We start from the raw sequence: 144,179 nt of genomic DNA, 5'->3' as shown, positions 1-144,179 counted from the left end.
GTTCGCATTCCATCGTCCAGACGAACGGAACACCTTTACGGCGTAAGCGATGAAGCGGAGCTGAAATGGAAGAAGCATTGCGCAGAAATTTATGATAACAATTGATTTTACCCGGCACACTCTGTAGTTGCTTCAAGTTCTGCGGTGAAGGCAAATCCTGTATGGCACGGAGGTGCTCCGAACTCGGATGGATGCCCTGGGCATTTATTACATGGCCCAGGTAGGGTAAATCCTGAGCAAAAAACACACATTTGTCCTTCCTCAAGCGAAGACCATTTTGTCGCAAGACTTGAAATAATGTTCGGAGATTTTGCAAATGTTCGGCTTCTGTCTTTCCAGAGACCACAATATCGTCCAGATAGTTCGCAGCAGTAGGGACCGACGCACAAACAGTTTGTAAATATTGCTGAAACAATGCAGGGGCGGATGCACACCCGAAAGGCAGTCTTTTGAAGCGATACAAGCCAAGATGCGTGTTTACCACCAAGACGCGCTGGGATTCTTCGTCCACCGGTATTTGCAAGTACGCATCTGCTAGGTCCAACTTTGAAAAATATGTTCCCGGGCACAGTTTGTCAAAAAGATCTTCCGGGCGGGGCAAAGGAAAAGTTGCAGTCACAAGTTGTCGATTCACAGTTGCCTTGAAGTCCACACAAAGTCTCAATTTTCCGGAAGGTTTTGGCAAAATTACTAAGGGTGAGGCCCAGAGAGAAGCCTGCACACGTTCAATTACACCTTGAGATTCTAAATCGTTGAATGTTCTTGCGACCTCATCACGCAATGCGTGGGGAACATTGCGCGCTCTGAAAAACTTCGGTTGCACGTTTGCTTTCAGTTCCAAATGTGCTTCATAGTGCTTAGCGCAACCAAGGCCCGGTGCAAAAATGTCTGCAAATTCCTCACATAGACTAGAAACACTGGCGGAAGGCACAGTCTGATTCACTGAGAGGACCTGATTGACTATAGACAAATTAAACAACTGAAATAAATCCAAACCAAACAAGTTCTCTGCAGTAGAAGAACGAAGAACGTAAAATGACACAAGTTTTGTTTGTCCCTTGTATGTTGCAAGAAGGCTGCACTGTCCTAACACTGGTATTTTCTGGCCTGAGTAACTATTGAGCTGAACATTTGCGGCACGCAACGGAGGTTTGCCCAGTTGGTTGTACGTGTCGTGATTGAGCAATGAAACTGCAGCTCCAGTATCGAGCTGGAATGGTATCACTTTGCCTGCAAAGTCTAAGTCTACAAAAAGTTTATTTTCCTGCTGACGACAAAAGCGACTGTTTTGTGCAACTGGAACAGACACTGGGACAGAATCACGTGCGACGTGACGGGACTGCCGTCGACGCCGACGCACACTTTTTGTGGAATGAACACTGTCACTGGACGGGGTGGAATGAACTACATGAATATCCATGGGCGAAGGTTCACGAGCCTGAGTTTCCTTGGTTCGATTCCGGCGCGAAGCAAAGGGCCTGGAATTGGTGTGAGTGTCTGATCTGAGCTTTTTCTGGCAAACACTTTGGACATGTCCTTTCTTATGACAGTAAAAGCAAATAGCTTGGCGTGATGGGCAATTTTCACGCGAATGTCTAGTTGCACACCGCGGGCATGATTTCACTGCATTAACTTGCTTACGCGGCGCACGTGTTTGCGAGCTTTGGCTGCCGCCGCGCTGACGGGCGCGAGGGCCGCCTTGCGTCCCGTGCAGCGGGCCCGGCGGGCCGGTGAATGTGACACACTGCTGGCGAAGTTTCAAACGAGTCCTGAGCAAAGTCAAGTGTGTCTTGCCTGTCCAATATGTCTATCACTTGTTGAAGGGAGGGATTAACTAGTTTCAAAATCTGTTCCCGTATGCGAACATCAGAAACGTTCTGTGCTATTGCATCACGCACCATAGTATCTGAATAAGGAAGTCCACATTCGCATTCAAACTTACACTCCCTAGTAAGTCCTTGCAATGTCGCAACCCACTCCCTATTAGTCTGACCGGCCGTACGTTTTGTACGAAAGAACGTATACCTTTTTGCAACAGAATTCACTGTTTCCTGGAAATAGGCATCTAAAGCAGACAAAATTTCTTCGTAGGACAGAGTTGCTACGTCGCGCCGGGGAAACAACTTCACTATCACTCGGTAGGTGGACACACCGACACAAGAAAGCAAAAACGGCTGCCGCTCATTACCTTGAATTCTGTAGGCTGCTAGGTGGAAGTCGAACTGACGGGACCACTCGTGCCATGACTCGTGGGTGGCATCAAAGGGTCTGAATTGAGGTGCAACAGCATGTTGTGGCGGCGGTAGCGATGAAGCGGCGGCGGCCGCATCGGTGTGCAGCGCACGTTGACCCTGGACGAGCTGTCCAAGAGCATCCAATAACGCCTGCGTCTGCTGATTCTGCAAGCGATAAAATTCGGACAGTACATCTGGAGATTGTGGCGAAGCCATGACACAAAGAAATTAGGGCAAAGTAAAACACAAGAGCCTTTGTAGACTCGTCGCCATGTGATGTGTCGGCAGCTGGGCCAACACCTTGTAGATAGAGGTGGCTTAGAAAGCATGCTAGACTAACGCAGACGGGCGTGAAGTACTGGAACAGGATACGTAATTAATGCTATGAAGAAAAGAACGGAGCTTCTCATATACTTATCTTTAATGTCTTCTTGTACATCTCTATGGTGAACACAAGTGAGACTCTAATTACAATCACTGTAAGGCTAATGGCGCCTTGCTAGTTCGTAGCCATTAACTTAGCTGAAGGCTATTCTGTCTCTCGGCTAATGAGAGAGAAAGGCTTCGTACGTCTAGTCGCTAGCTCTGTCGTCCGTACAACTGGGCTGAGTTCGAGTCAGTCTCTCGAGACCTGCCTTGTGGTGGCGCTAGGTTTGCAATCACACAGTGGCGACACGCGGGTCCGACATGTACTACAGGACCGCGGCCGATTTAAGCTACCACCTAGCACGTGTGGTGTCTGGCTGTGACACCACATGTGGCATCGAAATTAAGGTTATTAACACAAATGTCAAGTCGAAAAAAATTTAGGAGGATAATACAAAAGGCAATACTCGAAGTATCTGAGGAAGATGAAACTATAACTACTTCTTGGATGACAGATGAAAGCAGTTTCATCTGCACACCATCAGAGAAAGTAATTATTATTTCTGATACTGCACAAGTTCATCATCCACAAAGTAACAGTTTCGTAAATTTTCTGCTTAAGCGAATTATTTGTGTGAGTTATGAAATATCAAAATAATAACCTTCAAATAGCAGTCCGTAACAATTCGAGAGATTGTGCAAACGGGTACCTGGAAAAGGTAAATCAAAGAGTGAAAACTATCGCCTAAAAATTAATAAAAAGTATTTCAATTAAATAAATATAAATGTACGACTATTGACAAATATTTGACATTTACGCTTTTTTTTCTCTTACCCGTGGCTAAAATTCGAAGAGTAATTAAAAGACGATCTCTTGGTGATATAGCTTGCCGCATATTTGTATCCTGTTTCGGAATATTTGATTCTACAATTGACAAGAGGTTTTCAAAACTTGCAAAAGACTTTCTCAGAAAGTTTGTAATCTGAGTAAAGTCCTCTGATTTCAGTTTGTTCAGTAGCGTTTCTTGCAAACTTAAGCGTAAATGCCACTATATCCATTTCTTTACCCAAACACTTCTCTTTTTCTTAAATTTTCGTTTTTCGTCACGCTTTTTCCTTAACAATAACAATACAACAGCACTGGCGGCTGCTCTGGTTTGTGCACACGACATTATAATCTACAACTTACCTGTCTCACAACGCGAACTGTAGTGGATACACTTCTGCAAGTACTTGCAGCAAGTTCGTGAAATTAACTTGCCGAAGAGACTTGCGGAAGTCAACTTGCACAAGTTTTCGTACTGATGTAAACACATCAGCAAGTACTTGCAGAAGTTACTTGCGGAAGTTACTTGCTAGTGGACACGCGCCTTAATAAGAATATTCTAGCGCTACGCAACCGACTGGCGACCAAGCGCACGACACATTATATATGCCACAGAGTCAAAGATCTTATCCACTAGTCGTGAAGCGCGCTGATGCATCTTTGTCGTAAAGGTGAAATATTTGCAATGGTAGAATACATATGAAAAAATTACAGACTCCTCTACATGCATAGCGATACGTTGTGGGTTCGTACACAGTTATTTTTGTACCCTCATGTCTCTCGAATTACTTTTGATTTTGAAGTGCCATGTATCTTCTAGAACCTGAATATTTAAAGGGACACGATGAGTCTAGATTAAACCACATCATAGTAATTAATACTGGGAGCGAGTCATGTAGGTTTTGAGTAAAGTTCAGTTATTGAATTTGTCTGGTGTTTACAACATTTTTTATCTTTCCCGCAACAAATGCTTTTGAATATTTCATTTTGGCAGGTATTTACACATCTCTGAACTATTGCATGTTACGTCGATGTGTTTCTACGTAATAGAATACGGACTGAGGGTAAACCAAAGACAGTCGAAAGACATGACGATTAGCGGAATGAATATTAGCAGTAAACAAACCGTCAAAATTGAGGATCACGGAGTAGACAGAGTGAAGCAATTTTGCTAAGTTAACTAGTATCAAAAATCGGCCTTAGAGAAACGGAATGGAAGGAAGGTTAGGGTTTTAAAGGCCTGTTGGCGTCGAGGTCATTAGAGACGGAACCTAAGCTCGGAAAATTTCAGGGGTTGGGAGGGAAATCGGTTGCACTAGTTCAAAGGAACCATCTCGGCATTTGCCTGGAGTGATTTAGGAAGATCACGAAAGCGGATTTCAAACTTCGTCTTCTTTCTGACTGTGAGTTCATTGTGCTAAGCACTGGGGCACCTGGCGCCTTACAGGAAAGGAGGAGAATCGTTTGAGATGTGGTACTACAGAGGAATCCTGATAAGTAAGTGGACTGATAGGATAGGGAATGAGGAAATTCTCCGCGGGACCGGCGAAGTTAGGAACATGGGGAGAGCACTGGCAAGAAGAAGAGACAGGATAATAGGACATGAGTTAACATATCAGGAAATAACTTGTATGGTACTAGAGCGCGCATAGAGCGTAAGAAAAGTATTAGAAGACGGAGACTGGAATAAATGCAACAAATAATTGAGGACTTCGGTTGCACGTGTTACTCTTACAAGGGGACTATCAAACGTGCTAATCACAGATTTCGGTAGTCTTAGGTACGTTGTAGAGGGGCCTGGTCTGAGTAACTGCGTACCAGCTTCCCATGAGACGGCCCCCAGTTTCCGAAAAAATCGATGCTGAAATTTTATGCGTTCACGCCATACCTCTCACGCTAATGATTTTCCAACGTAGCTAGTGTATCGCAGAGACTAAGGTTTACGGCTTCCAAGCAGGCGGTACGGGTTGAATCCATACAGGGTGACCCATTTATCTTGACCACCCTAAATAACTGTTTGTCCAGATGCAAATTACAAAATGTTTCAAGAAAATGTTCTTTAGGCGTCAGGGGGACATCAATCAGCATGATTGCCTTCCTTGTAGCTTTGTCTTTTACAATGATATGAATAGCGGTATGACTTTTTAAATGGCACCTGTACATTTTATTTGGTAATTCATTTCCTCTCCTAAAGACCTATTCAACAATGTATCACACTGTACCATTCACTGAAACACAACGTTATTAATTACATAACACAACATTGACGTTGACGCTCATAGCGCTTAGTGCAGGTACTCAGATCCACGTGCTGACGTTGACAGAGGACAAATGTAGACATAAGTAGAATGCACACCCGTCATTCCGTCAACCATCGTCAGTTAAAGAGTTGTGTGAGGGTGGAATTTACACCAATAAAGAGAAGGTAGAAATGCTACTCATCTATGGGGAATGTAAATTAGCTGAACAGTAACTGCAAAACTGTTTCCTTATGTACGGGTGCAATTAGTACATTACTTTAGTAATTTTAAATACTGTTGTGTAAAGTAGGCATACAGTAAAGGCTGTCCATTCTACAAACTGCATCAACATAACGTTTCTTTTATTGTTGTTGTTGTTGTTGAAGGTAGGAGAAATGCTACGCAGGCAGCGGAGCTGTACAGAGAGCGATATCCTGACAAGAACCCACCTTCCCGAAGGACGTTTTCTCGTCTTATTGCGACGATTCAGGAAATGCAAAGTTTCAACCCACGACAACGCCATCGTCATAGCACTTACTTGTAATTGTCGCAAAGATGAAGCTGCCGAAGTTAGTGTTCTCGCTTCCGTTGCTATGAATCCACATGTGAGCACACGACAGCTTGAACAAAAGACTGGTATTCCTAAAACCAGCGTACATCGTATTCTTACACGTCACTGGTTCCATCCTTACCATGCACACGTACATCAAGAACTGCATGGGAATGATTTCCAGAATCGTGTAGAGTTCTGCCAGTGGACACAGCAGCAAATCCTCGCCAAACCGAACTTCTGCTCCAATTTTCTATTTACCAATGAATTTTCCTTCTCAAACAAAGGACAGGTAAATAAAAGGGACATGAATTATTTGTCCAGCGACAACCCACGATGGCTTGGACAGGTGGAACATTAGCGTCAATGGAGAGTTAACGTCTGGTGTGGGATAATTGATACTACAATTATTGGTCCTTATTTCATCAATGGTAGTCTAAACGACGCAGTGTATGCCAACTTCCTCAGACGAATTCTGGACGAAGTGCCGCTAAGAACCAGAATGTTTATGTGGTATCAACACGATGGATGTACAGCACATAATGCCTTGCGCGTACGTCATGTTCTGAACAGAAGGTATCCTGCCAGATGGATTGGTCGAGGAGGAACAGTTACTTGGCCTGCTAGGTCTCCTGATTTAAATCCTCTACACTTTTCTCTTTGGGGATGCATTAAGGACATTGTCTATTCCGATGTTCCAACAGCTTCAAAGGACATGCAGAAAAGTATCGTGCTTGCTTGTAATTCTGTTCAGCAGGAAACACTGGAAGCAGTGAATAATTCTTTCATTCAACGAGTGCGCAAATGGATCGGTGTCCAGGGTCACCAGTCTGAGCATCCTTGAATGTTCTACTCCTGGGCCATGGTACAGGAGAGTCAAAGTCAATTTTGTGTCATGTTTTTGCTTGGTTTTCATTTGTTTTCTGACACGTACAGAGAATGGCTTACTTTATGTTACCAAAAGAGTAAATATGTTGTTGTTGTTGTGGTCTTCAGCCCTGAGACTGGTTTGATGCAGTTCTCCATGCTACTCTATCCTGTGCAAGCTTCTTCATCTCCCAGTACGTACTGCAGCCTACATCCTTCTGAATCTGCTTAGTATATTCATCTCTTGGTCTCCCTCTACGATTTTTACCCTCCACGCTGCCCTCCAATACTAAATTGCTGATCCCTTGATGCCTCAACACGTCCTACCAACCGATTCCTTCTTCTAGTCAAGTTGTGCCACAAACTCCTCTTCTCTCCAATCCTATTCAGTACCTCCTCATTAGTTATGTGATCTACCCATCTAATCTTCAGCATTATTCTGTAGCACCACATTTCGAAAGCTTCTATTCTCCTCTTGCCCAAACTAGTTATCGTCCATGTTTCACTTCCATACATGGCTACACTCCATACAAATACTTTCAGAAACGACTTCCTGACACTTAAATCTATACTCGATGTTAACAAATTTCTCTTCTTCAGAAACGCTTCGTAGAAAATGACGTAGCTGAAGGCTATGCTAACTATCGTCTCGGCAAATGAGAGCGTATTTTGTCAGTGAACCATCGCTAGCAAAGATGGTTGTACAACTGGGGCGAGTGCTAGGAAGGCTCTCTAGATCTGCCATGTGGCGGCGCTCGGTCTGCAATCACTGATAATGGCGACACGCGGGTCCGACGTATACTGACAGACTGCGGCCGATTTAAAGGCTACCACCTAGCAAGTGTGGTGTCTGACGGTGACACCACATTCCTCCCCGCAAATCGGCGGACGTTTGTGGCATAAGGCTTCTGTCCGCCGTGCGGAGGACACCATGGTGACGTATGCGACGAGGTAGGGAGCCTAACAACAGGCGAGGCTGTGCCACCCGCACCCTGCCATTCGGACCGCGGGGAGCTAGGGAACGCCTGAAAACCTGCTCCAGGGTGCACGCCAACATGCAGTGTATGCGCCCGCAGAGAGACAGGAAGGGCCGAAGGGTCGACCTCCATCGGGCCGGGGCACCCGAAGGGCGAAGACGACTTATGGTCCGGAGTGGGCAAGAGTTCCACGTCGGAGGACAACTGGTCACGGGAAGCAATCGGCGGCGTGTGACCCAGGGAGACGCCCGGCGGTTGCAGCGACGCGTCCACTGCGGGCGTCGCCGGCGGGAGAACAGGCGGCGGCGGTGGCGGCGGCGCGTCGCTATGGGGCAAAATGGAAGGCAGCGTCGGTAACACCTGGAGCTGAGGCGAGCCAGTAGATGGGTCCCCATGGCGCTGACCGGACGGCACCGTCGCTGAAAGCAGCCGGCGAGCGGCAGATCCCACGCGACGACAAAGGCGCAGCTGGTTGAGATGCCGGCGCACCTCACCAGAGGCCCCCAAAACCAGTTACATAGCGCGTCCGAGGCAGCGAAGAATGCGCCCTTCGAGCCAACGCCGTGAACCTCGGTAGTGACGATAGTAGACAACGTCGCCTGGAACAAAAGCAGGTGTCTGCCGCTGCACAGGAACCTGATGCGGCGGATGTAGCAAAGCATCAAGGTTCTATGATGACGACCGTGGAGCAACTCAGCCAGCGCGCGACCATAGCGGGGCTGAGAGCGATACGAGGACAAAAAGAGCAATAACGCGTCCTCTCGAGAATGCGACTCTTTTAACGACTGTGGCGAAAACGGCGCAGACGTCAGATGTTGAATACCATTGGCCTTGCAGAATGACTGAAATTCTGCGGACATGAATTGTGGGCCATTGTCGGAAACAATAGTCTGTGGAAGACCTTCAATGCAAAAGATAGCAGATAACGCTTGAATGGTGTCAGATGACATCGTGGAAGACATCCGGACAACAAAAGGAAAATTACTGAATGAATCTACCACAACCAACTATCGAGCATTCTAGAATGGACCAGCAAAATCGATGTGTAAGCGTTGCCAAGGGGAGGTGGCTTTGGGCCATGCAAAGAATTTCCGCGGCGGGGCTGATTGGTGTTCGGCACACACCATGCAAGAAGAGCACATATCCGTAATCGCGCATCGATTCCGAACCAAGTACGGTGCTGACGAGCAAGTTGTTTCATTCTCACTATAACCCAATGTCCTTGGTGGAGAAGCTGTAAGACAGAGGATTGTAACGATTGTGGAACCACGAACCTGGACTGATCATTATCAGAACGCAACAGCAAAACACCACGTCGAACAAACAGTCTCTCCTTGTGAGCAAAAAATTGGCGAACCAACGGATCCCCGATCCGTGACTTTGACAAGGACCATTGCTACGCAGAACGGTAGCAAGGACAGGGTCAGCAGCTGTGGCTGTAGCTACACAACGAAAATCAATCGGAAACGATTCGACCATGTCATCCGTTTCCACATCAATGAACATGCAAGTAAGTTAGGAGGAATCGAATGCCCTATCCTCAGCAACAGGCAAACGGGACAACGCATCGGCGTTTCCGTGCTTAGCAGTGGACCGATACAAGATATCGTAGCAGTACTGCGAGAGGAAAATAGACCAGCGAATGAATTTCTGCGCCGTACCTGGAGGTACAGGCTTGTTCAGATGAAAAAGCGATGTCAAAGGTTAGTGGTCTGTGATGATGGTAAAATGACGACCATACAAGAAATCATGAAACTTTGTAACACCAAATACGAGAGCCAATGCTTCTTTCTCGATCTGTGAATAATTTCTTTGCGCTGACGAGAGCAATTTGGACGCAAAGGCAATAGGGCGATCGTGCGATCCATCTTTGTGTGCAAGCACAGCACCGATCCCGAAATCCGATGCATCCACCATCAACAAAAGGGGTTTCTGGGGATCGAATGGCGTAAGGCAAGTATTGGAAAGCAACGCCGATTTCAACTGGCGAAAGGCGCGTTCGCATTCCGTCGTCCAGACGAACGGAACACCTTTACGACGTAAGCGAAGAAGCGGAGCTGAAATGGAAGAGGAGTGTGGGATATATTTATGATAATAGTTGATTTTGCCCAGCACACTCAGTAGCTGCTTCAAATTCTACCGCGAAGGCAAGTCTTGTATGGCACGGAGGTGCTCGTGACTGGGATGTATGCCTTGGGGATTGAGTACATGTCCCTGGTAGGTTAAGACACGAGCAAAAAACACGCATTTGTCCTTCCGCAAGCGAAGACCATTTTGTCGCAAGACCTGAAATAATGTTCGGAGCTTGGCTAAATGTTCTTCTTCCATCTTTCCGGAGATCACAATATCGTCCAGATAGTTTGCTGCAGTAGGGACCAACGTACAAACAGTTTGTAGATATTGCTGAAACAATGCAGGGGCGGATGCACACCCGAATGGCAGTCTTTTGAATCGATACAAACCAAGATGTGTGTTAACCACCAAAACGCTCTGTGATTCTTCGTCCACTGGTATTTGCAAGTACGCATCTGCTAGGTCCTACTTCGAAAAATATTTACCCGGGCACAGTTTGTCAAAAAGATCTTCCGGGCGGGGTGAAGGAAAAGTTTCAATCACTAGTTGCGGATTCACTGTTGCTTTGAAGTCCACACAAAGTCTCAATTTTCTGGAAGGTTTTGGCAAAATTACTAAGGGTGATGCCCAGAGAGAAGCCTGCACACTTTCAATTACACCTTGTGATTCCAAATCGTATAATGTTTTTGCGACCTCATCACGTAATGCGTGGGGACCATTGCGCGCTCCGAGAAATTTCGGTTGCGTGTTGACTTTCAGTTCCAAATGTGCTTTATAGTTCGTAGCGCAACCAAGGCCCGGTGCAAAAATATCTGCAAATTCGTCACATAGACGAGAAATACTGTCTGAAGGCACAGTCTGGTTCACTGATGGGACCTGATTTACTATAGACAAGTTAAACAACTGAAATAAATCGAAACAAAACAAGTTCACTGCAGAAGAAGAACGAAGGACATAAAATGACACAAGTTTTGTTTGTCCTTTGTATGTTGCAAGAAGGCTGCACTGTCCGAACACAGGGACATCTTGCCCGGAATAGCTAGTTAACATTTGCGGCATGCAATGGAGGTGTGCCCAGCTGTTTGTACGTGTCTTGATTGATCAGTGAAACTGCAGCTCAGGTATCAAGCTGGAATGGTATCACTTTGCCGTTAGTGTCCAAATCTACAAAGAGTTTATTGTCCTGCTGACGACAAGAGCGACTGTCTCGTGCAACGTGAACTGACACTGGTACAGAATCACTTGCGACTTGACGGGATTTCCGGCGATGTCGATGCACACTATTTGTGGGACGAACACAGTCACTGTTAGAGAGAGTGGCACTGAGCGGAGTGGAATGAACTACATGAATTTCCATGGGCGAAGTTTCACGAGCCTGAGTATCCTTGGTTCGAAAATGGCGCGAAGCAAAGGGCCTGGAATGGTTGTGAGTGTCCGATTTGAGCTTTTTCTGGCAAACACTCCGAACATGTCCTTTTTTATTACAGAAAATGCAAATAGCCTGGTGGGACGGACAATTCTCACTCGAATGTCTAGTAGCACACCGCAGCATGATTTTAGCACTTCATTTGCTTGCCTGCGTGACACACGTGGCTGAGAGCCTGGCGGCATCAGCGCGGCCGGGTGCGAGGGCTGTTTACTGCTCCGTGCAGCTCGCCCTGCGGGCCGGTTAACCCGACACATGGTTGGCGAAGTTTCAAATGATTCCAGAGCAAAGTCAAGTGTGTCCTGCCGATCCAATATGTCCATCCCTTGTTGAAGGGAGGGATTGACTAGTTTCAAAATCTGTTTCCTTATACGAACATCAGAAACGTTCTGTGCAATTGCATCACGTACAATAGTATCTGAATAAGGGAGTCCATATTGACACTCAAAAGCACAATCCCTAGTAAGGCCTTGCAAAGCAACCCACTCCCGATTTGTTTGACCTGCCGTACGTTTTGTACGAAAGAAGGTATACCTTTTCGCAACCACATTGACTGATTCTTTGAAATATGCATCTAATGCAGACAAAATTTCGTCGTAGGACAGAGTTGCTACGTCGTATCGGGGAAATAATTTGACTATCACACGGTACGTTTGTACCCCGATGGACGAAAGGAGAAAAGGTTGCCGCTCATTACCTTGAATTCTGTAGGCGGCGAGATGGAATCCAAATTGGCGTGACCACTCCATCCAGCTTTCCAGTGCAGCATCAAAAGGTCGAAAAGTTGGTGCAACAGCGTGTTGTGGCTGCGTTAGCGGTGGAGCGGCAGCTGCCGCATCGTTTTGCATTGCACGTTGACCCTGGACGAGCTGTCCAAGGGCAGCCAGTAAGGCCTGCGTCTGCTGATTCTGTAAGCGATAAAATTCGGACAGTACTTCTGGAGATTGTGGCGAAGCCATTACACAAGTAAATCAGGGCAATATCGATACGAACGCGGATTGGCCTCGTCGTCAATGTTGTGGGTTGGCAGGAGAGCCAACTCCTTAATAATAGAGGAAGCCGAAAGGCACGCGTTGTAGCTCACGCAGGCTGGCGTGAGGTCTGGAACAGGACAAGGAAATTAGAATTTAGAAAAACGGACGTAGCTGGTGGAATACTTAACTTTAATCCATTAATGGTGAACGTCGGTCTGACGGTACATGAATCACAAGATCAATAGCAGCTGATAATGGCTCCTTCCTAGGTCGTTGCAAATGACGTAGCTGAAGGTTATGCTAACTATCGTCTCGGCAAATGAGAGCGTATTTTGTCAGTGAACCATCGCTAGCAAAGTCGGTTGTACAACTGGGGCGAGTGCTAGGAAGTCTCTCTAGACCTGCCGTGTGGCGGCGCTCGGTCTGCAATCACTGATAGTGGCGACACGTGGGTCCGACCTATACTAACGGACCGCGGCCGATTTAAAGGCTACCACCTAGCAAGTGTGGTGACGGTGACACCACAATCGGCGAGCCTCAAAGTTTTTATTTCTTCTCCATTGATTTTAATACCTACTCTGAAGTTTTCTTTTGTTTCCTTTACTGCTTGCTCAACATACAGATTGAACAACATCGGGGAGAGGCTACAACCCTGTCTCACTCCCTTCCCAACCACTGCTACCCTTTCATGTCCCTTTCGCAGGAGACCTTCTGTAAAGTTTGGAAGGTAGGAGACGAGATACTGGCAGAAGTAAAGCTGTGAGGACCGGGCGTCAGTCGTGCTTCGGTAGTTCAGATGGTAGAGCACTTGCCCGCGAAAGGGAAAGGTCCCGAGTTGTCTCGGTCGGGCACATAGTTTTAATCTGCCAGGAAGTTTCATATCAGCGCAGACTGCGCTGCAGAGTGAAAATATCATTCTGGAAACATCCCCCACGCTGTGGCTAAGCCATGTCTCCGCAGTATCCTTTCTTTCAGGAGTGCTGGTTCTGCAAGGTTCGCAGGAGAGCTTCCGTAAAGTTTGGAAGATAGGAGACGAGATACTGGCAGAAGTAAAGCTGTGAGGACCAGGCGTGAATCGTGCTTCGGTAGCTCAAATGGTAGAGCACTTGCCCGCGAAAGGCAAAGGTCCCGAGTTCGAGTCTCGGCCAGGCACACAGTTTTAATCTGCCAGGAAGTTTCATAATGAAGTGAACTACAATGATATGTCCTGGTCTTCACGAAACTAGATACGTTGCTCACCGCAAACCATATAAAGTGATAGGAGATGGAAGCACCTCGTAAAGTAGACGCTGCATTAAGTGAGACAGTGGAGTGCGCTGATAGAAAAAGAAAGTTGTTTCAATTAGATAAGGGAAACCTTAATATTTCTACAGAGTACATAGCATCTTTTTCTTACAGAGCATCCACGGATGGCTTTCTAAAATAACATTCAAGTGTCACTCTACACCTCTCAAACCTCTTCCACGGGGTTCTTGCGTCTTACTAACTGCTTATTAGATGTCTTACTTTCACATGTTTTGAGTTGTCCTACACATCCGTCGCCCTCCTTCCCCCGTCTACGTTTCAGATTACATTCTCACGGTATATTGTTATTAATACCAAACTTGTGACAGTAGTATGCTGTTCCCTCCCCCCCCCCCCCCCCACCCGCTCCATACTATAGTTCCTCTCTTCCTTTATTTTCAATTTATTCTTTCTAGAGTACCTTATTCTTTGTAGTCAATTTCAGTAACATCGTTTATAATAGTTCAACGGAAAATAATTTAAGCAGATAAATTCTTAGAGGTTATTATATATTATCGTGGGATTCCCAGAAGCAACTTTGAGTTTCATCTTTTTTTTCAAGCTGATATAGGGAAAAACTAAGAACCATGTTAGTGGACACTGTTGGATAATTTTATCTTAGTATCGGTCAGATTCATTGAACTGAGTTTCCAAACCTAACTATGCAATTTAGAAAAATACTGCACCTACTCGAGACTGAACTATGGTTTATCAGAAATTATGTGTATCCATTAGTAACGTAGCCCCGTGTGACAGTTTTTCACTTGTATACCGTATGTTTCAAAAACATGTTTCCTTATAATTTGGATAATTCACAGCACTTTTTATTAATGCACCATTTTCAACTATGTGACCTTTTTTCGGATTTTATACTTTTACACTGTTTACGAAGTTGTTCAGTACCTGAAGATTGCAAATTAATCCGCTGTCGTTAATAAATCATGTAACAAGTAATTTTAATGTTTCAAATTCTCAGTTTTCCAGCATATGTAATATGCAGAGCGCTGTATCTACAAAGTGGTGTTACACAGACGTATGGTGACGACTGCTCCAACCGTTCCGTAAGAAACTCCCTGAATAGTAGAGAAGTCTAAGATCAAAGGAGGTGCTTGCTTATTTTAGTGAAATATTTCCTTTATATATATAAAGAAGAGAAAACACGCGATTATTTGCGTGCATAGTTCAATGACTTAAGAAAAAATAAAAAATAAAGGATGCCTCAAATTGTTTCCTATAGTTAGAAATATCATTACTTAACGTGTCAAAGTGGTTACATAGCAAGGCATTGATATGTGTTGATAGCTGATGCGATATCTCTTAGAGTATGCAAGAAAAAATCGTTAGACAACACGCATTATGTGACTCTGTGAAAAATGAGAACTGTCCTCAGGAAAAAAGTGCATGTAAAAGTAGAAAAAGTGGACTATTATTTCCCAGAAATGAAAGCAAGTAGTACGAAATGCAGTGTGTTTTAAGTGTAATTTGGCAAGTAAGTTATCAGTTTCCGGCGAGAATAGTGCTAATAAAAGAGTGGGATTTCAAATGTGACGTGTACAATGTTTTGTAAATAAAATAAAAAGTTTCCGTTAGAAACACGAGTACTTCGGATTAGCCGATTTTCGGTTATCTGCGCGGTCTCGTGTGCGCGTTGAGCTGGTTGATAGGGATCTGTCCTGTCAGGCTACTGGGACACACGTTAATTTTATTGCATTGTCATCCGTGTTGGACACCATCTGTCGGGATAGCTTTGTGGGTAAGACTCAGTTGTTCTCTTCGTTTTGCTTCTGCATTCCCTGTAAAGAAATAGCAGATCTAGCTTCATTTGATTTGTAAAACAAATTCATCGTTTTCAAATTACCTAGAATTCGCCAGTCAACTAAACGACGCAGACAGAAGACGAGTATTAGCTACTATTACTCCGTATCGCCTTTACACCAATATCATGCCGGTATAACACTCCGTTTCATTTTATCCGACGTGACGCTTATCCTCATTTGCGTAAGACAGCTATCAGTGTCATGTTCACAACAGATAAATCAAAAGTTCTAAACGTTGTAATTACTCCGAAACTAGCTGTCAGCTTTTGAAAAGCACAACGCCATTGAATTTGTCCCCTTAGAACAACGACTCAGACAACATAAATTGGTGTAACTCAGTTTTAAAAAGCGAAAAAGATAAGCACATCTCCGTGATTAATACAGCTGCGAAACAATACCATACGTCTTTAAGTGAGGAATTTTCCTCAATTCATTTGAATGAAAACAGCATTACGACATCTTTAACAGTTTTGGAAATCAGAATGAGATTTTCACTCTGCAGCGGAGAGTGCGCTGATGTGAAACTTGCTGGCAGATTAAAACTGGGTGCCGGACCGAGACTCGAAAAGCAAAGGTCCCGATCTCGAGTCTCAGTCCGGCACATAGTTTCAGTTTTGGAAATATTTAGGGAACAGTTTAGCTGAATCACTGTATGTCGCCTTACTGAACTACAAGGTGTCTGGTTGCTGCATTGGGTTCTCAGTTATACAGGGTGAACGTTAATAAAGCCGACAAATTGCAGGGACGGATACCTGACTGGAAATGGTAGAAGAAAGAACCTATGAACATGTGTCCGAAAATGCATCGTTGCCACGGTAGATGGCGCTGACGAATGACTGTTCCTTTGACCACCACGTGTCATGTGTTTTTTGTCTGTTGCAGGCTGCGTGACTGATGCAGTGTACTACAAGCAACAGAATGGTCTGGTATTCATACCAGGAAGAAGCCGAGATGGTGTTTGTATACAGCTGCGGGCTTTCAAATAAAATGAAATGTGGTGGTGTGGTGGCCTCAAGTACGTACCCTCAGACTCAGAGTTGAAATATTAAAACTTTGGCTGGTTTTGCTGTCTAGGGCTGGGATACGTAGTTGCCGCAATACAAACCAAATACTGCTGAGTCTACAGTATAAGATATGAATATACACATGAATCGAATGGTCAAAGTTTCCTATCATTCGGCAATTGCGAATGTAACTTAGAAATTGATAAATAAAAGATTTCAATAAATAGAATCTGCAGGTACTAGCTTAACGACTTTAAATGATGAGTATGATAGTAGTAGTAGTACTTTTGAGAATGTGATATATTTCTGCAAAACACTTATTAGTGCCGATGGTCCAGCAATTAAATAAAATATAAGTTGAATAACAGGGAAACAATAGATTCCTACTTCACGTAATTAGTTATGAAGAACAACATAGCTTGCGAGATATTCACTTCTGAACGCGTACTACATCTTCACTGCAGAAGCCACGGAAATCACACAAGAGCACAGGTCGGCACTCCGAAATATTTCTATCCTCCACGACCACGCGCAAATTGCTCCACTGTCAAAGTCTTTCCGGCGACTGTGTGCATTCGACGCCGTACTGTCAAGCACGTATCCTGCGCCGTACTGTTCTCCAACTTCCATCGAGTCTCCCCATTCACGACCGTTGTGATTGGCTAGAACGCTCCCGCTATGTCTTCAAGGTAATGCACACTCACAAACATAAAACACTTTCGAAATACTGGATTTACATTTAAATAACTTGGAATTAAATAAATATTCCTACGGCTGGACCATAAACACGCTCTAACATACATTATTAAATACATAAACAAATTAAATAAACATATATCACAGGAACAGCAAGCGAAAATAGGCCAGTAGCCTAATGTCTCTGCGCTTTCTAAAACACAGTAAATATTTGACGAATTTCTTCATGAATAGTATACATCGGATAAAAACAAAGATATAGACCAATAAATATATTTATAAGCATGCTGCTACCGTTTTTTCGTGTAACTGTGGAGTACTTATGGCCTGTCGCGATCGATAGTAATCGGCCACTTTGACCTCCAATAACTCATGTACTATTCAAATTAAATGCCTGTAATTTATACCAATTTAGGTTTACACTAATAGCTTTCTAAAGACACGTCGATCGAGAAAAGCGTTTAGATTTTGGAATTTCGTTGCTGGGTGTTACTTGTACAATTTACAGTCAGATAGTAAACTTTAAACTAATAAAGATATTGAAAATCTGATTACGCCATCAGTATCGTCGTGTAAATAAACTAATGTGCACGTTTCTTTTTGTGGTATCATCATTCATCTGGCTACTATTAATTTCTGTACGAACTGTGAAATGTCTGCTATTATGGTTTCACAAAGTCCGCCATCTTTGGCACTCCCGGCATAGACGTCTCCTTCATTTACACAAAGCACCGTCTTCGTCTCAGCGTCAACATGGAATTCCCAGCCACGCGATACGGCTGGACCCCTCTTTCTTCGGCTAACGTCCGGCACCACCCCCAATGAGCGGCCCTTGCGGCCACGCCAACTCTGAACTTAGAATATTTTCAGGACGCCACAATTCGCCCGTTACGTCACACGGCCAAGCATGTGGAAACGGTCGACAGGCAGCACTGCTACACCAAAACCTCAGAAACTACGTCACACTACATTTAAGGCACTTTTTGCATGCTTGTATGATAATGGGTCCTTCAGGCAGACGAACATGTGAGGAGGCGATTGAATGTGCTTACATCACATTTGGAAGACCGGGCTCTACAGCACACTGAGACTAAGTGTCCCGCCAACATGTTGCAAGCCAAAGTACTATTATGTGTATCCTGCATGACAACTCACCTTCAATCGCTTGGAGACCACTTTGAATATCTGTTGTGACGTGGATGCGACGCAGCTCTGTAATGTCTTCCGGGACGATTTGTTGTCGTTGCACGCACATCGTCCATTCCCGGACACATGTTCATCCATTTCCAGTCAGGAATTCGTCCCTACAGCTCACTAGTTTTCGTCCTGTGTATGAAAAATGAAATGATCGTTTGGAGTCATTGGCTGGGAGATCCCTTACGGGGCTGGTCTTACATTCGACGCCACATTGGGCGACCTGCCCGCCGGATGGGGATGAAATGATGATGAAGACAACACAACAACCAGTCCATGAACGGAGAAAATCCCAGACCCAGCCGGGAATCGAACCACGCTGACCCTTTTTTTTAATCTCATTTTGTTCTATATTGTTCGTTGACTTTGTTCGTGGCGGACGTCCGATGACACTCGTTCAGGTTGTTAGTTGATCCGTTCACTCAGTTTTTTATTACAGAGGATAGCTAAACCCTCTGACCGAACACGCTGAGCTACCGTTCCGGCAACCATTCAGCTCTCGATGAGGACATCCTGTATATGAATGCTCACAGCCGCAAATGACACATAAATTTATTCATACTTATCAACGTAAATTAAACTGCATTGTTTTTCAGGTCGCACCAGTGTTTAAGAAGGGTAGTAGGAGTAATCCATCGAACTACAGACCTATATCATTGACGTCGGTTTGCAGTAGGGTTTTGGAGCATATACTGTATTCAAACATTATGAATCACCTCGAAGGGAACAATCTATTGATACGTAATCAGCATGGTTTCAGAAAACATCGTTCTTGTGCAACGCAGCTAGCTCTTTATTCGTAAGAAGTAATGGCCGCTATCGACAGGGGATCTCAAGTTGATTCCGTATTTGTAGATTTCCGGAAAGCTTTTGACACCGTTCCTCACAAGCGACTTCTAATCAAGCTGCGGGCCTATGGGGTATTGTCTTAGTTGTGCGACTGGATTCATGATTTCCTGTCAGGAAGGTCGCAGTTCGTAATAATAGACGGCAAATCATTGAGTAAAACTGAAGTGATATCAGCTGTTCCCCAGGGAAGTGTCCTGGGACCTCTGCTGTTCCTGATCTATATAAATAACCTGGGTGACAATCTGAGCAGTTCTCTTAGGTCGTTCGCAGATGATGCTGTAATTTACTGTCTAGTAAGGTCATCCGAAGACCAGTATCAGTTGCAAAGCTATTTAGAAAATATTGCTGTATGGTGTGGCAGGTGGCAGTTGACGCTAAATAACGAAAAGTGTGAGGTGATCCACATGAGATCCAAAAGAAATCTGTTGGAATTCGATTACTCCATAAATAGTACAATTCTCAAGGCTGACAATTCAACTAAGTACCTGGGTGTTAAAATTACGAAAAACTTCAGTTGGAAAGACCACATAGATAATATTGTGGGGAAGGCGAGCCAAAGGTTGCATTTCATTGGCAGGACACTTAGAAGATGCAACAAGTCCACTAAAGAGACAGCTTACACTACACTCATTCGTCCTCTGTTAGAATATTGCTGCGCGGTGTGGGATCCTTATCAGGTGGGATTGACGGAGGACATCGAAAGGGTGCAAAAAAGGGCAGCTCGTTTTGTATTATCACGTAATAGGGGAGAGTGTGGCAGATATGATACGTGAGTTGGGATGGAAGTCATTAAAGCAAAGACGTTTTTCGTCGCGGCGAGATCTATTTACGAAATTTCAGTCACCAACTTTATCTTCCGAATGCGAAAATATTTTGTTGAGCCCAACCTACATAGGTAGGAATGATCATCAAAATAAAATAAGAGAAATCAGAGCTCGAACAGTAAGATTTAGGTGTTCGTTTTTCCCGTGCGCTGTTCGGGAGTGGAATGGTAGGGAGAAAGTGTGATTGTGGTTTGATGAACCCTCTGCCAAGCACTTAAATGTGAATTGCAGAGTAATCATATAGATGTAGATGTACGTTATGGAGGGGCATGTGCTCAGCATACCGCTCTCCCGGCCACATTACAGGCTTTCCGGACCTTGGAGCCGCTACTGTTCGGCCATGTAGCTCCTCAACTGACCTCACAAGGCTGACTGCACTCCGAACCAGTCCTCCCGCGAAGTAAAAAAAAAAATACTTAGCAGTACCGGGAATCCAAACTCAGTATTCCGTCTGGCAGCCATCTACGCTGACCACTTTTTTCAACATGCTCTGACCACTTTTTCTTTTTTTTTACAAGTGCTCTACAGATTTTTTTAAAGGAGTGGACTGGTGTGGGCCACTCAGCTACCAAGGCGAACTGATAAGTACTAGTGTGCTTTAGTTAATAATACATGTCACAAGCATTCCAACAACGTATTGGAAATCAACATTTATTATACAGGAGCGTGCTGAGAATTAATGGTTCCGAATTTTGTATGTGAAAACTCTTAAAGTTTTTCAAATAAAACAAACGTTATTAACATTATATATCTCTATTCTTCATGTCTACCTGTTTATTTCTCTACTTGGTCAACCTGGCCAACGAGAGATCTGTTTCATTATACTATCACTGTAGAATATTTGACTTTGTTGATTGAGTCAGAACACCACCTCTGCCCGCACCGCTTCGTCACTCTCGCCAAAGGTATTCCTCAAGTTTTGGAAACAGATGAAAATAGGATGTGGCCAAGTCGGGAGCGCATGGAGGATGATCGATGACAGTGAATCCAAGGCGTCAGATTGTTACAGATGTTTCAGTGCTCATGTGTGGCCTGGCATTGGCATGCCTAAGGAGAGAGTGCTTCTTAACGAAACTCGATTACAGCACGCAGTTCTCACGCACCACCGTAGTTGAATTACACACCGCCATGAAGACATGAAGAATAAAGACGTAGAATGCTAATATCATTGGTTTTATTTAAAAGGCTTTAAAAGCTTTCACATAAAAAATTCTAACATATTCCTTCTCAGCTCGCCCTCCTAATGTAATCATTTAGGTGGCGTCACACCATCACAGCCAGAAGAAGTCGAGCGACATGTTTCTGTTTTCCACAGTTCCGTGTGAGTTTAAAAAACAACAACAATAGATATTGAAAAACTACTTTCGCGGGTATGAATGTAAGACATGGCTCATGAAGTGAGTACTATGATACACTCTAAAATGGAAGCAAGTATTATTTCCAATACAAATTAGGTTTTTTTAATGGACATCCCGTATTATTTCTTTCACAATTAATAACCTGAAAAGTCACAAAAGAATTGCGTTAATTGCATAGCAATACATAAATTACATCCAGAGAAATTGCACAGCGAAGTTGCTTGAAATAAATGGAACGCGCCGCTATTGTACATCATGGAATGCCATGAACGGCACGATGATCGAAATTACGATGTGACTGACGTACATAATCTTAGTGTTTGCCGGCCGGAGTGGCCGAGCGGTTCTAGGCGCTAGTCTGGAACCACGCGACCGCTACGGTCGCAGGTTCGAATCCTGCCTCGGGCATAGATGTATGTGATGTCCTTAGGTTAGTTAGGTTTAAGTAGTTCTAAGTTCTATGGGACTGATGACCTCAGAAGTTAAGTCCAATAGTGCTCAGAGCCAATTTGAACATAATCTTACTTTCCACTGTTATCACGATGGCCCACAGTAGTAACAAGGTTTCCTGCCACAAACATTGATATGTAGAAAACGGTTTCCCTCCTGCGTGTGCTATTTATCTACGTGCACACTACGGAACAGTATCGGTCAGTGTACTAAACCAACAATTCCTTAATCGATGTATAGGACGGGGCAGTCCTGTTCAGAGATTTCCAGCGAGGTCGCCGGGCTTTGTCTTCACGAATTTTTCGGCTGGGAACATGTGGAAAATTTGGTGTATCAGAAGTTTCCAACAACAATGGACAAACACGAACGACCGTATTACCGCTACACGTGCCGCAGTAACACCACAAACTCTGACGGCAGTGAGTCGATCAGTGTTGAACGGTGCACAGCGGTGTTTCCCTGTAAATGGCGATCTCTTTTCGAGCATACGTTGTAGCGTTTCTGCTGTGAGAAATGTGACTGCATACAAGCGTACATTTTGAGTGTTTCTGAGAAGACTTATGTTTCTTTCGCAGGAACTATTTTACATTTGTATAATCTTTTCTCCATGTGCAAAAGTTCAATTCTAACGTAATTATCAAAAATGTTCAGTGGCACGTCCTGTACGTATCATGTGCTATTAAGTAATTAATGTACAGCTGCGCGGGATTAGCGGAGCTGTCTAGGGCGCTGCAGTCATGGACTGTGCGGCTGATCCCGGCGGAGGTTCGAGTCCTCCCTCGCGCATGGGTGTGTGTGTTTGTCCTTAGGATAATTTATGGTAAGTAGTGTGTAAGTTTAGGGACTAATGACCTTAGCAGTTAAGTCCCATAAGATTTCACACACATTTGAACATTTTTTGAACAATTAGTGTACAGCTACGCAAAACTATCAATTAGCCTTCTGTAGGATCCTTGGTCAGTCATTATGTTTACTCTTACCGGTGATATTCGATATTTCGTTACCGTTATGTCCATTCTAGTACTGTAGCCAGGATAAATAAAGTACATACGAGTAAACCCCCTGTTTTTTCGATGTGATTGGACATTAATATTGTTTCCTTCAAATAGCAATAAGTACAGCGTTTGTCGTATTGTAGTACGCCAATCACATCGCGATTACTGCCAACATGGGGTTCACGCTTGCAACTCGGGATGTGCAATAGCGGCGCGTTTTGTTTACGTTAAGTGTCAACTTCGCTTTGCAAGTTCTCGGGATGTCATACACGTATATCGATGCAAGCAATACCATTCGTTTCGCGATTTTTCACATTATTGATTGCTTATGAAAGAAGACGTGGTGTCAATTCAAAAAATCATGTTTGTGTTGAAAATAATATTTGCTTGCCTTTTAGGATGTGTATAGTATCTACGAGGGGCGTTCAGAAAGTAAGCTCCGATCGGTCGCGAAATGGAAACGACTATGAAAATCTGATAAAGCTTTGCACATATTTGTTGGGTAGTGTCTCTAGTATAACCCCAATTAGCATCACGTCGCTGTTCTCATTTCTGAGCTCGCAGTGAGAGCGTAAAGATGTCTAGAAAATAGTGTCTGCCTCCAAGTACGAGGGCCTGGTGAGAAATTTCGCCTGAAGCTATGCAGCTAACATTACATAACTGTCGTGCTGTTTCTTCTTCAAGACAATTCTCAGCCGCATTCTGCAGCGGCAATGAAGATGCTCCTGCCTCGTTTTCAAATGGAAATGTGAGATTACCCACAATACAGTCCGCAATTGTCTCCCCCTGAGTTTCATCTCTGGTCACATGAACCGCTGTCTTTGAAGACAACATTTTGACACAGACAACGAGGTGTAGGCCAGCATGGAGAATTGGCGGAAAGCACTGGCGGCTGCCTTCTATGATGAGGCTATTGAAAAGTTGGTACAACGCTATGACAAAAGTCTAAGTCAGAACGGCGACTACGTAGAGAAGTAGCTGAAAGGTGTAGCTAATTGTTACAAGTAAAACATTTCTGATGTTCACTGTGGTTTCAATTTGGCAATCAATCGGAGCTTACTTTCTGAACAGGCCTCGTACTTTCACGAGTCCGTGCCTTACACTGATAGCCGCTAAAGTCTTTTCTCAGTATCTATAGTTGTTCCAGAAATAATTGCGTTGAAACGTTTAAGTGGGCCGCCCTTTCTATGCAGATTAAACAGTACCCAGTAAATTCTTCTATGTTGGAGACTACTTAATATTGTAACACTAAGAGTGAAGTTTTCGGCCTCTGTGGCACGTGACTTTCATTAAAATTTGTAGTACAAATGTACAGACACATTTTAACGTGCTCAGCAAAGGTGCGCGGCTGACACTAAGTGGTGGTTTATGGAGGCTACTTTTGCCGTTTCATTCACGCAAGCGTCAGTGTCGCACGCCACAGACGGGTGCGAAGTAAGACGCCTGAAAACATAAAATCCTTCCGCTGCTTTGGATCACGTTCAAATTTCTTCGAATGACTTTAATATGAGCTTATTCTTCTACATCTTGAATCACTAAAAGGTAGCATAAATGCATAAACGCCATAGGACTGAATGTCAGAGGTTGGGGGGGGCGAGTATATTCCTTATTGACTATAATTTTAGTGGCCTACATTGGCGATCCTGGGGAGAGCTGCTGCAGTGATTACGTGGTGCTTCCGCTGCCGCACTGCCTGGCGGTCGTTGGGACAGGTCACTGCCCGCTGCGTCCTCCACGTGTTTGGGGCCGAGCGTAACGGGAGTACCGTCAAGCCGATTCGTGTTGGCGAGCTGCTTGACTGTTCCGCTCACCTCTCGCACCTTTTCTTTGAAGGTAAACGGCTGCACAGCTAGCATTCAAGTCCTGTCGGTTCAAATGGCTCTGAGCACTATGGGACTTAACTTCTGAGGTCATCAGTCCCCTAAAACTTAGAACTACTTAAACCTAACTAACCTAAGGACATCAAACACATCCATGCCCGAGGCAGGATTCGAACCTGCGACCGTAGCGGTGGCGCGGTTCCAGACTGTAGCGTCTAGAACCGCTCGGCCATCCTGGCCGGCGCTAGTCCTGTCGAACAGTGTGATTACCGCTTTCATTTTGGAGTTATGACATCGTGATTTTTTAATGTTGTCAGCGTCGTAAGTAACACTCGTACCCTTACAACCATGAACAAAATGTCGGCCTCCTCCCACCGATATAAAGCAATTTTCTCTCGTAACTAACATAAACTTTCTCAGTACGCAGCGTAGCAACGACCATCTTTAGTGCACTCGAACAGGTATCTAATCAGATTAAAGCCGACTCGGTGAAAAACGTTCCATAATGATCGATGAGATCCTGAATGTACAGCAGACGAGACTTCGTTGTTTTTTCGTTGCAGCCATTAGTAGTAAAAGCAGCAAAACACTTCTGTAAGTTGGAGGTCGTGCGGGAAAGTAACGTTTCCGAATTTCTATGTGAAAACTCTTAGAGGTTTTTAAATCAAACAATTTTTTTTACATTCTACATCTCTATTCTTCATGTCACCATACTTGTAGCGGTCTGCCGCTAGAGGGCTCCGAACGGTAGCGTGTAACATGGCACTGTGTAACGTAACTACGTCGGAGCGTGAGAAACAGCGTGCTGTAACCGAGTTCCGAATTGTAAGAGTTCTTACCCACATGGAGCATCCTCTTCTTCGGCACGACAATGCCAGGACATACACGAGGAGGCTTAAGTCAGGCTGTTCCTCCGTCAACAAATCACTCACAGTCTCAACAAACTGGTCTCCCGTTGGGGGAAATGTGTCGTCGCCAGGACAGGATGACTATGTTGAGAACATAATCTTGGAATACGTCGTGAAACTATGCACACAGGTGTGCAAAACTTAAGGAGAAAAGTAACTTTTCGCATGATGTGTCAGTGGCTAGTAACATAGCTCGATGGAACTTTAAATATACAGAGAGGGAAATGCTACAGTATAGCACAAAAGATGACTGAAAGAAATACGCAGTGAGAAAAAAAAGTTATGATAATTTATTTCAGACAATTATTACACTGAAATCGCCACGCTTTTGACGGTCCCCTCGACATTACAAAAGGTGTCAAACAATTATTAATAGGCTATGGATGCTCCCCAGTGAGCTCTATTGCTCGTCACGTACACTCATATGGTGAGAAGCGGTAACACGTAATGCACCCAGGAACACTGTCGAACTATATCCTTTTGGTGGTGCAGATGTTGTTGTGTAGGGAATCATAATTTTGCATGGGTGTACTGACCTTCATATATTTGAACACGGTAGACTCGCAGGTTTAGGATATTGTGACACTGTGCTCCTTCCCCACGTGGGTCTTTCAGGGGTGCATCCGGGGGTGATTTTATTTTTACGGACGTGCGTGATTGCATCGAACTGAGCAGGTGGAGGAGGTCTTGGAAAGAGGGAGTATGTGGCGAATGGAAGGTCCTCACCATTCGCTCGAGCTGAATCCTGTCTAGCAAACATGAGGTGCGCTAGAGAGACGTATTGCAGCCCGTTCGCACGCAGTTACCATCCGTCAGTTGCCAACGGCGCTGGTACTGAGACAGTAGGCCCCACTTCAAGAATCCTTAAAAAAAACTGTGGACAGCATGGCAGCATGTTACAGAGCATATACCACCGTCCGTAGTGATCACACAGCTTAGAATACAGCCTATTTGGACTGTGTTTTCATTGTCAAAGCAGGTTGAGGCTGTGGACGCCGACAAAAGTAATTTTCAAATGGTTCAAATGGCTCTGAGGACTATGGGGCTTAACCGCTGAGGTCATCAGTCCCCTAGAACTTAGAACTACTTAAACCTAACTAACCTAAGGACATCACACTCATCCATGCCCGAGGCAGGATTCGAACCTGCGACCGCAGTGATTTCGCGGTTCCAGACTGTAGCGCCTAGAACCGCTTTGCCACTCCGGCCGGCAAAAAATATTTTTTTCATATGTTAAGAATTATCTCTCCTCTTACGTCATGTCGAAGTTACCACCATAAATCACGGTGACTTCATTGTCTGAATAGTTATTGTCTTTAAATAACAATTTGAATTCAGGTACTTGCAATGTGTATTGCTTTCAGTTATCTTCTGTGCTACACTGTAGCATTTTTTTTCTGTGTGTAACCAAGTTTCCTCCAGCTTTGTTTCTTGGCAATGTCACATCAACCGGAAGTTTCTTTAGTCCTTGAGTTTTGTATACAAGTGTATGTTAAGCAAATGACAGTGATCATTTCATTGGTACGTTACGGCACCTTTAGGATGAGGTCGGCTGCATAGAATGATACAATTGGAGTAATTCCGAGGTGTGTATGAACCGTGTTACGCTGGAGTAGCAAGAAAGACGGTACAAGAATCGCGTGATCGTATGAACAGCGAGACCATTCAGACACTATGCAAGGCACAAAACATCTCGTGAAAAACCTTGAATGTAAAAAAATTATCATGACTCACTCAGAAGTACATAAATAACAATTCAATCCTATTTTAAGTTCAGTAATGCAACTGTAGGAGTATCACATTCACGGTACAACGAAAGTGATATACGCTCTACATAGACTTTTCATTTTTTCATACAGTACATGCTCTAAACGATGAACAAGAAGAGCTCTAAAAATATTATCAGTAAAAATGACACAGTTCTGCAGTTTATACACTCACGCATGGGACCGTGGGATCTGTTATAATATAGCGAGTTTACGTGCCTTCTGGAAGTGAAGCCAGCAGATTAACCCTTTCAGTCCGAATTTTTTTCTGGGATAAGGAAATTTTTCTATGCGCTCTAATGCTTGCTCTTAGGTGATATTTCAATGATTTTCGATGCAGGATTTACACATACATATGTACAAGTTTTCATAACATGTACACTTGGATTCTCTTTATCGACTCAACTGATCATTAGATATTTACCGTGCAAAATAACAATAGTGGATTATACAGTGGAATATAACTAACCAACCACTTCTGCGTAGTCTGGCGGCGACAATGGCAGAACGTATGCTCGGTGAAAAGGTTAAATATTCACAAATGTGTACATGAGGTTTCCACTGACGAAAAATATTTCTGTTGCAGCTAATACCCAGCCAACCTTAATGTACACAATTAAAGGCAGAGGCTCTGAAACGCTTAATACCGATTAATCAGCACGGACAGCTCAAGAACACCATGTTACGCCTGTGGATCCCGCCGGAAGATACTTCCAGTAGCTCAAGGATTACGGGTGGAGATTAAATCGGCGACGCCCGGCAGTGAGTTCGCAGAGGTGGATCCTGCGCCGTAGGGCAGGGATTCGCGGTCTGCGCGTGTCAAGGGCAGCCGCTCTAGCGGGCAGCAGACAACTCGGCCGCAGCAGCGCCGCGTACCGCTCTCCGGTCTCCAGTCTCCTGGCTGCCGCCGCACATACAGCAGCAGCAGCAGCAGCAGCAGCAGCGGAACTGCGGGCTCGTAAGTCAACAACATAGCTGAGCAGCGCCGCTAGCTTCGCAAGTTGCATCTTTACTGTTGTCACTACGGGTCTAGTTCCGAAAAACAAAAATATTTGTACTTTAGTTCTAACGTTACACCGAAAACAGTTTCTTCAAGTTCAGTGGGTACCTTTTATGTGCGACCTGAAATTGTGTGCGATCGATGTTTATTAGACTAAGACATAGATACCTTAGTTTAAATCGGAAGTATTGGATCTACAACTTTGCTTGCCCCGTTTTTTTTTTTTTTCCCTCTCGAAGTTGGAGGCTTCGTTGCAAAAGAAAATGACAAAAATTTACAATTCAAAGTATTGTTCTTCGCTGTCCAATACTTTTTCCCATCGTTCGGCAGCGTACTAATCTCACGGTGAAAGAACTGTCCGTAATTTGAGGAGATCCGTGCACCGATCCAATTTTGCACTTGTTCATATGACTAGAAGTGCTGGTCAGCCAGACCGTGTGCCACTGATCGAAAAAGGTGGTAGTCGGAGGAAGCAATGTCTGGAGAATACGGCGGGTGGGGTAGGACTGTCCATTTCAGTGTTTCCAAGCATGTTTTGATGGATTTTACGACATGGGGTCGAGGATTATAGTGCTGGAAAACCACCTATAGCTATATTGTAACCGTTGGTCTCCAACCCTCCGCTGAAACGCATCACTTGCTTGCGATAACGATCTCCTGCGATTTTTTCCTCTTTACAGCAGCTTCGAAAAGCTTCCGTATTTCACCACTTTTCCGGTCTTCGACGTCAAAATCAGCTATCTCGAAGCGATGAAACGATTCTCTGCACGTTCCCGTTCTGTCAGTAATAAAAGCCTCGCCGTAGGTTCTACCCAGGATTTTATGAGCCTCAGCCGCAAATATCATCATGTTAAAGTGTAAAATATTCTGCCAAGAATAGCTTTCTGATGCAATCACAAATCGACTAATGTTTTGATGCCTTTATGTTTACAAACCCCTATGTTTGCTGTATGACATTTACGATCTACCACCCGCACCACCACTTGCTGCTACTGACATCTATTGCAAAACTGCGGAAGCAAAAGTATAGACCTGCCCAGCACGACATGGCTCAGGTGCAACCGGTGCTCGATGCTTGTCATTACAGACCCTGAGAGTGGCTTGAGTAGGCATCTCCAGCACCTTTTATGGCCCCACAAAATATTGTGACAGCTTTCCGGATACGTTTCTTGCATGGTCCTGACCACCACAGTCTCTCAAAAAAACCACATCTCCAATCCCAATGTTGCCCGGACGTCAAACGTTGTTTCCCGCGCCGCACCCTTACGTGTGCGCTCGGGAATTGTGCGCGAATTGTGCCCTCCGCCACACACCGCTTGGTGGCTAGTGGAGTATACATGTAGATGTAGATGTCATATTGATCTTAGCCCTGCGCCAGTAAACCTTGATAGTCTCTGGACTAATCTCGTTGGACAGCAGGTCTTGGATCGACCAAATGCTGGACAAGGGAGAATTGAGGGAACGCAGGAACATGAGGGACACTAGGGTCGCATTATGGGCCTCGTTTTCGCGGTATTAAGGCTAAGTTAAGTCAGGGCAAGGGACGATTCCATTTAGTTTGGGCTTCCAGTTGGAATATGATGTGGGCAGACTGGGTTTCAATTCACCCATTCGACAAGGGAGAAATAGGAGTAACAGAACTTTCAGCACTCTACTGATACGACTGCTGGGGCGTTATCACTAACGATCATTTCACCCAGCGATTTCTCTCACATTGGGTACCAATCCCCTACACTTAAAAAACTCGTCCACTTTCGCAAGACTATTCCGCTTCATATCCTGGGTACGCTGCACAGTCACTGAACAGACGCTCCACTAGCGTCTCAGCCCAAGTTCACTGAAGTAGCCCCCTTAGGACGTCAGAGTTCGGTTTGTGTACCTTACATACCTATCACTGGTTTACCATTTTCCGGGCAACGCGGTACAGCGAGGGGTTCCAGGATCTTGTGGATGGTCTTATATATACCTAGGCATTCGTCCTTTATCGAGATACTGTAGTGTTTAAAGACAACGGTTACTAGTACAGCAACATACTTATCTTAGCTTCCTCATACCATCGCCTATGGTGGCATAGAATCCCCTTCCAAATTTAATATGCCGGTTCCTCCTCGCCTGACAGCAACTGCTTCCTAATGAGGCCTAATTTGGATCTTACTACTGCTGCTCCTGAAGGATTCCAAACAAGGCTGGCACCTCAGCGAGCACGGCATTCACCACCTCCTAGGGTCCTCCGAAAGGCAGCTCTCCTTCTCCTCCTCCTCCTCTTCCTCCTCCTCCTGGAATATCTTACTCAGGGTGCCGGCCACAATGTTATCTTACCCCTTAATGTGCTGCATGGCGAACAGGATGCCGTAAATGCGCACCATCCAAGGTAAAATGCAATCAGTTTTGTGCGGGCGTGACGAGAACCAGCATAACGCCTGGTTATCTGTCTCAAGATTTAACATGTTCGAGATAATATTTAAATTTCTCAGTGTTGAGTAGTACGGTCAAAGCTTCAAGCTCGTACGTAGAATATTTTCTTTTCACAGGTGACAGAGGACTCGATGTGTAAACTAAGGGCCTGCGCTCGCCATCCTGCTCCTGGTTGCCACACCAGAGTTCTAGGCGTCCGTCTGTACTACGAACGGTCGACTGATATAGGAAATAGTTGACATGGAACTGTTATTTAATGTGGTATTTAGCACATCAAAAGCCGCCTGTTGGGTCTCAGCCCAAACAAATAGCTCTTCTTTTCTGCGCAACTGATTTAAAGGTGTGCTCATCTTAGCAAACTTGGGCACGAAGTTACGAAAAAAAATTCGTCATGCTAGTGAATCTGGCTACCTCCTTCTAGGTCTTGGGTGGGCGAAAGTTGCTAATAGCCCAAGTTCTAGATTGGTTAGCCCTGACTCCCACAGCAGACACCAAATGATCCAAGAAGGACATCTCCTGACACGGTAACCTTGGCTGGCTAGACGGTTAAACCTGTCTCCCTTAGACGCTCCAAAATCTGGTACTAATGTTCTAAATGTCCACCAAATGGCGAAATGGCGCACTGTATAACACATCGTCCATATAATTATACACGAACTTAAGTTTTACGTCACTGAGCACCAAATTAAGCAAATTGGAGAGGACGGGAGCGGCAGTAGACAGACTAAAGGGCGCCCTATTGACATCATGTAAGTTCCAGTAGGTAGCAAAGGCGGTGAACGCCATATCCTTTGTCCAGATGGATCTGGTAGTACGCATGATTGAGATCAAGCATAGAGATATAATGGGCCCCAGAAAACCATAAAAAACAGCCATGCAAATCAGGAAAGGAAACGGACCCCAAAACTAACTCGGGCATTTAGTAATCAATCACCGGCCTGGACCCTCGATTGTCCTTCACAACCAAAAATACTGGTGACGCATATGGAGGTGTCGATGGCCTAATGACTCCCTTATCTAACATCTTGCTCCCTAATTTATGCAGAGCATTCATATTTGTGGGGGGGGGGGGAGATACATGGTATGGATATTGTCTGGCAGGCACCTGGTCAGAAAATAGAAAGCGATATTCTTTTAGATTCGTCATTCCCAGCTTGTTGGTCAATACTTCAGGAAAGCCCCGCGAAACATCAATGAGAGTTTGGACTGCATCTGATGATAAATGCTCCACTCTGAATGCTCCACCGCTGACGTCCACAATACAAATCCCGGACCACCTACAATGTCGACAGAATCTAAAGTTAGGCACAGGTCGAAACCCAAAATAAAAATTTCCCAAAATCGTCTCTGTCTCATGTACAAAGTCACATGCGAACAGAAGATCTGTACTCATTCCCCAATCACCAACACCTCCAATGGTCAACTTCCTAATGCGTCAGAAAACACTCACCGATCCCATCAAGGGCAGAGACTGGCTGTTCAGAGTCTTGCAAGTTCTATTGACGGGTCTTGAATCAGGGAATTTGCAAATAACGTTGTATCTAAAATACTCACTGCAGCTCAATAGAAAAATGCTGCTGCCAGAATCCATAAAGCACCCAAAATCCATAAAGCACACCCGAAATGGAGAGAACTGTTGGTCACCCGGCTTACTCCGCCGATGTGCAAAGTGACAGATGCACTTCGGCACCTGCCCCTCTGGCTTTTCAAAGGGGCCTGCTATCCGATCGTGTGTTTCTGCCGGGCCGGTATGAACGAGCAAAATGGCCCTGCCGACCACAGCGATAGGGACCACTTTTACAACAATTATTATTACCGCTGACCTTGCACCCAGGGAGGGGTCCACGCCCGATTGGGACGGCACCTCTCCGCATTCTCTCCTCTGATCGGCTTGATGAACCCCTTCCAAGTCAGGGTAGGTAGTTGGCTTTTCAGGAAATAACTCTTGCGAACGGTCCTCTGGTTTCATCCCCTATAAAATGGGGCCCATAATCTCACCATCAGTCAGCTCCAGATCGAAAGCGGTGGCTGTGGTAAGCAGTTCGGGAATTTACTTCACCAAAGTCTGGCCAGCATGGTGGATCCGAAAGAAGTGTTGGTTTACCAGGTTGCTCATATCCCTGGCAGACAACTGTACCCTTAACATACGTACACTTAATTCCTGCAAGCACCCTTACTATGCTGAAACAAAACCCATCATCTCAGCCATAAAACTGCGACACAGCAGATATAATAAATGAAAAAACATTTCCCACGACACTTTGAAAATCCTACGTGCCACAATAAACCACAAGAAATTAACCAATTGCTATTACTTATCAGTACCAAGAAATTCTACTCCGAGCAATATAGAGGGTTGGAACTTTAATAGTGGCAACTATTTATTTACAGTTCGTACAAAATAGATACGTGTTTCAAAGTTTCACTGACCTTCAAAGTAGTCACCAGCATTGTGTATAATCCGTTGCCAGCGATGTGGAAATCGTAGAATACTCTTAGCAGTGCCAGTTGTGTTGACACTTCGAGCGACGCGGTCTATTGCCCGACGAATTTGTAGTAGTTCTGAAGCGAATGCCGTGAAATGTTTTCTCCAGTTCAGAAATAGAGTTGAAACCACGAGGGGTTACGTCAGGGGAGTGCAGTAGGTGGTATAACACTTAGCAGCCCCATCAGTCAAACAAATCAGTAATGTGTAAGTGCTTGAGCACTGTCCTGCAAAATGATGGACAGGTCCTGCAGAAAGTGTCATTTCTGTCTCTAAGCTGGTATTTTTAAACTGAAGGAAACACTACACGGCATTCGCTTCAGAACTGCTACGGCTTTCACGTCACTGGCAACGGGTTATACACAATGCTGGTGGCTACTCTGAAGGTCAGTAAAACTTTGAAACACGTATCTATTTTGTATAACCCGTAAATAAACAGTTGCCACTATTAAAGTTCCAAAACTCGTATTCAGAAATGTGTTGAGCTCTTGGGAAAACTGGACTGTACATTCACTGTACCGCAACTCCTCGCTCCAAGCGAAGCTCTGACATTTTCCTAGCTCCCTGACTGCTACTCCAAGCCAAGGAGCTCAGCCTGATCTGTAACTTCATAACTATATTTTGGAGTTGATTAACCCTCAATTTCAATTGGGGATTAGTCAGTACCGAATTTAAATCTTGACCTGGTGAAACAAGTACGTAGTTTGCGCTTGCATGCGGTGCGCCTAAGCGCCATATGGACCACTGTCTTCCAAAACACTGATGTTCTGCCCTAACTCAGAAAGGGAAGCAATGCAGTGCTCGGCGACAACTGGTATTGGAGCTGCTCTTTCCGTAGGTATCCCACCCCATCACGGATTGTTGTTCCATAATGCAATTCAACACCAATGATAACAAAAATTAACCGAAATCCACTAAGTTTTACGCAATAATAAATTCCGTTTCAAATATTACTTAGGGTTGCGTTGCGGATGACGTTCAGTCAAAATATTAGTCCCCCAATTTCCAGAGAAAGCCACGCTTTAGCTACCAATTGTGACGCTAGGCAGCACTCAGTTGCTTGCAAGATAAGACTTAGAAAATGTGGGATTGAACCTCAGCGACAATACTGACAATTTTGGCGAACAACATTTATTAATGTCGAAAGGCATGTAGCAAAACACGTTAATACTCTAGATGTGAATGTCAATTAAAACGGTTAAACGTTTACTCAAAACTGGAACATGAAAATAATTTAACCAAACTGTTAAAGCCAATTCATTCAAAAAAGTAGCATCTCTTTGCTAACTAAAATACGAAAGTGGTTTGGTAAGATTAGTATCGTTTAATTATATCCAAAACTTGAGATCCAATAATTTCACCGGGAGTTCAAAAAACAACATTTGCTAACGTTAAAACCTGGAATTAATAAACATAATTACCCAAATTATACATTAGAACAACAAGATGTCCACAGCGTAAATGTAACCAACCTCTGATCGATAGAATTTAAGTAAATTCTGTTGGAATGACAATACAAGACAATTGGCAGACAGTGCCCTCCGTCACTGGCCCAAAGGCAGGACAATTAGTAATCGACCCTCAGAATACCGCCTCTCGGCTTCTAAAACACACGATGTGGACTCGCGTGACTGTGCAAGAACGTAATACAGTTAACAGTTACACAAAATGAAATCAAGCTGAAGACAAGGGAGGAAGCGCCAGGCAGCATCAAAAGACCCAAGGCAATTATATCGGGAGACACACATGACAATTGCAAAATTTAGCGTACCAGTTACAGAAATTACTAGTGGGCTGTACAACTGATGAACATCTACAGTAATAATAATAATAATAATAATAATAATAATACAGTACAGCTTTGCAGATAGAGTAATTTCTACTAAGAACATCTCCAAGAAAGATAACAAGTTTAGCTGGTAGGACAGTACCTCGTCCGTTTGGTCCCTGCTGACTGGAATAATTTCAAACGGCAACAGTTCATTGAATTCAAATTCTACGCCCTTGGTATTGGATCGGACTAGTCCGTGCGTCAACACGCAGAACAGATTCGACTTGGGTGCTTGAATGCTATCGAAAGGTTGACTAGAGAACTACCACCCAGCTGTGCCACAGAGCCTTGAGGCAGGTAGTATTAATTCATAGCTCACCAAATTACTACAGAATGCCGTGAGACTTAAGTTTCAAGATATGTCAGTCCCATCTGATTATTATAAGAAAAATTCAGCAGTAAGGCATTAAACATAAATACACAGGAAAGGAATAAAGTGTTGACCCTCTTCTCCGCGTTAACTGATTTAGACTTCAAGGCAAATGCGACAGTTGGGGAGGGCCCCCACGTAATCCTAAACCAGGAGGCTGTGCTGAAACGCAAACCGAGGTACAACGCACCTCGGCAGGTAATGTCACATAATAGAGAGCAAAGCAGATTCTCCTACTCCAACAGGAACTCGAATAGCACCTATCAGTGGGGCGCAATCACTGCTAAGGAATGACTCTTGCTAAGTTAAAGTTAGCCCCGATAAATACACTATGTGATCAAAAGTATCCGGACACCTGGCTGAAAATGACCTACAAGTTCTTGGCGCCCTCCATCGGTAATGCTGGAACTTAATATGGTGTTCGCCTACCCTTAGCCTTGATGACAGCTTCCACTCTCGCAGGCATACTTTCAATCAGGTGCTGGAAGGTTTCTTGGGGAATGGTAGCCCAATCTTCACGGAGTACTGCAATGAGGAGAGGTATCGATGCCGGTCGGTGAGGCTCCGCACGAAGTCGACGTTCCAATACGTCCCAAAGATGTTCAGTAGGATTCAGGTCAGGAGTCTGTGGAAGCCAGTCCATTACAGGGATGTTATTGCCGTGTAACCACTCCGCCACAGGCCGTGCATTATAAACAGGTGCTCGATCCTGTTGAAAGATGCAATCGCCATCCCCCAATTGCTCTTCAATAGTGGGAAGCAATAAGGTGCTTAAAACATCAATGGATGCCTCTGCTGTGATAATGCCACGCAAAACAACAAGGGGTGCAAGCCCCCTTCATAAAAAACACGACCACACCATAACACCACACTCTTTGAATGTTACTGTCGGCACTACGCACGCTGTAAGATGACGTTCACCGGACATTTCCATACCCACACCCTGCCATCGGATCGCCACATTGTGTACCGTGATTCTTCACCACATACAACGTTTTTCCACTGTTCAGTCGTCCAATGCTTACGCTCCTCAGACCAAGCGAGGTGTCGTTTGGCATTTACCGGCGTGATGTGTGACTTACGAGCAGCATCTCGACCGTGAAATCCAAGTTTTCTCGCCTCCCGCCTAGCTGACGACATAGTACTTGCAGTGAATCCCGATGCAGTTTGGAATTCCTGTGTGATAGTCTGGATAGATGTCTGCCTATTACACATTACGACCCTCCTCAACTGTCGGGAGCCCCTGTCAGTCAAGAGAAGAAGTCAGCTTGTACGCTTTTGTGCTGTAAGTGTCCCTTCACCTCTCCACTTCACTATCACATCGGAGACAGTGGACCTACCGATGTTTAGGAGTGTGTAAATCTCGCGTACAGATGTATGACACATGTGACACCCAATCACCTGACCACTTTCGAAGTCCGTTAGTTCCGCGGAGCGCCCCATTCTGCTCTCACAATGTCTAATGACTACTGAGGTCACTGATAGGGGGTACCTGGCAGTAGGTGACAGCACAATGCACCTAATATGAATAACGTATGTTCTTGGGGGTGTCCGGATACTTTTGATCACATAGTGTATCAGTTCACAATCTTGCTCACCTGAAAGGTCTTGTGCGATGTCAGATTACGAATAACTCCCGGTGTCGTACAAAGCTTGGATGGTCCTCCTCAGAAACACGCCCATCGTTATCAGGAAACCAAAGGTCGGCAACCGTTGGCACCGCCGCCAGCACGCACGCCGAACTCAGAACCAAGTCTTCTGGCGCGACTCCCTAGCACGTGTGTCCTCGTTAGCGCTCGCGACGGCGACCCGACATCAAATTCACGCCTCGTGGCTTAGCAAGGCACATAGCCCTTGCTACGAAGACAAGCCAGTTCGTTGCATGGCGCGGCCTGTCTTTTTGTGCATTGTCTCAGCACCTTTGAGTCAACTTTCAAAGGTTTGCGTCGCAATGGGAAACAATTACGGAGTTTCATAAAAGTGATCCTTTATTGTATTTCACAATGCAACAACAAAACCAAACTCATTAAAATAAAGTGAAACTGTGGACGTTTAAATCTGATGTAAATATATCTCGTCCGTCATAACGACAGGGACAGTAAAAATCTTACGAATTCTCAAACATAGCTTGACATATATAGATTCACTATAATATCTCTTTCAGTCAGTAGGTTTAGCATGTTAACTGTAACTGTTTTTTCAGTCACGCTCTTCTGTAAATCTACAAAGTGTGGTGGGAACCAAGCGTAGAAGACAGCGCGACGGAGGAAACTGAAGCGACACTCGTTCTATGACACTGAACTTCGCCACTCGATGGCCAATGATGGCGCTCACTTTCGTGTACTCGTATCGGATATACGTGGGGTTTCGAACAATGAAAGACGATCCTAAGGTATACGAAGCCAGCATGCTGCAAACGGCTGAGGATGATCAGTACAGACACGTCTAGATGAATGCACTGACAAGCCAACTCAGTGGACGGAAGCGTATGCTTGGTTACGGTCATGTAGACAGGCTGTCAGTCATAATGCCTGCTTGTTGCATCTGATGCTCTTCCACACTTGGAACGTTGTCGAAAAAACATGTCATGAAAAGTCTTTCCATTACCATTCATCCTCATGTTGATAATTTGCTCTTTGAATTCGATGAAGCATACTAACTTTGACATTTCAAGGCGCTTTAATGCCTGGACTTAGCATAAGAGAGAGTGCTACATGGCCTGTGGAAACGTTGTACTTACTGCAGCCGTAGGCACTTATTTATCTTCCAATTTATTACACGTTCTCCGTGGTTGTAGTCTTCCTGCTCATTCTGTCTATGAAAGACAAGTTTCACTGACATTAATCTACAGTTTGTTGTGTGTAGGAATCCTTTATACTCGGTTCGGTAAACAAATAATCAAACAACTCCTATTAATGGGTTTTACTACAACAAGACAAGTACAAATACATAAGTTTGAACTGAGAATTCCTGTAGTCCTTTGTACGAGGGTTGAAACTTTAAATAAACAATTGCCACTATTGAAGTTTCATCCCTCAACTTTAATAGTGGCAACTATTTATTTACAGTTCGTACAAAATAGATACGTGTTTCAAAGTTTCACTGACCTTCAAAGTAGTCACCAGCATTGTGTATAACCCGATGCCAGCGATGTGAAAGTCGTAGGATACTCTTAGCAGTGCCAGTTGTGTTGACATTTCGAGCGGCGTGGTCTATTGCCCGACAAATTTGTAGCAGTTCTGAAGCGAATGCTGTGAAGTGTTTCCTTCAGTTTAGAAATCGAGTTGAACTCACGAGGGCTTAAGTCAGGGGAGTGCAGTAGGTGGTACAGCACTTAGCAGCCCCATCAGTCAGACAACAACAGTAACAGCTTGCACAGCACGTGCTTGAGCATTGTCCTGCAAAATGATGGTCAGGTCCTGCAGGAAGTTCATCACTTCTGTCTCTATGCTGTTCATTTTTGGAACACAACCTACCACTTCCACATCGCTGGCAACGGGTTATACACAATGCTGGTGACTACTTTGAAGGCAGTGAAACTTTGAAACACGTATCTATTTTGTACGATCTATAAACAAACAATTGCCACTATTGAAGTTTCATCCCTCATACATGATCATCCACAAGTGCAATGACGCAAACGTGTCGCAAACAAAGGGCGACATACAAAATAATCAGTGATTGCAGTGAGTGCTGATCTCTAACTGTGCTACGTAAAGATTGCTAATGAAGAGGCTACGATGTGTCGGCTATCGAAATTGCTGATGTTGAAGCTGCTATCGAAGTGGCTACAAACAATCGGGCGCGGCGCTTATGTCGCCTTCACCTATGGGCCACTGCTGTCGCGTTATCGTCCTTGAGGAGGTCGTTCAGCGTGCGATTTCCTGGCCTCTTCTCACAGTCTTCTCTGTCGTTCCCGACTGGCGTGACGGCGCTGACTTTACGCCGTAACACAGTCAGTGACAGAATTCGCAAGATCCCTGTCCGTATAGTTATGGACAACCACACAGCTTTACTGTCTCGTACACAGATCAACAGGCAAGGATACGAAAGTACTACCAACGAGTTGCTACAGGAGTGAATTCGAGATACTGTTCAAGCATTGCCAGACTATTTTAGATAATGTGGTAGAATATGTTGCTGTTGATTAATTTACCTCTTATGTTAACTGTTATGTTCAACAAACTAACGGAAAACGCTATTTAGTACGCACTGTACTAATACAACTAAATTACATCTTATCACGATAACGGTAGGAAACAAGTTTTTCTTAATATAAGAGGTGATCAAAAAGTTTCCGTTAGAAGGCTGCACAGTCTAGAATCGGTATGCCAACAATGCTATATCTCCTTGTGCACTGAGAGAATCATCCCTGCGATGCACCAGGTTGATGATACCCCTTTGGTAAAACATCGTGTCCTGCTGCGTGAAGATGTCCGTAACTGCTGCTTCACATCCTCGTCCGACAGCCATCATCGATCGTCGTTCAACGCCTTTTTTTAAGGGATGTAAGGCGCGATAATAGCATGGCAAGGGATCAGGCCTATAGGACAAGTGCCTGAGTGCCTCCCACTTGATTTGGATAAGGCTGGCGTCGCTGACCGACCGGTGTCTTGTGTCGAATAGCGACCAGCAGGACTTGGCACACCATTCCACGACGACGGTGTTCTACAGACATGTCGCCCCATTATGTTCATTCTTCTATGGATGGCTACCGGTGTTTGTCCTTCGGCAGCCATAGAAGAATAACAGCACGATGTCCTGTTTAGATACATTTGGTAATATGTCACTATAGTTCACGTTTGCACATTTACACGCACATCGGAAAGACACGAATGCTACGCGAATCTCTTGGCTACATGTCGGTGCTTCTACACCCACATCGGAGTCACTTTAAGGTCCATACGCGCTGCAGCAACGCCTTCAAATGGAAACTTTTTGAACGCCACGTATAAAACAAATCAACTGGAATGATCACGAATCAGGAGAATTATGCGCACATTCGGCTTCAAAACAGTCTGTGTCTAACTTCCGTCCAGGGTCATACTGAAGCAGCGTTACGGGAAAGACGACCACGAAAGCATGCAAGTGTAAAGATGCAGTAGATACGCAACAAGGAACTAAAGTAACCAGAAGAGGTCACTCTTCGTGAACATTGGACGCAGTTTCTATGCAATACCTCCTAGTTGGTGCATTTTGCTCGTAGTTTGTTTCCAGGTTGTTTCACACTACCGACGTCTCTACAGTAACACAGCATCTGTACTAGAATCCACGAAGTATAATTGTTAAAACAGAATGCTATGTTAAATACTACGGAACCTGCAGCCGAATCTGACTCAGTCGACAAAGCTAATTGTAATTTCATTTCATGTTGGAGTCTACTGGAAACGCTTATTAACACTTTTAAGATATGTCCTGCACAAATCAACTTGTCTTCTGATACAGTTGCACACCAGCACTTGCTTAACTAAACAGTTAAGAGTCTCACAAATAGGGCAATACCAGAAGGACAAATAGACATATAGACTAGACACCTCACTCTTTACGTCATCGTGTAATAACGTGAAAAAGTTGAACACCGATGAGGCATTGATTTTAGACGAAATGAAGTTTATGAAATAAATTAAACATTTTGCGGTCGATACTAAATCATTGCTTACGCAAGTATTCCCATTTGAAATCGCCCCTTCAGTGCTAACAAACTCCCTATTTGTGTCACTGAACTCTTCGATTCGTTTCACACACTTGTTTCTATAACTTAATGTTTTTGTGAGGAGTGTCCACCACCCGATATATCGTCACCGCAATCTCTCTATGTGACGCAATTTTACCACTATGAAAAAAAATTTGTTGTCGGGTCAAGATCACCCCCCTTCCTCTTGGTACTAACGAAATAGTTTAAATAAGGCTTACCGATGTAGCCTTGATCCAACTGATGAGGATAAACAAGTCATTCATTCTACACCACTATCATCTCTTTAGGAATCGGAGTACCTCCACGTAAGTTCCAAAATCGTACTGCTGAACCGGACACATGTATGGCTTCCAGTCCCCACATAATGCCCAAATGGCACCCAACAGTTTCATCTGAAAGAGCAGCTGAGAGGGTAACCCGCCATAGGTCGGTCTCTGACCCAAACGAAAACTCGCTTAGTGAAAGAGGTATGAAAATAAAGAGACACCTGTTATGTATTAGGTACTAACACTTAATTGCGAGAAAATGACAAAGTTCTGATACTACTTCATCAGTTCAGTAGAATAGTGGCTAAGGGCACAGGTCCACGTTTATGTCCTCTGCGTTGGAACCCAATCATAGTTTTTCTTTCTTTCTTATACTGTGGTGGACGTATGTGATGTCAACACCATCAATATTTTTATGAACATCTTTTTGTTAAAAGAAATAAGCATTTCAGTATTATCAAAAACAGATTTTATCATTACAAATCTTACATAACCTCTTATCTAACAGAATTTTAAAATGAAAAGTATAGATGGTACCATTCCAGTCTTTTCGTTTTGCCTTAAGAGAACCATGGCACTGCCCAGGGAGATATATATGTCAAAAACATTTAATGCACCGTGGACAATAGGTGAAGGCACATATACTGTAGTAACATTTTTTACAGTGAATATCATTAGGAAAAGCAACCTCGTTAACGTCCCTAAATACCTCGCAGACTAGGGACAATCTCTCAGCAAACCATTCATTTCAAAGCATTTTCTCGAAAACTAGAGCCTGCATTTGATAACGGATCCAGGAGAGTATTTTATTAATTAAATCGCTTCCACTTGTGATTTCCGTTTGCTGTTGATGAGACTAGGGCATTTCTGTCATGGGTGAACCTAATTATTCAACTGTAAGTAAAAGTATTCGTCGTAGGGTCGACAGAACGGTAAACACTTTGGCGGAATTACTTTTAATGGATACGTCGATATTCCTATTACATCGATAACCAGGCCACCATATTAGGACGGAAGAGTCAATAAGGTATAGAAACTGTTCCTTTGTTACGTAAGTTGACAGGAACTGATGATTGATTTCTTTGTTTCATTTCGTCGACATTTAATTCTGTAACTTTCGCGCAATACGATAACGTGCCCTCAATAGAGATGTAATAGTCATTTGTTGTTTGATCCTTTCGTATAACAAAATCAGCGTTGAATTCATGAATTATTCTGGAAGTCTAAATTTGAAACCATCTAGCTGTTCTTAATAATTCATGAAATGTACGCTTGTCTTTGATGCTGATGTATTTGGTGACTTAACGCTGCTGAATTCTGTGTTCCTCCTTGAAAGAATCGCACCAGGTGTTTAAGGCTTTTAAAACTTTCCGATGGCAATGAGGCTGATGGAGACGTTGCCCACTGTCGCAGTGCTCGTGCAGTAGCCGCCTGTCCATTGTTTCTGGCCTCTGAAACAAAATCGAACAGCCACCAACCAATCGTTTTTTAAATCGAATCGATCCCCTGCTTGTCAGCTGGACGGTTAAACGTTAGCGATAGCTGTTTTGTACTTGTGAGCTTGGGCACTCGCACACTGCCCAGTTTCCAGAAAACTATTACCAACAGTTTTTGTTTGTCCCCAAGAATTCGGTGGCAAATGGACCCTCGAGCCAAACAAGACGTAATCTCATAAATGGAACAGAATCATAGCATGTACGCAACAGACAGGAAACATAGAAAGTTCACAAAAGATATCCATCATCAGTGTCTGGACAAATTTTTATGACCTTACATAAAAATGGCACCGTTTCGGTACGTTATTGCCTAGTCGGGTAGGCAAATCTATTCCACCAATACGATAGCATGGTGGCCTATGAAACAGGAATGTCGATGTCTTCATTAGTAGTAATTTCGCCAAAGTGTATGGCGTTCTGTCAATCCTATGACTTATACTTTTACTTACAGGCGAAGAATTACATTCATCCCTTAAAGAAATGGCTTAATTTGAAAGTAAAGAAAACGGAAATTATACGTAGAAGCGAAGCTACTAATAAAACACACGTCTAGATCCGTAATCATTCGTACACTCCAATTTTGGAGAAAATGCTTTGCTATGCATGGTTCGCTGCGCGAAGCTTTTAGGAACGTTAATGAGGTTGGCTTTTCTAACGATATTCACACTGAAAAATATGATTTTGGCAAATGTACCTTCGCATGTTGCCGCTGGTACTCTGAAGTTATTTGCCTTGAATGTCTTTGACAGATATATCGTCCTGGATAGTGCCACGGTTCTTTAGAAGTATGAAAGAACAAATCAAAGAAAAAACTGAAATACAATAATGTTTTTCATTTTCAGTTATGGTTGATTACAAGAGGTTATATAAGATATGTGACGATAAAATACATTTTTAATGAGATCTGAAATGCGTATTTTTTTGCAGTAATCCGTTGTGTTGCTTCATCTCACAAAAAATAGTGATGGCAATGATGTCACATACTTCCGCGAGAGAAAAAAAAAAAAAAAAGACGGTATACGATTGGAGCTGAACACGGAGCACAAACACTCGAAACCGTGCTATAAGCCACTACGCTGATGACTCACTCAGTTTAGTGTTACCCGCGGGAACTGATGAAGCAGCATCTAAACTTCCTCATTTTCTCCGAAAGTGTTGAGTGTTGATACCTAAGACAAATTATTTTCAGACTTCTTTCAAAAAGTGAAGTTTCACCTTGCCAGTGAATGAACTATGAAGGTATCGTCCTCTCAGCTGCGCTTTGCGATGAAATTTCTGGGTGCTAGTTGGGCATTTTGTAGAGACTGGAAGCTGTGTATGTTTCTGGTGGTGTAATACGAATTTGGAACTTATTTGAAGCTAATCTAACTGCTACGGAGACGACGATGGTAACTGATGGCTTGTTCACCCTCGCCTCGCGGGTCATGACGAGACTAATGAGGCTTATCTGAACTACTTCCTTATCACCAAGCCGAAGGGAGCTGACCTAGGTCCGGATACAAATTTTTTCGATAGTGATTCAACTGCGTCACGTAGTGAAACCACATGATGTATCGAACAGGGCCAGCAATGACGATAGTGTTCGGTGGAGCACACTCCCCATCGCGACCTTATCAGGTGACACTTATTTGACATTTATTAGCAGTGCAGCGGCGATTTCCAATCGGAATCCTTACTGAATCAATGATGCAGGTTTGACCTCGAAATGTTTATTTTATGAACTTCATTTAAATTCGATGCCTTATAAATATTGACCGAGCGAGGTGGCGCAGTGGTTAGCACACTGGACTCGCATTCGGGAGGACGACGGTTCAATCCCGTCTCCGGCCATCCTGATTTAGGTTTTCCGTGATTTCCCTAAATCGTTTCAGGCAAATGCCGGGATGGTTCCTTTGAAAGGGCACGGCCGATTTCCTTCCCAATCCTTCCCTAACCCGAGCTTGCGCTCCGTCTCTAATGGCCTCGTTGTCGACGGGACGTTAAACACTAACCACCACCACCACCTTATAAATATTAATCTTTTTCAGTTTAATACATGGTGATGCAATGCTTAAGGTGTCTAGTCCCTTTGTCTATTTGTCCTAGTTTTGCAGTATTTAGGAGCCACTCAACTTTTTAGTCGATCAAGAGCTGGTGGGAATTTCCATCAGGGGACAGGTTGATGTGTGGAGGACCTATCTTAAAAGTGTTAATATCTGTTTCCATTAGCGTCAAACATGACATAAAATTACAATTAGCGTTGTCCACTGAGTCAGATTCGACTGCAGGTTCTGTAATATTTAACATAGCAGTCTGTTTTAACCATTTCACTTCGATAATTCTCATATCACTGTTGTGATAGCCAGAGCGGTCTTGTGTGTGCAACAACCATGAAATAAACTACAAGCAAGGTGGTCCAAGTGCGAGGTATAGCATAGAAATTCTGTCCTATGCTCATGTAGGGCAACCTGTTCTTCTTACTTTGGTTTCTTTGGTGTTACATCGTCTGAAAAATGAGAATCTCATTCATTAGGTGCTTTTCGTTTTTATTGGCAGAACTTCACAACAGCCACGTTTTAATCGTTAAGAGTAGACGCTATTTTTCGCCCTTTTGACTTTTATAGAACAAATGGCAGTTTTGCTTAAAATTGCCTCACTCGAGACATTACTGTTGGCACTTTTTGTTCTTTGTTCCACATCCTAATCACAACTGCTTCTTCCTACATGTTATCAGACGTTGGAATTTAATTTCCTCTGAATTCATTCGCTTGTTTTATTTTCTTCGTATTTTTTTAGTTTTATTTTTCGGTCATTGAGAAAGATTTCCTTGCTTGGTTTGCTGCTCTGATTTTGAATTGTCTGTAATTCACAGCTTATGAAACTCCTTTTTTGATGTTTGCATTTTGTAATTAGTGTTACGCTGCCTTTTCATTTGTGCATTTGTGTTATTATTTGCTAAAGGTAGCACCAATGAAAGAATTAATAAGGAAAACTGTTTTCAAGTAGGCCTATATAGTATTAAAATGATTGTTATTGACACGTAAGGTTAATAGAGTTTGCTGATGCTAAAAAGACGAATTACTCCCAGTGTATTAGTTTTTTACTTTACAGTTCGTTTATGGCAGGAAAACAAACGCAGTTACAACAGTTACAGAAGGAGATAGCCATCCAAATAATTTCGCATGCTCTTTATTTATGATGTTCGAGTTGCTATTGGATATTATTTGTAACTGCACTTTAGATCCAGAAGTGTCAATAAAAGTCATTGACCTATACTAGGTATTTCTGCTTCCAGTCAATGCAGTGGCAGTTCGGTCATTGTGTCTTTGAAGTGTCAGTCAGCTCAAGTAAGATATCGGCTTAGCAGATATATTTTTCCTGTCGCTAGTCCAATGAAGAATTGGCAAATACGTTTGACAAATATGTCACAATCGATTTACTTCCTGGAGTAGTACGGAATTATCACGGTAAATTCACTCTATATCTGCTTGTTATTGAAAGTTATGTCTGCTACAGTTGTATGCTAGTTTAGCGGTAAAGTGTTCGTCCTTCAAGGGGAGAACTGCGTTAGTTTTAGATTCTGATCTCACTGGAGACCTATCTTTTCTGTGAACGAGCCACTTGGAGGAACATCGACAATTTGTAAAGAAATCTCAAGAAAATTTCTCCACTGTAAGTTTTGTTGCTGACATGATTCTGTACCCTTTAACACTAAGATAAAAAACTTGCAAAACTGCACATGTTATTAATGCCTCCTTTTTCCGTATCTGTCAATTATGTGGACTTAATTATAGCACTGAATTATTAGTTAACTGGATTTCCTTATGTATATATCACTACTTCTACATTGCATACTGTTGTGGTAGTCTCCCTGTAAAACAACCTCAGTATGACTGTGGACTGAACATGGGCCGGCCGAAGTGGCCGTGCGGTTAAAGGCGCTGCAGTCTGGAACCGCAAGACCGCTACGGTCGCAGGTTCGAATCCTGCCTCGGGCATGGATGTTTGTGATGTCCTTAGGTTAGTTAGGTTTAACTAGTTCTAAGTTCTAGGGGACTAATGACCTCAGCAGTTGAGTCCCATAGTGCTCAGAGCCATTTGACCCATTTTTGACTGAACATGGGCACAGGCCGTTTCGAAGCCGAAAATGTGTGTTACCTTGTTAATTCATTAAAATTTAAGATACTTTGTTTTGTTAAAGGAAGACTTTTTTGTAACATTATCATGTTTTAGTGCAGTGCATACTACACATGGTTTCTTCGTTAATTTATTGTACAGAACAGATAGCACTATGTCAAAGGTACCTGAATGAATTGCACTATTTATCAGAATGTTTATGTTACTCACTGTACCTGTCATCGAACACGTGCACAAACAGCATCAAATATTATGTAACTTTCAATTGAATTATTGTCATGTCGAAAAATTACATAAGATTCGCCTAGACTGCATGAAATGACGCCACGTTCAGATATGCTTGCCATTGCTACAACGTTTCCAAAAAATACATAGAATCCACCTGAACTATGTCAAATGTTGCCATGGTATGTGTGTTTGTGTGTGAAACGTGCTGTGAATGATCAAGAGAGAAAGAGAGAGGGAGAGAGGGGGGGGGGGGGAAGAGACCTTGGGATAGTGCAGAAGAGACCTAGTCAGCAGTGAGATTTTTGGTAACATGCCTACTTGCAGAGGCGACGTATGTTATGATGTGTCTCTCCCGGTCTTCACTGCTGATGCTGCCTCCTCTGCGCAGTGCAGATACAGAGCGCCATTATTCTGTGCCCCTTTCACCCAACAATCTATCCTGCCAGGGGGCAACCAGACATACGACATGTTGCCATCCTGAAGGGCATCAGGCAACAAAAAGTCTGCACCATCATCACCACCCTGTCCTCCGACCACTTCCTTGTGATTTTCGGGATGGAAATGGTCGGAGCAGCTATGTCACCTGGGCGCCCCTCCTACTGGGGTCTACAAATCGACCGCATCAGCTCCGGGCGTTGTGGGGGTCGATGCAACTCTGGCCTACCTCACCAGAGGGATACTTTGTGCTCTCATGGGCGGCTGCAACGGTCAGCTGACCGCTCCCGCCGCCTCCCTCCGCATCTCCTTGATGCAATCAGGGGGAAGAATAGTCTGCTCCGCGAGCGGCAGCTCACTTGTCAGCTCGCCACAAAATCTGGCTAAATCGAATGTGCAGTGAAATTAGGTCGCCATCGAGAAGCACTGCAATAGGGAATGGGTGGGCCTCATCTCCACCCTTGACTCTGATGATGGCTGCGCCTGGCGCGTTACCTGCAGCTTCTTGCGTCGACAGCAGAGCATTCCTCCCCTCGAGAACGGCCACAACGTCACCTGTGACCCTGATGATAGGTCAGAATTATAGCTGGTGCCTTTAAAGACGGCTTCGTGTTGGTGGAAGATGTTGTCAATGATGCCCACTGCCAACTCGTCGCAGACAGGTTGCCCACCTTTCTCGATACCCGTGATTTTGCACATATCATTCCCCCTTGGGGAGGAAATTGCCCTCCAGCTTCAATCTCTTGACTCTCAGCGGCCGGGAGATGCTGATGGAATAACTAATGTCCTCCTCAAGAACCTGCTGCCAGGGCTCCATTGGCTCCTGGCCAATGTGTTCAACTGTATCCTCCTCTCGGGTGTTTACCCTTCTGTGTAGAATCATGCAGAAATAGTAGCCATCCCAATGCTCAACAACAGCCCCCAGCTGGCATCTAGTTACCGGCCCTTCAGGATCCTCCCATCCCCCTCGAAACTCTTCAAGAGGATTTACCTGCAGGGCCTCATGACGCAGATCACTGCTGAGTGCCCTCTCCAAAACAAGTAGTTTTGGTTTAGAGGGGCCCATTCCACATCTATCAATTGATACGTCTCGTGGAACCCATGAGGAGGGCGATGGAGATCCAGGAGTACCTTGCGGCGGTACTCCTGGACGTGTCTCAGACCTTTTTAATCTGTGCGGCATGACGGCCTCATGTACGAACAGCTTGTGCACGCGGTCCCAAAGCCAGTTGTGGTCTCTCTCAAACCACAGCTATCTGGTAGGACGTTCCATAAGTGGGCTGATCAACACAAATCTACTGTGAGTCAAACGCTGGCCAAGGTGCCGCGAGGGTCAGTCCTTGATCCCATCCTGAATTTACTTGGGCCACCATACGGCGGCTCAAGTTCAACCCTGCTAAGAGCCAGGCAATTTTTTTCACCAGAAAACAAATCCCGCCTGCTCTCCCCCCAGTCACCGTCATTGGAGGCCCTATCCTGTGGACCAAGACCGCCACTTCCCTCGAGGTCAAACTTGAACAGAGACTTACATGGCTACTACTGTGAGGCGCCTATGATTGCTTTACGCCTTCCTTAACCCTGACTCGATGCTTTATGCTCTACCTGACGCTCGTCCGACAATTGTTTGAGTACACGGCCATGATGTGGGGAAAGGCCATTGACCCCCACATTACCGCCCTCCGAAGGGTGCAAAACTGGGCGCTGAAACTGACGCTGTGCCTCCCTATCATGTACCCCTCCCATCAACTCCACAAGGATGCGGGTGTCCTGTTGCTGTGGAACAGGTTCCGCAGTGCCTTTTACGAGAAAGCGGGCCACTCCCGCAATCAGCTTGTCAGTGGTCTGGTTCACCAGGCCAGAATTGTTCCGCTAGTGACACACCTCAACACCTGAGGAAACCAAAGGCCAATCCACGAAGGTAGGTTCCACCCCACCATCCCATCAGGAAATGCAGGAATAGCACTTCGGTGCTTAGTCTGCCAAAGGAGGAGCTCCGTTTGCTCGCCCAATTAAGCGAAACGAAGCTGATGCTGCCTTTTCCTCTCTCCTTCTCCTTTCCCCTCCTTCACACTCTCTCTTTCTCTCTCTCTCTCTCTCTCTCTCTCTCTCTCTCTCTCTGTCTCTCTCTCTCTCACACACACACACACACACAACATAATCCTGTAAGTGTGTGTTTTATCAGAGAGCAGAAGTTTGTTTCATTTTCTTTTTCATCCACAAATGTGGGTAGACATCTTGTTCTCTGTAGTTCTGTGGTGCAGAAACCTTTTTCTGCATGTTGTAAAATGTGATTTGTCAGCGGGTACGTTCTTAGATTACTCGAACTGCTTAACTGCTCGAATTGTGAATATCTTGGTAAACTAGTGAGGGGTAGGGGGCAGTGGAGGTAGGTAAAGCCTTTCTGGAAAAATGTGTTATGTCTATTAATTCTAACAAAACTGCTGACTTTTAAGTAAGCTTTCAGTTGATCTATCATAACATTCAGTAGACCAAAGGCTATTACCTTTCACAGCAACAGGTCTCATATTAACTGTTGTATGTTTCGTTTGATTATATCGATTGACTAGCTCTTGCACCATATCAATCCATTTGAAAGAAACCTGAGCAGTCAGATCTTTAAACGTCTGCCCTTCAAGAGTTCTATAAAATCACTCTACAACTGAAGTGTTTAGTGTGAAAAGTGAGAAGTAGCAATTAATCTTATGTCTTACATTAGCTTCCTGAAATGAGTACTTAGAATTCATTACCTAACTCTGTAAATTATTTGGAACCTTCGAGGTGTGAGAGGTTTCATGTGTCTGAAACAACAGTATTGTCCCCTTCAAAATAGTTCCTTTTGGCAGTTATACATCGGAAAAGTTGTCTTTCTTAATCTTAGTACCAACGCTGAAAAGCTTCAGCTGATAAGACCTTTATCATGTCAGTGATATTCTCTATATTATAGTTCATAGTCCGAAAATTGCGTTCTTTAAGAGACATTTTTCAGTTCCGGAAAAGAAAAAAGTACGAGACCCAGATAAGGTGAATAGTGGGGTGTGGCATAACAGGAATGCCTTTTGGGCTCAAAATTTCCATGATGCATGTGACCGTGTAACATGGGATGTTGTCACGATGCAGCATCTACATGTCTGTAGTGTACACTTTCATTCGATTTACCTTTTTCCTGAGCCTTTTCAGGACATCTCTGTAAAACACGTGGTCGACAGTGTATCCTGGAGGAGCAAATTCCTTATGCACGATAACCCTACTGTCAGAAAAGCCAATCAACATTGTTTTGATCTTCGAATTGCTCGTTATAGCTTTTTACTGATGAAGAGATGTCCCAGTGTGCCGCTCCTCACTTTGCCACTTTGCCTCAGGATCGTACTCATAAGCGCAGTATCGATCATCTGTGATCACAATACTGAACCATTCGTCGTCGTTGGCAATCTCTTCAAGAAGCTCAACGCACAAGAGTTTTGGCACAGACTGTCATATGTCCAAATTTGACGTATGTTGAAAGTCTTTAACAGGTCACCCACCATCCTTGTCGTTAACGTCGGTCTGATCTCATTAGAGCATGCAGACGTTCGACGTTTTCGTTGGTTTTTGAAGTTGAAGGCCTCACTCAGCGAGTTTCTTCTTCAACGTGTTCTTGGCCTTCCAAAAATGATTTGCGCTATCGAAAAACTTGTGCGCTTGATAATAAATGTTCCCCACAGACCTGTTTCAGTTTCCGGAACATCACACTCACGGATTCTCCAAAGTTTAAGACAAAACTTGACCGCAAACGTTGCTCTAAATTCCGCTGTTCAGTTTTTCTAATACACTGCAAAAACACGACTTCAGTGACAGCTCTATGAAAAATCACATGATGGCTGTACGGAGACGAAACTCGGACTGAGCATGTGGAAGGAATGGACACACCTGTCAACACAAATAGACCAGCGCAGCGTTTCCATATCGCTCGGAGAGTTGTCGGTCTCATTACTGTTCTCACGCACCCCGTATTACTTATGTGTATTTTCCTAAACACATCTGCAACTTCAGTACCACTTGTACTCTTTAGAGGAGCAACCGATGCACATTTGGAGTACATGTCAATTACTGCTAATAAATGTTTATAGCCTGAATACGATTTGGAATATGCACTAACTTCAACGAAATCGGCTTAAAGGTCATCAGTTTCTTTTATGGTACCCACTCCCCTCAGTTAAGCTTTCAACGCTGGGCGATACAGCTCTTCAGCTGTTTCATCTTATATGGTAATTACAGTGAGGTACACAAAAGCAAGATCCCGTCACACTCATGAATCAACAATAAAATATAGTATGAGGAAAGGAAAAGAAAAACAAACAAAAATACTGCAGATGTAAATTTTATAACAAAATATTATGTTTCTTTCATTCTTCAACAACAGTGACTGTTCCACTCATTGGCATTAAGAATCATTATAATTTTAATTCCTTACTGTAGTTCTGTCACAGCTTCATTTTGTTATGACGTCTAGATTCGAACTACCAAGTTCATTTTCAAGCCAGGTCTATTAAAGCTGCACTAACAGTGTTTGGTTAAAGAATGTACTATCCAAGTTCCTGATTCTGTCCTGACTTCACGTTGGAAACACACAGATTTCTTTCGTTGTTCAACGACAATGTGCGTTCACACGCAAGTTACTATCATGCCACCAGTGTTCCAACAACTTCAACTCAGCAGTCATTGGTTTGTATTTACTAACACACATTTTCAGTCGCATTGTACTCTGGCAACAAGTCTTGAATCTACGTCATGTTCTCCAAACCCTTAATGAATCCTTGCGACTGTGGTAGAATAACATAGAGTATACCAATCAGCACCGTCTCCAGTAACACACTAGCTGACCCAGTAATGTGAAGGTGGTGGTTTTCCGTTAACCATTTTGCTGAAGTTGCATCCAACTCACAGTTGGACGTTGTCCATTATAGAATGAAATGACCAGAAGCAACCACACTACTTCGAACATCACACATCAAAAATACAACTTGATTTGGAACAAATCGGTGGTCTGTGGTGCGGAATCCTTGGCAGTCAAGGCAGACGTCATAAACAATTATGAAAAAAAAAAAAGTGAGTGGAGCAATGAGAAATGTCACACAAGCAGAAAATCCTAACTCCCTTCCTAAGCTTGAGAGAAGGTTTCACTTGAAGTAAGATGTCTGCCGAGAGTCTCTACTACCACAGGTTACTGATCAGTTGTGGCTATCAAGGCGTGTTGTATACTTAAAAGAAACAAGATGGCTGACACTTCCAATCAAATCATAATGGCGTCACTTCTGGTCGAGAAACTGCGAGACTCATTTGTTTCACTAACTTTCATATAGACAGCGCAAAATATATGATATGTAATCTATCTATGATATTACAGAATCGTGACAAAACAGATAGTATGCTATCGTATTAACAGTGTCTTTGTTTGCCTTTCAATTCTCTTATCAAAACAGATGGTTTCAGTGTTTCTTCATCTTGACGTGAACAATCGATATAAAGTAGGAGACACTTCTGGGACTCTGTAAGACTCATGTGCGGATTTATCATTAATCCTCTCTCTCCATAACACAGTGTCTGGAAAATTATAGTACATTTTATACGCTTATGGAGAATTTTTTGTCCTAAAAGCGAATGAACAGTTTTCTCATGATATTCCGATGAACGAAATATCTTCAACTCCGTTACGTCTAGTGCACTGAATATCCTACAGTCAGCGGTAGTCGAATTCCTATTTGTATGAAAAGCTAAATTTACGTATCTTGTTGTTTGAAGCGCTGTACTGAATTTAGCTTGCCACGTCCATCTACTGATTTCTGGTGTAACAGTTCAATTTCTTTGGCCGAATGCTAGAGTCAGGTTAGATCATTTTTAAGATCTTGCATAACGATATTCGTCTCTCTCGGACACATTTCTCAGTACATCTTCTCGAGTACGGTTTTAAATTCGATTTCTGCTTTATCTGAGTAATGCGTTTAGTGTTCTGTATGGCGAGGATTAGTATGAGTTCACCACAAGCGCTTAAAACAATCTTCCTATATTTCTCCGCAGATCCAAGTACCATTCTGAGCTGAGTACAGAAACCAGCATTCTGTAATCAGACTACTTCATTTGGCGTAAAAGAGTCATTTCCCGTCATTAGCGTTGCAGCTCCCTGACTGCACACATGATCAATAATATGGTTATTCAAACGATACTAAACTTCCGAAAACAAGCGAAGTGCACAGTGTTTAAGTCAGTGCCTGTAGCTTCATGATTCATCGAGAATTCTTCCTTCAGTATACTGACTGGTCTTGCATGGCAGTAGGCAAGTGTTTTCGTTTTGTATCACAATTGATATGTAATCATTGTGAGCGGAAACCGATTAACCAAATGGTTACGATATTCGAAGCGAGTAATGAGCATGTTTAGTTTGTGACTCGTGTTCTTCGTCTTTTCCTCTTCACTCAGCACTATATGGAATGAGAACTCACAGAGAATGATGTTAGTATATATAGCAATGCGTATCATATTGGTGACAGTATTTGTCGACTGCGAAGAATTAAATATTGATTTGCTTATACTTACTCGTTACTTCTTCATATCTACTGTCATTCTTTTCAGACACAATATTCTGCATGTCTACGATGCTAATTATTTTTTCATAAATGTTAACGAACAATTATTTCTTTGAAAATGAAATTTTCATTCTGGAGCAGAGTGTGCGCTGATATGAAACTACCTGACAGATTAAAACTGTGTGCAAAACCGAGGCTCGAACTCGTGACGTTTGCCTTTCGCAGGCAAGGGCTCTACTAACTGAGCTACCCAAGCAGGATTCACAACCCCTCCTCACAACCTTACTTCCGCCAGTACCTCGTCTCCTACCTTCCAAACTTCACAGAAGTTCTCCTGCCAAACTTACAGGACTAGCACTCCCAGAAGAAATTTTGCGGAAATATTGCGGAAACATAGCTTAGCCACAGCCTCGGGGATGTTTCTAGGATGAAAAGTTCACTCTGCCGCTGAGTGTGCGCTGATATGAAACTTTCCTGACAGATTAAAACTATGTGTCGGACCGAGACTCGAACTCGGGGCCTTTGCCTTTCGCGGTCAGGTGGTTTACCAACTGAGCTACCACGAAGTTTTATATCAGCGCTCACTCCGCTGGAGAGTGAAAATTTCATTCTGGTAACTTTCCCCAGACTGTGGCTAAGCCATGTGTCTGTAATATCCTTTCTTCTGGGAGTGCTAGTTCCGCAAGGTTCGCGGGAGAGCACCTGTGACGTTTGGAAGGTAGGAGACGAGGTATATGCGGAAGGAGAGCTGTGAGCACGGGTCGTACTTGGGAAGCCCAGTTGGTAGAGCACTTACACACGAAAGGCAAAGATCACGACTTCGATTCTCGGTCCAGCACAAAATTTTAATCTGCCAGGAAGTTTCAATTATTTCTTCTTTAACGAAATCAGCAACTTTTCTGTCCTGATATCTAATGGATACAACTACGAAACGTATTTTACCACAAATGGCATGTAAATGAGTGGACTTGTTTCCATAATATTACAGCCAAGTGGTACTGCAGGCCATAACTTATGCATAGAGAAGTACCGTGGAATGAAACACCAGAAATCGTACAGTTAACAGATGAAATGTTAACGTTCTGCATATTTACTGGATTTTCTGCTGTCTCTAAGGCTCCGTTGTCGATTATACCTCCCTGAAACCTAACACTGAGTTTAGCCTACCAGTTAAAATTTCGATTATAGTATCTAACTTTAATTCCACACTTAATTTTTCTCATCACACGTACGAAATAGCTTTACTGAACTTACGTACCTACAGCTTCATACCGTATATTACGAGTATATCGAGAAAAATAACTTCTGATTTTGTAGTCAGAGAGCAAACTCTGGGCAGAACTGCTTTAAAACAATGAACTTTCGATGACGTAGAGAAAAAGAAAAAAAGTCAGTGTGAAACTGATCATCAATTACAATAAAAATTTCAAACGATGAGAGATGAAGAGCACTGTATGTGTTGATTTTAAGCTGGATAACAATTTAGGGTCAGTTTTAGCTTTCGAGAGAGAAGTAATTGAGAAAGAAACCTTAAACACAGCAGAACATCCAGTATACATGCAGAACGTTAAAGTCCCATCCGTTGACAGTAACATTCCTGACGGTTCATTCCACAATGTTCCGCTAGGCACACGTCACATCGGTTGTGGCCTGCAGTTTCACTTGGATATAAGAGTATGGATTCACCAAAACTGCTCATATACATGCCATGTTTCGTGGTAAGATATGTTTGAGAATTAAGTGTCTAAATTAGAGATCAGGACGGAGGACTTGCGAATATTCTATGGGATTCCCTGTGATACTGTTAGCGTATGTTCAAAGATTTTATATCTTATCTGAAGTTCACGAACTGTAAACAAGATGGTCACACCTCTGACTGTCAGGTATTGAAATGTACGGTAGTTATACATTATTGTATAGTTTTCAAATACAGCATTTTTCTTGTAAAATACCCACTTTGAACTACGTTCAGCTTCAGTCTGGAGGTTAATAATTACAGTCTCATATCTTTTTGGCATTTTGGGTAAAGTGTCTCTCATAGAAATGCCCAAGACATGTGGTATTTCCAGTTTTGTAGCATAATATTCTAAACCAATATTAGTAAGTTTTCTTGTTGGGAAACTTTTTAGGGTGAAGTTTTTTTCATCAAATACAGACCATGTTCATTTTTCTTATGTGGTAGAGGTACAGGACGCTCTGTTCATGAAATGCTGTTGTTTTCATTGTATGATTATGTTTTTGCATCTTAGTCAGCTTTTCGGGTGAGACTTATGCATCATTGAATCCCTTATCAATCCCTGCTGCACCACCAGCTAATCCTCCAAGTGCTGATAATGCATCGCATATTGGACGCGAAGTAATGGTCAACATGGCTTTGGATCAGTAATATACGCTCTCTGCAGAGCGATTTTCCTTTTGGAGCAAGTCTCGAAGTAGTTTTGCGAGCTTTCTTCACAGCTGTTATGAGATTACTGTCCAGTTTCATACACTTTTAACTACATCAAACTGTATTAATTAATCAGTTCATTACATTCTCTGAATTTTTATTTTTCATTCATCTTCTTCTTTATGTTTCTCATGCTTGTTTTTATCTTTTTCATTGCACCATTCTCTGTAAGAGGAACAAATTTTGCATTGAGCTTAGCATCCTTTGTCTTCATACTTTGTCAACTACAGTCCAACCTGCTCGATGGCAGTCTGACAGACTGTCTAGGAGCATTGCATAAGCAATGTAATGTTCCTAGCACACTGCGTCTATTTCCGTTCCATTAACTTTGTTCCTGGCTCTCAGTATTAATGGATGGGTATTTGAAGTTCTACGAGCATGTTGGTAATAATATGATTAAGAACAGATACGCCTTTCTTCTTCTACTTGTTCATTGCCAGAATTTCAACTCACGTGTGATATACCACAATCTACACAATGTTTCTGGCAGTCAGAAGAATGTGATTCAAGATGTGATTCAAGAGTCAGATACTTCGTCTTTCCATTAGTCCTATTACTGACGAATGTGGGTTACAACCACAAAATCCCAAACATGGCGATCTAAATCCAGATAGAATTAGCCGAATTGTATCTGGTGAATCCACCTATGGAAGAACAAGTACAATTATTAACCTTTTCTTTCATGGAAATAGTCTCAAATTTATATGAGACTATTTTCGAAGTTGAATGAGACTTTTTTCATGACAGTAGTCAAATTTTCTGTGGGTCTCCGTTATGGTGCAAAGAGCTTTTTTCTTATGAAAATATTCTTTTCGCACAAGACGAGCATAATTTTATGCATGTATTCAGCGATCATATTAAGATAGAGTGACTTTTAATGCATTCCTCTAAATGTGCAAACGATTAGGACTGAGAATACATACAATATTCCAATTCTAAGCAAACATGATGATTCTAATAATGGACATTATTATATTAATTTTGACAAGTAAATTTATATCTGATATCATTTGCTATACATGAGCAAGTCCTTATTGTGATATAAATTGAGATGTTTGCTCACAATCAAGTCAGATTTTGATTGAGCGTTGCAGATGTCAACATACCTCTCAATTCCTCCTCACAAGGGATTAGTCTAAATAATCAGTTGTTGAAATCTCGACGAAATATCCGCATGAAACTGGCATTCCTGCTAGAAAAGCAATTTGAAACTGAGTCTGTACTGGAAAGCTGGAAAGAACATTTAGACCAGTTTCTAATCCGCTACAGTGAATGATTCAAGATGGATAGTTACTCCGAAACATGACAGAGTATGACGAGGGAGATGGGGTTAAAGAAAGCAGCTTATTTACGAAAACACAAAGCGTACGCTTTGGATAATGGGGAACAAATACAAGCAGAAGATAGTGGTTCAAATGAAGAGTCACGATAGAAGATTGTGTGGCGATGGGATGTGATAGGGGGTGGGGAGGGGGTAGCGAGGGCTATTCTAGCAACTTAGTTTCTTAGCAAAGCAACACATACAATATGTGATGCTGTTCACTGAGGTGACAGAGGTTAAGGGACACATCTTAATATCGCGTCGGACATCCTTTTGCCCGCCGTAGTGCAGCAGCTCGACGTAGCATGGACTCAACAAATAGTTGGAAGTCCCCTGCAGAAGTATTGATGGTTGGTTGGTTGGGGAAGGAGACCAGACAGCGTGGTCATCGGTCTCATCAGATTAGGGAAGGATGGGGAAGGAAGTTGGCCGTGCCCTTTCACAGGAACCATCCCGGCATTTTCCTGGAGTGATTTAGGGATATCAAGCAGAAGTATTGAGCCATGCTGTCTCTATAGAAGTTCATAACTTCGAAAGTGTTGTCGGTGCAGGATTTTGTGCACGAATTGACCTTTCGATTCAGTTCCGTAAATTTTCAATGGGATTCATGTCGGGCGATCTAGATCGCCAAATCATTCACCACAAATGTCCAAAATGTTCTTCAAACATATTGCATTGTCATCCATAAATTCCATAGTTTTTTGAGAACATGAAGTCTATGAATGGCTGCAAATGGTCTCCAAGTAGCCGAACATAACAATTTCCTATCACTGATCGCTTCAGTAGGACCAGGGGAACTAGCCCATTCCATGCAAACACAGCCCACACAATTGAGGAACTACCACCTGCTTGCACAATATCTTGTTGACAACTTAGGCCTATGGCTTCGTGGGATTTGCACCACACTCAGATCATACTACCATCTCTTACCAAATGAAATCGAGACTCATCTGACAAGGCCTTGGTTATCCAGTCGTCCAGGGTCCAACCGATACGGTCACGAGCCCAGAAGAGGTGCTGCAGGCGATGTCGTGCTGTTGGCGAAGCCACTCACGTCGGTCGCCTGGACCCATTGCCCATTAACTTCAAAGTTCGCCGCACTTTGCTGACAGATACATTCGTCGTACGTCCCACGTTGATTTCTGCAATAATTCTGCGGTTATTTCAGGCAGTGTTGCATGCCTTGACAACTCTATCCAAAAGCCACTGCTCTCGGTCCTTAAGTGAAGGTCGTCGACCACTGCGTTGTCCGTGGTGAGAGGTAACGCCTGAGATTTGGTGTTCTCGGCACACTCTTGACACTGTTGATCTCGGAATATTAAATTCGCTAACGTTTTTTGAAATGGAGTGTTCCATGAGTCTTGTTCCAAGTATCGTTTCTGATTCAGTGTCTGTTAATTCTCGTCGTGCGGCCAAGATTATGTAGGATACATTTTGAGCTGAATCGCTTGAGTATAAATGACTGCTCCGGAAATGCACTGCCCTCTTGTACCTTGTGGACGCGATATTGCCGCCATGTGTATTTGTGCACATCGCTATCCCACTAATTCTGTCACTCAGTGGATATGGCATAGCAGATATCATACAATAACAATATTGTGGACGATTGGTGATCCACAGGTAGATGTTGATGGAAGTAATTTAGTAATTTGCAATGTTATATAACATATAATGAGGGCATTACATAATTTTGTATTTAAATTTAAACCTAACAAGAAATTGCACACCGCGAGATCTTCTAAATTACGGTAAAATTCTCTCAGGTCTTCCAGTACTCATCAACAAAACTACTTTCCTGCACATAACTGCGTAGAGGTTATAAATGACTCACTATCCTAAACCTGCTTTAGGTAAAGGAAGTGGCGAATAATTATTGAGAGATGGACATACATGACAGTATGAGAGAGAACAAAAACGCACATCATGTTCACAAATGGAATATACTTTCTAACGAATCGTTAGCGTATGTCTTTCTGGTTCACTGGAATAATCTCAATGAATTGATGGAGCCATTAGTTTTGTCGCTAGCGTCGAAAGTGGTGGGTAATAATTCACGTAACGAAATAATACCTATTGCAAAGGACCTTTGCGAAGTATCGATTATTGTTTTAGGTTTACAGTGGCTGTAGAAAATAATAAAGTGATATTGAATTGCATCAGTTGAAAGACACCCACAAATGTGTCTTTTTCAGGTTCTGAAACAGTTCGCATCTTTATTGTGGAGGATTTTAAACATAGAAAAGCACGGACGGGAGTTTGGGAGTAGATGTGAGGGATGGTATTCGATTGATTTCAAAGTTGAAAATATGGTCTGTATTATAGTGAAATATGACAAAAGTACACAATCAAATATCTTAAAATGATTATGAAAGGTCCCTAGTGGTTCCAACAGTATAAGAGAGCGAAAATTGCGGCCGCGCTGCACTTCAAAGCAATAATGGGATGGCGAGGCGCGGCGACTCGAGCGCACCGAGGGTTTCTCGAGCCTCTAGTTCTCAAGCAATTCTCGAGAAGCTCACGGGAAACGGATCGGCGGCGTGTGCCGCTGCGCGCCAGTTGGCTGCGACAACACACGCCGCGCCGCTGTTTTATGAATTGATTGCCGCCGCTAGACAAACACGCTCGCTGTGCTCGTAACTAGTATGTCTCAGGTTTCATTCGAGTAAAGTTGTTATTCGAATCAATATGGACACTCGAAAACGAACGTCATGGTGCTGGCAATACTTTACGGAGGATGGAGATAACGTTACTTGCAACATTTGTCGTAAAAATCTCCGTAATGTATCAAAAAATACAACGGGCATGATTAGACATCTTAAACTGCACAATTTATCGACCAATAAGACAGCGACGTCCGTGGATACAGAGGCTCATTCTTCCAATAGTGCGATGCAGACAAAATATCCAGGTACGTGTGGTACAAAAGGTGAATTCCGTGCAAAAGTTCGGATAATGTCCGAAGCGGTCCGCTACGCTTAAAAAAAATTGATTTTTTAATCGTACTCCGATAATCTACAACATACCCCAAAATCAAACCTATACTATCCCAGCTTTTGCACGATACGATATGTAATTTTATTGGACTAGTTGTCGAGCATAACGTATCCCCTCGCAGAAGCACTGATCTAAATCTTACGTTTCTCCTCATAGAGGGAAGTAAACGGCAACAACAGCTAGATGAAGCACTACTAGTGGCCATGATAACAGACGATTTTCAACCGCTTTCAGTCGTCGAGGATGCTGGTTTTCGAAGTTTTGTTTCACTGTTGGACCCACAACACTCGATACCAAATCGAAAAACGTTGCGCCTCATGATTGAGGACGATTACTATAAACAGAAAGAGGCTGTAAACTTGGCCGTGGAAGGCTCTACTTGTGTTTCTTTAACGAGCGATAGGACCTCACTCAATAGTGAGGCATATATTGCTGTAACTGATCATTTCATTAGCTCTAATTGGTGCCTGAAAGCTTTAGCTCTCGAGACATTCCGTTTCCCGGAAAAGCATACAGCGCTAAATATTAGTGAGGCGTTAGATAACGTGATTTCAAAATGGAACATTGAAAACAAAGTTGTAAGCATCACAACTGACAACGCCAGTAACATGACGGCGGCCGTACAACTTATTCACAGTGGCAACACAGATATGCATCATGTGCCATGTTTAGCACACACCATCGATTTAGTTATGAAAAGTTCTTTGAACAGCAACAGTGAGCTCTGCATAATGCGGGAAAAGGCCAGAAAAATTGTTAGCTATTTTAAAACAAGTTGCAATGCTAATGAAAAACTCCATGAGATCCAGGATCTAATGAAAAAGCCTGTTCATAAATTGATTCAGGAAACCGAAACACGACGGAACAGTACGTTTTATGTGCTACAACGTCTAGTGGGGCAAAAGGAATGCATTGCAGCCTGTTCATCAACATTGTATTCAGGTCTAAAGAACCTCACAGCTGACGAGTGCCGAATTTTGAGCGAATGTTTATGTGTACTAGTGCCATTTGAAGTGGTGCCGGCCGCGGTGGTCTCGCGGTTCTAGGCGCGCAGTCCGGAACCGTGCGACTGCTACTGTCGCAGGTTCGAATCCTGCCTCGGGCATGGATGTGTGTGATGTCCTTAGGTTAGTTAGGTTTAAGTAGTTCTGAGTTCTAGGGGACTAATGACCACAGCAGTTGAGTCCCATAGTGCTGAGAGCCATTTGAACCATTTTTTTTTATTAATAGAAACAAACAAAGTACATGCCTTTGCCACAGTTCTCGACCCAAGATTCAAAACGTTGCTATTAGCGAATCCCATTCATTCAAAACATGCGGTTGCAAGCCTAATTGCAGAGTGCACAAACGTGGTAGAGACCGTACGATCTACTCATTCGGCTGCTAACGACACTAGCCACGAGTACCATTTCGTACAAAACGCCAGTAGTTCCTTATGGGCTTCTTTCGATGAAGAGGTTTCCAACAAAAATCTGATGAAAAGCGGTTGTGATACATAGACCTGGAGGTACAACGATATTTGGAAGAACCGTACCTACAGCGCACGGATAATCCTTTACACTACTGGAAAAAAAAATGAAAACAGTTACCCAGGTCTAGCTGTCGTGGCAAAAAAATATCTTGCAATACCTGCAACTTCTAATCCCAGTGAAAGAATATTTTCGCAAACTGGACTACTTATAAACAAACAAAGAAGCAGACTAAAAGGCCAATTGGTTAATAGAATCATATTTCTAAACACGAATCGACGGCAGTATAGCAATGGAATGTAAAAATGCCTTCTTCTGAACAAGTTTTGTTTCCTTTCTCTCTTCAGTAAGTAAACGCATGTACGCAGCTTCTGTATATAAATATAGCACTTCTCTTTTACATTTAATCATGCATGCATACATGCAGAATGTACAAGGTAATTTATTTTGTAAGAATAAAGCTTCTGTTTTATGCGAATTCTGTGCTTTGTTTTAAACAACAATTCTATGACTTTTGTGTTATGGGACATATAATAATACTTCAGTACACATTAATAACGGTAGTACAGTTGATATCAATCATAGAATTTCGAAGTTTTCCGAGCACGTATGTACGACGAGTACGACCGCTGCGGCTCAGTGCTTCGTGTACTGAAAGTTTGCGCAATTTCTCAGACAGCGCAGCACTGTCAACTTCTCGAGCGTACCCGAGAAATTCTCGAGAAATTGCTTTCGCGTCGCGCGTTTCTCGAGCGCGATCATAGCCCATCCCTACTTCAAAGGGGTGCGATAAAGTTCGATGGAGATGCAGTCGAACAGTGTCCTCAGAGAAGGGTTGCAACAACGAAGGGTGTCAGATGTGTCAATGGTTGTCAAGAACGTGTTCTTGCTGGTCATCGCACTGTGAACAGTCGTTTCCGACCGCGAAAAGTGTTGAAATCAACTGTCCCGGACAATGGTCGTTTCATTGGCACCCTTTATGCCACCCCTTGAGGCCTTTCCGTGTCTATTCTGAGCAGCGGGGTGTGTGAAATATTTTCCTCAGCCACACAAAAGAAACCCGCCTGATTTCAACGCTGGACGCCGCATTTATGACTTCAAAGGGAGAGTCATCGGATAAAGGGGTGAAATGTGGGTAACAGCTGCGGTGACGACCTTCACATCCTGTGACCGTTCACGGTGGTGTTGGACAGAATTGTGGTGACAGCATTAACCAACGTTACACGTCAGATCAACTTCAGAGCTTTGCCCCTTTTTTCGCATGTGGCGACACCTTGTTGTCTGAAGCTACGCCGAGACCTAGGGTAACGTCGCAGGGCGCCACGATTTTGCATTTTTGTAACGGCACCTTTTGAGCCAAGGTTCATCTAATGCGCCGCAATGGGCAACAATTAGGGGTTTCGAAAAAGTACTCCTTCAAATTTGTTGCGTAGTATAATGATCAGAGCTATAGCCTGATTCAGATTATAGACACAACAAACGTCATTGCAACTGGAAGAAACGGAATCGTTGAAGCCACAAAGAGACTGCCAGATTTTACGGCTATGAATTGTTCTCACAGCAGAGTTTTTGTGGGAGAGGATTCTTCAACAACTACGCGTCACTTTATGAAACTCATTCTGTAGAGGGAACTGGCTCTGAGCACAATGGGGGTTACATCTGAGGTCATCAGTCCCCTAGACTTAAACCTAACTAACCTAAGGACACCACACACATCCATACCGGAGGCAGGATTCGAACCTGCGACCGTAGCAGCAGCGCGGTTCCGGACTGAAGCGCCTAGAACCTCTCGGCGACAATGGCAGGCCTGCAAAGTTCAGTGAAAACTTTATAATTATATAAAACCGAAAATTAATTTGTGAAAATCCTCCGCGGCAGTCTTCGACGTATCTCCCTGCGGTCCACAGAATTTCTGTAGCGTCAGGGAAACGGCAAAAGTCTGCACATAGTGACCTTGGCACACCTACGCAGTTTCGCAACGTTCTGGACACACTGACTTACTTTACAACAGGTTTATGACATGAGATAGCATTAGATTACGTAAACGAATTTGCAGAGGCCTACTCGTTAACGGGGAATGATGCAATCGACCTGAAACAAAAATTCCTGGATTGTGATGCCATCTCACTCGCCCTCCAATTTTCTCGTTTAAAGAGTCGCTGCAACATCACTTAAAATACTGAACTGATAATTTGTATCGTATTTGCTCTATAACAATTTTAGTTTTCACAAACCATTGTTACTGATAGAAGCTTACCACTTACACATTTTAAATTTATTTATTACAAGGTATCGCACCAAAATTATTAACTGACAAAGAAAATAACATATTGTAACTGCATGAATTTTTCTGAAAGCTTGCATAGTGACTTATTTTCCGTATCTAGCCGGGTACCGTGGGTACTGACATTGTAACGGGATCCCATGTTTACTTTTTTGATTTCTGGATAGATTTCCTAGGCATCAACGCGCCATAGTATGTGAAATAATACAAAGTGGCTGCAGCATGCCGTTTTCAGTCGGCCTTAGGCCACGTGCAACAGAACAGAAACGGTTTTAAATCATATAACTTAATTCAAAATTCCAGAAAGAGCGCACACTCCGCTGCAGAGTGAAAATCTCATTCTGGAAACATCCCCCAGGCTGTGGCTAAGCCATGTCTCCGCAGTATCCTTTCTTTCAGGAGTGCTAGTTCTGCAAGGTTCGCAGGAGAGCTTCTGTAAAGTTTGGAAGGTAGGAGACGAGATACTGGAAGAAGTAAAGCTGTGAGTACCGGGCGTGAGTCGTGCTTCGGTAGCTCAGATGGTAGAGCACTTGCCCGCGAAAGGCAAAGGTCCCGAGTTCGAGTCTCGGTCGGGCACACAGTTTTAATCTGCCAGGAAGTTTTAATTCAAAATTGTCACAAAGGGTGAGAATGGAGGATCATAGCTTGGCCTATAGAAGGGTTGGTAATTCAGATTTATCTGTGGACATTGTATGAGTTTTGTGGAAGTGGCTCTTATTGGAGTGTAGGCAAAAGACGTTTCCTAAGATGTAGGTCAAAAGACTTTGTTTAAACCTTGATACTACAAAAAACTATTAGTCTATATTCCCCAGAGGTAACAACAACAATATGTAATGCTCTGCTTTACATCAGACGACTCAAAAACAAAAAAGGTATTTACTAAAATGTAACGGGGCAGGCTTTCTCTGTCAATTGCTCTGCCTACAAAAGGGATTTACTCTGATGATCCAAGACACTGTAACCACTGCCCTCCGCAACGTTGGATGCCGCCCTTTAGCGTTGCGGGCACGTGACGCGGTAACGGAAGTATGTAAGTGGAGCACACACGGATGGAGGATCACCTGGCGTACATATGGACTGCAAACAGGGAAATCCATTGAGATAAGCGTCTTCGACAAAAGGCACATAACAGTCGTGCTGTGCGGAGATATTTAAATGAACTCCAACGGCCGGGTAATTGGCAGAGTGCATGTAGGACATGGCCCCGGGATCACCAGACCTCACGCCACCAGACTTTTTCCTGTGGGGATTCTTCAATGTTATAGTTCACCCACCCGGACGCCAACAACCTAGAAACGAAGAGGAATTAATGGATCACATTCGACATGCCGCCAATCACATCAGAGCAATCTTTGAAAGAGTTCGGCAAAACACCGTTCGAAGTTACCAAGCTTGTCAGAGGGTCACCAGTTCAAGCACTTGCTTTAACTAAACAATGTCCTAGCTACAAAAAAGGCCATTTTCAGGGCCGACACAATTTGTAAAGGACTTTCTGTACACGAACTAACAGCTGTTGATGGGTTTGTTCCCGGTACATCTTACCATGAAACTAAAATGGACGTGTCGGGATCCTGGCGGATTTTCCCCCAGGAGCCCAGAGTGGAAGGCAGGCGAGCTACCACCAAGCGTGCTGGCTTGGGGAGGCCTCAGGCACGGCCAACCGATTCGGCTCAGATTTGGCAGGTCGCTTGTGTACAACCTAAAACGAAGGACGCTAAGATATTTTGGCTCAATATCCTCCGTTTTTGTGAAAATCACACCTAAAGCTTATGATGAGCAGTCGGCTCAAAATTGGTGGGATCGATAGATAATTGTAAAAGAGCATTTTTCATCATCAGGTATGGAGTCGGCAAACGCATATTTCAAAAAAAAAAAAAAAAAAGAAATAGCACAACCGCCTAGGTAACTGGCCGCGAAGCGGGAAACCCGGGTTCTAATCTCGAGGAAACTATATGGTTTTTATTTTTTTTTAAACTGTAGTTTTTCGTATCAGAATTCATAGGGATAGGATGCTTAATAAGGTACGCAACTCAACACGGAATAATGATAGTAATAAGGTAGGCAAACTAATTTCCCAGACGACTTGAATTAGTAAAGAATTAAACTTCTAAGCTTTGTCACATGAAAAAAACTCCGAGTAAGAGTGCTAAGAATTCCTCACTAGGGACCACAGATAACCAACCGCTCGACGCTTGTTTACAGCGAGTCACGGGACAGAATGCAATCGGGGAGAGTTATGTTGTCCGGGTTGTCTGTTCGTCATATCATAGTTGTAAACCTCGAAGAGTGAGGGCGTCCAGCATGAACCTCAGAGAAGTCAATCGGATTGAGTTGTTTTCCGTCATTAGGCTGCCGCGAACCTCGAGGATACATGTAATGATTTTTCATCGTTAATTCACCGAATAAAATATGTTTTGTAAAATATCTTCCGAAAGTAACATATGACTTCCACTGTATGTCGTATGTAGTAATTGGATTTTCTGTTTATGCCGTAGTACCTAGTTATTGTTTGTTGTATCATATCTTACAGTCGCATAATTTGAATAATGGAGGATGTACACCCTTCGGCCAGCACTGATATACCGGGTGATCAAAAAGTCAGTATAAATTTGAAAACTTAACAAACCACGGAATTATGTAGATAGAGGTAAAAATTGACACACATGCTTGGAATGACATGAGGTTTTATTAGAACAAAAAAAAAAAAAGTTCACAAAATGTTCGACAGATGCGCGTCGTTTGGTGATGACCGTGTGCTCAGCCGCCACTTTCTTCATGCTTGGCCTCCCAGGTACCCAGACCACAGTCAATGCGATTATAGGCTTTGGGGTTAGTCGCAAGTTATCGTGATCGACCGACAACATCAGACGCCAATGCCTCAAAATAACTCCGGACACGTTTTACAGTGCTGTTCACAACATTATTCCTCGACTACAGCTATTGTTGAGGAATGATGGTGGACATTTTGAGCATTTCCTGTAAAGAACATCATCTTTGCTGTGTCTTACTTTGTTATGCTAATTATTGCTGTTCAGATCAGATGAAGCGCCATCTGTCGGACATTTTTTGAACTTATGTATTTTTTTGGTTTAATAAAACCCCATGTCATTCCAAGCATGTGTGTCAATTTGTACCTCTCTATCTACATTATTCCGTGAGTTATTCAGTTTTCAAATTTATACTGACTTTTTTATCACCCGGTATATAGTTGAGAGCCTGTCACAGCCGACAGCAAGCGGGAAGCTACCGACGCTGTGTTTTGGTTTGTAAAAATGCTGCAAGATAGATGAATTATCAATGCACCACAGAAAGCAGACAGTTCTGTTTCTCAGCGTTCCAGATTGATAAAAGCGGCTATCGTCGAGCGGTTTTTGGAACTGACGAACGAGATGACTTTTGCTGATATTGAAGAAGCATACCATGAAGGCGAAGCAGAAGGTGATTCAGTGAAGATATCACGACTAGTGAATGGCAAAATGCTCATAACACTTTGGAAATGTCCAAGTCGCAGGCAATCTGTGCTTTATCTGTTCCCGATGAGTACTACGAACCGGTTACTAACCGACTGAACTACGGTGCTACTTCCCTTGAATTAAAAGTAAAGACGCTAGCGCTAGCCGGCAATCATCCAAACTGGAACCTACAAACACTGCAAAAGTATGGAGCAATAACAGCTATGAAATGGAAGGAGGACCTAAAATTGTGGGAAAATGATATTGTTAAAGGAGAGATAAGATACGACAAATACTAGGCAATAAATAAGTGTAAATACGACCGATTTGTCGAATCTCGTCGTCGTAACGAGAATGTAACAACGAGACTGCTCCAGGAGTTGGCTGCAGGTGCAGTGCTTCATGTACGACTAACAAGGATTTTACGTTTGCTGCATCATTATCTTGGGCAAGGCATATGAAATCGGAATATAAATTCGTCAACGGCACATCACTAAATACGTCTCCCACAAGGAGGTAGAAAATATGGGAGATATACAGAAAATGGCGGCTCTTTTGAGCACGCAAACACCGTCACTTATGACCTGTTTTAAACGTGATTACGTGATCAACACCGATTAAACAGGATGCGAGTATCGGGTGAACATTCGATGCACGTTATCGCATAAGGAAGAAAAACGAACCCTTGTCGCAGTTGGTAGTAAAAAAGAAAACTAACACATTCGTACACGGCGCAATATTCCATCACAGCCTTATGTTTTTCTGTGTTTACAAGGAACGTATGTTACATTTGATCCTCGGGTTGTAGAAGAAGTCAGTTGCTTAACCGACTCGAAAAATGTTTACATTACTTGCTCCACATTCGGGAAATTTACAATTGCGATTTATATAACACTTCTTAATAATGTTTTAAAACCATAAGTTGCTGATAACAAGTTATGTCTAATATTGGATTTCTGGGGTGGTCAAACCGATACTCTAATGTATGGCACGATGTTTATAGACGACGAGGGTCAACCGACTTTCACGGTAAAAGTAATACCACCAAACTGCGCACCTGTGTGGCAGGCGTGCGATGTTTATCTCTATCGCCATGTTAAAAACTTTGTTCCGAGACTTCAGACATGCAGTGTGCTTCTGGAAAATCAGCGGTAATCGCACAACGGCACGGATACAATAACTATTCACAGCATAATTCATAAACAAATTTCAGCACCATTTTTTTCAGGAAATGATATCGTGTGCGTAGTACGCATCTAAATTAATTCCCGAAAAGACATATTTTTAAATGTAATCCAGGTTTGTTTTCCGCCGACTCTTCGGAAGGAACGGTGTAGCTGCATTCATTAGATGTTCTTGGTGCCGCGATCGTTTATATGACAAGTACCATCCATCAAGTTGTGCGAAGAAAAGTGAGGACACGTAACAGTGACTGGAAGAACCATTGTAAAGTGACCAGGAGTAACATTTTAATTGTTTACTAACCCAAGAGGTTTGAGAAATTTGTCTATCTTTTTATCATTACTTATTGACTGATTTACCTTATTAACCCTCCTATCACTGAGATATGGAAAAAATACGAACGAGAAACATAACATCCGCTCGGTTACCTCTAGATTCGAATCCAAGTTTTCCACTTACGTCCCCTTAATCGTTGTGCTATCGGCGCTCTCGGGGCACAGCGTTTACCATGTGGTTACATAAGCGGCAGCTGTAAAAGTTTCTTTCCTTGATTTCTGAGAAAGTATGCATTTGTGGGCCCCATATCTCTTGATGACAAATGCTCTATTTACAGTTATCTATTGATCCGGCTAATTTTGAGTCGATTGCTCGTAATAACCTTTAGGGGTGGTATTCTCAGAAAGGGGAGGATGTTGAGCCAAAATATCTTAGAATCTTTCGCTTCAGGTTGTACACAAGCGACCTGCCAAATTTGAGCCGAATCGGTTGGCCGTGTCTGAGGCCTTTCCCTTGTTAGATACATCCCGATCTCCGGCAGGCAAAGCATTCGAGGTCATGCGTTGTCCAGAGTATACGGCAACAGGGCAACCCTGCCGCCAGTCGGAGCGCGTGGCGCTAAGTTTCCATAGTTTAAAAATTGTGCGTTGTCGACCTACACAACATTAGTGATTTTGGTTTCTACTGGCATCAGCTATCGAGGGTTAAAATTTCGTGACACAATTTTTCTCCGCACTGCATGTGATACCGGGCAAGCACCCATGGGGTACATGAGCTCCGGCATGTAGGAATGGGTTTAGTGTGGTCTTTGAACGGAAACTTTTCGATCGCTCTTTATACTAGAGCTTAAATTTGATTTCATATTAATAGTTACAGACATGAACCACATTTGAAGATGACCGTCTCTACAACATGCATTCACGAATCCGTTACTTCCATTTGACATTTATACAACAGCAGATGATCGGTGCTAGCTGTACACACTCGTGAGCTGTCACCATTGAAAGATAAACAATAAAATATTCCGCCTCTCACTTCTATGAACCCTGCAGCGGCCAAGATACTTATCGCTCTGCCCCTGACGTAAGCTCTGAATGGCTCTGAGCACTATGGGACTCAACATCTGTGGCCATAAGTCCCCTAGAACTTAGAACTACTTAAACCTAACTAACCTAAGCACATCACACACATCCATGCCCGAGGCAGGATTCGAACCTGCGACCGTAGCAGTCGCGCGGCTGACGTAAGCGACAAAATTTACTTAACTACCGGCCGTTGTGGCCGAGCGGTTCTAGGCGCTTCAGTCCGGAACCGCGCGGCTGCTACAGTCGCTGGTTCGAATCCTTTCTCGGGCATGGATGTGTGTGATGTCCTTAGTTAGGTTTAAGTAGTTCTAAGTGCTAGGGACTGCTGACCTCAGTAGTTAAGTCCCATAGTGCTCAGAGCCATTTGAACCATTTGAACCAAAAATGAGGATACAGCGATTCTCCAGGTGGAAAAACAAAATACCACTACTATAATGTACACTACACAATAAACATAAAAATGACACGAAGGAATTACAGATGTTGGCTGCGAGTGGACATTGATTGAAATCAGAGGAAAGTTGAAAACGTATGCCCGACCCGGATTCGAATCTGGGTCTCCTGCTTACTAAGCAGATGGTCTGACCAATGAGCCATCCGCTCACAGGGCTCATTACAACTGCACGAACTGCCCTAGCAAAATGCCTCAAGTAATGAAGATAATGGGTAAGGGGCACTACGTCCGTAGTGTCTAGACGTTTATAATGGGTACGATGGGAGGTGTGCTAGGTAGACCGTGCAGCTGCAGTGACCACTGTGTCCGGATAGCTGAGTGGTCAGAGCATCTGCCTAGAAAGCAGCAGATCTGGGTTCGAATCGAGCACAAATTTTCAACTTTGCCCATTGATTTCAATTAATGCCATCTCACAACCAATCTCAGTAATTCCTTTGTGTCTTAATTCATAATGGCTGCTGCATTTAAATAGTGTCTTATCTTTCGGGCGCGTCGGGAAGAACCGACACCAAATGTATAAAAATATTATTACGAAAGTGATACACTAAAGATCCAAAACACTTTGACGACCGCTCGTCGAGAGAATGAATACCGCCTGGTGGCGTTGCGGCCACGTAGCATGGTAATGTATATATATATAGGGAAAGTAGAAACGAAATAGTCACGACTGGAAAAATCGATCACATAACAGAGTCCGACAAGGGCAGACTGTTAGGCCCGGCGCATGGGAACGAGTGTCTCGGAAGTAGAGAAGCTGTCCTGCTATTGGCGTTCTACTGTCGTGAACATCTGTGGAAAACGGTTGAAGAACGCTAAACCCACGAGCAGGCGACAAGGTATTGGAAGTCTGCGCAACATCACAAAACGTGATGGTCAGTAATTTTCCCGCTGTGTATAGCGGCGTAGGTGGTGGTGATCTGTGGCTGATCTGTCGAGACAGTACTTACAGTGTGGCTTCAGGCACAAATGTTTCCGAGCACAGCGTTCAGCGCATATTGTCGAACTAGGAGTTGTGAAACAGACGTTCGCAACATGTACCCATGTCAACCCACTGACATGGTGATAACGATTGCAGTGGTCACGGCTTCATTGAGAATGGGCGCTGTATCAATGGAAACATGTCACCTGGTCGGATGACTCACGTCTCTTGTTATGCCAGATCGATAGTTGCGTTTTCGAAACATGAACTACTACAAGATGCAAGATATTGAAGGCCGTGCTAAGCTCCAGGGGACTTTCACCTGGGATTTCGTAAGATCCATGGTACTAATCGAAGGCACCATGACGGCTGTGGACTAGTGAACGCTATTGCAGGCCACCTGTATCCCTACACGCTTGATGTCCTACTCGACGACGGTGGCATCTTCCAGCTGTATAACTGTCCACGTCACAGGGCTAGAAATGTGCTACAGTAGTTTTAGGGATATGACAACTCATATTGATGTGTTGGCCATGAAATTCGCCTGATATAAACCCAATGGTACACATCTAGGACGCTGTCGGTTGCTAGCTCTGCACTCACAAACCACCGATCAGTAACTTGCGGCAATTGCGTGAACTGTACACAAGCCCCTGGTGCTACATAAGTTCAGGAGCCCACGAAGGATTTGTTGAATCCATGCCACGCAGGATCAGTGCTGTACTGCGTTCTGAAAGACGATCTGCAGTATATTAAGCAGGAGGTCATAATGTTTTCTGCATCAGTGTAAACATTTCCATCTAAATCCTTTGTTGGTTTGTTTGTATCTGATAACATAGTGAGTACTGAACCGATGGAATTTTCCATGACATATGAGCCTCAGCGTTATCTTTGATAATGATAGAGGCTGAAGAAATGAATTAAAATGTGTGCTACGTCCAGGATCATCTATGCCTGAGATACAGATAGGATTTCCCCACTGTGTACAAAGCTGGGGTGCTATTTCAGAGCCTTGTCAATACTGATGATTTAAGGAAGGCAAAATGGTATGCCTCAAGTTTGTTAGGGAGGGCATTGGACGAGGGTAGTCCGTGCAGCTATGGTAGCCATGCTGCCTTGATGGTGCAATGATTGGCATATTTGCCTAGAAAGCAGGTGGCCTGGGTTCAAGTCCCAGCCATGGTACAAATTTTAAGCCATTTATTTAGCTTCTATCACTGTCGAATATTATATGTAAATTGAAGGTGTAGTTGGGGAGAAAGGAAAGGAAAAGGAAGGGATTACTGATGTCAACTGCATTGGCACTTTATGTGGAACCAGCAGTGGCGAGTGACAATGTGTACTGGACCGGGATTCGAGCCACGGATCTCCTGATTGCTAGGCAGGCGCGTTAACTACTGCGCCATCCGGGACACAGTGTTATCACAACCACACGAACTACCTCGGCACGCCTCACGGTTCACCCACATTCCTACCGAGTGCCACCAATCCGCAATCCTTGTCCATTTCCTCCATGCTCACTACTCTGAGATTCTCACAGGAGGTCGGACGTACTTTTGCATCCAAACTGAAGCAGACACATCCATTGCCAATATAAGTGAGTCAGTTATATGAAGTGTGGTGTCTGTTCTTTCGGCCATGACCAAGAGGGCACCACGCATTCATATATTGAGAATTTCCCGTTGTCACAGTTTTATAGCTAAGAAAAGATCACAAGCACTTGTTAGAGCTTACATAGCTCTGAACTCACAAATCTGACACTATCTACTTGCAGACCATTAATATCGGAGGCTGTAGGACTCTAATAATGTATCCAATTGCTACAAATCTGTTCACTTACCTCTGGTCATTGTGGAATAATTTTACGGCATACTCGTGATACGTCGAATACAGTCAACAATTGTTGGAAAGTGAATGAGAATATGTTTCAAATAATTTTCATGTTTACTGTAACTATATGATCAACTAACAAATGATATATACATCAAGACTGAAACGAGAAATGAAAATTTGCATGAAGGTCAGGATTTGAACCCGGTCTCCTGCTTACTAAGCTAACCACTGTATAAAGCCGGCACAGACGCTGTGTACAACTGCATGGACTACCCTAGCACGCCTTTGTCCTCGATCCAAGTTGCCATTCACGCCTCAGCCTATGTGTCCATTGCTACTGACACACACACACACACACACACACACACACACACACACACACACGCTCACGCTGAGTTTGGTTGTGTCAATCAGTTGTAATGGACACATAGTCTAAGACCAGTAAGGGTGCTTGTTGGCAAGTGTATATTTGGCTGTACAGAATCTGTTCTTTCCTTCTGGCACCATATTGTATGGACAGTTACGGTATGTAGCGGAGTGTATGGTTTGAGAATGTGCTTCTCAGTCGGGAACCGGTAAACACTACAGCTGAATATTATATCATTGCAACTGAGACGAACGAAATAAAAAATAATTCAATTTCCTCAGTACTGAACAATTGCGGACCTACCATCCTGTGGCAGCATGCCTCGAATAAGCGAGACACTGCATATCTCTGGAACCATATAGTTTCAATTGCTTAAATCATCTATGCCTTTTACCAGGTTGGCGTAGTGGTTAGAGCGTCTGCCTAGTGAGCAGTAGACCCGGGTTCAAATTCTGGGCTTGGTACAAATTTCCATTCGTCGTTTCAGTCTGTACGTATATCATTTGTTTGTTGTTCATATAGTTTCACTAAACATGTAAATGATCACCGAGCGATGTGGCGCAGTGGTTAGCACACTGGACTTGCATTTGGGAGCACGACGGTTCAAAACGCCCGTACGGCCATCCTGATTTAGCTTTTCCGTGATTTACCTAAATCGTTTCAGGCAAATTCCGGGATGGTTCCTTTGAAAGGGAATAGTAGACTTCTTTCCCCATCCTTCCCTCATCCGATGGGACCGATGACCTCACTGTTTGGTCCGCTCCGCCCAACCAACCAACCTATGCCTGAGTTTCAGGTAAGACTCCCTGTTCTGTTACATGGTGAGGCGCTATTCCAATACAGTTGGAGAGTCCTGCAATGGTTTTCGAGTTTAGGGGGGATACCCAGTGCGCTAGGGCGTGAGTGGGAATTTGGATGGAAGAGGAAAGTGCGCCAGGGTAGTTTGTGCAGTTCTGTAAGGCCACAGTGCCTGAATGGCGCAGTGTTCAGCTCGCTCCCTCCTGAGCAGGAGTCCCTGGTTCGTATAAATTTCCATTTTTCGCTTCAATCTTCACTATACGTCATAGATGTTTGACTCAAGAAAAGGTCTCTGTAACCATATAGTTTAATTTGACAAATGAATAGTCCAAAATGTTGTTAGTTATCAACTATAAATTATCGTTGTCATATTATAAAGGTAATTTCTTTACAGAGACTTATAATCAAATTCCTACATGATTACCGTATAATTCACTCGTATCCAAAGATAGTTATTACTAGAGAGCTCTTGCATTGCAAGCATTCTGTTAGTTACATGTAGAATACCACCATCTTTACTTGGAGATATTTTGAACGTGTATGTTGTACGCTTGGAAGTGAAAATAGGAAAAGTAGGCAGGATGTGCAACTCTCAAAACGCATTGTGATTAAAATAACAGTTACAGTCTAAAAAGAAACTGATAAAGGAAAGTTTCTCTCTGCTAAAAGGAACTTACTGAGAATACATTAGTAGAATTTCTTACTACCGTTGCATGTTGGATAAATGGAAGATGTATCCATAAGCTGGGCTGGAACAACGACTAGCACCGTGAGGAGTCGTCTTGCTGATAGGTGATTCAGCGACATGCAAGGAATAAAAAGAGATAAAAGTCTGTAAGTTTTCTGCTATTCTGTCGTTCTCTTTCTTGCAGGAGGTCCACTTACACGTCACTACGAGCACCAGGAGCGATGCACGCCGCGTGGAAGATCCTGGGGTTGGCGATGACCTTCGCCACGGCCTCTGCGTCGCCTAAAAACCGTAAGTCAGCTTTCATATCCTGAATCCTGCAGCATCATTATTAATCAAAGGACATTTATCGTCTTCGTGAAGACGGCACAGGATAATGGTTTCATCCCTCAAACCCTGAGTATTTGTCAACAATACTCTGTAAACCTTTTCACTTCTCAGTCATATAACGTTTATCATATGATAACTCGACCGATCAATACACTGTTACAGGTTTGTTCGCTGAATGTCTCGTATCATAAAATGTGGCTATGGGAATTATTCTTTCATTGCTTTCATGGTCGGAATACAGCGTTATGTATCAATGATTAGCATAAGCTAACGAAGTTACAGATTTTATCGTATTAGTGTAACTGAAAGTACAGGTATATTAGAGAAGTATGAAAGCAGCAGATAGTGAGTGTTTATCCTCAACTGTCGTGTTCCACGGTGCTGCTCGGTCAGAAGCAGTGTCTCGGGCGCTAACTGAAGAAAATTTCACAAACCGAAATCGCTAAAAAAGCATTTCATTGGATGACTGGTTTCCATACAGCTAAGCTGTCATCATTTATTTTATGCTTCAATATTTTCACAACATCTTGTCCATCAGTGTGGTAAGTAGCTTCACATAGCTCTGTCGAAACAGGTCATCCAATAAAATGCCTTTTCAGCGATCTTGGCTTGTAAAGCTTTCTTCAGTTATCATATATTGCAGATCTACCCCATACTGATAATGTCAGTATGGGGTAGTGTCTAGACGCTAATCAGATTTGAAAACCCTCCACTAAGTCACTGCAGATAAGCTAACATATAACCGGTTTTAGTAGGTACTTTGATATGTAACAAGTGATCGTACAGAACACAAAAAAAGAGAATTCGTAATGTTCCGTTGCTCCTTGAACTTCAACCCGTGGTAGCTAGATCCAGAGTTTCCTTCCCTATCCGAGTCCAGTAAACGAAGCAAGACTATTTGTTTCAGACTAGACCCATTCTGAAAATCACAATCTATGTGTATGTTTCCTTTCGAATATACAAGGTGATGAACATCACTAATTTTATTTTTAACGTTCCTCCCATAACATAAAACATCAAAGTCCCTAAATCATTGTAAATAATAGCGAAGACCTGGGAGAGGGTTACAGAGGATGCCAACCAATTTTCGTGTAACGATGTCGCAGTTGAAAGAATTCCTAAGAGAAATTTCGGATTGCAAACACTGTTTACTGACTCACTGCCCAGAGGGTGTTCCATTACAACAGGATACAAATGTTGTAAGAGCTCTGTGTCGTAAAGTTATTGTTGTGTCAATATGTGAAAGGAATCTTCTAAGCACCAGAATGTTCTTCACCTCGCACGTCAGTTCTGCTCCTTCCCATTTCAAGTACATCGCGTAAAGCAAACTGAACATTTCTCTGTTTCACATCCATGATGAAAATGTGCACATAAAAGGAATTGCAAATAGGCGCTCTGATCTTGTAGCCAGTAAAGGTAACGTCCCTTGTGTGGCTTAAGATAACCGTAAGCTTGCTGTAAAAATAGCCCTCCTGAAGTATGAAGCTATATACTTAGTGTTTAACTTAACGTCGTTCAAGAGCCGTTGTGATTTACTTTACAACACTTTAGGGCAATTGAAGAATATAGCGATATCATGCTTGTCCATGCTTGTTAATCACTGCAGTGAAATTTTTCTTAAAAAGAGGCGGGCACTTCGTTAAGTACGAATCTGATGAGCAAATGTGGTTTATGCAGAAGATACGCGGTAATACGGAACCTATGTACACTGAAAAACGTTAGTTCCAATTTTTGTCACCAGGTGCAAAACTGATGTTGCGTGTGCAACAAAGACGTGTAGGACTAATTACATGTGCACTGGATTTGGGATAGGACGCGGGCAGAGCAGAAAGGCATAACGTTGATGTTGCTATAAACCGCCACTTACAAAGTTTGTTCAGTATGCGCACAGGAGACGCCGACGAGATGTAACATTCGCAAAACGAAGTGATAACAATTGCTCGCAGCCGTTCCAGTAGCATCTGAGCAACGTGTTCCCGTAGACTTGCCTTCAGGACATGTAGAGACCAAACGTGTCCATGGTAAGCGCATTCTTTTATACATCCCCTGAGGCAGAATTCATATGATTTCACAGCAGTTGATCCTGCAGGCCAAATATCTGGAAACCTCTAGAGATAATAAGTTCTTAGAAGGCTGCATTAAGGAAATCATTCACTGGGCGGTAATCCTGTGCAGTCACTGGACCCTGTAATGTAAAATATATCCCGTCACTTCACAGCGTATTGCACCGTCTGGATCTTATACGGTTTTGATGAGGCCCGCCACGAATTCCTCTCCTGTGCTAACGTCTTCATCTCAGAGTAGTATTTGCAACCTACGTCCTCAGTTATTTGGTGTATGTATTCAAATCTCTGTCTTTCTCTACGGTTTTTGCCCTCTACGGCTCCCTCTAGTACCGTGGAAGTCATTCCCTAATGTCTTAACAGATGTCGTATCATCCTGTCCCTTCTCCATATCAGTGTTTTCCACATATTCCTTTCCGATTCTGCATAGAACCTCCACATTCCTTATCAATACACCTAATATACGGGTACAAGTGTAACATAGACCGCAAAATTTCCCGTGCTTTTGACCACAGAAAGGACAATTCTCTTGACACAATACGAGCACTAGTGCTACTGGGAGCCCATGCTCCAAGGTCAGTTACAGCAACAGCAAGCCGGTATCACTCCAGCACCTTCCTCTTTCATGTACCACAATAAGCTTACACGTGTTTTCGAATTTCATTATCATCTCCGTTGAACCATTTAATGACATAGGGCCTCTCCCTAGACCTTTCATTCGGCGATACTCTCTCAATGCAGCACTGTAATCGCTGCTGTTCGCATAAAACAGTTTCAATAACATCGCACGGTCTCTCCTCTCAATAGCAGTACTGTTCACTCGCTTTACAGATTGTCAAATGACAGCGTAGATGTCATACATTCATGCAAACAGTGTAAAATGCCACATTTGCACCTGATGACCAGAATTGGAACAGCTTATTTTTTCCAACGTAAATCTACCAAGTTTCGCTGTCATACAATAACTATAACCTACACTGGACCTCAGTGAGTAGCTGCACTTTAATTATTACCAAACAGTATCATGATAGTTTTAGACTATGAAGCAATGCTACATTGGTGTGCAAAATTGAAGCAATAAACGGAAACTTTGGGAAGTTGGGTTTATTTTGCTTCGAAACAATGTACTAATAGTAGTAGTAGTAGTAGTAGCTCTATTCATCCATAGATCTCTTTTTGCAAGGATATAGGACATCTCACAGTATTTACAAATTTAGATCAATTTAAAATGAGCTAATTCGTATACACATATATTTACAGACTTCTAGTTAGAGACAATCATTGGATTTACTCCTGGTACACAATACTTTTTTATAAGTAACTTATGAAATAATGTAATGCCACATTGTTCACTCATATATCACTATAAGTCACTGCACACACTATACACACCTTGTTTCTAACACTTCACCCACTACACACACACACACACACACACACACACACACACACACACACACACACACACACACACAAATTGTGATCTCTGGGCCATTTTCTGGGCCGCAACTTCCCATTTAAACTGAGTCAGCATCCCTCCATAATGAGTGAGATGTTGAGCTCAGAAAGAGGAAGAGGTGTTAATATTGTGCTATGCATAACGTGGGGGTAAGTATTTCTAGAAAGGAAAACAAAGAAGGAAAAAAAACATAAACTGAAGGTGTTATGTGGAATCTTGGGTATTTTATAATCATTATTATTATTATTAATTTGTATAACATTTTTTATCAAGCTGAGAAACCCTTCAAGGTATGAAATGTGTTGCATAACAGGTACTTTTTAGCTGCCTTTTTAAATAAGTGTATTTTGGCAATTTCTTTAATCTCTTTTGGTAATTTATTGTACAGTTTTAATCCTTGGTAGAAAATGTTGTTTTGAGTTTTATGTTTATTTTTTCTTGGTACATATAAGTTGAGTCTATCTCTTGTTGCATGGTCATGAACACAGCTGTTTGTGCATTAATTAACAGTGTTATTTTTGATGTGTACAACTGACTGGTAAATGTATTCACATGGAGCAGTTAAAATCCCCAGTATTCTGAACAGATCTTTACAATGAGCTCGACTAGTATTTTTGATTATTATTCTTATGGATCTTTACTAGAGTTTGAAAATTGTGTTCATATTTTGTGCATTTGTTCCCCAAAAGAGAATGCCATAGCTAAGAACTGAGTGTACATATGAATAATATGAAACTAAAAGACACTGCATGTTACACACTGATGATAGGATTCTAAGGGCACAACATGCTGATGACAAACTGTTTGCAAGCACCTTTGTGTGTTTGCACCACTTCAACTGAGAATCAATATTCATTCCTAGAAATTTTGCATTTGTTACACAGTCTATAGAGGTGCCATCTACATTTAATTTAACACTGTCAGTTTTCCTCTTCAAACTGAAATTCATCGCATTTTTCTTTATGTTCAATGTCAACTCATTACTTATTGACCAATCATAAACTTCCTTGTGAGTTTCATTTGCTTTCTCGGCAAGGTGTTCTTGTTTTCTCAGTGATTATAATAGTGCTGTAAAGCGGAGAGGATTTTTTTCACCATGAGTAACACTACTGGGAAAGTCATTGATGTATATCAGGAACAATACTGGACCTAATATACTACCTTGCGGAACCCCTATATTAATTTATTTTGGTTCTGATAATTGTTTTACTAAATGGTTAGATCTATTTGAAGTATATGTTATCTCCTTTGTACCTCATCTGTTAGGTATGATCGTAACCAGTCGTTAGCAACCCCTCTTATTCCTAATGCTTCTAATTTATTTAATATAATCTTGCGGTCGACTGTATCAAACGCCTTAGAAATATCCAAAAATATGCCTGTGACACACTCATATTTATCAAGAGCGTCAAATACAACTTGTGAATTCTACAATGGCTGGCTGCGTATTTTTGTCACTTCAGAAACCAAACTGTGATTCGCTTAAATGATTGTATTTATTCAGGTAATTCATTAATCTGTTTTTCATAATTGCTTCTATTATTTTTGAGAATGATGACAGCAGAGAAATGGGCCAGTAATATTCTATGCCTTCTGTGTCATCTTTCTTAAGCAAAGGTACAGCACTTGCCTGTTTTAACTGCTCTGGAAATGTCCCTGATGTGAAGGATTCATTTATTATATTTGTTAAGGGGCCTTGTATAATCTCTATGCATTGTTTCAGTACACACATTGTTACTTAATCTAAGCCTACTAACTTTTCTTTAGTTTTTGAACAGTTTTATTGACTTTATTCTCTGTGGTTGGAAGTAACGTCATTGTATTTAGTGCAACATTATTTACAGGTGTTTTATTTGTTTTGGGGAATTTTTGCTGTAACTTCTCTGCAATACTTGAAAAATGCTCGTTTACATAGTTTTCTAAGTGCTGTGGAACGTTATTACTTTATCCCCCTCCCTTAGCAGTATGTTATTCTGCGTTTGTTTGCCTCTCCCCGTTTCCTTTTTTATAACATCCCCGACAGCTTTGCTTTTATTCTCTGCATTACATATTACTTTGTCAATAAATGACTTTTCTGCAGCAATCAGCAGCTTCCTATAGATCTTTTTGTATCTATGATAGAAATTTAAGAAATCTGGATCATTGCGAATCTTTGTCATGGAACTGAGGTGTTTAAGTGTTGGGAGGACTTCTTAACACCTGCTGTTATCCATCTGTTTTTGTGAGATGTTGATACAGACATGCATACTTTTGGAAATGCCTTTTCAAAGTTCAATTTAAACAGTGTGGAGAATTTAGAGAATTTCATATTCACATTGGTTTCCTTATACACTTCATCCCAGTTTTGTTTCTCTAGTTCTTTTAAAAAATCTTTTATTTTGATTTCTTATAGATGTCGTTTGTAGGGTCGTAGTTTAAGGAATGATTTGATGCCTTACTTTACTGTTGTTATTTGACAGGGATGGTCTGATAGTCCGAGATTTTACAGCTACGACACATTTTTCCCTGTCCATATTTGTGGCCACATGGCCAATTACTGATGAAATCGTTGTGGTAACTCTTGTTGAACTATTGACCAATAGGGACATGCCAAAACTTTGAAGGATGTTTATGAAGGTGCTTCTGGATTCATTTATGATATTAGTGTTGATGTTAATTTCCCCACACAGAATAATGTTGACCTTTGTACTTGAGACTTTATCTACAACGTCTGTTAACATATTGGAAAAAGGTGTCCACACTACCACTGGCAGGTCTATACATACACATCAAGCCCTGTTAATTCAATAGCTGATATTTCAAAATGTTTCTCTTCACTTATGGTACTGAGGTCATGTCTTGATTTTCTTCTGATATAAATGCGTGATCCTCCACTCCTTGAAGTGGTTCTGCAGCAAGAATTTGCCTATTCATACAATGATAATACTACATGTTGGATTTCTGTATCTCTACACCAGTGCTCAATAATACAAACTACCGTGCAGTTCAAAGATTGGAGCTCAACTTCTAATAGCTGTATTTTATTTTTTATTGATTTCATGTTTTGATGGAGGATTGTTAAGTCTGTGAAATGCCGATTTTACTCTTTCCAATGGTTTGTTTTTCTTTGTGACATTTGGTATATGTGATGTTTGAGGTGTTAAAATCTGTCTTGTGAGTGATTGTTTCAGTATTTTTTAAAGTGTTGGAGATACTCTTTAGGCTGGGGAACCGGTTGTCTGGATTTATCCTAAAAAGGACCTACTTTTCCTACCTATGACAACAGGTATTTGACCATGTGTGGCCCGAGATCCACCCCCTATACTTTCATGAATCAGCTATATCGATCTTCCCTTCCCAGTCCTGTTTAAGTGTAGGCCATGCCTAGTGAAACCACATCTGTTGATAGTCCCGACAGGCACCAGAGAAACATGAGCAAAGTTGTCTGTCCTCAGACCCATCCCTAACCCCACACTGATTCGCCTCACAGCTCCATCAAGGTGTGGTCGATCATGACGCCGGAACAGCTCAACAAAGTGTACGTTGGTGCCATGAGTCAGAGAAGCTATCTTGTCCAGGTCACTACCTATGTCATATGCCCCATCCCTCTCCAAATTGTTTTCCGCCCCACCCATTATCAGTACATGGTCCTCTTTTGTAAAGTCCTTACATAAAGACTCTACGTCCTCTATCACATGACTTAGCCCTGCATTTGGCTTGAAGATACTGGTGCCCTTGTACGCTGCTCCTAAACTTTCCTGTAACTGAGGGCCTACAATTCACCCACGGCTATTACCTAGCAGCAGCACTTTCTTTTTCCTAACACTTTGTAAATTCCTAGGCTTCTTGGCCTCAGTTGAAGTTTGCTGCACATTTCCTGCTCCTTGTTCTACCTGAGGCTCTTCTCCACTTAACTCTGGCATTGGTAGGTACCTGTTTTTTGTGTTGATGATAAAACTGTCACATCGCGTTCTCTTTCTTCCTATCCTCCTACCAGCTGCAAGTTCCCAACCAGGTCAAGTTTTTAAACGTTTATAACTCGGAAAATATAGGCCTAGATCGCTTCTTTTTAGCTAGTAAGCAATACGAAATATGTTAGTTCTAATTAAATACGATTTAGAAACGTTTAATTAGACTTTTATTGCGACAATAGACACTGATGAAACTAGTAGTAGTCTTTTTTAAACGAATTTTGCACTATCAAGAAAACTTGAATAGAAATTTTTGTGTTTGTCACGTAAAATTTCAGGTTATGTCACGATTATCGGGACTTCAGCTAAAGAACAAGTTTTTTCAAGAACAAGCACTGCTGGGACGCTAATGTTCCGTTTTGTGACAAGAACGGACACTACAGCAAGTATACAAAACAAAGAAAATTTAAATTTGACACTATTTCGTCTAAAATAAGTTCTTTTAGCGGCCGAAGAAAATACCTGTGTTCTCACTCGGAGGCCATCTGTAAACATATGATAGTAAAGTAGAAACAATGTAAACAATACAGAACTTAAACAACTGCAACATGCATAACGGTGGACAAAAAGTTCTTAGTTTTTCCCAACTATAGGGATTTGTACAAATATTTTGACAACTAGTTAATACGCTCAGTATGGGCACCAATACAGAACTGACAACGATGGCGCATGCTGTAAATGATGTCATCAATCTCATGTTAAGGCAATAATGCCCATTCTTCCTGTAGAGCTATTCGTAAGTCTAGGGGAGTAGTTGGTGGGTACTGAACTTGGCTGCAACTCGTCCCCCGAGGGCACCCCCCCCCCCCCTCCAAAAGAAAAATGTCTGTGAGCATTATGGGACTTAACATCTTAGGTCATCAGTCACCTAGAACTTAGAACTACTTAAACCTAACCTAACCTAAGGACATCAGACACATCCAGACCCGAGGCAGGATTCGAACCTGCGACTGTAGCAGTCGCGCGGTTCCGGACTGAAGCGCCTAGAACCGCTCGGCCACCGCGGCCGGCAGGGCACCCCAGACGTGCTCTTTTGGATTCAAATCGGGAGAGTGAGCAGGCCACGCCATGCGTGCAATATCGTCCATTTCCACGAAAACATCAATAACTCTAGCTCTATGAGTTCGAGCATCATCGTCCATCAGTACAAACTCTAGGCCCACAGCACCCGCAACAACATCGCTTGAGGTCCCAAGATCCCTTCACGATACCTGACAACACTTAAACCTTGCAAATTCACCTGCATAATTTCATGAGGAGGTGTTGAGTGGTCGACATAAACCCTGCCCACACCGTTAGGGATCCTCCTCGATATCGGTCTCTTTTCTCAATGTTTGGATCCCAGAATCGTGTTCCACTTTCCCTACCGATGAGAATCTGTCGAGAATCACTCTGAAATCTAAAGCGGGACTCATTTATGAGAAGAACGTTGGCACACTGTTCGACCGTCCATGTGGCGTGTTGATGAGTATACTCCAAACATTCCCTTCTGTGAAGACGCGTCAGAGCTACTCATACAGCATGTTTCCAACAATAAAGGGCACTGTACCGAAGCCTTCTGTACCCCGTTTGCGTCTACTACACAACACATTCAGTGGATGCTGCGAGATCAGATGTCACTTGCCGTGCAGTGCCCTTACAGCCAAATAACGGTCCTTTGTTCTGATGTCACACATGGTCCGCCCTGCCCTCGTCTTCGAGATATAGTTTCGGTCTCCATAAACTATCACCACATTCGAGAAATAACAGAACGATTCACATTAAGCCGGCCACATTAGTTTGCGACTCCGCTGCTTCCATTCTTCCTATGGCCCTCCTCCGCAGTGTGTGGTAGGCGTATTCTCTGTGCAATACCGCACCGTCCATGACTTACGTCTCTCTAATTCACCTCGTATCATTTCAACCGAATACAAGGAGTAAAGGTTTAAATATCACATAGAAAAAGTAAGAGTATGTAATAAATGACGCAGCCCATTGATGGAGCATCGTATGGCATTCCGTATTCTGTATTTGGAGAGGAGTAAGATGCCGTGCTGAGTTGCTGGAAGTGCCCGGTGACAGAGCATCCTCATTTGACAAAGCGGTTAGGTGGCGCAGACAGGCATCTCTGGAGCAGACAAACTAGTGAAAGAGTTCAAAACAAATAATCGTCTCCCGATTTAAACCGAATTTGGTTTTACTATGAGTACTCTTTGGCATTGGCCCTTCCTCAGCTTGCATTTATCGCTAATCTCTCACCCAACGCAAAGACCCAAGCAACTGGTAAAAGGCGCCTGGGACTCATCTATATGTAAGAAGAGTAAAAGAACGGGCCCGCAAACTTACAGACCAATATCCTCAATATCGGTTTGCTGTAGAATTCTAGAACATATTCTGAATCCGAATATAATAAGTCTCCTAGAGACCGAACAGCTTATGCACGAATCAGCACGGCTTTAGAAAGCATCATTCGTGCGAAACTCAGCTTGCCCTTTTGTAGCATGATATACTATGAACTAGGGGTGAAGGGCAACAGGCAGATTAGATATTCCTAGAGTTCCGTAAAGCATTTGATACGCTGCCCCACTGCAGACTGGTAACGAAGATACGAGCATACGGAATAGATTTCCAGATACATGAGTGGGTCGAAGGCTTCTTAAGTAATAGAACCGAGTACTTTGTCCTCGACGGCGAGTGTTCGTCAGAGACAATGGTATCGTGAAGAGTGGCCTAGGGACATGTGATAAAACCGTTGTTATTTTCTGTATACATACATGATTTGGTGAAAAGGGTGAGCAGCTGCCTGTAGTTGCTTGCCGATTATGCTGGTATACGGTAAGATGTAGAAGATGAGTGACTGTCGGGGTATACAAGATGCCTAAAAAAAAATTTCTAGTTCGTATGATGAATGGAAGCTAGCTCTATATGTAGAAAAATGCAGATTAATGCAGATCAGCAACAAGAACAAACCCTTAATTATTTAATGCAGCGTTTGTAGTTTGTTGCGCGACAGAGTCACATCGTTGAAATATCTGTGCGTAATGTTGCAAAGCGATGTCATATGAAACAAGCTTATAAGAATTTTAGTGAGGAAGGCGAATGGTCGACTTCAGTTAATTGAGAGAATTCCAGGTAAGTATGGTTCATCTGTAAAGGAGACCGCATATAGGACGCTAGTGCGACCTCTTCTTGGATAGGCCTTCTGTCGAGTGCTTGGCTTCCGCAGCATGTCTAATTAAAGGAAGACATCGAAGCAATATAACAATGCTGGCTGCTAGATTTGTAATCGGTAGTTTAGAATAATACTCAAGTATTACGGAGATGCTTCGGGACATCATATGGAAATCCCTGGAGGGAATGCGACGATCTTTTTGAGGAACACGACTGAAAAAATTTAGAGAACCAGCATTTGAAGCCGACTGCAGAACGATCATTCTGCCACCGACGCAAATTTCGCGTAAGAATGACGAAAATAAGAGGCATGTTAAACAGTCGTTTTTCCCTCGCTGTAATTGAGAGTGGAACAGGAAAGGAAATAAATAGTAGTACAGGGTACCTTGTGCCAAGCGCCATACTGTGGCTTTCGGAATATGTAGGTACTCATGGAGGCTGTCAGGACGAAGCGTGACAATTAAAATATTATGGCGATCCCTCGTACACATAGGGAACTACGGAGCATTGTGATGTGGTTTCGCCACCTGTAACGTGACCGTCAAGTTTGGTACGTCTTGTTACCAAGACTCAACGTACATCGTAGCCATTAAATTTCTTCCTAATCAGAAATTATATTTTTTATAGAACGTGGCTTCGGACTACATCAACAAATTACTGAATCCACGACCTGGGTTATAATCTTAAATGAGGGCTCATTAGGTATCATGCTGTTGAGATTAATTACTCAACTTCTGATTAATTCCCTAACATCTCGAATACGAGAAGGGCAGCGAACGAATGGTATGACAATAGTAACTGCAAATCATACGCATGCTACGGTGTAACAAAAGCATATTCGTTCTAGAATTATGTCACTACTTACTTTTGGTTTCACAAATTATACACAACTCACAATACGAATTGAAATTGCATTATTTATGGTAATAATGATGCGAAAGTAGTCAGAAAATACTATAATCTATTTGTTAACTGTAGTGGTTGATTATTAATCTTTGGAATTGTAATTACTTAAGCAAAGAAGAACTAAAATGTAAAGAGTCTTTAATTAATTTAGCCCCAGCAGTATTGCTTGATACTTCAACTATAAAGGAACACTAATCGAGCATAAATATTAGTAAATGCACAATCTTGTTGAGAGAAACTTAAGTAACTCTGTAGTCTTAAAAATTGAAAATAACTGAACTACATCGACTTTTCTTGTTGGCTGATGTTGTTTCATTAGGACCTTAAGCCTTGGTTTTCCTTTACCGTGGTTTGAAATCACTCATTTCATAATTGAAGCAATGTTGCAAATGGAGCAGTACCATCAACCCAGAGCATGTCATATGTTAAAATGCACGTTGTTCAGCTTCCAGAACATCTACCATCTCTAGCATTAAATGCAGTGTTCAAGTTCAAGGACATTACAATAAAGGATATTTTTAAGTTTACCATCTCGTCTCTTTTTCAAAGTATTCAGTTTAACATATCTTACACGATTGGCCAATTTCGACCCTACAGGCCATATTCAAACACACTAAGTGTTTATGTGCCAACGGCCTTGCCGCAGTGGTGTCACCGGTTCCCGTCAGATCACCGAAGTTAAGCGCTGTCGGGCTGGGCTAGCACTTGGATGGGTGACCGTCCGGTCTGCCGAGCGCTGTTGGAAAGCGAGGTGCACTCTGCTCTTGTGAGGCAAACTGAGGAGCTACTTGATTGAAAAGTAGCGGCTCCGGTCTCAGAAACTGACATCTGGACGGGAGAGCGGTGTGCTGACCACATGCCCCTCCATATCCGCATCCAGAGACGCCTGTGGTCTGAGGATGACACGGCGGCCGGTCGGTACAGTTGGGCCTTCCAAGGCCTGTTGGGGTGGAGTTTAGTTTTTAGGTATCTATGTATTGTACAACTATCGTACTATTAAACGGCGCACATATCCAGTTTGCAAGCGAGTACGTAAGGTGCAAGCGTCAGAATTAACACCAGAAAACTTATTACGTGCAGTAATACTCATCATACTCATCACACTGACCTATGCCATGACACTATGTGTTCTACCCTAGGTCTAGGGTTCCCTGCACGGCAGCTCGGCGTGTTCAGTCAGAGGGCTAGCTGCCCTGTGTAATAATAAAATAATAATAATAGTAATAAAAACCTGAGAAAATTATTCAACGATCAACTTTCAAAAGGCGTCATGTGATATCCACCCAGACCAAATGACGAGAACAAACAGGGAAAAAATGGAACGCGATTGTAGCGGAAGGGGAAGACACAATGGTTATTGAAGCATATGGGCTTGGCAGTATGAATGAGACGGGAATAAGACTAATTGAATTCTGCAATAAATTTCAGATGGTAGCAGGGAATTCTCTGTTCGAGTAGGAGGTATACTTGTAAAAGACCGGGAGACAAGACCAAATTCCAGCTGGATTACATCATGGTCGGACAGAAATTCTGAAATCAGGTATTGGATTGTAAGGGACACCGAGATGCAGATGTAAGTCTCAGATCACAATTTAGTAATGATAAAGAGCAGACTGAAATTTAGTTTCCCAAAACAATGAGTGTGGAAGGAAATGACATACTGACGTACTAAGGAATGACGAGACGTTTTTGAAGTTCGCTAAGGATGTGGAAAGCTGCGATAAGAAGTACAATAGTAGGCAGCTCATTTGTAGAGGAGTGGACTTCTCTTCAAAGGGGACTCACAGATTTTGGACAGATGAACGTAGTTACTAGGAAAGTAACTGCGAAGAAACCTTGAATAACAGGTGAAATACTTTAACTGAACCGATGACCTCGCAGTTTTGGTATCTTCCACCAAACAACCCGACTTTAACTGACTGAAGAAATAAGAAAGTACAAAAATGTTCACGTAAAGGCAGGAATATAAACACGTAAATTACTTAGGAATGAAATAAATAGTAAATTCGGGATAGCCAAGGCGAAACACCTCAAGAAAAATGTGAAGAAATGGAAAAAGAAATGATCGTGGAAGGACTGCTTCAGCATCTAGATAAGTCAAAGCAGTCCGGTGAATTTAAAAACAAGGGTGGTAACATTAAGCCTGCATTGGGAATTCCACTGTTAAACGCACAAGAGAGAGAGAGAGAGAGAGAGAGAGAGAGAGAGCAGCTTTTTTTTTTTTTTTTTTTTTTTTTTTTTTTTTTTGTCGTCAGTCTACTGACTGGTTTGATGCGGCCCACCACGAATTCCTTTCCTGTGCTAACCTCTTCATCTCAGAGTAGCACTTGCAACCTACGTCCTCAATTATTTCTTGACGTATTCCAATCTCTGTCTTCCTCTACAGTTTTTGCCCTCTACAGCTCCCTCTAGTACCATGGAAGTCATTCCCTCATGTCTTAGCAGATGTCCTATCATCCTGTACCTTCTCCTTATCAGTATTTTCCACATATTCCTTTCCTCTCCGATTCTGCGTAGAACCTCCTCATTCCTTACCTTATCAGTCCACCTAATTTTCAACATTCGTCTATAGCACCACATCTCAAATGCTTCGATTCTCTTCTGTTCCGGTTTTCCCACAGTCCATGTTTCACTACCATACAATGCTGTACTCCAGACGTACATCCTCAGAAATTTCTTCCTCAAATTAAGGCCGGTATTTGATATTAGTAGACTTCTCTTGGCCAGAAATGCCTTTTTCGCCATAGGGAGTCTGCTTTTGATGTCCTCCTTGCTCCGTCCGTCATTGGTTATTTTACTGCCTAGGTAGCAGAATTCCTTAACTTCATTGACTTCGTGACCATCAATCCTGATGTTAAGTTTCTCGCTGTTCTCATTTCTACTACTTTCGTCTTTCTCCGATTTACTCTCAAACCATACTGTGTACTCATTAGACTATTCATTCCGTTCAGCAGATCATTTAATTCTTCTTCACTTTCACTCAGGATAGCAATGTCATCAGCCAATTGTATCATTGATATCCTTTCACCTTGTATTTTAATTCCACTCCTGAACCTTTTTTTATTTCCATCATTGCTTCCTCGATGTACAGATTGAAGAGTAGGGGCGAAAGGCTACAGCCTTGTCTTACACCCTTCTTAACACGAGCACTTCGTTCTTGGTCGTCCACTCTTATTATTCCCTCCTGGTTGTTGTACATATTGTATATGACCCGTCTCTCCCTATAGCTTACCCCTACTTTTTTCAGAATCTCGATCAGCTTGCACCATTTTATATTGTCGAATGCTTTTTCCAGGTCGACAAATCCTATGAAAGTGTCTTGATTTTTCTTTAGCCTTGCTTCCATTATTAGCCGTAACGTCAGAATTGCCTCTCTCGTCCCTTTACTTTTCCTAAAGCCAAACTAATCGTCACCTAGCGCATTCTCAATTTTCTTTTCCATTCTTCTCTATATTATTCTTGTAAGCAGCTTCGATGCATGAGCTGTTAAGCTGATTGTGCGATAATTCTCGCACTTGTCAGCTCTTGCCGTCTTCGGAATTGTGTGGATGATGCTTTTCCGAAAGTCAGATGGTATGTCGCCAGACTCATATATTCTACACACCAACGTGAATAGTCGTTTTGTTGACACTTCCACCAATGATTTTAGAAATTCTGATGGAGTGTTATCTATCCCTTCTGCCTTATTTGACCGTAAGTCCTCCAATGCTCTTTTAAATTCCGATTCTAATACTGAATCCCCTATCTCTTCTAAATGGACTCCTGTTTCTTCTTCTATCACATCAGACAAATCTTCACCCTCATAGAGGCTTTCAATGTATTCTTTCCACCTATCTGCTCTCTCCTCTGCATTTAACAGTGGAATTCCCGTTGCACTCTTAATGTTACCACCGTTGCTTTTAATGTCACCAAAGGTTGTTTTGACTTTCCTGTATGCTGAGTCTGTCCTTCCGACAATCATATCTTTTTCCATGTCTTCACATTTTCCTGCAGCCATTTCGTCTTAGCTTCCCTGCACTTCCTATTTATTTCATTCCTCAGAGACTTGTATTTCTGTATTCCTGATTTTCCCGGAACATGTTTGTACTTCCTCCTGTCATCAATCAACTGAAGTATTTCTTCTGTTACCCATGGTTTCTTCGCAGCTACCTTCTTTGTACCTATGTTTTCCTTCCCAACTTCTGTGATGGCCCTTTTTAGAGATGTCCATTCCTCTTCAACTGTACTGCCTACTGCGCTATTCCTTATTGCTGTATCTATAGCGTTAGAGAACTTCAAACGTATCTCGTCATTCCTTAGTACTTCCGTATCCCACTTCTTTGCGTATTGATTCTTCCTGACTAATGTCTTCAACTTCAGCCTACTCTTCATCACTACTATATTGTGATCTGAGTCTATATCTGCTCCTGGGTACACCTTACAATCCAGTATCTGATTTCGGAATCTCTGTCTGACCATGATGTAATCTAATTGAAATCTTTCCGTATCTCCCGGCCTTTTCCAAGTATACCTCCTCCTCTTGTGATTCTTGAACTGGGTATTCGCTATTACTAGCTGAAACTTGTTACAGAACTCAATTAGTCTCTCTCCTCTTTCATTCCTTGTCCCAAGCCCATATTCTCCTGTAACCTTTTCTTCTACTCCTTCCCCTACAACTGCAATCCAGTCGCCCATGACTATTAGATTTTCGTCCCCCTTTACATACTGCATTACCCTTTCAATATCCTCATACACTTTCTCTATCTGTTCATCTTCAGCTTGCGACGTCGGCATGTATACCTGAACTATCGTTGTCGGTGTTGGTCTGCTGTCGATTCTGATTAGAACAACCCGGTCACTGAACTGTTCACAGTAACACACCCTCTGCCCTACCTTACTATTCATAACGAATCCTATGTTATACCATTTTCTGCTGTTGTTGATATTACCCGATACTCATCTGACCAGAAATCCTTGTCTTCCTTCCACTTCACTTCACTGACCCCTACTATATCTAGATTGAGCCTTTGCATTTCCCTTTTCAGATTTTCTAGTTTCCCTACCACGTTCAAGCTTCTGACATTCCACGCCCCGACTCGTAGAACGTTATCCTTTCGTTTATTATTCAATCTTTTTCTCATGGTAATTTCCCCCTTGGCAGTCCCCTCCCGGAGATCCGAATGGAGGACTATTCCGGAATCTTTTGCCAATGGAGAGACCATCATGACACTTCTTCAATTACAGGCCACATGTCCTGTGGATACACGTTACGTGTCTTTAATGCAGTGGTTTCCATTGCCTTCTGCATCCTCATGTCATTGATCATTGTTGATTCTTCCGCCTTTAGGGGCAATTTCCCACCCCTAGGACAAGAGAGTGCCCTGAACCTCTATCCGCTCCTCCGCCCTCTTTGACAAGGCCGTTGGCCGAATGAGGCTGACTTCTTATGCCGGAAGTCTTCGGCCGCCAATGCTGATTATTTATCAAAATTTAGTCAGTGGCCAGGATCGAACCCGGGACCGAAGACGTTTTGATTATGAATCAAAGACGCTACCCCTAGACCACGGGTACGGAGCAGCTGGATGGGAAAAATACACTGAAGGCCTCAATGAGGGAGAGAACATAGGACTGAAACATGAGATCAGAATTTAAAAGGGCCTCGGAAGACTTACGTTTAGATGAGGCAGAAGAGATGGATAACACTCTATCGTAATCTTTAAAATCATTGGGGAGGTGACTACCAAACGACTATTCAGGTTGGTATGTAGACTCTTTGCGACCGGCGACATATTACAGAGTCTCAGAAAAATATCATCCACGCAAACCAAAACATTGCATCAAAACAAGTGTTCAGTTTCGAGTGCTGTGAAATATTGGAAAAAACCGCAAATTTGCGTTTATAAGAAGAGGAACAGCATCAAAAACGCAGCAGGATCGTAATATGTAGAAAATCGTCCACGCAACCTGCCACTGAAGATGCCTTGCAGAAAATAGAGGCAAAACGCGTATGGCGCGAAAATTGTGTTTCATTCAGTTGTAGTCAGACGGTCCATAAAGTAAAAATTATCAGTATACCGTTAAATCATCCACACTTTTCGAAAGACGGCAAGGGCAGGTAAATACGAAAAATATCGCACAATCAGCTTATCTGATCATGCGTTCAAGAACAATGGAAAAGAAAAATGAGGATCAGTTAGATGACGATCCGTTTCGCTTTATGGAAGGTAAAGGCACTAGAGGCAGTTCTCACGATGCACTTGATAAAGGAAGTTAGGTTGATGACAAATCAAGACGGACTTATAGCATTCGCCGACCTAGAAAAAGCGTTCCACTATGCAAAATGGTGCAAGATGGTCGAAATTCTGAGAAAAACAGGAGTATGCTGTGAGGGAAGATGTCGATACGAAGCAGAGTAACGGCAACGATAAAGCAAACATAGCATTGTATCTACAGTAACAGTTGCCTTAGTTGATATTTCGTCAGAAAGCAACCAAAGGAATTTCGCAGAGTGAGAAAGAAACCGGATGGTGCTCCCATTATCAGAGGTTACAGAGATCCATTCAGAAACTGCGTACATTAAACAAAATTCAACGTTTTAACGGAATGAAAGTAAACATGAATAAATACTTATATTATCAATACGCTCGTAAAACAATATGTTGTTACAGTATCTCACAAGGAGCCCCGTAAGTACGAGGTCACAAGTTCAGTCTTTTGTAAGGCTCATTTGAAAGTGATGTGTTGACAATTATGACAGGAAAATACACACATCAAAACAAGTTTTGCGTCACCTCGGTTCCGAGAGTTCTGGAACCTGTACATTTCCGCCATTTTTATTGCTCATCAGAACCACACATTGCATGTTGTAGCACCATACAGTGATACCTTCAGAGGTGGTGGTCCAGATTGCTATGCACACCGGTACCTTTAATACCCAGTAGCACGTTCTCTTGCACTGATGCATGCCTGTGTTCGTCGTGGCATACTGTCCACAAGTTCATGAGGCACTGTTTTTCCAGATTCTCCCACTCCTCAACGGCGATTCGACGTAGATCTCTCAGAGTGGTTGGTGTGTCACGTCGTCCATAAACAACCCTTTTCAATCCATCCCAGGCATGTTCGATTGGCTTCATGTCTGGAGAACATGCTGGCCACTCTACTCGAGCGATGTCGTTATCCTGTAGGAATCATTCACAAGATGTGCACGATGGGGGCGCGAATTGTCGTCCATGAAGACGAATGCATCGCCAATATGCAGCTGATATGGTTGCTCTGTCGGTCTGAGGATGGCATTTACGTGTCGTACAGCCGTTACGGCCCCTTCCATGACCACCAGCGGCGTACGTCGGCCTCACATAATGCCACCCTACAACATCAGGGAACCTCTACCATGTTGCACTCGCTGGGCAGTGTGTCTAAGGCGTTCAGCCTGACCGAGTTGCCTCCAAACACGTCTCCGACGATTGTCTGGTTGAGGGCATATGCGACACTCATCGGTGAAGAGAACGTGATGCCAATCCTGAGCGGTCCATTCAGCATGTTGCTGGGCCCATCTGTACCACACTGCAGGGTTTCGTTGTTGCAAAGATGTACCTCGCCATTGACGTGGGAGTGAAGTTGCCTATTATGCAGCCTATTGCGCATAGTTTTAGTTGTAACATGACGTCCTGTGGCTGCACGAAAAGCATTATTCAACATGGTGGCGTTGCTGTCAGGGTTCCTCCGACTCGTAATCCGTAGGTAGCGGTCATTCACTGAATTAGTATCCCTAGGGCGTCCTGAGCGAGGCATGTCATCGACAGCTCCTACATGTCCGAATAACATCGCTTTGGTTCATTCCGAGACGCCTGGACACTTCCCTTGTTGAGAGCCCTTCCAGGCACAAAGGAACAATGCGGACGCGATCGAACCGCGGTATCGACCGCATAGGCATTGTTGAACTACATACAACAGGAGCAGTGTACCTCCATCCTGGTGGAATGACTGGAACTGATCGACTGTCGTATCCCCTCCGTCTAATAGGCATGGTTGTTAAATCTTTGGGCAGGTTAACTGGCGTCTCTGAACAGTCAAAGGGACTGTCTCTGTGGTACAATATCCACAGTCAACGTCTAACTTCAGAAGTTCTGGGAACCGGGGTGATGCAAAACTTTTTTTGGTGCGTGTATTAGATGCTAATGACTCAACCTGTGCGTGAAGAGGGCTGTTGTGTCTAGAAATCCTGCATACTCAGATCGCTAGACAAACAATAAAACAACTCGTTCAAAATGGTTCAAATGGCTCTGAGCACTATGGGACTTCACATCTGAGGTCATCAGTCGCCTAGAACGTAGAACTACTTGAAACTAACTAACCTAACGACATCACACACATCCATGCCTGAGGGAGGATTCGAACCTGCGACCGTAGCGGTCGCGCGGTTCCAGACTGAAGCGCCTAGAACCGCTCGGCCACATCGGCCGGCAAGCAACTCGTATTAATGAGTTTTGTTATAATAAGTCAATTACAATACTTAACTTTGATATGTGTCGCAAGCAAAGGGCGACATACAAAATAATCGGTCTTCAGAATAGAGACTCACAAATCTGTGCTACGTAGAGATAGCTAACGAAGTGGCTAACATTGAAGCTGCTATCGAAGTGGGCTGCCACCAGTCATGAGCGGCGCTTCTGTCGTCTTCACGTAGGGGCCGTTGCTGTCGCGTTGTCATCCTGGAGGGAGGTCGGCCTGCATACGATTGGCTGACTTCATAGCCTTCTCCTCCCTGTCGTTCTCGACGTGCCGGCGCTATCTTAACGCTGTAACAAAGGCGACAGGAAATGCGGATTCAGCACGTGCAGAGATCAACCTTCTATGGAATGTATGTATTACACTTCACAAAGCGGACATCGTCGGCGTTCAAGAAATATTCAAAGCAAACCATTAAGTTGCTCTTTGAACACCGAACGAAAAATGGCGTGCCACAGTGGTCACAAAGGTTCGCACTATCAAGATCGACGGCGAACTTCTTAGAAGTTACAAACAGTGCAGGACGTTCAGCCCATGTATCCACTCTTAAAGAATGCTTATAAAATGATAATGGTGTAACTGGGTGATGACATGCATCCGAATGTGGAACAGTCTGTCACCGACCTTTCACAAATTGCAACACATTTTAAGCTTTTCACGCGAATTCAGGCAATATAAGCATGGACCTTTCCGACTGTACTTCTGATCAAAACGTGATTCTGGTAAGTGGAGTCCAAAGCTTTTGTTAATATGCCGTTTGCGGTCTTTTGTGCATATTTCCACAGCAATTTTCATGTCCTAATAAATATTTCTTTATGTATAACCGAGAAGTGAAATACCACTTTTCATAAATTTAGTTTTAAAGTATTTTTACCGCAACGAAACGTTTTCTTAAAAATTTTACTCCTCTATTACACTCCCTTAGGGGTTCAATTTCCAGAAACACTGAAACAGGTATTTATTTTTTATTACCACCCGAGAAATCAAACACCAATTGTCATAGATGTAGCCTAAAAAAATCCTTTAGTGGTTCTTTAGTAATTATTTATTTTCAAAGAACTTTCAACCACTATTTTTCCCCCTTAGTGGTTTAATTTCAAAAAATGTTGACACTCAAATTTTTTTATTTTCTGACTAACCAGACACCAGTTTTCGTAATTCTAACTTCAAAATTCTCTTATTAGCGACGTACGTTCAAAAAGCCTTTCATCTCCTATTTCACCGAGTCTGTAAGTCAGGACATTGCCTTTTAGATATAGAGATTAACAGTCGGCGTGATTGTGTAGGAATGCGTTAAGGCATTGATGTTATTTGATCTTGAAACTACTCTTTTGGTACCTCTAACATCCAGAGTTCCTTTCATATGCATTTCCTATTCAAATCCTGATTGGTCGGAACTGAGAACAAACTCCCTATTGCACGCTGGGCTAAGTTTATTTATCTCATCTAGAAAATTTTTGGCCTATTCCGCAGCTTTCGTGCATCGTCAAGTTGACGCTTTGTTTGAAATTTCATTATCTTACGTCTCTAATTCTGTAGCACTGCAACCATCCACTGCTTCCCTTGAAACCACTGTAACCTATGTTTCGCACAGTTTGACGTGCATAATGTAATACATCACTATCATGCATGTCCCGTAAACTGTATCGAACAAATTGAGTCTAACGTGGGTGAACATCTGATGTCATCACCCAATGTAAAACTACATCATTTCACGATGATTTGTCGTATCTATACTGTGTGCCAAATGGCGACTAAGAAGCTACTGGGTGGCTGGGTACTGTATTTGTGTCGGTGCCAGATAACTTTGTATTAATTCCTCCTCAGCGTAGACTGGAGGACGATGACGCTCAGCGATGTGCTTCGCTATCGTGTTTTGCTCAGAGCGCGTGTTCTGTTACAGCGGCGGACTACTTCTCGCTGTGCGAGCGCAGCAACGCCGACTTCAGCGGCTGCGTGGTGCGGTCCATACTGGACGCCAAGCCGCGCCTTTCTAAAGGTGAGTCACAGCTAGTAAACACGTGCAATTTGTCACTAACACGTTTCTACACCACCACACAGAAAATATTCATAAGCAAATACGAATAAGGATTGGCGCCTAAATCGCAGTCCTCGCTATACTTTTGATAGCCAAAGTACGGAGCTACAACCTCATGAGCCGTGTCCATTTCGCTATCAGATGTTGGTTGATTCGGAGGGAGGAACCAAACAGCGAGGTCATCGGCCACATCGGATTAGGGAAGTATGGGGAAGGAAGTTGGTCGTGCCTTTGAAAGGAACCAAATCTGCATTTGCCTGAACTGGTTTAGAGAAATCACGGGAAACCTAAATCAGGATGTCCAGATGCGGGTTTGAACCGTCGACCTCCCTCCCTGTGTGCTAACCACTGCGCCACCTCGCTCGGTCGCTATCAGATGGAAGTCTGACAAAATGAGTATCTCCGTATAAATATGTATTGTGGAGATTCTCTTAGTTCTGTCATTCCGTCCAACCGCATTGGCAACGACTCTTCCACGCTTTGTTTGAGACACAGATAAACTGCTGTCATTACGATATTGTTTGTACAAGTTGTGGAACTAGAAATTTCATGGCGTAAAGATAACCACTGAGAGTATCAGCAACGTGGTGTACCCAAATGGGCTGTAAACAGTCAATGCGAAATATTGGCTTTTTGCAAAACAACATGACGCTCTTTTAATATTGACATTCATTTGAACAAAGTATCACACATACTCGGCCACACTGATGTGAAATTTATGGTAACGGCGATTTATACACTCCTGGAAATGGAAAAAAGAACACATTGACACCGGTGTGTCAGACCCACCATACTTGCTCCGGACACTGCGAGAGGGCTGTACAAGCAATGATCACACGCACGGCACAGCGGACACACCAGGAACCGCGGTGTTGGCCGTCGAATGGCGCTAGCTGCGCAGCATTTGTGCACCGCCGCCGTCAGTGTCAGCCAGTTTGCCGTGGCATACGGAGCTCCATCGCAGTCTTTAACACTGGTAGCATGCCGCGACAGCGTGGACGTGAACCGTATGTGCAGTTGACGGACTTTGAGCGAGGGCGTATAGTGGGCATGCGGGAGGCCGGGTGGACGTACCGCCGAATTGCTCAATACGTGGGGCGTGAGGTCTCCACAGTACATCGATGTTGTCGCCAGTGGTCGGCGGAAGGTGCACGTGCCCGTCGACCTGGGACCGGACCGCAGCGACGCACGGATGCACGCCAAGACCGTAGGATCCTACGCGGTGCCATAGGGGACCGCACCGCCAGTTCCCAGCAAATTAGGGACACTGTTGCTCCTGGGGTATCGGCGAGGACCATTCCCAACCGTCTCCATGAAGCTGGGCTACGGTCCCGCACACCGTTAGGCCGTCTTCCGCTCACGCCCCAACATCGTGCAGCCCGCCTCCAGTGGTGTCGCGACAGGCGTGAATGGAGGGACGAATGGAGACGTGTCGTCTTCAGCGATGAGAGTCGCTTCTGCCTTGGTGCCAATGATGGTCGTATGCGTGTTTGGCGCCGTGCAGGTGAGCGCCACAATCAGGACTGCATACGACCGAGGCACACAGGGCCAACACCCGGCATCATGGTGTGGGGAGCGATCTCCTACACTGGCCGTACACCACTGGTGATCGTCGAGGGGACACTGAATAGTGCACGGTACATCCAAACCGTCATCGAACCCATCGTTCTACCATTCCTAGACCGGCAAGGGAACTTGCTGTTCCAACAGGACAATGCACGTCCGCATGTATCCCGTGCCACCCAACGTGCTCTAGAAGGTGTAAGTCAACTACCCTGGCCAGCAAGATCTCCGGATCTGTCCCCCATTGAGCATGTTTGGGACTGGATGAAGCGTCGTCTCACGCGGTCTGCACGTCCAGCACGAACGCTGGTCCAACTGAGGCGCCAGGTGGAAATGGCATGGCAAGCCGTTCCACAGGACTACATCCAGCATCTCTACGATCGTCTCCATGGGAGAATAGCGGCCTGCATTGCTGCGAAAGGTGGATATACACTGTACTAGTGCCGACATTGTGCATGCTCTGTTGCCTGTGTCTATGTGCCTGTGGTTCTGTCAGTGTGATCATGTGATGTATCTGACCCCAGGAATGTGTCAATAAAGTTTCCCCTTCCTGGGACAATGAATTCACGGTGTTCTTATTTCAATTTCCAGGAGTGTATATAACTGGCATGCAGCTAGTTAAACGTCAGGTGCGCCAAGATGCAAACGCACGCAGTGGAATGTCGATGTGTAAACGTTTCATTTCCTTATTCAGTGTAGAATTTATTACTGATGTAGCTCTATGTCGATCATACAGGTGCCAAAGAACAAACCTATTTCGCGATACCTCCGACCTTATTTACGAACAACAAATTTAGTCAGAAGTTCAAATGGTAGTCTTTTGTGTGAGAAAAATATAGTGGTCCACCTGAAAACATTTTTCGCTAACAAGCTATGACACAGCATTGCATTTTTATCTACATGTTTTTATATAAACACTTTTTGCTACTCAGATCACTCACGTCTACTGCGATATTGTCTTGCAATTTCTGCCATTGGAACATTCTCTAAGTTCAGATATTTTGTACACTTCTTAATTATTATTAATAAGATTTCTAGAGCTCCCAGCCACGTTATCTGGTTAAATACACATAAGCTTTCAGAAGAGTGCTCCTCGGTCATTGTCAAGTCGTAACTGACAAGTGGTTTTTCTTTTCTTTATTGTCACTGCAGTTCCCTGCAAATGGATCGGTCCCGGCGGATAAAACTGCTCTTCAGCCAAAGGTTAAACTAATTGAAAAGATGGTTTAAAATAAGACAGATGACAATAAACGATAATCTAAAATCATCATTGCACAATATTTATCTTTTACATAAAAACAAATGCCAATAAATGGTTTTCTTTAAGACATATTGGTGGACAATGTCAATCATTTTAAAAAAGTTTTATGTATGATTTTGTACTACAATTAACATGTTATGTATGAGGCGGAGCTATGGGCCTCATGGGTGAGTCACGCAATTTGACTCTTGGTCTGGTCACGAGGTGTGGCCATGAATTGCACGCGTTGATCAGGTAGGCTGACGAGAGGATCAATGAACTATACTTAACAGGATGTATCTGGAACATTTTAGGTGATTAGAAAGTTAGTAGACAGCAACACAATTAAATACTTAGCTTTAATCCAGCGTCAGTGGTGAACATCGACCTTGACTTTGTGCACTGATATTTACAAGTGCAGTTATAGAATGAACAGCGAATACTTCTTTATAATTCTGATTTCTTCACACATATAGATCAATCGTCAATGCATAAACTGTATGTGGTGCCTGGCTAGGTCGTAGCTACTGACTTAGCTGCAGGTTATGATAACAAGCGTCTCTGAAATTGAGATCTCTGAAGCTATAACGAGTGAACCATTCCTATTAAAGGCCGGCCGGAGTGGCCGTCCGGTTCTAGGCGCTACAGTCTGGAGCCGAGCGGCCGCTACGGTCGCAGTTTCGAATCCTGCCTCGGGCATGGATGTGTGTGATGTCCTTAGGTTAGTTAGGTTTAATTAGTTCTAAGTTCTAGGCGACTGATGACCTCAGAAATTAAGTCGCATAGTTCTCGGAGCCATTTTAACCATTCCTATTAAAGTCTGCTGTAGAACTGGCCAGTGCGCTAGCTTGTCTCATAAGACCAGCCGAGTGTCGGCGATCGGTCTGCTAGTGTCGACAGGGGCGACTCGCGGGTCCGATGTACACTGACGGACCGCGGCCGATTTGAAGCCTACAACCTAGCAAGTGTGCTGCCTTGCGGTAACACCACATAAAGTACAACTACTGATGTAATGTGATGATGCTATGGTGTAATGGTACGCTGGTGATGCATGCAAATGATCGTGCTTATGATGAGGGTGCGATGATGAGAATGACCATTGGGCCCTGTGGAAACGCAGATAGCGACCACAAGTCAGCAAACTGGAGGAAAGGGGCGGACGAAAGTGGATGGATGATATGAGTTGGAGAATAGAGTTGGGAAGACGGGTGTGACTATGGACGGATTTCATTGTCGGTAATGGGACTTGATTGAAATCCCGGCGGGAAAGGATGGATAAGGCATGAACGTGCAGGAAGCTGAAATAGGATGTAATGGCGCGGGCGCTTGGATTGATGGCATATCAGGTGGAATATTGGGTGCTGGGACTGGGTTTTATGATAATGTGTCGGATCTTAGGTTGCTCTGAGAAGAGGAGAAGGTGTGGAAAGTGGATGAATTGTCACAGGATACTAGGTGGAGAAGGTAGGCTAACGCAGAAAATGAGGAGGAATGCAGGTGATTCCATGACTTTAAGGTCCCTGTAGAGTGTAGGCAAGGTGGACATTCAAGCAACGTTGTAGTACTTGCGGACGATGTGGATCAGAGATTTTAGGTGCGGATAAAGATAGGATTTAGACTCCAGGTGCCGGGCTGTTAGTATTTTTAGTCGGTTTTGTGTTGGATGGTAAGGAGATTCCATGTTATTTTTCCCTGGCAGTAGCGTGAATCGAACTTGGGTCCTCCGCATGGCAGTCAGCTGCGCTCCCATTTGGCTACAGAGACAAATATGGTAGATTTCCGTTTATTTACTTAATGAGAAATAAGGTGATTGAGGTAAAAAGTTCATCTTCGATGGAACAGTTTGGACGAAAACCACATTGGGCTTTGGGGATGGGTAGGTGGATTTCAAGGCGCTAATGCATTCATTGCATAAGGATGGTTTCAACGGTGTTGCTGAAATCTAAGGTGAGGCTGACAGATCGAGACGATGAAGCCTTAGGGGCTGGTTTATCAGTTACAGGAACATGAGGTTTTGGTAGTTTCCCTGTGTAGGTTTTAGGAAGAGGAGGATTTGGACATTTTCCTATGTAGAGGGTCTATTGTAAAGAATGGCAAGGGTTTCGTGATAGGCTCTAAGACATTCCTGTATCGTGACCGGGTGAGCTGCAGTGTATCGCTTTTTAGCGAGTGTTTGTGCAATGACTTCAGCTGTTACTCTCATGTTGAGTTCGTCGACTGCTCCGGAAGTAATGGAAGTTTGGTGCGAGACTTGTATGTTCATACAATTAGGGATCAATCGAGTAGTCAAAGGTGGGACCTTATGGGACGGTGAAAGTGTCTTCCAGGTGGTATGTGAAGTGGTTTGCTTCAGTAGTGTTGCCGGGAAGTGGTCTGGTCTTACATAGGATGGGATATGTGGGAGTGGAGTATTTCCAGAAAGCCTACAGGGTGCTTCGCAAAACTTTGTGAAATTTATATGTGTTCGGTTAGTTTAGTGCGTACCATGAGCCATTCCGACATCGTTTGGCTTGTAAGTAACAGCGATGGAGACGTCGGTGGCGTGTGAGTGTACCGGTTTCGAATATGAAGGAAATCTCTGTAGACACGACAGGAATTCTGGAGCAGGTAAGAACATATGGAGTGGGAGTGGGACGGTCTTTATAGAAGGTTCGGAGTGGGTTTTGATTGGAAATTACATATGAGTTTGCTAAACATTGTCAGGATTGTGAAGGCTGGGGTTATAGCATTCCATTATGGTGTGCGTTTGGACACGACATGGATTCTAGTTTGCACTGGGAGAGTCCAAAATTTGTCGGGATAGGTGATTATGAGGGGGGCGAACTGGGGTACGTATATTATATGAAATTTGGAAGAGCACCCATTTTGACACAGGACTTCAACTGGGCCTCAAGAGGTTAGGGGAGGCAACAATTGCATTGGGGGCAGTATGTGTCAGGGATTTCTGTCTGTAGACAGGGATGTACATGTCGTGGCCATTGATGATGTTGATAAGCTAATGGCACTGCTGTTTTTGGCAGGTGTGCAGCAGTACAGGTTAAGGTACTCAGCAACGTATGTAGCAAAGGTTGGATAGGAAATCTTCTTGGGTGGGATGCTAGGGCAGATGTGGACAGTGGAAAGGGTTAGTTTGAGTTTTGGGAGAAAGATGGTGAAGATGAAATACTAAGTTGGATGAATTAGGAGTGGTTGGGGTGCAGAACAGATATTTTGGAGATGGACGATGGCTTCTATGGCTCAAATGGCTCTGAGCACTATGGGACTTAACTTCTGAGGTCATCAGTCCCCTAGAACCTAGAACAACTTAAACCTAACTAACCTAAGGACATCACACACACCCATGCCCGAGGCAGGATTCGAACCTGCGACCGTAGCGGTCGCGCGGTTCCTGACTGTAGTGCCTAGAACCCGATGGCTTCTCCAGCATAAGCAATAGGATTGGAATTATCAGTGCAATGTCGAATGGAAGGAGACATGCGTATGGAATGGTGAGGTTGGAGGAAGGTTTCGTTGAAAAAGTCGACATGATTTCGTTTGGGTAAGATGGATACACTATCAGATCAAAAGTATCCGGACACCTGGAGCCCTCCATCAGTAACGCTGGAATTCAATATGGTGTTGCTCCGCCCTTAGCCTTGATGACAGCTTCCACTCTCGCAGACTTACGTTCAATGAGGTGCAGGAAGGTTTCTTGGGGAATGGAAGCCCATTCTTCACGGAGTACTGCACTGAGGAGAGGTATCGATGTCGGTCGGCGAGGCCTGGCACGAAGTCGGCGTTCCAGAACCTCCTAAAGGTGTTCTATACGTTTCAGGTCAGAATCTGTGCAGGCCAGTCCATTACAGGGCTGTTATTGTCGTGTAACCACTCCGCCACATGCCGTGCATTATGTGCAGGTGCTCGATCGTGTTCAAAGATGTACTCGCCATCTCCGAATTGCTCTTCAACAGTGGAAAGCAATTATGTGCTGTGCTAGTACCACACAAAACAACATGGGGTGCCAGCCTCGTCCATAAAAAGCACGTCCGTGCCATAACACCACCGCCTCCGAATTTTACTGTTGGCACTACATACGCTGGCCGATAACGTTCACCGGGCATTCGCCATACACCCTGCCATCGGATCACCACATTGTGTGCCGTGATTTGTCACTCCACACAACGTTTTTCAACTATTCAGTAGTCCAATGTTTATGCTCCTTACTCCAAGCGAGGCGTCGTTTGGCATTTACCAGCGTGATGTGTGGGTTATGAGCAGCCGCTCGACGTTGAAACTCAAGTTTTCTCACCTCCCGCTTAACTGTCGTAGTACTTGCAGTGGATCCTGATGCAGTTTGGAATTCCTGTGTGATGGACTGGATAGATGTCTGCCCAATACACATTACGAACCTCTTCAGTCGTCGGTGGTCTCTGTCAGTCAGCAGACGAGGTCGGCCTGTACGCTTTTGAGCTGTAAGAGTCCCTTCACGTTTCCACTTCACTATCACATCGGAAACAGTGGACCTAGGGATGTTTAGGAGTGTGGAAATCTCGCGTACGGACGTATGACACAAGTGACACCCAATCACCTGACCACGTTCGAAGTTCGCGAGTTCCGCGGAGCGCCCCATTCTGCTCTCTCACGATGTCTAATGACTACTGAGGTAGCTCATATAGATGGCAGTAGGTGGCAACACAATGCACCTAATATGAAAAATGTATATTTTTGTGGGTGTCCAGATACTTTTGATCACATAGTGTATTTGTTGGAGTGGAGAGAAGTTATATTTTGGATAGCATATTGGATGCCTTTTACGTCATATTGTTGGACGTGTTTCGTGGTTAGGTTTCACAGAGTCTTTCGAGACAAATAAACTGAATTGGAGTTGATTTTGGGAATAGGTACCCTATGTAATGAGATGGAAGATGGTGTGGTTGGCGAGGCCAATGTATGTGTATGTTTCGCAGGACTAAGTTTATGAAACGGATGATGTCTTCAATGACGGGTGGAAGACGATGGGAGTTTTTTGTGTGGAGTGATTTATCAACTCTGCGTATGGTGACGCTGAGATCAGGTTTTTGGAGAGGAAGCGTGAGTTTTCACTAGTGGAAGTAGATAAGGTGCGACTTGATTGATTGATTGATTGATTGATTGAGGGGGGGGGGGGTTAAGGGACTAAACGGCTAGATGGTGAGACTTGTAGCAGGTGTTGTAAGTAGGGGGATTTTCGGTCCAGGCATTGTTTGTGAAGGAAGATGTGTGATTACTGCTGTCGTCCTTTACAGACGCCCTGCCAGCTGTTCCATCACTGGTGCTCAGTTCTGTGCAAGCACGGTGTTCTCTTCAACCGTTTGATGGCCGGATCCAAAGATGGGATTATTTGTAAGACACAGTCTTTACCTAGGCTGTTGAGACATTCTTTTCTCGATCGCTTCTTTTAGTACGATCTTCCAGAAACGATTTCTGCGTTTAATGGTAGATGTCTCGTAAAATAAAATTTGATTCCGCATTAATGATCATGATCTGCTAACGCTGATTTCTTGGAATACTGGAGGCTGGAACCGACTCGTTTTCTATTCGGCGCTAATCAACAGTTCGCAGTTCGTCCGACATAAAATTTTTCACAACCATACGGTATTTAGTAAACCCCGGGCGTTTTGGGAGCTATGCTATCTTTCACAAACCTCGCCAGTTGTCCAATGTTTGCTGGAAACCGTAAGATTGAATCTATTTGATTATTCTTTAAGGGTCGACCAATCTTATCTCGCACTGAGCCCAGAATGGCCACATTGCAAGGCTCTTCGGGTCCTCCTCGACAGTTTTCTGCCTTCGGAGAAATAGGCTACGAAATTTGTCGGTTACCTTAGCGGTTTTCCTTGAATGTTTCCTGTAAGTGGCCAAATTCTTGTACCAGGTTTTCAGCTTATGAAATGGCTTCCGCTTGACACACCTATGTTCGCAGACTATACTGTTTCTTTTGTACTGGGTGGTGGCAGCTGATAGCGTGAGTGCGGTCGTCCCGTTCACACTGTGTCTGAGACATCCAATTTGTTTGAAGCATACAAGAACGTCAAGGAACGGCAAGGCACCGTCCGCCTCTACCTCCATTGTAAACTTGATGTGCTCATGTATGTCGTTGATGCGGTCTAAGGACTCTCTCAGCTTTTCTAGTACCTAAGTTAAGAAAACGAATGCGTCGTCGACGTGACGAGGAAAGCTACGAGACTTTGCAGGGGAGTATCCAAGGTGTTGTCTTCAAAGCACTGCATAAAAAGTTGGGCTATAACGGGCTTCCCATCACGAAGCGCAACAACGTTGTCCATCTCCCCCTTTAAAAAAATTACAAAAGCCCTGATGACGTTAAACTGCGTAGGAATATTCTCAGCAGCGATCCCAAAAAATGAAAGACAAGACAATCATTAAATTGGTTAAGAAGTGATCGATATACGAATATCTGAGAAGACAATCAGTAAAGCAGCAGCTTGCAGCTAAAGACAGTTTCGAACCCGTCTATAGGAAGGCTGACGTAACTAGCGGTAGCACTACCATATACGGATGGCAGCAGCCACACGATAGTCACAAACCACTAGTGGCGAAGCCCGTGAGTATTTAACCGCATGACGCTGTTGGAATCTCGAGAAAAATTTACGTATTTGTTTGTTGTGTAATTATAGGTCAGTTCAAGGGTTGTGCTGCATTGCACTGGTTTTTGCCGCATGGCATGTGGATAATCTAGTTATGTTTGAAGCTCAGCAACGACAGCTGGTGCATTTTTCTTCTTTCTCCTTGCCTTTACTGCTGCAGTGATCCTTTCCGCTGTCGGAAAGGAAGACTCTGACTGATTACTGGTACACTATCTTTGTCTCCAGATTACACTATGTTTATCCTCTTCCTTACCCCATTCGCGCAAGAACATACTGTGAGGTTGGCTGAACTGTTGAAAAATATAAAGTAACTCATGCACTTCAATTATTATTAATCCTTCATGGCGGGGGCGGCCATGTATGAAGCAGTCTATTTGTGTTTCCTCCTAGAAAGAGAAACAATCAAACTTTTATGCCAAGACACATCACGTAAAAAGTAAGTCGAAAGTCACGCTCGAAAAAGAGATGCAAAAACAGTTTATAATGCTAAAGAGCGATATTAAATTCGAAGTGATAGTGGTGTGTGCTTATAAATTCTCCTCTTCTTTTCTTTCCGCAATCTGTGGGTTTCTTCCTGGCCGCGAACGAGGTCATATTTCAGAATGTCACCCGCCTGATGTGTTGTTGTGGAGTAAATGTAAGGAAGCCGTGAACACGCGTTTCCGCAGGGATCCCGGAGATGAACCTGCCGCCATTGGAGCCGCTGTTCATCCCACTGCTGGAGAACACGGAGGGCAGCGGCAACAACCAGTTCAGCCAGAAGCTCTCCAACGTCAGCATACACGGCCTCAGCCAGTTCGTAATCAAGGAGGGCAGGTCTGTATATGCCCACTTCTGATCGCATACCTATTACTTCTAAGCCTCTGCATGATCAGATTCTATCCATCGATTACTCAACTTTTCACTGCATCTACAATCACGTTCTGAAAAGGCCCTGGCAAATATAGATGGGGCATGGGAAATCTAACTTGTATGAAGCCACTATGACAGCTTGTGGAAACTGTGGCATAAGTCGGATTTTATCTTTATTAATGTACATGGAAGTAGAGAATATGCCTAGAATAACTGCCCTGATGATTATGTAAGAAACATTTATAACAAAAAGAGAAAGACCAATGAGCTGGAATGTCTGCCAGCTATGAATAGTAATGGACAGAACAAAATTGGTTATTTTACCTTATTACGGAATTTTTAGTACTAGAATTGCTGTTATTTTCTAAAAATTAGGTGTGGGCACCTCATTTTCAACTGATGATAGGCTCAATAAATTTTTAATTAGTCGTATATATAAATTCAATTTTTTCAATACTCAGGGGTTTACAGATTACATAGTGTTGATTGTAATGCTATTTATGTGAGGCAAACAGGGAGAAAACTCGGGTTAAGTTAATGTCAACATGTTGTGCTGGATAGAAGGGAGATTGCCGATAGATGTGCTTTGCAGCACATTTCACGGATATGGGCCATGCTCCTTCTGACTTGACATCGCAGCTCAAATTGCTGCGCATGGGAGAAAATGGCAGCTATCTCGATCTCCTTGAGGAGATGGAGATTTTTTGCAATTTTAAAACTGGGAATTGCTTGTTTCTTAAGGAGCAGACAGCTACGAAAAGTGCCCGTTTTTGGGAGCACCTTAAGAGTTGCTTAGCGCATGGCAGCAAGGCCGTCCATTGGGCCAGAAATGAGACGGAATATTAGTTTTTTTCTATTGTTAGTGCATACTCCTGTCCCAAGTGGGCAGGGGTGGGCTGGCAGCGGCACAATTCGCTATCTTCAGCCAAGATACTATATAAAGTATCACAGGAGAACGGTACAAACATAAAATATGGGGATAAAAGATGAAGTTTACACATGAGAAGGGGAAGCAATTGGAGTTAAAATACACTCCTGGAAATTGGAATAAGAACACCGTGAATTCATTGTCCCAGGAAGGGGAAACTTTATTGACACATTCCTGGGGTCAGATACATCACATGATCACACTGACAGAACCACAGGCACATAGACACAGGCAACAGAGCATGCACAATGTCGGCACTAGTACAGTGTATATCCACCTTTCGCAGCAATGCAGGCTGCTATTCTCCCATGGAGACGATCGTAGAGATGCTGGATGTAGTCCTGTGGAACGGCTTGCCATGCCATTTCCACCTGGCGCCTCAGTTGGACCAGCGTTCGTGCCGGACGTGCAGACCGCGTGAGACGACGCTTCATCCAGTCCCAAACATGCTCAATGGGGGACAGATCCGGAGATCTTGCTGGCCAGGGTAGTTGACTTACACCTTCTAGAGCACGTTGGGTGGCACGGGATACATGCGGACGTGCATTGTCCTGTTGGAACAGCAAGTTCCCTTGCCGGTCTAGGAATGGTAGAACGATGGGTTCGATGACGGTTTGGATGTACCGTGCACTATTCAGTGTCCCCTCGACGATCACCAGTGGTGTACGGCCAGTGTAGGAGATCGCTCCCCACACCATGATGCCGGGTGTTGGCCCTGTGTGCCTCGGTCGTATGCAGTCCTGATTGTGGCGCTCACCTGCACGGCGCCAAACACGCATACGACCATCATTGGCACCAAGGCAGAAGCGACTCTCATCGCTGAAGACGACACGTCTCCATTCGTCCCTCCATTCACGCCTGTCGCGACACCACTGGAGGCGGGCTGCACGATGTTGGGGCGTGAGCGGAAGACGGCCTAACGGTGTGCGGGACCGTAGCCCAGCTTCATGGAGACGGTTGCGAATGGTCCTCGCCGATACCCCAGGAGCAACAGTGTCCCTAATTTGCTGGGAAGTGGCGGTGCGGTCCCCTACGGCACTGCGTAGGATCCTACGGTCTTGGCGTGCATCCGTGCGTCGCTGCGGTCCGGTCCCAGGTCGACGGGCACGTGCACCTTCCGCCGACCACTGGCGACAACATCGATGTACTGTGGAGACCTCACGCCCCACGTGTTGAGCAATTCGGCGGTACGTCCACCCGGCCTCCCGCATGCCCACTATACGCCCTCGCTCAAAGTCCGTCAACTGCACATACGGTTCACGTCCACGCTGTCGCGGCATGCTACCAGTGTTAAAGACTGCGATGGAGCTCCGTATGCCACGGCAAACTGGCTGACACTGACGGCGGCGGTGCACAAATGCTGCGCAGCTAGCGCCATTCGACGGCCAACACCGCGGTTCCTGGTGTGTCCGCTGTGCCGTGCGTGTGATCATTGCTTGTACAGCCCTCTCGCAGTGTCCGGAGCAAGTATGGTGGGTCTGACACACCGGCGTCAATGTGTTCTTTTTTCCATTTCCAGGAGTGTATATAAAATTGGGATAGTTTGATGAGGCACATTTAGATAAAATCCACACTTAATTAAAATGCCTTTTGAGGAAGACATAGCACATAAACACTGCCGACATCAATAGCACAATTAAAAACGGCGTTCACGTATGGGACAACGACACTGAACACACACTGCACATATGACATACATGGCAAGTAGCGAAACACGACGGAGAGTAACTTGATTAAAACTGGAACGACCTTCGGAGGGTGGGGAGGCCAGAGAGGAGGGACAGAGGAGAGAAAGAAGGGGGGAGATGTCAGCAGTGGAGGAGGTGGCAGGAAGGGGAGGAAGGGGGGTGCCAGTAGCACATCAAGGGATAGCAGACAGAGAGGGTGGGGAGGGAGCAACCCAGGAAGGAGCACAAGGACAGGGAAAGGGGTAGTGAGAGAGACAGCAGGCAGGTAGGAGGGAGGAAGCAGGAGAATGTGGCAGGGGCAGGAGAGGGAGCCCTAGGGAAGAGGAAGAGGAAATGTTGGAAGAAAGGATAAATATAGGGGTGAAGCACACCAACTGGTATGGGAAGACGCTGGAAGTTTCTTTGGGAGAAGATAAGCTTTTATTTCTTTCTTCTTTATTGTGATTTGATTGCCCTATCCCACATGGGCAGGAAACGGCTGGCAGGGGCAGAACCACCTGCTACTCAGCCGAGTGATAGTACATTTAATAAAAAGATCAAATTATAAATATAAAGGTAAAAGAAAGGGGGACGTAAGGGAAGCCAATGGGGATTACAATATACATTTACACAGAGACATTCATTGTGGGACAGCTAAAAAAGGCCACATAAAGATAAAAAACACAGTTGGCAGCTGTGCATAGTATCTGAAATACTCTGAAGTCACAAGCAGAAGTTAAAAGTTGGCCACAGTACTAAAACACACCAGAACGATGACCCTTTAAAACCACTGCACGAGACAGAGCACACACAATGAAGGGTAAAAATTGCCAGGAGGTACCTGCCAAGGGAGGGGAGGCCTGAGAGGAAGGAAAAGAGGGGGAGGAGGGGGCAGTGGGGAGGTGGAATACGAGAGAGTGGGATGAAAGGGCGTTGGGGGAGCACAAAGTGGCAGAAGATGGGTGGGGTGGGAGAGAGGGAGGGAAGGCAAGTCGGGAGGGAGCACAGTGATGCAGAAGGGGTGTACTGGAGGGGGCGTAGGAGGGTGCATAAACAGCACAGACGAAGGGAAAATAATGGGAGAGGGAGCCTGGGGGTTGGGGGATGGTGGGGTTAGAATTGGAAAGAGGGGTAGATATCAAGGCAGAGCTCATCTTCTGGGAGGGTTAGGCACTGGAAGGTACCTTCGTAAAGGCGGTGGAGGGTGTGGAGATGGATAGAGGCTGGAACACAATAGTAAAGGCACAAGTCTGCGAGTGATGTACAGGGTGAAGATGTGTTCAAAGGGAAGGATGATGTGGGAAAGGGATGAGGTCACAGAGGATCTGTGTGGAGGACGGAGGCAGGTACGGAAAGCAAGGCAGAGTGCAAGGCATTTGAGGATTTGGTGGGCTTTATAGAATATGGGTGGGGCGGAAATCCAGGCGACGCTGGTATAACAAAGGGTGGGATGGATTAAGGATTTGAACGAGTGTCGAAGGATGCAGTCCCCCTGTCCAGCCAGGCACAAGTTTCAGGAGGCCATCTAGTGTGGGCTTAGTGTTGGATCGTAAAGAAATGGGGAGTCCAGGTGAGGTGACAGTCGAGGGTGAGGCCAAGGTATTTCAGGGTGGGAGCGAGGTGAGCAGGATGACCATAGAAGATTAGACGGTATGACGCTCTTACACAATGCAAAACGCCGATTCACGATTTGAGCATAAACTTGGTACGCATTTAGGCAAGCCTCTTCTTCGGTAACTTTTTGCTATGAGACATTTAACAGGTTTCCTCACAGCAAACGGGGATATTAGTCTTATTTTTGAGCCCTATTCGCAGTGCATATTTGGCATTTGCCTGTTCATTCATTGAATCTACCGCAGTCGCCCACTTTGTCCTTATTGGAATTTAACATCAGTTGCTCGTATGAAAAATAGCATTATTATAGGTCCAGCTATCATATGGAGGATTACTGTATTTTTGTTACTGTCTTTTTATTATTTTTTGTAAATGCCTTTGAAGAATTTACGCTGATAATGTCAGTGATTAGGTTGGTCAAGCCATCGAGTTTAATAAGAAGGGGTGTAACGTCCTATTGTAAACGGTTATTGTTTTAACATTTCGTCGATGTTTTCGGATATGTAAAAATGATGTTTTCTGATGTAAATTTTTCTGTATTAATTTTTACGAAATCACTATGTGGTTTTACGCTAGGCATATTCCTACATAAAAAATAAAAAAAATTATCTTGTACGTTACGTGAGGGGGCATAATTTGTTGAATTTGTCATTATGCCTGTACTAGGTTTTTTAAGTTTTGCTATTACTTCTGACAGTAAAAAATCGTCATGTGATTTTAAAGTTTATTTTTATGTAAGCTTTGGTTTTCCTGTTAATGATATTTGCTGTATTTAAAGTTCAAATGTGTGTGAATTCCTAAGGGACCAAACTGCTTAGGGCATCGCTCCCAGGACTTACACACTACTTAAACTAACTTATGCTAAGAACATCACACTCACCCATGCCCGATGGAGGACTCGAAACTCCGGCGGAAGGGGCTGGCTGTATTTAATGTCTGCTTGTTGTACGTTTTCGAATGTAGAGCGCACTATAACGCTTGTTTTTGCAATAATGAGGTTAACTAGTTGGCTGTGTAAGCTACGTTGGGTACGCAACTGCTAAGGTTAAAAGATGGGCTCTTCTGTAAATTTAAAAATTGTTTGCAGTAAAAGTGAAGATATCTGTTGGAAGTAGTCATCAGAGTACATGTTACACCTCGCAGAAAATGTTGTGCTATTACGATATGGGCCTACAAGGATCGATAATCTGGTATGTACGAGAATCTGTATATTTGTATATACTTCTCTGTTTCTGTATAAATAGGGCCACATTTTTGTTCAGATCCTCATTCTGATAGTTCCTATGTACTTTTAGCGCTGGAGATGGTCACACAGTGACATAAATCGATGTGTAAAACAAGGGATTTCAATATTTACGACCGATGCTGCCATTTATCCGAAATATTTTGATATGCCTAGACTGTATGATTTCACCACACATTAGTATTTTTTTATTTTGATAGTTGTCTGCTCAAGTCCTTTATCATTTGTAATACTGGTGCTCTAGTGGATCAAGCCTAACAAAACTTCTCCACTTCTTCTGCATACGATCAAACTGTTACAGTGCCGACAGTATACAGAGTTTTAGCTGATGGTAAATTTGATCAGATTATCAATTGGGAAAATTTTAGTTGCACTCAGGAATCATTATTCATCATTTACCCATCGCTTGGCCTTCAATCCCTCTGCTATAGCAACAGGACTGTCCGTGCTGGTAGTACTGTCAACGTAATCTTCATTGTTCCTAGCTAAGCCTTCGCATTTGGATGTTGAATGCTATGTGTTTTCACACTTGTCCGATCGCGTGCGCGATGTTTTCTATATGTTTGTTGACGAGATTGGCGCTCCGTGGAAGGATTGGTATTTTGGTGCGGAAGGGTGAGAGGGAGGTTTGGCACGTTGATGAGAGAGAGAGAGAGAGACTATGCGCCTCACTTTTCCTTATAATACGTTTTCTATTTCCAAGCTCAGAGAGAGAGAGAGAGAGAGAGAGAGAGAGAGAGAGAGAGAGAGACTATCCGCCTCACTTTTCCTTATAAGTTTCAGTTTCTCGTTTTATCCATCCTGAAACGACTGAATATCCCAATAGTCAGAGTTATTATATTTGTAAACCAGAATTTACACAGCGCAATGGGAAAGTTGGCAAATTTAGGAAAGGATAATTATTAAAATTTAAGTATGGAAGTGGCACTACAAAGTGCTGTTGAAGGTTGTTTTAAGAGGCAGGCCGGCCGCTCTGGCCGAGCGGTTCGACGCGCTTCGGTGTGGAACGGCGCCACCGCTACGGTCGCAGGTTGGAATCCTGCCTCGGGCATGGATGTGTGTGATGTCCTTAGGTTAGTTAGGTTTAATTAGTTCTAAGTTATAGGGGACTGATGACCTCAGATATTAAGTCCCATAGTGCTCAGAGCCATTTGAGCCATTTAAGATGCAGGTCGGAGATGTGTTATAACCTATAAACTCACATTTTTCTTTTTCTCAGTAGCTTTCATCAGTGCACAGTAAGTATTTCCAGCGGTCTGAGTGCCCACTTGGTGTTGCAGGGCGCCGAGAAATCTGACGCGCTTCTACTTGGACATGTTTACGCCGGTGATCACCTTCGACGCGCAGTACGAGATCCACGGTCGCGTACTGGCGTTGCCCATCTCGGGCAGCGGGGACTGTAAGCTCGTTTTCAGTGAGTAGCAGACCAGGAATTCAATCAGTGAGCACACAGTTCCGTCAAATGCTCTTGGGCGCGACCCTGGACGCTGTCAGCCACCGCACCTGCTATCCGAGGTCACGCATATTCACAGCGGTACCGCATTCGATGTTCGGTTACACAATATTTAGTTCACTCAATACTGATTGGCACTTCCCCTATAACTCATGCAAAGTAGCAGTTTAAAATGTATATCGATGTATGCCATAAGATGGACTTAGTAATGTTCACCGCCACCAGATGGTGTAGCTGCAACAGCACTTACTGGTGAACATCGATAAGACAACATGGAAACAGATAGGCGTGGTCATCGGTGGAGTGACTGCTTCAGACAGACAGCCACAAGAGGTTAGTAGCCATATGTGGGGAAAGAGCGCCAAGTAAGCAGATCTTGTTTCGTTGGGTATCAGAATTCGGAGGCGTAAGGGACTCTGCTGAAGAAAGCAAAAGTGCTGGGCGTCCAGCAGCTTCATGCGAACTAAACAATGCACAGCGTGTCAATGACTTGATGATGAAGCACAGACTAATCATGTTTGATGACCTAAGGACACCACAGCGAACCCTACGCACAATTATCCGTGAGGCAGATGAAGGTGTGTGCATAATGTGTGCCCCATCCCTCGTCACTGCGTAGAAAGTAAAGCATGCGGAGATACGCTGACGGTTGTTGCAACAGGGAAGCGTGATAGGAACGCGGCTGTTCTCGATGTATATAAATGGTTGGGCTTACACGGTGGACAGTAATCTGTGGTTGTTTGCTGATGATTCCGTGGTGTACGGTAAGATGCCGAAGTTGAGTGACTGTAGGAAGATGCAAGACGACTTAGACAAAATTTCCATTTAGTGTCACGAATGGCAGCTAGCCATAAATATGGAAAAATGTAAGTTTCGGATGAGTAGGAAGATCAAATCTATAATGTTCGGAAACAGTATTACTAGTAAAACTTTTAACATAGCTGCTAAGGTTCAGTGACTGTCTCAGAATTATATTAGAACAAATAAGCCCTCGGTCACAAATATTAAGTAAAAATTGACCAGGTACTATGAGCGCCGTCTTCAGAATTAGACTAACTGTTCTAAAACATATTAGGTATATGGTACTAGTGCCCTGCTTGACATACTCAATCTTTTAAATATCTCGGCATAACGTTGCAAAGGGGAAACGGGCATGTGCGAACTATGACAGGGAAGGTGAATGGTCGACTTCGGTTTATTGAGAGAATTTTAGGATCGTGTCGTTCGCCTGTAAAGGATACCGCATGTAGGACTCCGGTGCAACCTGTTCTTGAGTATTGCTTGAGTGTTTGGGACTCGTACCAGGTCGGATTAAAGGAAGACTTCGAAGCAATTAAGAGGCGTGTTGCTGGGTTTGTTACTGGTAGTATCGGACAACATGTAAGTGTTACGGAGATGCTTCGGGAACTCAGCTGGGAATCCCTGGAGGTAAGGCGACGTTGCTTTCGACGAACACTATTGAATAAATTTAGAGAATCGGCAGTTGAAGCTACCTGCCGAACGATTCTACTGCCGCCAACATACATTGCGGGTAAGGACCACTATGATAAGATACTAGAAATTAGTGCTCATGCAGAGGCACACAAACAGTCTTTTCCGTCACTCTATTTGCGAGTGGAACAGGAAAGGAAATGACAGGTAGTTGTACAGCGTAACTTCCGCACACCCCGTACGGTGATTTGCTGAGTATCTATGTAGGTAAAGTTGTAGAACAGTACAGAGCAGATCCAGCGGAGTTCTGTGAGCGTCTGGTCACTATCGATGAGTCATGGTTCTTCGCTGAGATTCCAGAAAATAAACGCCAGTGTATGGAGTAGAATCTTACTGGGAGCCCTTGTCCCAAGAAGTCACAGCCGGGGCTATTAGTGTAGAAACAAATGGTGACTGTGTTCTGGTCAGTAAGGGATACTGCTGGTGGATTGACTCCCTCCCAATATAACCCACAGCGTGGACCGATACTGCAGTTCACTGCACCGACGCCGCTGACGCATTCAAAAACGCCGCCTCGGAAAATGGGGTCTTCGTGCACTGCTCCGACACGACAGTGAGCGGCCACAAATCAGCCGCGACACCGTTGCCATCGTGCAGGAACTGTGGTTTATTGCACTGCCACAACATCCATATGCGCCGTACCTGGTCACTAGCGACAGTGCCATATTCGACGGAATTGAAGAGGTCATGCAGGGTAAGAAGTTTAACACCAATGACGAACTTCGTACAGTTATTCATCAGCGGGGCCAGAATGCCCTAAAAGAAGGATTTGCTAAGCAATAACGGGAACTGGCCGAACGATGGCAGAAGCGCAAAGACTCTGGCGAGGAATACGTGTAACTTTATCTGTATTCGTTTTTCAGTAAATGCCCCATGTGAACACAGAAAATTGTAGTGCCAATCAGTTTGAACGTGTCAAGTAACACATCGCTCTGTGTCTTCGAAAGGTAGTGATAATACACAGACAAGAAGATAACGTGTTTTCAATTGCGGCCTTCTAAGTTAAGGATTCTTCAGAGCAAGCGTACAATTTTAATCTGCCAGACACTTTTGCAGTAATGTACACTAGCTGCGGTGTGAAAGAACCGAAGAATGATGTTGCTTCGTTAAAGTGTTATTCAGACTTGCTGTCAATGTGATTTAAACGGAGTGTTTATGAATACTGAAGAATCTGTGTTACTAAAGGGCTACGTCGGCGTGCGATGCAAGGTGGACTTACCCAGTGGCAGATAGTCCATTTAACGGCTTAAAAGCCAACAAAAATTTGATTTTCAGTGTTTCATTTATTTAATGACGAAATTTAAAACGCTTCCATTATATGCTCATTAAGAGGTATAAACTCACCTCTCGGTTTAACTCTATAAGCATGGTATTAAAGTTAGAAACTGTATGTATGTCTGGAGGAGGCGTGATTCACACCACGCTAACTGCCCAGACTGCATTTATCCAGTATTTGAGATTGAGAGCACTAAGCGATTTCCGACAGTCTTCATACATGATTTCAAACATCTTCGAAACTTTTTCCGTCCGACACCCATCACAAAATGATGAAAGGTAAAAAGTCTATCGCTTACCGTATTTTCGCTGTTCATGTAGGCAAACATAACCAACAGGAACGGCGTTTTGATTTATTACTTCTTTACTACTAACTTTATTTGCAGCATATGCTGCAGACTGTATCCACATATACCTCTGAAGTAACTGAAAAATTGTATCACTGTACGAAACGTACACTATGTGATCAAAAGTATCCGGACACCTGGCTGAAAATGACTTAAAAGTTCGTGGAGCCCTCCACCGGTAACGCAGGAATTCAATATGGTATTCGCCTACCCTTAGCCTTGTTGACAGCTTCCACTCTCACAGGTATACGTTCAATCAGGTGCTGGAAGGTTTCTCGGCGAATGGTAGCCCAATCTTCACAGAGTACTGCACCGAGGAGAGCTATCGATGTCGGCTGGTGAGGCCTAGCACGAAGTCGGCGTTCCAAAACATTCCAAAGGTGTTCTATAGGATTCAGGTCAGGACTCTGTGCAGGCCAGTCCATTACAGAGATGTTGTTGTCGTGTAACCACTCCGCCACAGGTCGTGCATTATGAACATGTGCTCGATCGTGTTGAAAGCTACAATCGCCATCCCCGAATTGCTCTTCGACAGTGGGAAGCAAGAAGGTGCTTAAAACATCAATGTAGGCCTGTGCTGTGATAGTGACACGCAATACAACGAGGGGTGCAATCCCGTCCATAAAAAACACGACCACACCCCCTCCGAGTTTTATTGTTGGCACTACATCGTTGGCAGACGACGTTCACCGGGCATTCACTATACCAACACCCTGCCATCGGATCGCCACATTGTCTACCGTGATTGTCTACCCCACTTAACGTTTTTCCACTGTTCAATCGTCCAATTTTTATGCTCCTTACACCAAGCGAGGTGTCGATTGGCATTTACCGGCTTGATGTGTGGCTTATGAGCGGCCGCTCGACCACGAAATCCAAGTTTTATCTCCCGATTAACTGTGATAGTACGTGCAGTGGATCCTGATGCAGTTTGGAATTCCTGTGTGATGGTCTGGATAGATGTCCGCCTATTACACATTACGACCCTCTCCAACTGTCGGCGGTCTCTGTCAGTCAACAGACGAGGTCGCCTGTGCACCTTTATGCTGTACGTGTCCCTTCGCGTTTCCACTTCACCGTCCCATCGGAAACAGTGCACCTAGGGATGTTGAGGAATGTGGAAATCTCGAGTACGGACGTATGACACAAGTGACACCCAATCACATGACAATGTTCGAAGTCCGTGAGCTTCGCGGAACGTTCCATTCTGCTCTCTCACGACGTCTAATGACTACATAGGTCGCTGATGTACAGTAGAGTACCTGGCAGTAGGTGTCGGCACAATACACCTAATATGAAAAAAGTATGCTTTTGTGGGTGTCCGGATACTTTTGATCACATACTGTAGTTCGGGGACGTTTCACACATGGGAGATTGATTCTTCAAAGATTCATTTGTGGCGGGTTACTAGTATTTACTGAAAAAACAGAACGAAAACAGAATAATAATGCTACTTGTCCGAATATCATACACAAGTGAGTAATTGAGTCAGAGATTCCTGGTGGCGTAGAGAGTACGTCATGCATAATGAATTAGTTTGGCGAGTCACTGGACTAGAAAGGTGGCAGATATGTCATTGGTCATTAGCCTAGCATTCGAGAGCAGTAAGGGGAACACCTGCCGTATGAGAGGAGATCGCGTTCCGATCGAATGTGCCGGACGTATGAGGGTCTCCGAAGTCGTACAAGCATTGATATTTTCACGTGTTATTATGTCAAGTGTCTACCATGTGGTCTTCAAATCCATGTATTTCGCCCCCGTCAGAATTAGTTGCGTAGCAGCTACGTGCGATGAGAAGAATTACCGGTAGCTGACGTTTATTCTAACAGTGAATTGACAGGGCACAGTACTCACCAAGTCGATACCACACACAACAACTGGTTAGTAACGTTAATATCCGAAACCACTTTCTCGGTAACGGATAAAGAAGCCTTCGCCCTTGGCCTCTTAAGTGGTACTTTCAGTCGCTGCGTGTCACATGACACATCCACACACATTAACACAGTTGCCAAATCATTGTCAATGGTTACTCGAAGAACGAAAAAGATCGATCGTACTAATAATTCTAGTTACAAGCTGTTGCACGCTCGTGGAAAGATATGAGTAGGTCGAAAACCACAATTCTACTTGATAAGAGAGTGTAAGTGCCCTTGTCACCTACAGATGCGCTTGGTAGGCCGTTTCACATCCTTGCTATTATGATATGAAATTGTTTTTGGCTGTTGTATGGCGTTCCTAAATCTCACGAGGGGTGCATTATACGCGGGTCTGAACTTCATTAGCGGCAGCTATTTGTTTAAAACTTATACTAAACAGGTACATGTTTCTATGTTCTACTGTCCTTCAGTGTTGTAACCAGCATTGCACGTAGCCAGGGAGTGTGATGAGAGGTTCAGCACCACTTCCAAACCCCATCGATCGAGCATACCAGTCACTATTTGCCCCTTCTGTGCCAGATCATTGTGCTGCAAATTGATGGGTGAGTCCTGCAAAAATTTTCACCGTTCCTTTCTCGAAGCTGTTCATGTTTGGGACACGGCCTGCCACCAGCTCAGAGAAAGAGGCGCCTACACTTTCTGCAGGACGCGCTCCTCATTTTGCAGGACAATGCTCAGGCGCTTATGGCGCAAGTTGTGACTGATTTATTCGATAGGTTTACCTGGAAAATGCTGTGCCACTTATCACACTCCACGGACTTAAGTCGTTGTGATTTGAACTTTATTGCTAAATTGAAGGAAGCCCTCCATAACATTCGCTTGAGAACTGTTACGGAAATTCATCGGACAATCAGACTATCAGACCAATTGTGTGATTGGATTGAAGAGTTCCTAGATAACAGAACGCAGCATGTCATTCTCAATGGAGAGTATACTTATATAGCAGGTCAGCAACTAGAAGCAGTTAATTCCATAAATTATCTGGGAGTACGCATTAGGAGTGATTTAAAATGGAATGATCATACAAAGTTGCTCGTCGGTAAAGCAGATGCCAGACTGAGATTCATTGGTAGAATCCTAAGGAAATGCAATAAGTAAGAGTGATTTCAGGTGTGCCGCAGGGGAGTGTCGTAGGACCGTTGCTATTCACAATTTACATAAATGACCTTGTGGATGCATCGGAAGTTCACTGAGGCTTTTTGCGGATGATGCTGTGGTATATCAAGGGGTTTTCACAATGGAAAATTGTACTGCAATGCAGGAGGATCTGCAGCGAATTGACGCATGGTGCAGGGAATGGCAATTGAATCTCAATGTAGACAAGTGTAATGTGCTGCGAATACATAGAAAGAAAGATACCTTATCACTTAGCTACAATATAGCAGGTCAGCAACTAGAAGCAGTTAATTCCATAAATTATCTGGGAGTACGCATTAGGAGTGATTTAAAATGGAATGATCATATAAAGTTGCTCGTCGGTAAAGCAGATGCCAGACTGAGATTCATTGGTAGAATCCTAAGGAAATGCAATCCGAAAACAAAGGAAGTAGGTTACAGTACGCTTGTTCGCCCACTGCTTGAATACTGCTCAGCAGTGTGGGATTCGTACCAGATAGGGTTGATAGAAGAGATAGAGAAGATCCAACGGAGAGCAGCGCGCTTCGTTACAGGATCATTTAGTAATCGCGAAAGCGTTACGGAGATGATAGATAAACTCCAGTGGAAGACTCTGCAGGAGAGACGCTCAGTAGCTCGGTACGGGCTTTTGTTGAAGTTTCGAGAACATACCTTCACAGAGGAGTCAAGCAGTCAGTATATTGCTCCCTCCTACGTATGTCTCGCGAAGAGACCATGAGGATAAAATCAGAGAGATTAGAGCCCACACAGAGGCATACCGACAATCCTTCTTTCCACGAACAATACGAGACTGGAATAGAAGGGAGAACCGATAGAGGTACTCGAGGTACCCTCCGCCACACACCGTCAGGTGGCTTGCGGAGTATGGATGTAGATGTAGACAATAGACATCACCAGCCGAACTGCCAATTGAACTGGCGCTAATCAGGCTATCTCCACATCGCTGGCAACGCGTTAGACAAATTACAGGTTACTATTCTGAAAGATCGTAAAACTTTGAAACAGACATATACTTGTATTAGTTGTAAATAAGTAGTTGCCACTATTAGAGCTGCAACCCTCGTAGACAAAGTGCGCGTATGTACACAGTGTCGGAAGGATGGGTTTGTCAGTGTTACTCACCCCTGCATTGCACCTCATTTCAGCCTCATAGCACGCCTCTTCCGTACATCACCTGCAATTTCGCTACACTGCACTGGAGAAGGGAGTCCTAAATGATGTTCTACAAGCTTAGAACACACTTGCATATATTTTGATACCTAAAGTACTCAATTACACTTTATAGAGTTCTGCAGACATTGTTCTACTAGTGGGCACGGCAAACTAAGTGCATAACATTACAGCACTTACAAGTCCTATATATTCCATGATACTTAACGTTACCAAAAGAGGACTGTCTCTAATTCAGTCCCAACGCTGTCTTTCACTCATCAGTCTCCTGACTGATTTGATGCGGCCCGCCACGATTTCCTCTCCTGTGTCAACCCTCTCATCTCAGAACGGCACTTGCACCCAGCATCCGTAATTATTTGCTGGATGTATCCCGGTCTCTGTCTTTCTCTGCTGTTTTTACCCTTTACAGCTCGGTCTAGTGACAGGGAGGTTATTCTCTGACGTCTTAATAGATTTTCTACCACCTTGTCCCTTTTCTTGTCAGAGTTTTGCACAAATTTCTTTCCTCGTCTCATCCCTTACCTTATCAATCTACTTAATCTTCTACTTCTCTAGCACGGTATCTCTAATGTTCGAGTCTTTTCTGTTCCGGTTTTCCAGCAGTACATGTTTCACATGCAAACAGCGCTGTGCTCCAAACGTACCTTCTCAGAAATTTCTTCATTAAATGAACGGCTATGTTTAATACTAGTAGACTTCTCTTGGCCGGGAATGCCCTTTTTGTCTGCTTTTGATGTCCTCCTTGCACCGTCCATCACTCGTTATTTTGCTGCCTAGGTAGCAGAATTCCTTAACTTCATCTACTTCGTGATCATCAGTTCGGTTGTTAAGTTTCTCGCTGTTCTCATTTCTGCTAAATCTCATTACTTTCGTCTTTCTTTGATTTACTCTGAATCCATATTCCGTACTCATCAGACAGTTCGTACCAGTGAACAGTTCCTGTAATTCTTCTTCACTTTCGCTGAGGATACCAATTTCATCGTGAATTCACTCTGAATTTTAATCAGGCTGTTTAACCTTTCTTTTATTTCAGACATTATTTTTCGATATATAGATTGAACAGTAGGGGTGACAGACTACATCCCTGGTTTATACCCTTTTTAATACGGGTACCCTGTTCTTGTTCTTCCAGTCTTAACGTTCCCGCTTGTTTCTTGTACATATTGCATTTTACCCATCTTTACCCACACCTTACCCTATTTTACTTAGACTTTCTAACACCTTCGACCATTCTACATTGTTGAACGTATTGTCCATCTCGTTATCAGGCAAATCCACGACCCCATAGAGGCCTTTGGTGTACTCTTTGCAGCTGTACTCTCTCCCCTCTGTATTTAACAGTGGATTTCCAGTTGCACTCTTAATGTTCTCCTCCTTGCTTTTAAGTTCACCGAAGGTTGTTTTGACTTTCCTGTATGCTGAGTCACCCTTTCGACAAACATTTCTTTTCGATGTCTTCACATTTATCGTGCAGCTATTTCACCTTAGCGTCTGCACTTCCTATTTATTTCATTACTAAGTGACTTGTATGTCTGCATCTCTGAACTTCCCTGAACATTTTTGCACTTCCTTCTTTCGTCGATCATTTGAAGTATTTCTCCTGTTACACTTGGTTTCTGCGCAGTTAACTTCTTTGTCCTACGTTTCTCTTTGCAACTTTTGTGATCGCTCTTTTCAGAGATGTCTATTCCTGTTCAACTAAACTATTTACTGATCTGCTCGTTATGACCAGCATCCATACCCTCTTCATTTCTTAGCACTTCCATACCCAGTGTATTTACTGACCGATTCTGCGTGACTAGACTCAGAAACGGTGAGCTCGTACTGCGAAAATGTGGAAGAGGTCGTCTATTGTGGGCGCGGCAATATAAAATCATGCACAAATATTGCCTGTATAACCAGTCCCTTTCTGTGCACTTGCTATGATTACAATGCAAGTTTTAGAAAGAAATAACACCAATTTACAATATTGAAGCCACATTATCGCACTTTCATTTAACAGCGAGGACACGATCTTTGTAAACCTCGGCAATCCATCCACAAGACCTTCACAGGGATTCAGCATGACCCAGACTGCTCTTGCGGAATCAGCGAGAAAGCTAAAAACGCTGCGATGGTGCTCAGCCACACTAAACAATCCGGGCGCGTAACTTTGTTTCGAGATAAGAACGACTGTAAGCAAGGGAACCGAAAAGCTTTGGATATTGCTAGTTAGGGGGTGTTTGCGTGGTTTGTTATGTCTGCGATCGGGCTTTTTATCTACGACCACTACAGGAACTTACTAATTGGTAATGTGCATTCATTTTCTTTTTCTTATGGCCATTACGGGCTCTTGCACTTTCAGCAATGCAAGAGGACATGCTACCACTCTGAAGTCAAGTTACTGTGGCCTGAAAAAAAAATCCATGGCCATGAGGCTGTTTATGAGACGCAAACGAAAACAGTCGTATAGAACACAGCGAGTAATTGTGGTAGCTCGGGCGGTGACTGCTCAGGAACGAGAGGCACAATATCTTCATCACGCATTTCCTGCTGAACAGCTTCGTCTTTGGCAATCTACAAATCTAAACTTTTCCCTGTATTCTTAATATATAAAAATGTTTATTGTAAGCATTTACTTTTCCTAATTCCTTTTTAAATTTACAATTGCATAAAACCGTAACTTTGTTGAAGCACTAAGAAATCAAATTAGATTCATTTAAAGTACATGTACATTTAAATATTGTGAAAACGGTGACATGCCTTAGTCACGAAGTGGCAGAGCAAATGTGCCAATAATAAATGGCCGCAAATATATAAATAAACAGTTCCCCAACTGTTTCTGTGTCTGGCGGTGTCTGTACCATAACGTGTCACCACCGTCATCAGGGATGCCCGGCTCTGCTAAGTAGGCGTCTCTGATGCAGTTGCTCATTACAACGTGTAGACATTCTGACAAACCGTATACTCTGTTAATACACTAGATGAGAGACATGTTCACATCGAAATGAAAACAATTTTGATGACAATATCGGTGGATCGATCACAAAAGTCATACTTCAGTACGATCCATGATCGGTTCCTATCCCGATAAAATATTTTCTTCAGTTTAGGGAAGCCATTTCTTCCGATCCGTTGGTTCGTCGAACTTTGAATCGTTGATACCCTGCTATTCAGTGCCCTACTACTGGGCGTCACTTACTATTCGAAGATTTGTCATATTGTAGAATTGTTTCTGGGGGAGACTACTAACGACTATTGCAAACTAAGGAAAAAAAGTTTAAGCTACTTACAACGAACCCATAATAAACGTTTGTGATCTGAGCACACAGTACTTTGGATAATTATGAAGCAAGTAACAGGCTAGTGTGGAGACAGATTTCTGATATAGCTGCGTCTGTTGTTAACTTGTGACTACTGTGCTTTACAGACGACGTGCGCACAATTGCTGACGTGCCGCTAAGCCGCGTACAACGAGACGGCAAGGAGCACCTGCACGCCGACGCATTCAAGTGGATCATCCGGGCGGAGAGCGGGACGGTGCACTTCGACAACCTCTTCAACGGAGACGAGAAGCTCGGTATGTGCGTGTGAATGTTACCAGCATGTGCACAGGGAATGCCTTTCTTTAGGCGGCGGTAGGCAAATACTTCTTTCACAACACGGACGAAAAGAGGAGAGACTGTGGTATAGACTAGTCGGCACGCAGGCACGGAACACGCTACATTTCTGTTCTGTTGAACACTAGCTGGCGTACCGGCTTTGCTCAGGGAACTGATAAGAGATTGTGTGGTAGTCGGAAGAAAAGAATAAACTTTTAAGTACAAGCGGAATTTTTTAAATTGAAAACATATTCTGTTTACAATACTTGTTAAAGTATAGGACTTGAAAATTTTTATTGAAAACATAACTGTTTACAATAACTGTTTGTAAACAACATTTTTCATTTTGTTTTCCGGGGTATATATGTACAAATTCTTCGAATTTCCTACTCAAGAGTAAGCTACGTATAGCTGATCGTGAGAGAAGTAGGAGTCTTTGAGATTGATGCCGCAGTATTTTAAAGTTTGTCCTTGCGCTTTGTTAATTGTAAAACTGTACGCTAATTCGATTGGAAATTGCAGTCTTTCAAATTGGAATAGCCGTTCAGTAGAGATCAGTGGTATTCTGCGGATAAACCGTGTGTGTCCTTTGTACTTTTCAGTCATAAGTTCGGCTTCGAAGATGGTATGCGATAGCTGTTTGAGGTTCATACTTGTTCCATTACATAGTTTTAGGTGAGTTGAGATTTACGAGTAGTGTGATCGGAGATCCAGTTCTAAATCGGAAGTTGTGTAATGGCATTCCTGGTACTTGCAAAGAGTGTAGAAATTCTGTAGGGAAGTTCACGCTTTCTTCAACGATTACCATCGTGTCGATCGATCTGTATATTCTCTCTTCACCACCATTTTTTTTTAAATATTGAAGATGATATCGTCGAGAATATTATTTTTAGTTGCCAAAATTCCTCTTTCAGATAATCAGTCCGGATTGGTGTAGTTGCGAACAATGTATGGATAAATTTGGTCAATGAGTTCGTTTATAACAGTTTTTTCGGCAAGTTTAACTACTCACACTTTTTTATCAACAAATACACTAGATTCACTTTATACACTTCTCACACTTTTTTTCGATTTATATTCAGTCACTGTATTACTTTGACTACTCACACTTCACTGTTTGTTTTTATTCACTCACTGTACTATTCCCCCCCCCCCCCCCCCCCAAATTAACTATGGACCTTGCCGTTGGTGGGGAGGCTTGCGTGCCTGAGCGATACAGATGGCCGTACCGTAGGTACAAACCCAACGCAGGGGTATCTGTTGAGAGGCCAGACAAACGTGTGGTTCCTGCAGCGGCAACAGTCTGGATGATTGACTGATCTGGCCTTGTAACACTAACCAAAACGGCCTTACTGTACTGGTACTGGGAACGGTTGAAAGCAAGGGGAAACTACAACCGTAATTTTTCCCGAGGGCATGCAGATTTACTGTATGGTTAATGATGATGATGTCTTCTTGGGTAAAATATTCCGGAGGTAAAATAGTCTCCCATTCACCGCGGTGGTCTCGCGGTTCTTGGCGCGCAGTCCGGAACCGTGCGACTGCTACGGTCGCAGGTTCGAATCCTGCCTCGGGCATGGATGTGTGTGATGCCCTTAGGTTAGTTAGGTTTAAGTAGTTCTAAGTTCTAGGGGACTAATGACCACAGCAGTTGAGTCCCATAGTGCTCAGAGCCATTTTAGTCTCCCATTCGGATCTCCGGGCGGGGGCTACTACTCAAGAGGACGTCATTATCAGGAGAAAGAAAACTGGTGTTCTACGTGTCGGAGCGTGAAATGTCAGATCCCTTAATCGGGCAGGTAGGTTAGAAAATTTAAAAAGGGAAATGGATAGGTTGAAGTTAGATATAGTGGGAATTAGTGAAGTTCGGTTGCAGGAGGAAAAAGACTTCTGGTCAGGTGAATACGGGGTTATAAATACACAGTCAAATAGGGGTAATGCAGGAGTAGGTTTAATAATGAATAAAAAAATAGTAGTGCGGGTAAGCTACTACAAACAGCATAGTGAACGCTTTATTGTGGCCAAGATAGACACGAAGCCCACGCCTACTACGGTAGTACAAGTTTATATGCCAACTAGCTCTGCAGATGACAAAGAAATTGTAGCAATGTATGATGAAACAAAAGAAATTATTCAGATAGTGAAGGGAGACGAAAATTTAATAGTCATGGGTGACTGGAATTCGAGAGAAGAAAAGGGAGAGAAGGAAACGTAGTAGGTGAATATGTATTCGGGGTGAGAAGTGAAAGAAAAAGCCGCCTGGTAGAATTTTGCACAGAGCACAACTTAATCATAGCTAACACTTGGTTCAAGAATCATAAAAGAAGGCTGTATACATGGAAGAAGCCTGGAGAACCTGACAGGTTTCAGATAGATTATATAATGGTAAGACAGAGATTTAGGAACCAGGTTTTAAATTGTAAGACATTTCCAGGAGCAGATGTGGACTCTGACCACAATCTGTTGGTTATGAACTGTATATTATAACTAAAGAAACTGCAAAAAGGTGGTAATTTAAGGAGATGGGACCTGGATAAAGTGACTAAACCAGAGGTTGTACAGAGTTTCAGGGAGAGCATAATGGAACTATTGACAGGAATGGGGGAAAGAAATACAGAACAATGGTAGCTTTGAGGGATGAAGTACTGAAGGCAGCAGAGGATCAAGTAGGTAGAAAGACGAGGGCTACTAGAAATCCTTGGGTAACAGGAGAAATATTGAATGTAACTGATAAAAAGAGAAAATATAAAAATGCAGTAAATGAAGCAGGCAAAAAGGAATACAAACGTCTCAAAAATGAGATCGATAGGAAGTGCAAAATGGCTAAGCAGGGATGGCTAGAGGCAATTGTAAGGATGTAGAGGCTTATCTCACTAGCGGTAAGATAGATACAGCCTACAGGAAGAATAAAGAGACCTTTGGAGAAAAGAGAACCACTTGTATGAATACAAGAGCTCAGATGGAAATCCAGTTCTAAGCAAAGAAGGGAAAGCAGAAAGGTGGAAGGAGTATATAGAGGGTCTATACAAGGGCTATGTACTTGACGACAATATTATGGAAATGGAAGAGGATGTAGATGAAGATGAAATGGGAGATATGATACTGCCTGAAGAGTTTGACTGAGCACTCAAAGACCTAAGTCGAAACAAGGCCCCGGGAGTAGACAACATTCCATTAGAACTACTGACGGCCTTGGGAGAGCCAGTCCTGACAAAACTCTACGATCTGGTGAGCAAGATGTATGAGACAGGCTAAATACCCTCCGACTCAAGAAGAATATAATAATTCCAATCCCGAAGAAAGCAGGTGTTGACAGATGTGAAAATTACTGGACTATCAGTTTCATAAGTCACGGCTGCGAAATACTAACGCGAATTCTTTACAGACGAATGGAAAAACTAGTAGAAGCCGACCTCGGGGAAGATCAGTTTGGATTCCGTAGAAATATTGGAACACGTGAGGCAATACGCACCCTACGACTTCTCTTAAAAGCTAGATTAAGGAAATGCAAACCTACGTTTCTAGCATTTGTAGACTTAGAGAAAGCTTCTGACAATGTTGACTGGAGAATTCTCTTTCAAATTCTGAAGGTGGCAGGGGTGAAACACAGGGAGCGGAAGGCTATTTACAATTTGTATACAAACCAAATGGCAGTTATAAGAGTCGAGGGGCATGAAAGGGAAGCAGTGGTTGGGAAGGGAGTGAGACAGGGTTGTATCCTCTCCCCGATGTTATTCAAACTTTATATTGACCAAGCAGTAAAGGAAACATAAGAAAAATTCGAAGTAGGTATTAACATCCATGGAGAAGACATAAAAACTTTGAGGTTCATCGATGACATTGTAATTCTGTCAGAGACAGCAAAGGACTTGGAAGAGCAGTTGAACGGAATGGATGGTGTCTTGAAGGGAGGATATAAGATGAACATCAACAAAAGCAAAACGAGGATAATGGAATGTAGTCGAATTAAGTCGGGTGATGTTGAGGGTATTAGATTAGGAAATGTGACACTTAAAGTAGTAAAGGAGTTTCGCTATTTGGGGAGCAAAATATCTGATGATGATCGAAGTAGAGATGATATAAAATGTAGACTGGCAATGGCAAGGAAAGCGACTGTCAAGAAGAGAAATTTGTTAACACCGAGTATAGATTTAAGCGTCAGGAAGTCGTTTCTGAAAGTATTTGTATGGAGTGTAGCCATGTATGGAAGTGAAACATGGACGATAAATAGTTTAGACAAGAAGAGAATAGAAGCTTTCGAAATGTGGTGCTACAGTAGAATGCTGAAGATTAGATGGCTAGATCACATAACTAATGAGGAGGTACTGAATAGGATTGGGGAGAAGAGAATTTTGTGGCACAACTTGACTAGAACAAGGGATCGGTTGGTAGGACATGTTCTGAGGCATCAAGGGATCACCAATTTAGTATTGGAGGGCAGCGTGGAGAGTAAAAATCGTAGAGGGAGACCGAGAGATGAATACGCCAAGCAGATTCAGAAGGATGTAGGTTGCAGTAGGTACTGGGAGATGAAGAAGCTTGCGCAGGATAGATTAGCATGGAGAGCTGCATCAAACCAGTCTCAGGACTGAAGACAACAACAACACCAACGACAGTTTTTTCTCAATTCTTGATTCTTCAGTTCGTTCATTTCGTTGTTCTTCGGTTTCTCTGCTTCTCACGGTGCTCATTCTCGTTCGTTGGGAACTTCAACATGCTTCACCCTCTTCGCCTGTTTCATTTTTTCGCTGTTCTTTTTGTTTTCGCCGTTTTGTTTCAGAAATGGCAAGATCTCCTCATCTTTTACTTTTGGACACTTTGTAAAATAGAAATCAAATCAAATTTTTATTAAGAAATACACTAAGTACACTGTACACACCTTTCACACTTTATTTTTTTTATTACATTCAATCACTGTATAAGACTACTCACACTTCTCTGTTTGTTTTTGTTTACGCACTGCACTACCTTCATCACTGATAAGAAACTGACGTTCGAAACCACGACGGAACTTGCTTTATATATCCCTACTAATGGGTACCCCGCCGGTGTCGAATTCCAGAAAATATCAAAAAGGCTTCGAGTGGTCCACAACGTCCCAGAACATTTCACGACATTCGTGAGTATTCTACAGCGGATTTGCACAACTGCACAGACTACTACAGTCCAAAATCCCGTTCACGCCTCATCCCACATGGTATTCCCCCTGAAGTCCAACAGCATTGCTGAGGCCTCCACCTGTAATGGAATAGCAACTTAGCATCGAACACAACTGGTAATCCTACCTGAAATACAGTTTCAGACCGTTTGGAACGCTTTTTGAGTTTATGGAAAATACCAGGTGGTGTGAGTTGTGAATAGGAATTTGCGTTGAGGAGTAGAGGCGTGTTAAGGTAGTTCACACTGTGACGCAGAGCCACTGTGCCCTATTGGCGTAGTCATCAGCGCATCTCCCTTGTGAGCAGGAAACTTGGGTCTGAATCTCCACCTTGGTACAAATTTTCATTCATCCCTTCAGTCTGCACACATACATCACAGGTGTTTGAGGCTTAGAAAAGTCTCAGGAATCATATAGTTTCATTCGTATCAATTTTCTTGTGCTTTTCCTGTTAAATTTACAACCCAATTTCATGTCACCTTCTTTACTTCCGGATTCACAGCTGGTTTGAATATGTTAAGAATTACCTTTTATGCAAGGTCAGCATGCTTTTTAAGAATTACATTTTGTTAAAACAATTATGTCATTAAAATTGCCACACCATAAGTGGTAGCAAATAACGAAATTTTACTTGTTTTGCGAATACAGTATGAGAAGAAGAATAAATTATTCAATTTGAAGGTGATTTATGAGTGAGTATACAGGGTGCACACTGTACAGGGTGCATAGTTTACTAGACAGAGCTGCTACCTCTGACAGCAGCAATAGTCTAAGCCATCAGGACTTAAACTCTCCGTTAGCCGCGCTGACTATTATTACAGCCCGTGAGAACACCTATGACTATTTTCCCGCTATAGACAGACACAGGCTGTCTCACCTACTGGCTTCGTGCAGAGGGTCAGGTTGAAGCTAGTGTAGATTCGACCCTCAGTGAGTTAAGGCAAAAATTTAAATTTATTTTTTAAATTCGACTAGTCACGCAGTGCAAGCGTCTAAACATGTCCCTTTTTAGGGCGCACCTGACGGAAGCTTTAGCTGAACTAAGGTTGGATGACAAATACTTATACGTCATTACACATTGCCACAACTCTACGGTAGATCTCGTCACTTGCAGTGGCTGCCGAGTAGAAGCTTGTCTGTGTCTCTGCAGTCTATGACCAGATGTTTCACTGGGTCAGACACCTGGGGAACGTGCTAGCCATGTGAAGAACCAAACATGTTCTGCATCGAAGTAGGCCAGGATAGCGCGGGGAATGTGCGGTCCTGCGTCAGAAATGTTTACTCTCTATTTCCAAATCCCAGCTATGCGAACTGGAGGCGATTACGTTGTGTACCCAACGACATCTCGTATGATCGTGGCAGGTGCTCAGCTCTGCAGATGTATACGTCTATTGTGATGCTGCACGCGAAACCGGGACACGTCTGAAGAAACGACTGTGCGCCTCTCCTGTACCCAGCGATGTCGTTGTCCAAGCACCTGACTTTGCTGTCACGTCTAGTGTCTAAACGAGCCAATCGAAATGTACAAACACACTTTAATTTTTCACATAAGCTTACAGCCACAGCGGAATATCTAATATTTTGTACAAACGTCAATCTGTTTATACTTGGTTACTGAAATACCGAGTGAGGTAGCTCACTGGTTAAGGAAACCGAGTTAGGTCGCGCAGTGGTTGGCACACTCACTTGTATTGTGGAGGACGACAGTACAGATCCGCGTTCCACCATAAGGATTTATGTTTTCCGCGATTTCTATAAATCGCTTAAGCAAATGGTACTATGGTTCCTTTGAAAGAGCAGACCTGATTTCCTTCTCCAACCTTGCCTAATTTCAGCTTGTGCTCCGTCTCTGATGATCCCGTTGTTGACGGGACGTTAAATTCTAGTCTTAATTCCTTTTTTTTTATTGGTTAAGAGACTGTTCTCGCATTAAGGAGTAGCGCGACTCTGTTTTGTTGTCCTTGGATTCCTACAACGAATAATACCATCTTTGTTTTGAAAAAGAAAAGAAAGAAAAAAGACCAAAATAAAACACGATAGATTCCCTCCTCCATTAATGTCTGTGACCTGATTGTCGACAAGACGTTAGGCCGCAACTTGCACCCTCCGTTTACACACACACACATGTTTGACTGGCTGCTCCGTGACACAACGTAACCACTCACTAAATTACTTCGTTTTTTTTTTACGTCTCTTCTCGGAGGCGTCCATCCACGAGTTGCTGGTTCCAGTGTTGGACTCAGGTGCATTGAGAATCTTTTGTTTATCATTTTTATTCCTGATTACTTTTGGTGGATTACTAAAAAGAAATATTTTGCAACTCCTATGGCATACCCACCGTGCTTGGGCTTCTTGTTTCGAAATTATTTCCATCTTCATAAATCCAAAATAGAAATATAACAGACAAATTCGTATATAAAAATACATTATAAACCTTTTTAGACAATAATAACTAAACATTAAACAAAAGTGGAGCCGCGCGGGATTAGCCGAGCGGTCTAGGCGCTGCAGGCATGGACTGTGCGGCTGATTCCGGCGGAGGTCAGAGTCCTCCCTCGGGCATGGGTGTGTGTGTTTGTCCTTAGGATAACTTAGGTTAAGTAGTGTGTAATCTTAGGGACTGATGACCTTAGCAGTTAAGTCCCATAAGATTTCACACTAATTTGAACATTTTGAACAAAAGTGGAAACAGTCCATTCCTAGTTACGCACTAGTTGTGTGCGTAACATGAGATGTCAGACTACTAAGCGATTTCCCATGAGACCGGGATAGGAAGACAAAATTACCACTATGCATCAGCAGGATAAATATAGTGGCCCTGTGTCTTATATATAGTACTATGATAGTAAATTGCATAAAATGACAAAATAAAATGTGATACATCAGTGTGCTTGGGAATAAAGTGTATTTTAGCACACTGATGTATCGCTTTTCGTTTTGTCATTTTATGCAATTTATTGTCACAGTATACAGGTATATGACACAGCGCCAATATGTTTATCCTGCTGCCACATAGTGGCAATTTTGTCTTCCTATCCCGGTCTCATGGGAAATCGCTTAGTAATGTGACATCTCATGTTACGACCACATCTCGTAAAGCTCTTGTTCTTGTGCTACCTTTGTACTTGGGTAGGTACGAATGGCTTGTTTGCACTATTGTTTAATGTTGTTTAGTTATTACTGTCTAAAAGGTAATGTATTTTTGTATAACAGTGTGTGTGTTATATTTTTATTATACACATATGAGGATGGAAATAATTCCGAAACACATCACTATGTGGTCAATGAAGTCATTCTTTACCTGCTCTATGACTTTTTATACGACCTAGAGAGCTTAGCGATAGATCTACGCATTCTTACTAGAACCCATGGCAGCTGCTGTGTCAGGTTAGTAATTTCTTTGTTTTATTATTCTTTTGTGCCGGCTGCGGGCAATAGGGGTAGACTTCCGTAGCGGCTCAAGGCCCGCAAACACTGGTGGCGTGTCAAGAAAGGAAACAAAAGAGGAGCAATAAAGGAGAAAACAAAGAAAGGAAAGGTGGGAAGCATAGCGCGCGTAAGCCTAGTTTACACGACGGCATTGGGTTGCGCCGCAAATGGTTTCATATAAGGCTGTAGACACAGCGGAACAAGCATACACTTCAGCTTCGTCGTTTTGTGGGTGCCGGAGTCTTGTATGAAAGTTTTGGCAGCTGCATGTCGCACGAATTGTGACGGAGTTAAAGCTTGTTGCGTGGCATCGTGGCATAAGAAAAAAATAAGAAACGTGTTTCGATTCGTGACTGGATGAAGAAATGATTTCAGCTCAGTTGTTCAGCAGCTTTGTTGAAATAATTTGTAGTGGAAGACCCAAGAAGCTCTTTTAATTATCTTAGAATGTCACCAGAAGTGTTCACGTTTCTTCTAAATAGAGTTAATTATGCGAAAAGGAAAAGATACCGTAATGCATGAAGCACTGTCGCCAGAACTGAAATTACGCATCACAATCCGTGCATTACAATAGAGAACACCCGTCATGATAAAAGATGCAGTTTTAGTTTGTGATGACAGTTTTTCGTTAACACCAATGATTATTAACATTAACGGTAAGAATTTTTAACATTAACAGCAGTAATTATTCGAAGCAGGCCGCGTTACTAAGAGAATGGTTTGCAAACTACTGTCTTGAAGTTAGATATGTACAGTGACAATATTTCAGAATTCAAACATTTGTGAATGGGGAGCACTGCTGCGTCGTTTTAAATAGATGAATGTTGAATAAAGAATGCAGCTTCTTGATTTGTGTAGCCTTCCCTTCTGTCAACAATACTCCTTAAATAAGAGTCGGCCAACTAGAATCATCGGATTTTAGTCTTGTAGACGAGAGCATTTCCACAGCTAGAATCGTACATGCTTGTATTTTTCTCATTTCAGTAGTACATGTGCTCCTAATTCAATAAAATTTTGCCCTGAACGTCAGATATTGTAAACCATGTATGTTCTGATCGCACATGAAGGTCTCAGGAGCAGCAATATGTTGCTATTTTTGTATTCAGCATCTCTGAAATCCCACAAACACCTGTGAAAAGCATAGATATCCAAAAAGTGAACACTATTCTCCGTTCCCCACTTCATATTTCAGTTTCACCACACACTACGAACACACATAACCTCAAACTCATGCAACTAGTATCGCGAAGGTTGGAACACGCTGAAAACGTTTCGTTTCACCAACGAGTTGGGCAAATGCGCGGCGCGCATGCGCAGTGGCCGGTAGCGCAGTTGCCGGCAACCTAGTGTCGTGTAAACTAGGCTTCATTGAAGCACCTCTCCCGCTTAGTGGCCGGGGTGGGCTGAGCTGATACTCACAAGGGAACCTCCCCATCGCACCCCCCTCAGATTTAATTATAACTTGGCACAGTGGATAGGCCTTGAAAAACTGAACACAGATAAATTGAGAAAACAGGAAGAAGTTGTGTGGAACTGTGAAAAAATAAGCAAAATATACAAAATGAGTAGTTCGTGGCAAGATAGGCAACATCAAGGACACTAGGACCGCAGGAGCGCCGTGGTCTTGTGGTAACGTGAGCAGCTGCGGAGCGAAAGGTCCTTGGTTCAAATCTTCCATCGAGTGAAAACTTTAATTTTTTATTTTCAGTTTATGTGACAAAACTCTTATGTTTTCATCACTTTTTTGGGAGTGATTATCACATCCACAAGAAAACCTAAATCGGGCAAGGTAGAAGAATCCTTTTACCCATTCGCCAAGTGCACAAGGTAGGTGGGTCGACAACATATTCCTGTCATGTGACGCACATGCCGTCACCAGTGTCGCATATAATATATCAGATGTGCTTTTCCTGTGGAGGAATCGGTTGACCTATGACCTTGCGATCAAATGTTTTCGGTTCCCATTGGAGAGGCACGTCCTTTCGCCTACTAATCGCACGGTTTTGCGATGCGGTCGCAAAACACAGACACTAAACTTATTACAGTGAACAGAGACGTCATTGAACGAACGGACAGATCATAACTTTGCGAAAATAAAGAAAATGAACTTTTCACTCGAGGAAAAACTTGAACCAAGGACCTCTCCTTCTGCAGCTGCTCACGCTACCACGGGACCACGGCGCTACTGAGCTCACGTTTTCCTTGATGTTGCCTATGTGGCCCATGGACTACTCAGTTTGTATATTTTGCTTATTTTTTCACAGTTCCACACAACTTCTTCTTGTTTTCTCAATTGATCTGTGTTCAGTTTATCAAGGCCTATCCACTGTGCCAAGTTATAACTAAATCTCAGGGGGGTGCGATGGGGAGGTTCCCTTCTCAGTAGTCGTTCCGAAAAGAGTGTGGTGAGGTGGTGGGCACGTCGAATGTCGACCACGTACCTCGGCTCGCAAGTTGACCGTGTAGAGGTGTCAGATGCATTCCCGGTAGGGAACTGAACAAATGTTAATGTATTGTAGAAGTAATTGTACGTCTAGCCACACACGTCACACTGATTGCCAGACAGTGGAAGCAGCTGTAGACGTAGAAGAACTCTGACTGAACAAATATTCTTACCGCAGCTGATAGCAGAAAATCAATATTCACGTACATGCAGAAGAAAAAATGTAGAAAATTATTATTATCTGTTAACATAATAATATTTATACGGCGCTATGCCCTTAGGCGGGTGATTACCTGCAACCAGTTTCCAGACCGGTGAATATTTACAACAGAGATATTGGATTTGAATGTCTATTTCACGTTTTCAAAGTCTGATGCTAGGCTCTGATGAATTTATTACAAGACTTTCAATGATTGCATTTGAATATCCCACCAGTCGTATCTGAATTTGTGTGTATCTTGGTGCACACCAAAATGATAACTCTTCTTATACTAAGTATTATCAGACGTTTCATTTCTTACTTTTAGAGTTCTCTCAGTTTGTTGCTCCTTTGATCCGCTGAAATGTTTGTCACAGAGAAGGGTAAAGCGTGTAACATTATGGGTTAACACCCATCTCTAAATGGACAGAGATTAGGCAATGAGTAGCCTGCACCCTTTCTAAAGTAATCGTCCTTACAAGAATTGTCCTTAACTGGATGCCTGGCTGTACTTTAGATCATCGCTTCTGCTAAACAAGATTGTAACCGCTGTGGCACCTCCCTCTGGCTCTCGTTGGTTGTCCACTAGAAACTGAAATAATTCTTCTTGCACTGGCTGCCTTCGATCGCTCTTTCAACCCTCTTAGTAATATTAGTGTAACGTATTTGCATCTGCTTACGTCCGTACCCGAAAAAATCACAATTCCTTGTATTTCGTATTTGTTTTCAACTGCAGCATGAGAAACTAAACTGAATTACTCGTCCAGTGTAATCAGTAGAACGCTAGTTCATTACACACTGAGACGACACAGACGCGGATCTAATGCATTCACTGCATAAAAAGACAAATATCAAATGCGCTGGACAATATCGTTGTAGATTATAGGATCTTTTAGACGTCTGCACAGATGCAAGGATGGTTCTATATCGCTGCAGTAGAAATCATATACACACATAGTTTCAGCACGAAATCTCTCTCTCTCTCTCTCTCTCTCTCTCTCTCTCTCTCTCTGTGTGTGTGTGTGTGTGTGTGTGTGTGCTCTCATTCTTGGTTTGGCTCCATTTTTCAGTGTTAAACTTTGATTGTTTTTGATTGTTTTCAGGTGAAACGATGAACAAGTTCCTGAACGAGAACTGGAAGGACGCCTTCGAGGCGTACAAACACCTGCCAGAGGAGGCCATGGGCTCGGTGTTCACAGAGTTCTTCAATCGCGTTGCCGACGTCTACCCCCTGGACGTGCTGTTCCCTGCCTAACTGTGTGGCCACCAGACTGTGCCCTTGACTGCAGTCAGTGTAGTATACGTCGCCCGTGCACGTTGCTTCTCACACATTTGATGTAGCTGAGTTATTGGAAGTACGGGGAGAAGTAGAAGAAACTTTATATTATATCGAGAGTCTCTACACTTCTTGAACATATGTGACTTACATGTACACTTAGCGAAAGAAATAAATTTTATTTTGTTAAAATACAGTTGTGAATTCATAAGGTCAATTTTAATTTCTTTTGCCCATAAAAATATATTGCTGATACAAATATTACGTAAAATACGAGAGCTATCAGGGTAGCAACCTACAGTCAGTTGCACAGGAAAGTGTACGCCGTTATCTGTATGAAATGAAAGACAATATAATATGTTTATATGAAAATACATGTTATTACTAACATTACAATTACCTAATAGTTAATCCAATCCCCACCATTATCGATTACTGCTTAGCACCTTACCCCTCCTTCCGGTAAATCATCCACTTTTCCAAACTCCAAATATCTTTTGACCCACTTCGCAACTAATGTCTTTGATGGTTCACTAGGAACACTGCCTGGTAACGCTTCAGATATTTTGCACTCATTTTAAACTGCTACCCACATAACAAAATATTCAACTCAAAGTTTTTCTATACTCTGTTCAAAAGTGCATTGATGACAGCTTCGAGACCACCACCAGGGATGTCGCTGCGGACGTTATATTTAAAATTATGGAGTACACTTTCTTGTGGAACTGACTGTGTGTTATGTTACGAAAAAATACTAGAATATTTAAGGCAAATTTATTAGGAAAATCTTAAAATTACACTTATCCATTACTTCCTCACATTATCATGCAATCTCGATTATACCGTACCCAAAGGAATGGTTCAAATGGCTCTGAGCACTATGGGACTCAACTGCTGTGGTTATCAGTCCCCTAGAACTTAGAACTACTTAAACCTAACTAACCTAAGGACATCACACACACGCATGCCCGAGGCAGGATTCGAACCTGCGACCGTAGCAGCATCGCGGCTCCGGACTGGAGCGCCTAGAACCGCACGGCCACCGCTACCGTACCCACTTCAGTCCTAATTGACGATGACGTTAGGTCAACATGGGAACACTTAGAGGTCGTTTATCTGCAGAACCCCTTGTTCAGTGATGCGAAACACTTGTATCTAGCACCAGTGTTGTACCCCATGGTCCTACCTGCCACAGATCGCCGTGTGTTCTGCTTTACAGAGCGGGTAAGTCTCCAACCTCCACGTTCTGTGACGTGCAACGTGCTCGTGGTTTCGCCATCCTTCACTTTCCTTAGTTATTCGTGATAACAGCAGGCAGACTAACCAACAGCTGCACAGCTTCCGAGATGCTCGTTGCCACAAGTCTGTCCGTAACAATGCGCCCTCTGTCCAAATCGCTTGTGTCAGCGGATTTCCTTATTTGTGACCCGTATTGACGCTAGGATAATTCCTCATTCGCTTCTGTTCCGTTTATATACATTCCTCACCTTGTCGCGGCCGGCCGAAGTGGCCGTGCGGTTAAAGGCGCTGCAGTCTGGAACCGCAAGACCGCTACGGTCGCAGGTTCGAATCCTGCCTCGGGCATGGATGTTTGTGATGTCCTTAGGTTAGTTAGGTTTAACTAGTTCTAAGTTCTAGGGGACTAATGACCTCAGCAGTTGAGTCCCATAGTGCTCAGAGCCATTTTGAGCCACCTTGTCGCGTGCCTGGAGCTCCACCAATCGGCGTTCAGTCTCACGTTGGCGGTGGGGTTTCGGCTCGTCAGTGTATTTCCAGTCACCAACACTGCAATTTATGTTACAATAAATAATATTAACGTGTGCAAACTTGTATTCTGGTTTGCTGAGATTTGTGGTGTTGTTGGAAAACATGTTGACTATGGATTAAATGTTTATGCGGAATGTTCTTTAATTCCAGTTACAGGCCTCTGGAAGTCGTAGAGGGAACTTAGTAGATAAATCTTGGTAAGGAATCGGTGTTCCGAAATGTACCGTTTGGATATAAAATGCGTCTGAAGATCGAACTACATTTAAATCTCCAGTTTCACGGTACGCACACAAAAGCTGAGAAGAGGTGCCGTTCTCACTCAGTGCTAAAATTGACGTCACGTACCATTTTCTACAGACCACGAGAAACTGGTACGTTCCCAAGGAGAACTGTTGGTTGTGATGCTCCACGGACGAGCAGCACTCATGAATTTGAAGAGGACCTCCTTCTCTGCGTTGAAGATAACCCTACGACGAGTACTCGAAACATTGTCCACGCCACGGGCTCCTGTAGAAGACATGGGCCAGAGCTCATTGTCACCCTAGTGTGCGTGCCATGTGGCGGGAGATTTGAAAATGAGCCGATCTTCAATCTTATTTCATTTTCAAACGGTATACCCCAGATGTGGGTTCCTTATCAAAACATTATGTACGAGTTTCCCTCTATAGCCCCTAGAAGCTTGTAATAGTAATTGAAAGAGACTCGGTATATCCCAGAGGATTCTTAAACAAGTTTGCATGTGCTGAAGCACGGACGGGCGTAACTGCAACAAAGTTGATTGGAAACTAACCTCGCAGGTAAAGACAAAAGTGAATCCTTCAAGAAATGTTACTAACTTGAGAAACCAGCTCAAGAAAACATGCAGTTGGAGTACACATGGGGGTTTTTTAGGTTAGAGAATTCCCTCCCTAGGCCCGACAAGACGCCTCCTGAGACGCGGCAAGGTAGGAGTAGGCAAAATGCAACAGGGAATAACAATATTAATGTGCTAATAGTAAACTGCAGGAGCGTCTATAGAAAGGTCCCAGAACTGCCCAAAATGTTGGCTGAAACCAGACGTAAACAGTAACGAAATCCTAAACTCAGATTGGAATGTATACCGCAGAGACAGGCTGGACAGTGAAGGGGGATGCGAGTTTATAGCGATAAGAAGTGCAATAGTATCGAAGGAACTTGACGGAGATCCGAAATGTGAAATGATTTGGGTGAAGGTCACGGTTAAAGCAGGCTCAGACATGGTAATTGGATGTCTCTATAGGCCTCCTGGCTCAGCAGCTGTAGTGGCTGAGCACCTGAAGGATAATTTGGATAATATTTCAAGTAGATTTCCCCACCATGTTATAGTTCTGGGTGGAGATTTTAATTTGCCGGATATAGACTGGGAGACTCAATCGTTCATAACGGGTGGCAGGGACAAAGAATCAACTGAAAGTTTTTAAAGTGCTTTATCTGAAAACTACCTTGAGCAGTTAAACAGAGAACCGACTCGTGGCGGTAACATATTAGACCTTCTGGTGACAAACAGACCCGAACTATTTGAAACAGTTAACGCAGAACAGGGAATCAGCGATCATAAAGCGGTTACGGCATCGATGATTTCAGCCGTAAATAGAAACATTAAAAAAGGTAGGAAGATTTTTCTGTTTAGCATAAGTGACAAAAAGCAGATAACAGAGTACATGACGGATCAACACAAAAGTTTTGTCTCAAGTACAAATAGAGTTGAGGATCAGTGGACAAAGTTCAAAACCATCGTACAATATGCGTTAGATGAGTATGTGCCAAGCAAGATCGTAAGAGATGGAAAAGAGCCACCGTGGTACAACAAGCGAGTTAGAAAACTGCTGCGGTAGCAAAGGGAACTTCACAGCAAACATAAACATAGCTAAAGCCTTGCAGACAAACAAAAATTACGCGAAGCGAAATGTAGAATGAGAAGGGCTATGCGAGAGGCGTTCAATGATTTCGAAAGTAAAGTTCTATGTACTGACTTGGCAGAAAATCCTAAGAAACTTTGGTCTTATGTCAAAGCGGTAGGTGGGTCAAACAAAATGTCCAGACACTCTGTGACCAAAATAGTACTGAAACAGAGGATGACAGACTAAAGGCCGAAATACTAAATGTCTTTTCCAAAGCTGTTTCACAGAGGAAGACTGCACTGTAGTTCCTTCTCTAGATTGTCGTACAAATGACAAAATGGTAAATATCGAAATAGACGACAGAGGGATAGAGAAACAATTAAAATCGCTCAAAAGAGGAAAGGCCGCTGGACCTGATGGGATACCAGTTCGATTTTACACAGAGTACGCGGAGGAACTTGCCCCCCTTCTTGCAGCGGTGTACCGTAGGTCTCTAGAAGAGCGTAGCGTTCCAAAGGATTGGAAAAGGGCACAGGTCATCCCCGTTTTCAAGATGGGACGTCGAACAGATGTGCAGAACTATAGACCTATATCTCTAACGTCGATCAGTTGTAGAATTTTGGAACACGTATTACGTTCGAGTATAATGGCTTTTCTGGAGACTGGAAATCTACTCTGTAGGAATCAGCATGGGTTTCGAAAAAGACGTTCGTGTGAAACCCAGCTCGCGCTATTCGTCCACGAGACTCAGAGGGCCATAGACATGGGTTCACAGGTAGATGCCGTGTTTCTTGACTTCCGCAAGGCGTTCGATACAGTTCCCCACAGTCGTTTAATGAACAAAGTAAGAGCATATGGACTATCAGACCAATTGTGTGATTGGATTGGATAGTTCCTAGATAACAGAACGCAGCATGTCATTCTCAATGGAGACAAGTCTTCCGAAGTAAGAGTGATTTCAGGTGTGCCGCAGGGGAGTGTCATAGGACCGTTGCTATTCACATTATACATAGCCGGCCGCGGTGGTCTAGCGGTTCTAGGCGCTCAGTCCGGAACCGCACAACTGCTACGCTCGCAGGTTCGAATCCTGCTTCGGGCATCGATTTGTGTGATGTCCTTAGGTTAGTTAGGTTTAATTAGTTCTAAGTTCTAGGGGACTGATGACCACAGATGTTAAGTCCCATAGTGCTCAGAGCCATATGAACCATTTGAACAATATACATAAATGACCTTGTGGATGACATCGGAAGTTCACTGAGGCTTTTTGCAGATGATGCTGTGGTGTATCGAGAGGTTGTAACAATGGAAAATTGTACTGAAATGCAGGAGGATCTGCAGCGAATTGACGCATGGTGCAGGGAATGGCAATTGAATCTCAATGTAGACAAGTGTAATGTGCTGCGAATACATAGAAAAATAGATCCCTTATCATTTACCTACAAAATAGCAGGTCAGCAACTGGAAGCAGTTAATTCCACAAATTATCTGGGAGTACGCATTAGGAGTGATTTAAAATGGAGTGATCATATAAAGTTGTTTGTCGGTAAAGCAGATGCCAGACTGAGATTCATTGGAAGA

At 43.4% G+C, this 144,179-nt stretch overlaps 1 protein-coding gene and 1 pseudogene across 1 annotated transcript; both read left to right on the top strand.

Annotated features, from left to right (window-relative positions):
• The first annotated feature begins 28,293 nt into the window (after positions 1-28,293).
• LOC126236999 (protein takeout-like) lies at positions 28,294-139,171 on the top strand. The gene is made up of 7 exons (XM_049946724.1): positions 28,294-28,456; positions 76,148-76,254; positions 98,212-98,307; positions 108,441-108,588; positions 115,357-115,490; positions 126,299-126,448; positions 138,803-139,171. The coding sequence occupies exons 2-7, from the start codon at positions 76,185-76,187 to the stop codon at positions 138,952-138,954; spliced, it is 750 nt and encodes a 249-aa protein (XP_049802681.1). The 5' UTR covers positions 28,294-28,456; positions 76,148-76,184; the 3' UTR covers positions 138,955-139,171.
• LOC126238704 (5S ribosomal RNA) lies at positions 88,449-88,566 on the top strand (annotated as a pseudogene).
• Positions 139,172-144,179: the final 5,008 nt, after the last annotated feature.

This window comes from Schistocerca nitens, chromosome 2 (genome assembly GCF_023898315.1).
Source record: "Schistocerca nitens isolate TAMUIC-IGC-003100 chromosome 2, iqSchNite1.1, whole genome shotgun sequence".
Lineage (NCBI taxonomy): Eukaryota > Metazoa > Arthropoda > Insecta > Orthoptera > Acrididae > Schistocerca > Schistocerca nitens.
Note: the sequence above shows the minus strand (reverse complement) of the source record. Positions and strands in the feature narration are given on the sequence as shown.

Excerpts from the sequence above, each read along its gene's own strand:
- LOC126236999 (XM_049946724.1), top strand. The coding sequence starts at position 76,185 with ATGCACGCCGCGTGGAAGATCCTGGGGTTGGCGATGACCTTCGCCACG. Across the intron at positions 108,589-115,356 it reads TTCGTAATCAAGGAGGGCAG|GGCGCCGAGAAATCTGACGC; the intron begins GTCTGTATATGC and ends TTGGTGTTGCAG. Across the intron at positions 115,491-126,298 it reads GGACTGTAAGCTCGTTTTCA|ACGACGTGCGCACAATTGCT; the intron begins GTGAGTAGCAGA and ends TGTGCTTTACAG.